Raw genomic sequence first — 107,001 nt, 5'->3', positions numbered from 1 at the left:
CAGAGGGAAAAACAAACTCCCTGCTGAGCAAGAAGCCTGATGCGGGCCTTGATCCCAGGACCCTGGGATCATGACCTGAGCTGAAGGCAAATGCTTAACTGGCTGAGCCACTCAGGTGCCCCTCAGCTATTATACCTTCAAATAAATTCTCTGCCCCCTTTTCTCTCTCTTCTTCTTCTGGGACCCGTGTAATACGAATGTTATTACATTTTATGGAGTCAGTGATTCCCTAAGTCTATTTCTGTGTTCCATTATCCTTTTCTGTCTCTTTTGTTCAGCTTCATTACTTTCTAGTACTTTGTCTTCTAGGTCATTAATTCAGTCCTCTGCTTCTTCCAGACTGCTGTGCATTCCATCAAGCCTGTTTCTCATTTTGTTTATTGAGCCCTTTATCTGTGCTGTTATTCCTTATTCTATGTTAATTGTCTCACTGATGTCCTCCAATCTTTTCTCAAGTCCAGTAAGTATCCTTATGATCATTGTTTTAAATTTTCCATGAGGAGGGACGCCTGGATCGCTCAGTCAGTTAAGTGTCTGACTCTTGATTTCGGCTCATGTCATGATCTCAGGGTCATGGGATCGAGCCCCCCGTCAGACTCCATGCTCAGCACAGAGTCTGCTTGTCCTTCTCCCTCTGCTCCTCCTCCCACTCATGCTCTCTGTCTCTTTCTGTCTAAAAATAAATAAATAAATCTTAAAATGTTTCCATTATGTCTGTTTCACTTAGATTTCTGGCTGTGGCCTTGTCCTGTTCTTTAATTTGATACAAATTTGTCTGTCTTCTCATTTTGTCTAACTTTCTGTGCCTGTGTCTCTGTGTTAGGAAGGTTAGTTATGTCTCCTGTTTTTGAAGGTAAGGGCTTTATGACGAGGAGATCCTGTAGCATGCTGCCATGTCATGTCCCCTGTCCCCCAGGGCTTGGTGCTTCAGGGACTCTCTCCCGTGTGTGCTGCATGTGCTCTGCTGTCGTGTCCTGGCTACCTTATCCTTCAGGCCAGTCATCTCTAGGCTTTCTTTACTTGTTGTGGTCAGTGTTTGGTCCTTGTCTCGAATGTGACATATTTTAAATTAGCTGTGCTCTGGGCTCCTTGTGAAATAAGACCTGTCACCACCATCACCAGAACCAAGGCTCCACGAGACTCCCATATTGGGAGATGCAGTGTGAATAGACATTTGGACTGGTCTTCTGAATGAGGGGGCCATGGCACTGGGACTGAGGTGAGCATGACTGGGAATGGTGGTTCTTCTGGAGCACAGGGGATGTGGGGCTTGGTGTAAGCTAGTTAGGTAGCCAGTGTCATCACTGGGCTGGTTTTTGTAGGTGGCCCGGTGCTTATGCTGAAGGATATGGGAGGAAAATGGCACCTGCCAGTTCCTGTGTTCACGGAGGGGTCTCTCCATTAAATGTGCTTCTAGTTGAGCAAATAACATTCCCACTGTGTACCTCAGGTGTTTTTCAGATCACTTTTTCCCTGCTGTATGTCTGAGGGTTGTTTGCCCTGCGTTTTCTCCAAGAGCAGCCCCAATGTCCTTCAGGCTCTCCCAGAGCCAAGCACACTGACCTTTAAAACTCCAGGCTCTAAGCCCTGCTGGTTGTAGGAGCTCATGAAATTTGGGCCCTCTTGCTTTCCATGCCAATTGCTACGGGGATTCGTTTTCCCTGTGTGCTCCCCTGTGTGCTAGTGTGTCTGTTGCCCCTCTGCATGACCACAGCTCCCTCGCCACTGCAGTGGCTGTGACCCGTTTCTCTCCCGAGCCACATCTCCGTACTTCCTACCTTCTTCTATGTGGCTTCTTCTCTCCCGCTAGTTGTGCAGTTTGTTCTGCCAGTCTTCATTCAGATCAACTTCTGGGGTGTTTAGGAGGAATTATCTAATTGTATTTGTGGGGTGAGGTGAGCCTAGGGCCCCCTACTCCGCTGCCATCTTCCCCACCCCCCCCCTTGAGTTTTCAGTTTTAGTTATGATGTGGTTTTCTGTTGTGGAGGAAAGCACTTTCTCTTGTTTCCCTCCAAACCCCATGAAAAGTTCCTCTTTCCAGCCTCAGAAGGCAGTAATGCCCCAGCATTTGGTTAAATCATTGTCAAACTTGTATCGTTTTAACCAGGGCATGTTGTTCATAGCCAGGTCTGTGTAGTGGGGCCAGATTTAATTTCCTCAGTTGTACATGTTTTGTTTTTGCTTGTGTTTTTCCTTTTTTAGAGTCAACAATTGCTTCTTACGTTTATTTGCTTCTTGCTCTATGTACCTATCATTAAATCATCTCCAAATCCTCTGACTAATTTATCCCCAAGTTCCACTCAAGAGGGTTGAACATATCAGGCAATCTACCAGTTTCCTTTATTTTGTGGAAGTGTCTGTCCATGAGCTCCCTCTATTTGTGGGCTGATGTCTGCCGTCTCTTCCGGTGGCTGCACAGGGGCATAGGTGTCATCCAGGGATCTCCTGTCACCATTGTCTTTGGGTTTTTCTCCATCTCTCTCATACCATGGGCCTCTTATTTCCTGAATGCAGTGTCCTTTCCTTTCTGGGTTTATGCCTTTATTTGGGTGGAGCACACCCTTTGGTAGCTTTCTGAAAATGGCTGCATGGGAGAGAAATTTTTGAGCTTAGCATAACTAAAAATGACTTTATCCTGCCCTTATTCTTGATTGATAATGTAGCTGGGTGTAATCTTCTGGATTGGAAGAGTTATCCCTTAGACTATTTTGTTGAAGACATAGAATGTTTCCAGAATTTCAAATGTTCCCTTGTGCTGTTTCTCAGTTAACCCACCTTCCCCAAGGAGTCGCTATTCCACCTTCTTTCCCTGTGTTCTATCTACTCTTTAGTTTATGGCTCCTTTTGCTCAACAGAATGTCTGTGATAAGCACACATGTGGCTGCAGATTCAGTAGTTCATTCTTTTTTTTTTTCTGTGCTACAGTTGCTACATTAAAACTTGCTATGCATTATCGATTCAGTCTCTTTCCCAAGAATGGAGATTTAGATTATGTCCAGATCTTGGCTAATATTAATGATGCTGCTATAAAAATTCCTGTGGATTTTGTTTTTGGTGGACATATTTGCCAATCTTCAGTGTGCACCCACGAGTGGAATTTCTGGGTCGAATGGTAGGCACATGTGCAGTTTAGCTTATATTTTGTCCAATGGCTTTCTAAAGACATTTACATTCCCACTGGCCAATCTTATGACTTGTAGTTACTATCTATCCTTTATGAAATGAGGTATTATCAGTCTTTTAAAATTTTACCCATGTCGGAAAGGGTGTAGCGACACCACATCGCTGCATTCATTTGCAGCAAAGCTGCTCCTTGAACGTTTGGAAATCTTTTCTGCCGAGGTGTATGTTCAAGTTATTTGCTTGTTTTTTTTTTTTAAAAGTAGGATTATTTGTATTTCTCATTGGCTTATAGGAATTTATTATATATTCCAAATATGAGTTAACTGTTGTATATATACAGTGGTATGTGATAAATGTTATGACTGGCTCTCTAGAAAACAACAACAAAAAAAGCCCTGTTCCCATGGTATAAATACACCACAGTTCTCATTGTGATGTTTTGAACACAGGCCTGGGAAGAACTGATACAAGTTCTTCCAGCACTCCATTGGGTATGAGCATTACACACGACTCTTCCAAGCCAGGAACTTGTTTTTCTCATTCTATTGATGGTGTCCTTTTTAAAAAGTCAAGTTTACTGAAGTATGGTTTACATACTGTAATACGTACCCATCTAAAGCTTCTATTTGCTTAGCTTTGGGAAAATATGCACCTGTGTGACCACTGCCACAAGCAAGATATAGAACTTCTCCATCATCCTGAAAATTTCCCATGTGTTCTTCATCCCACCCCATTGGACCCTGGCCCCAGTAAATACAGAACTCCTTCTCATCTAGGAGTTCTCTACGGTCTCATGTAAATTAATTATATAGTATGAACTCTTAGGGTTTGACTTCTTCCCCAAGTGTATGGAGGTATTCAGATGTGGATACGGTTGCCTTCTTTCTCTGCTGAGTAGTATTCCCTGTGCAGATATAACACAACTTGTTTATCTGCTCAGCTGTCGATGCACATACGGCTGGTACGAACATTCGTGAACAATTCTTTGTGTGGAGTTGTGTGGCCACTTCTCTTGGGTAAACAGCCAGGAGTGGCATGTCTGGGCCACATGATTGGTGTATGATTGAGAGACTGCGAAACCGGTTCCAAAGTGACCATACCCATATACATTCCCTCCAGCAAATGTTTATGTTCCAGTTTCTCCACATCCTCGCTGACACTCAGGGTAGTAGACTTGTTAACTTGAGGTGTCCTAATGGATGTGTTGTGGTGTTCATGGTGTCCTTTGAGGAATAGAAGTTCCTAAGTTTAATGAAGTCCAGTGTAATGACTCTTTCTTTCTTTTTTAATATTTATTTTATTTTAGAGAGAGAGAGGGAGAGTGCATGAGTGGGGGGAGGGATAGAGAGCTAGAACCTTCAAGCAGACTCCCCACTGAGCAAGGAGCCCAGCACGGGACTCGATCCCATGACCCATGAGATCACAACCCGAGATGAAACCAAGAGTTGGACACTGAACCGACTGAGGTGCCCAGGCACCCCTGACTCTTTCCTTTTATGGTTCGTGTTTTTGACGTCTTTGCCGACCACACATTGTGAAGATATTCTCCTGTGTATCCTTTTGGACCTCCACTATTTTACCTTCTGCAGTAAGCTCTGATGCTCTTACCCTCCCCCCATTAATTTCGTGCATGATGTGAGGAAGAAGGCAAAGTTTGTTTTCCCCATACAGACGCCCAGTCGGCTGGTCTCGTCACTGCCCCCACTAAACCGCAGCAACACCCTGACTGGGAATCAAGTGGCCCTGAGGGTGAGGGTCGTACTGGACCCCTGGGGGCCCCTTGTCCTGCGCATCTGCTCTTGCGTAAGCTCTGGAGCTCGTACTTTGTGTCACCTGACCTTCCAAGCTCTCCTGTGCCGCTGGCCTCTTCAGGTGCTGCACCTTTCCTTGCACTGATTTCAGTGACATTTTCCTAGGAAATTACCCCCTTAGTCCAAGAAATTTGATTGTGTTGATTTAAAGATGTGTATTTCTTTCCATAATTTAAGATGTTCTCCATCTTCAGTCATGTGTCTGGTTTTATATTTAGTATCCATTATGTCTTTTTATTGTTTTCCAGCATTTTTATTCTTTCACAGACTCTTAAAAATAAATGCTTGGTTTCCTTGATTATATCTACTATTGCTTTTTATGTTTTTAATTCATTAATTTTATTAATCGATTTATTTCCTTTGGAAGTTTTTTTTAACTTTCTGAATTAAAATCTCATTTATTTTCAATTTTGCTTATTTTCTACAGTATGTCCTTAAGGATTTGGTTACCCTCTGAGTCCTGCTTCACCCAAGCCCCCATGCTCTGAGGAGCAGTACTTGTACTGGCTTTGTTTATTTCCTTTGCTTATTATACAATTTGTAATTGTGTTTCCGTTCGCTCCCCGGTTTGAGAGAGCAACTTTAAATTTTCTGAATGACTTTCTTTTTATTGTTTTAATTTCAACTTACTGAATCTGGCTCAGGAATTGGTCTATAGAATGTTTTACCTTTCTACATAGTATTTTTATTATAAAATATTTCAGAAAGCATAGAAAATAATAGAATTAACGTTCGTGTATCTATGAGTTAACAGAAACCTTAATATTTTGCCATATTTATAGAATATTCCAGATGCTGTTGACAGCCCCATGTGCCCCCTGCCCCCTCCGTTTGGGGTAGCCCCATTCCCACACACCCTCTTCTAGTTTTCATAGAGAAGTTTATAGCCACGAAGACAAAGTATTGCTTTGTGGTTTTAGCCTTTCAGTGGGTGCCATTCCGCACGTGTCAATCTGCAGTGGGACTTTTCTTTTTACTCAGTGTTATGTTCAGCCATGAAACAGATGTTTCAGTCACGTGGACTCTACCCCATGCTCTTCCTGAGTGTGTATGTACGTGGTCCGGTTGTCCATTCTCCTACTGAAGGGTGTTTCGTGGTGTTCAACATTTGGGCTTCAAACTCCATGGGGAAAGAGTCCACATGTTTTTGACGTCTTTCTTGTGCACACATGTGACGTCTTCTCCAGGAGAGCCGTCCTGGGTGTGGAATGTGCAAGGTTCAGCTCTTCCAGATGTTACTAACTTGCTCTGAAACATGAGGGCTCCCACGTGCAGCACAGAGCGGACCTTGTTTCTATCTTCCCGGCCATGCTTGCTGTCGTCAGATGCGAACATTTCTGCCAGGCTGATGGGCGTGGGGGTCCCCAGGATTAGGTGGTTTGCTAGGGGACCTCCCAGGACTCAGCACACAGAGCAAAATCAGCCCAGGGCAAGGTGCGTGGGGAGAAGCTGGGGGACATGGGGCGTGCATTTCCAGAGCCCTGGCCGGTGGGGTCAGATGGGACATGCCCAGCTCCCCAGCCAGGAGCAGTGACAACATGTAGGATGTGTCACCCCCAGGGAGCTCGTCAGAGGTCAGCACGCAAGGTTTTTATCAGGGCCGTGTCACGTGGGCACCCACTGCCTGGTGTGCACCAAAATTCCAGACCCCCAGGAAGATGGGGTGTTCGGCACAAGCCATAGTGTTTGTACAGTTTATGCCCAGTGAGGCCCTCCTAGCACATGGGTGCAAACCCTTCCCAAATCCACACTCCCAGACACCACCCGAGGGCCCACCTTGTGACCAGGCTAAGGACAGCTGCTCCAGGCCTGCAGTGCTGGCTCTTACCGGCACGGGCCTGTGGAGTCCGTCCTTCTGGAGTGCGGGGGCTGGAGAGAGTCTGGGCTCAGGGAGGTCACCCCTGAAAGGTGGCTTTTCCCCAGGCACTGCCATCAGACTACTGAGCCTTACGACCTTGAATGTGGGTCCCTGTGCTGGACAAACATGTCACCGGAGGCACCTCCTGGGCTCTACTGATGGGCAGGAACATGACGGCCATGGGACAAGCACAGGCCACCTTACATGGGGGTGTCAGGTAGGGGTCTTTGTTGGAAACCACAGACGTGAATTCTGGTTAAACTGATCAAAGTAGGAATTTATTGGAGGGTTTGACAGCTCACAGAATGAGGGGCGATGACGAAATCAGGAAGCAGTGCAGGAGCCAGGCCCACACCGGGCCGGTGGCGATGCTGAGACACAACTCAAGAGAGGATACCTGACCTCTCCCTTCACTGCAAGTAAGGTCCAGAGGCTTGGGGGAGCCCAGCTGGCCTTGTGGGGTCACTGCCAACCCAGGTGTAGGAGGCAGGGCATGTCAACTTGGGAAAAGTTAGTACTTGAGGAAAGTCAGTGGGAAAAATGCACAGTGGGGAACGGGAGACCAGTGTCCACCACAGGGGCCAGGGAAGGGGGATAGACACTTGTCTTGGTGCTTAGTAAAGAATCCAGGCTGTGCAGATGTGCTTTTGAGCTTTGGGGTGACCTTAAGAAGATCACTCAGCAGCAGGACTTCTGGGCCAAGGCGGGGATGCAGCAGGCCTGGCGGGAGCACACGGGGCGGCAGAGCAGGGACACGCAGGAGGCCCGGCGGCAGCAGCTGGGCTGGCAGGAGGAGGTGGGGGCACAGCAGGAGGCGGCGGGCACGCAGCAGGCGGGTCCGCACATGGGGCGGCAGAGCAGGGACACGCAGGAGGAGGGTCTGCAGCAGGACGAGGAGCAGGGGCTGGGCTGGCAGCAGGAGGGGGCAGAGCAGGGGGAGGCCCCTGAGCAGACAGGGGTGCAGCAGACGGGCTTGCAGCAGACAGGGGTGCAGCACACGGGCTTGCAGCAGACAGGGGTGCAGCACACGGGCTTGCAGCAGACAGACACACAGCAGTCTTCCTGGCAGGGGGAGGAGCTGCAGCAGGAGGGCTGGCAGGAGCTGGTGCAGGCTGACTGGCAGGGGCTGGACACGCAGCTTGCAGGGGTGCAGATGAGGGTCAGGCAGGAGCTGGGGGCGCAGCAGGGGGGCTGGCAGCATGAGGAGGATGAGCAGGGAGAGGACTCGCAACAGATAGGGGTGCAGCACACGGGCTTGCAGCAGACAGACACACAGCAGTCTTCCTGGCAGGGGGAGGAGCTGCAGCAGGAGGGCTGGCAGCTAGACTGCTGGCAGCACGAGGAGGCTGAGCAGGGGGAGGTCTCGCAGCAGACAGGGGTGCAGCAGATGGGCTTGCAGCAGACAGGGGTGCAGCAGATGGGCTTGCAGCAGACAGGGGTGCAGCAGACGGGCTTGCAGCAGACAGGGGTGCAGCACACGGGCTTGCAGCAGTCTTCCTGGCAGGGGGAGGAGCTGCAGCAGGAGGGCTGGCAGGAGCTGGTGCAGGCTGATTGGCAGGGGCTGGACACACAGCTCGCAGGGGTGCAGAGGAGGGTCAGGCAGGAGCTGGGGGCGCAGCAGGTGGGGGCGCAGCAGGGGGGCTCGCAGCAGCTCTCTGGGCAGTCGTCCACCTGCCAGGAGGAGTCCGGGCAGGAGTCACAGGAGCCGGGCAGGCAGATGTGGCTGCCGTAGCTCAGGTTGCTGGAGCAGACGGACAGGGTGGACGCAGCCATGGCGGGGGTGGCGGGGCTGGAGGAGGTGTGAGTGTGAGTGTGTGAGTGTGACTGTGTGTGAGGTGCTCAGGGTGTCCTGCTGGCTTTTATACCCTCCCAGGTGTGTGTGCTGTCCCAGCCGCAGGCCCCACTCTCCTCCCTTCCTTGTTGGTGTTTGGAGCCCAGGGGACTCTCATTAGTGCCAGCTGTGTGTTTGGTTCTATGAGGTGTTTGCTTAGCTATAAAACTCCTAGTATATTTTGGGGTCTGTTGACTCACTGTAAGCTACCTTTGGTCCAGAACATACAGTGTGAGTCTGCAAATAGCATGTCCTGGGGCTGGGTTGGCTGTGTAAGAAATCCATCTATTGGAATCCTAACTGCCCTTTTGTGGACACATGGGTAGGTCTTATGCACACCGGGGGCCTCTGCTTGTCAGGGCGGTGCAGTGGCCAGAGTCCGAGAGGGTGTGGAGCCAGACATGTTCTGGTTGTGACTCCCTGGTCCTCTCTCCGATGTGGGAGTACCCCTGAGGGCACGTGCAGGTGGCCAGCAGGTGAAGGTGGGACAATCAGGTGGCTACACATTCCATGTCCTTGCGTGACCATGGAAGCCACTTCTGCCTGACCACTCACCGAGCTCATGGATTCTGCTTCTGTCCACAGCCATTTTACACCCCAAACCCTGCAAACCTTGAGTGCAAATGGGAGCGCCCTATTTTCTCCCCTGCAGGAAGTGCAGCTCCCACAAAGCCTCCATAGGAAAAACAATGGTTGCTTTTGTGTTTCCTGTTGATTTTCTTGATTGTTAATTGAAAAATTCCTTGGGTCATCCCAGCCAGAAACCTGAAAGTCATCCAAACGCCTTCCTCTCTTCTGCAAATAATATCCAAGTGGCCAACAAGTGGTTTTGGTTCCCTCTGCTACATAAATTTCCATCCTCTCTGGTCCTTTTACCTTCCAAGCATGAATTTATTCACTGTGGAGCCAACCCCCCACGTGCTGGAAACAGTGGCGAGCTCGAGAATGCACAGGTGCACAGGTCACAGCCCTGTGGAGGCCTGCTGGCCGGGGAGGTGGGCGCTTGGCGCCCTGTGACAGCCGTGAAGAATGGGGTCGGCAGCACCGGGCCCAGGGGAGTGGCACCACACCCCAGTGGGAGGGCTCTGGGGGCACGCAGGCAGCAGGTGCTGCCCCTGGGGCCTCTGTGGGCTCCAATTCTCACCCTTCCTGGCCATTGTGTTTCCAGCAGTGGTTCTCACACCAGGCCTCTCAACTACGAGGACGTGCGTGCTGGGGGAGAGAGGGGTTCTAGGAATTCAACTAAACTGTGGGCTGAGTTGTCTTTCTTTATGTCTTGAGTTATAAAACTGGTGTGGGTCTGAGCCTGGCCCCCTGCGCTCAGTCTGGCCCTTCCAGAAACACAGGAACTGGAAGCTGGAAGCTGGAAGTGCTTGGCAGGGGTGGGCAGAGGGCGATGTTCGCCCTCTATGACGCGGCCACCTCTGCCAGACGTAAGTATGCCGGCTGAGGACGGCTCGAAAAGCTGGATAAAATACAAAAACGTCCGTGCAAAGCTTTTGAAGTCTGCTGCTGAGACTGAGTGCTGAGGGCCAACATGTGGAGACGGGGGCCGTTCAGAGAGGCGAGCTGACACTTCTGCATGGCTTCCCCTGAAGTGCAGCCTATGAATCTTGGTGTGGGCTGTGAGGGCAAGTAACCAGCATGTCGAGAGGCCGGCAGAGCTTTGGGACACCGATGGGAGGGTGGAGAACTCCATGGGGTCTGCGACTGCAGAAGCAGCCCGGACCCGAGGGGACAAGACCCCAGGGAGACGGCAGGCACCGAGAGGAGCTCGAGAGCTGCAGGTTGAATCTCAAGGCATTTGCCAAATGTTCATGCTGTTCAGGCAAGATACTAAGAAAGCCAGCAGGGAACCATTAAAACCCAAGCAGAGCTTCTGCAACCACATTGCCAAGGAGACTCATAACCCTGACGACTGGCCAAGGAGGAGTGGCTGTCAGGTGGGACCCCTGGACAGCTCAGCCCCAGGAGTGGGGACACAAGCTGTGGGGCAGCCTCACATCAGGACGAGTCTTCTGCCCCACTCAGGCTGCCAGCCAGAATGACCTCTTCGGAAGAAGAGAAACTCATCCAGAACTGCTAGAATTTTTCATAGACGATGTCAAACATTCAGTCAAGAATTACAGTCATGCCAAGAGACAAACAGATGATAGAAACAAGCCTGAGATGACAGTGTTGGAGTTAATCAGACACAGACTTTCAAGATAATTGTGAAAGTGTTCAGGGAAATAGGTGTAAAGAGGGAGATCTTTATTGTAAAGCTGAAACATAGACGAAGAAACAAGTAGAAATTCTAGACTGAAGAGAACACAGGACTCACATTTATGAACTGATGGATGGGTGCCATAGTAGTGTGGGTGGTGGACAGGGATCGGACAGCGAGAATGGCACACTGGGACGGCATCTTTAAGGGCCAAAACCAAAATGACTGCAGAACTGGGCTAGAGTTCCCCAAGAATGCCGTTCGGAGGTGAAGGTGCCACAAATCATTGCCCAAACAGCAAACACGGAGCAGATTCCATGTCAGAAGACGCACTTTGAAGTCACTGTCACGGGAAGCTCTCAGGTAGGATGGCCGGAGGGCAGAAGTGCAAGAAAATGGAGGAGAACATGAAAGGATAAACGACGGGACATATAGAGTGGAAACTGGCCCACATTTCCATTCGTAATTTATAACATGTAGTATATTTACGATTTCCCGTGGGCTCTATGCTGTAGTAGAGATGAACGGTGCGGCACGAGCAGGGTGAGGGGCTGAGGTGTGCTGGGTCTCAGGGTTGTTCTGGAAGTGGCCCCTGCGCCCGTGTCCGTCGGACTTGACCATCCCAGGAAGGTGCACTGTAGCCTCTGGGCTGACCTCTGAGACAGTCCCGAAACCACGGACAACGGGTAATGAATGGGGGAGTAGAGATAAATAACAAAAATACCCCAAGACAGCCAGGAAATAATGTGTAAAAGAAACATATAACATTTTAGGCAAACAGAAAACATACAATCAGTTCGCAGATATAAACCTAATTATCAATAATTAAATCAAATGTAAAGTATTAAATATTTCAATTTATAAATAAAGATTGTGAGTCCGCACAAGAATGGACACCCCGCAGGCTAGTTCTAAGAACTAGACCCTAAATATAAGGCCGCGGGAGGTTTGGGAGTACAGAGAGGCAAGACACAGACAAATACACAGGACAATGTGGGGTTCTGTGCAGCTGCAAACAAGAAAGAGAAATCTTTATGTATTTGAAGGAAAGAGCTCCATGTTATATTAAGTTACAAAAAAACAGAGTGGGTAGAATATGATACAATTTGTATTTTAAACATGTAGAGAGAAGAGATGATAAAGTCAATCTTCATTATTCATGAATTACTCACTAAAATTTATTTGTAACCCTAATCAACACTCACAACGTGTGCTCGGTCATTCGCGGACACGCGGGAGCGCTCCAGATCCGTTCCCCGCTGGGGTGGGACGAGGCTCTGCCGCCTGCGTCAGCCCCCAGCCCAAAAGCCCGTCCTACCACCAGCTCCTTCGTGCCGGGTTCTGTGCTTTACACCCTGATTTTGGGGCGAACGGGCCCCAGGCGTACCGCCGCAGGTAGGGTTCTGGGCACAAGAGGGCTCATGTGCCCTGGGGAGCAAACCCGCGTCGCATAAGCCTTGCTCAGGCGTGAGTTAAGGTGCCGGTGGCCGTGAGTCCGCTTTTAAATAAGATGTATGTCAAGTATTTATTAAATAGGTCGCTTTAAACAGAAACATCAAACGAGCCGTGTATTGAGGGTTGCTGAAAATCTGACCAGAGCTTGCAGGGACCCAACCCCGTATTCCCCGGGAGTGATGGTTCAGCGTTGCCAGCATTTGCTAATTCAGTGTTTTCGGTGACTTTCTAGATCCTAGGGACTGTGACTAACGAGAACGCATGTGTGCCTGTGTGTGAGCAGAGAGAGACTAAAAGAGAGACACAGAGACACGTGCAGAGACGGGGGCATGTAGCTGCTTCCTGAGAGGAGGGTGGGGTGCTGGTAGGCAGAGCTGAGGGACACTCGCTCTCCACGGCCACATTGCCTATCTTTCTGTTGTGTTCTGTGTCCGTGTTCTCCTTAGAGACACGGCGGGTGGTCTGGTGTCGTGCGGGACACGCAGTGAGGGAGCCGGCCAGAAGAAAGGTTGGGTGGGGACGGATGGGGGCCGTCCAGACGGACGAGGCTGCCCCAGAGGGACACGAGGGCGGTGACTGCTGTCGATGTCCAGCCCAGGTGCTCAGGTGGCTCATGCGTAACCACAGCCCCAGGCAGTGTCCTTGTCCTGAGGGAGGGAGGCTTTGGATACAAAGCCCTGTGGTCTCCCCAGCACACAGACAGATGGAAAGTGGACCCAGGGACAGGACGCGCTTTGGTGATGAGAAATGCTTCAGAGCTCAGGCCAAGAGGTCCAGCCCAGCAGGTGGCCCTGGGAAGGCGCTGACCACCCCTGGCCTCTGGGTTCCTCCTTCACAGGGGGCCCCAGTCCTGCATCCCCAGGGGAAGAGGTGTTTGAACCACAAGAAACTCTTCCTAGTGCTGGCTGCTTGCCAAGTGAGCGACGGCCTGGGGCGGCCTGGCTGGTGGCTGGATGGTGACCCGCACACCCAGGATGCTCTCCACAACCTCACCCCACACCCGCCATCCACTGCTCTGAGAAGCAGGGCTGCGACCTGCCCATCCCACTCCTGTTCCCCTGGAACACAGTGGGACCGCTCCGAAGCCCGATGCTCCAGGAGGTTTCTGAGCTGGATAGCATCCAGGCATATAAGCATCTCTAATGGGATGGGAGCCGGAACTAGAGGCTTGCGGGGGCCTGGGACACAAGATCCAGGAGGATATAAAAACTGTCAGCCTCAGGCACCACACATACACACTCACACACACACTCACACCCTCCTCCAGCCCCACCCCCACCATGGCCGCGTCCACCCTGTCTGTCTGCTCCAGCGACCTGAGCTACGGCAGCCACATCTGCCTGCCCGGCTCCTGTGACTCCTGCCCTGCCTCCCCCTGGCAGGTGGACGACTGCCCAGAGAGCTGCTGCGAGCCCCCCTGCTGCGCCCCCACCTGCTGCGCCCCCAGCTCCTGTCTGACCCTCATCTGCACCCCTGTGAGCTGTGTGTCCAGCCCCTGCCAATCAGCCTGCACCAGCTCCTGCCAGCCCTCCTGCTGCAGCTCCTCCCCCTGCCAGGAAGACTGCTGTGTGTCTGTCTGCTGCAAGCCCGTGTGCTGCACCCCTGTCTGCTGCAAGCCCGTGTGCTGTAAGCCCATCTGCTGCAAGCCTGCCTGCTGCACCCCTGTCTGCTGCAAGCCCGTGTGCTTCACCCCTGTCTGCGGCAAGCCCATCTGCTGCAAGCCCGTCTGCTGCACCCCTGTCTGCTCGGGGGCCTCCCCCTGCTCTGCCCCCTCCTGCTGCCAGCCCAGCCCCTGCTGCTCATCCTGCTGCAGACCCTCCTCCTGCGTGTCCCTGCTCTGCTACCCCGTGTGCAGACCCGCCTGCTGCGTGCCCGCCTCCTCCTGCTGTGCCCCCGCCTCCTCCTGCCAGCCCAGCTGCTGCCGCCGGGGCTCCTGCGTGTCCCTGCTCTGCCGCCCTGTGTGCTCCCACCAGGCCTGCTGTGTCCCTGCCTCGGCCCAGAAGTCCTGCTGCTGACTGGGCACGTCTCTCCCCCCAGGGCCAGCTGGGTTCAGGACCCACCCAGTGACGGTGGTCCTCCCAGCGCCCCCTCAGTCCAGTACTGACCTGTGTTAGGTGGCTGCCCGCACCCAGGACGGTCCCCCATGTGTCCACTCTCCTGACCTGACCTTGACCTCCTGCATCCCCAGACCGCTGACCCCGCTGCTCCCCGGGGCTCCTTCTCCCAGGAGGCGCCTCTACCTGTTCTGGGTCCCTGTCCTTCCCTGTCTCTGCTCGGGTCCCTTGGCCTCACCATCTGACCTGTCAGCCCCTCCTCGGGCACCCCAATAAACTCACTTGTCCAACGGATCTGCTTCCTTTCATCTGACCCTCATGGGGGCGGGGGAACCCAGGGTTTTGAGCGGACATTGGTCTCCTCCAGCTGCAGACATTGCTGGGAATGAGGGACTGAGAAGTCGCGAAGGGCAGGGGCCTAACTCCTCTGGCCAGGGCCCCGGGGGTGGGGGGGCGGGGTCATGCTCTCTCCCAGGAAGGTCAGTGCTGCTGGGTGCTGCGTGCCCAGGGCTTCCCGAGGCTGGCTGCCTGCCCACGGGTCGTGGTCTGGGGGTTCTCAGCTCCTGGCCCATTTCAACCCACTGCCCTCACTGGACAAACGGACCGCAGAGAAGGTGGCCTGTGGGCTGCAGGCAGCACAGACCCTATGGGCCCGGGGTCCCCCTGGGGTCCTCCCGCGGGCTCTTCCCGGAAAGGTAGAGGGGAAAGGTGGTGTCATGGGGGAGGCAATGCTCCAAGCTCCTGAAGAAAACAACTAGGTCTGAAACAAAATATTAAGGGTGGGTAGAAGGACCCCCAGGATCCCGTCCTGGGCAGGACTCTGAGGGCCGTCATATGGTAGGTCTGGATTCCGCCCGGGGGCATGAGGGACATGGAGTCATGGTGCGGGACCTTCCCTGTGAACTGGGAAGCCCATCAGGCCTCGATTGCTGTGGACAGCGGCCTGCTCCGAAGTCAGGATGACAGTGGCCTCACGTAAGGACACTCGTGGACAAGAGCGGGGACATTCAACAAGGTCACCTGCCAGGGTTCCAAAACTGTTGCAACGGTGGCCCAGTGTCCCCATGATGTATCAGACAGAGGTCACCCTACCCTCCTGAGCCCTCCCCTCCCTGCCCGTGAGCTCCTCCCTCTCCCGCATCTGTGTCCATGGCCAGAACCCACAAAGGGAGCCCGTGCCACCCCCAGGCGCTCAGTCTCCTTCCCTGAAGCCCCCATCACCTCCCGCCCCACGCCACACTCCCCACCTGCTGCACGTTCCATGCCCAAACCCTTCTCCCCCGACCAGAACCCTTCAGCTGCAAATCAGCCTTGTCCAGGTACAATTTGCATATCATCAGACGTGCCTATTTCATTGTATAGTTCGATGAGTTTTGAGAAAGGTCTGCATCCTGCAGCCTCCACTGGGGTCGAGAGGTACCAGCTTTCCCTCCTGTGAAGCTTCCTCTGTGGCCCGAGCCTCCCCACCCGCCCGCCACCTGGGAGCAGATGCTCTGCTGCTGAAGCTGAGCTTTCCTCGGGCGTCCGAAGGGGGAAGGTGCCCAACAGACATGCTCCGCGTCTGGCTTCGTTCACTTGCCTCTTTCGTGGCATATATTCGTGGTTATTTCCTTTGTAATTGCCGATCGTGTTTTATTGAATCGCAGTTGTTTAATCACCTGTTGACGTCCCTGTGGGGTGTCTCCAGGTTTTCAGGGTTGTGAAGGCAGCCGCTGTAAGCACCTGTACCCCGCATGTCGTCCTTTCTCTTGGGTAGATACCTGGGGGTTGGCTTGCTGGGTCATGTGCCAGGTGCACCGTGCATGGCGGTTTTTGCCCTTCCTGCCGGCTGCTGTGTGTGGCTGGATCCGCTGGTGACCTGCCTGTTCCCCGCTGTCTGTCTTCCTGCAGCGTCTGCTCAAATCCTCTGCCTGTTGTTCCGCAATCAGATTGTTGGCTCTTAACTCACTGGGTGTCCTTCTCGTACTCCGGGGACCCTTTATCATATGTGTCCTGTGCAGATTTCCCCGCCTGCGCCCAGACTTTGCACTTTCTTCACAGTACTTTGGAGTAGCTGACATCTCTAGTTTTGATTCAATTCAATGAATTCCCTTTCTTCCGAGGTGCTAAGAAATCTTTGCCTAAACTCTGGGTCACGCCGGTTTTGTCCCATGTGTACTTCTAAATATTCCAGCTTTAACTGTTACGCTAAGTTCTGTGATCCCTTTCTAGTTAAGTTTTGAATAGGCTGTTGGCTGTTCCAGCGTCGTTTGTTGAGAACACTATCCTTTCTCCGTTGAATGATCTTTGCTGTGTACGTGCGGGTCTGTTTCTGGACCCGCTCTATGCCGTCTTCAGCACAGCGTTGTTCCGGTACCCATAACACACCGTCTCCATCAACGCAGCTGTAAATGAAGCCTGGGAATCCAGCAGCTAGCCATCCAATTCTGTTTTTCTTTTTCATAATTCGTTGTTCTAGATCATTTATATTTCTGTACCGATTTTAGAATATATTTTAGAGTCAGGTCATTGCTTTCTAAAGAACTTGCTGGAATTTTTATTAGAATTGCATTAAACTTGCAGGTAAATTTGGAAAGAATCGACATTTTAACAATATAGAGTTTCAATTCATAAACATAGTATCTATTTCTAGTGATTTAGGGTGACTTTTTTTCTGCAATATTTTATTATTTTTAGTACATAAACCTTGTATATATTAAGTTTCTCTATTATTTCGTTTTTCAATGTTTTAGTTAATGGTGTGTTTATTTCATTTCCAAGTACTCATTGCTACCACCTAGAAATTTAATCAGTTTTTGTGTATTGACCTTGTATCTTGTGACCTGGCTAACTGCACTTAGGAATTCTAATAGCGTTTTTATATATTCCTTAGGACTGGACGTGGCCTTTTCTTTGTCAGAGGGATCTTAACTATAATTCAATTACTTCAATTGACAGAGGGCTATTTTGGTTTTCTATTTCTTCTTGTATGAGTTTTTATCATATGTATCCTTCCAGTTATTTGTCCATTTCACTTAAGTTGTTGAATGTGTCAGCATCAAGAATTGCATTTTTCTTTTATTGTTCTTTTAGTGTCTTACGGTCTGGGGCAATCGCCTTTTCTTTATTCCTGATATTGTTTATTTATTTCATTTTCTTTTCTTTTTCTTGACTGGTCAAGGTAGAAATTTATTAATTTTGGTGATCTTTTAAAAAATTAGACTTGGTTTTATTAATTTTCTCGTTTGTCCATTTTCTATTTGGTAGATTTCTACACTTCTCAATTATTTCCTTCCCTCTACTTATTTTGGATTCTTTCTTTTTTTTAAGATTTTTTTATGGTAATATTTTTTTATTATATTCTGTTGGTCACCATACAGTACATCCCTGGTTTTTGATGTAAAGTTTGATGATTCATTAGTTGCATATAACACCCAGTGCACCATGCAATACGTGCCCTCCTTACTACCCATCACCAGTCTATCCCATTCCCCCAACCCCCCTCCCCTCTGCAGCCCTCAGTTTGTTTCTCAGAGTCCATAGTCTCTCATGCTTCATTCCCCCTTCTGATTACCCCCCCCTTTCTTGATCCCTTTCTTCCCCTACCGATCTTCCTACTTCTTATGTTCCATAGATGAGAGAAACCATATGATAGTTGTCTTTCTCTGCTTGACTTATTTAGCTTAGCATTATCTCCTCCAGTGCTGTCCACGTTGCAGCAAATGTTGAGAAATCGTTCTTTTTGATAGCTGAGTAATATTCCATTGTATATATGGACCACAACTTCTTAATCCAGTCATCTGTTGAAGGGCATCTCGGCTCCTTCCACAATTTAGCTAATGTGGACAATGCCGCTATGAACATTGGGGTGCATATGGCCCTTCTCTTCACTAAGTCTGTATCTTTGGGGTAAATACCCAGTAGTGCAATGGCTGGATCATAGGGTAGTTTAATTTTTAACTTTTTAAGGGATCTCCACACTGTTTTCCAGAGTGGCTGTACCAACTTGCATTCCCACCAACAATGTAGGAGGGATCCCCTTTCTCCACATCCTCTCCAACAATTGTTGTTTCTTGCCTTGTTGTTTTTTTAAGATTTTATTTATTTATTTGACAGAGAGAGACAGCCAGCGAGAGAGGGAACACAAGCAGGGGGAGTGGGAGAGGAAGAAGCAGTCTCCCAGTGGAGCAGGGAGCCCAATGTGGGGCCCGATCCCAGAACCCTGGGATCACGCCCTGAGCCGAAGGCAGATGCTTAACGACTGAGCCACCCAGGTGCCCCAACTTATTTTGGATTCTACTTGAGCTCCTTTTTGTAGCTTCTGAAGGTAGAAACTTAGATAATTGACGGATTCCTTCTTTTCTATATAAATTATTAAACTATACATTTCCCCCTATACACTGTGTTAGTTGCATTCTATAAAGTTTTTATTTTATTAAAAATATTTCCAGTTTTCCATTGTGATTCCTTCTTTGACTCATGGATTATTTTGAAGTGTGTTATTTACTATCCAAATATTTTTTGGTTTTCCAGATATCTTTCTAAGTTCATGATTTCTGATTTTGTCATGGTCAAACAACATTCTCAATCCTATCAAACATATTAAGACTGGCATTATGGCCCAGCATATGATTTATTTTGGTGAATGTTCTATGTGCACTTGAAAAAAATGTGAATTCAAGTTCACTGTTGTTGGATGGAATATTGTATACATGTCAATATGGTCAGGTTAGTGTATAGTGTTTCTCAAGTTTTCTGTATACTTCTCAATTTCATCAAATTTGGAAAACATTGAGTCATTATCTCTTTAAATATTTTTCTGTCTCCCCTGACTCCTGACCTTTTTCTCAGGGACTCCAGTTATATTTATGTTAGACCATTTAATATTTTCCTCAGATTACTGATGCTCTGTTAATTTAAATTTTTTTTCTTACTGTCTTTCAGTTTGGGAAATTTCTATGTTTATGTCTCATAGGTCTTTGATCATCATCAGTCTTTATTCTGCTTTTAAATTCATCCTTTAAATTTTTTATTGTTAATGTTATGTTTTTTTAGCTCTTGGAGTTCCATTTAGTTCTCTTTTGTATCTTACATTTCTTTCTTGTGTTCATGTCTTCCTTGAAATCCTTGAACATATTTATTGTTGTTTTAACTGCCTTGTCTACTAATTCCAGCAACTGTCATTTCTGAGTTTGTTTGTATAATCTGTTTTGCCTCTTGATTATGGGTTAGATTTTTTCTCTAAGGTGTTTAGTAATTTGGGGGCACCTGGGTGGCTCAGTCAGTTGAGCGTCCAAGTCCTGCTTTTGGCTCAGGTCATGATCTCAGGGTCGTGGGTTGGAGCCCTGTGTTGGCCTCCACACTTAGTGCGGAGTCTGCTTGAGAGTCTCTCTCTCCCTCCCCCTCTGCCCTGCCCCCGCTTGTATGCATGCATGTGCATGCTCTCTCTCAAATAAATAAATAAATAAATAAGTAAATAAAATCTTTAAAGATATGTCTAGTAATTTTTTATTGGATGCTGGGTTTCAGTAAAAGAATAGCGTGATATTGTTGGATGTTGTATGTTGTTTCCTTCTTTTAAAGAGCGCTGGGCTTTGTTCCATCTGGCGCTTACCACCTGCGGATGGGCTTGATCATGGTGATGCTTCTGTGCTTGTTTTCGTGTTTTCTTATTGCAGATTGAGAGAAGCCTTTACTCTCATGCAGGTTTAGCACGACTATTAACATGTGACTTCTGGGATGTGTATGTGTAGCACATTACACCTTCAGCTGTGCTCCTGACACCACACCGGGGGTGTCAGCAGGGCATGTGAGAAGATTTTAGACAAAACAGAAACGAAAATTGCTAATGTTAAAGTTAGGAGGGCATTTAGACATGCTGTGGAAACACATGGGTCTTGCAAATCCTAATCCTGATTGAAGGGTCATCATGAGGAGTGATGGGGCAAATCAAGGAAAAGAACTATCCCATGGAAGACAGTACAGGAGGGTGAAGGATGAGCCCAGGAAGGCCCAAGTGGCCAGAGGCCTGCAATACTTACCCCCAGCCTCTGCTGCCCAGCTAGGGCCTTGGGGAATCACAGGAAGCCACAAAGGGTCCTGCAGGATGGCAGTGCTGAGTACAGAGCGGGGGAAGTGGATGTGTGCTCAGGCTGGGAATAATGACAAGATACATGGAGCCAGGGCTCTGGTCGGTCTTGGGCGTTTATCGGTCAGTTTGCTTAAGTGCATCCAGAGACAGCAGGAGGGCTGGCAGGAGCTGGTGCAGGCTGATTGGCAGGGGCTGGACACACAGCTCGCAGGGGTGCAGAGGAGGGTCAGGCAGGAGCTGGGGGCACAGCAGGTGGGGGCGCAGCAGGGGGGCTCGCAGCAGCTCTCTGGACAGTTGTCCACCTGCCAGGAGGAGTTGGGGCAGGAGTCACAGGAGGCGGGCAGGCAGACACGGCTGCCGTAGCTCAGGTCACTGGAGCAGACGGACAAGATGGACGTGGCCATGGTGGGGGTGGGGGTGGCAGGGCTGGAGGAGGCTGTGAGTGTGTGTGTGTGTGTGTGAGTGTGTGCCAGGTGCCCTGACTTTCTCCTCATACCCTCCTGGCTTGTGCTATCCTAGCAGCTGTCTCCCCAGCCCTCCCCTCCTTGGTGCCGAGAGCTGGGTCCTGAAGAACCAGCCACAGGAGTTATTTCCAGGAGTCCTTGCTCTGTTGACAAAACTCTGGAAATTGGCCTGGGAGTCTCTACTTGTTTTTAGTCCTAGAAAGATAGCTTGGGGGTGGAGTGCAGTTTGTAGTTTTATTGGGGGTCGTTGGGGGCCCTGGTGGAACACCTGGGTGTTGGGGGCTGGGTCCCAGGCCTGGTCTGGCTGAGCACCGCCATGCGCCTCTGTGCTCGTTTCTGCATAACGATGATGAGTCATGATTTGTATGCAGCACCGTGTCAGCGTCCTGAGGCTACGGTAACAAACGCCGTAGAGCAGGCTTCAACAACAGAGGTCCATTCTCTCCCAGTTTGGAGGCTGGATGTCTGAGGTCAAGGATTGGCAGGGTTGGTTCCTGCTGGGTCTGTGACAGAGAATCTGTGCCATGCTCTCTTAGCTTGGGGGATCTGCTGGCAATCTGAGGGTTCCTTGCCTTGTAAGAGCATCTCCCCTTCTCTGCCTGCATCCTCGCTCGGCATCCTCCCTGTGTGCCTGTCTGCATGCACATTTTCTCATTTTACAAGGATGCCAGTTGTATTGGGTTAGGACCCCTCTCCCCCAGTGACCTCATTGTATCTTGATCGCCTGTGAAGACCATCTTTCCAGAAAAGGTCACCTCTGCAGGTACTGGGAGTTAGGATTTCAGCATCCTCATGGGACATAATTCGACTCTTAGCAAGCACCTGGTCTGAAGCAGACACAAGGCCAGAATGTGGGATGGGAGGAAAGGTGGAGCAGGTCTCCTTTCCTGGGGACTGCAGTCCGCAGCAGGTGAAGGATGGGGCGCAGGGGGCACGTGGCATCACGGACCAGCTGCACCCGCACATCTTCTGCTTGTCCCGGCACGGGTGAGCTCATGGGACACTTTGTGCTTTCGTGTCATTTACAGAATAATTGTAACAAGAGTACAGAGTGTTTACACATGTCCTCACCCAGCTTCCTCTAGTAACATCTTACGTAGCCTCAGATCAGTGATAAATCTTAGAAATCAGCATGGGCACGTTACTGTTCACTAAAGGACACCCCCGTTTCCCACGAATGTCCCCTCTCTGGTCCAGGACCCCATGTACATTTGCAAGATCTCCCTAGTCTTCTCTAGTCTGAGGCAGTTTCTTGGTCTTTCCTTATCCTTTGTGTCTTGACACTTTTGAAGAGCCCTGGTCACATGTGTTGTAGAAATTTGGGGTTGTCTGAGGTTTCCTCACAACTGGACTGAGGTTATTATGTTTGGGGAAGAATCCCACAGAAGTAATGTGTCCAGTGAAGCGGGGATATATGATGTTGCTGTGTCTTGTCACTGGGGATATGGTTATTTTTTCCCCTTGTAATTAATAAATATTTGGGGTGAGGGAGATTCTATGAGACTTTACAAGCATCCTGTTTCTGCTGTTGTGTTTGTCCAATGGTTTTAGCGTCCCTCTGGGGGCCATATCTGCAGCAGGGTCGCTGTGGTGTTCTGATGGTGAATTTCCACTTCCCCATTTCACCTCCATTTATTAACCAAAATTCTTCTGTAAGGATGAGCTGCCCCTTTTCCTCCATTTATTTACCTGTTCTGGTTTAATTTATTTCATTATGGTCTAAAGAATATTTGTTTTATTATTTGGGTAAAATTCCAGTATTATCATTATTTTGTTCACATTGTTCCAGCTTTGAGCACTGGGACGTCGTTCATTTGGGTCCTATACCTTTCAGCATGCTTCCAACTCCCCAGCGTCTCACTTCTGGTCCCAGCTCCTCTGGAAATCTCCCTGTCCCATCCCTGGAGTCCACCACTTCTCCAGGGAGCCCTGCTCCTTTTAGTGGGTGATGGTATTTAGAAACCATGATCTGGAGCTCGATGTGCTCAGTGCTGCTGGGGTGTCATTTTGTTAGCAGGCAGAGCAAGGAAATGCTCGTGTGTGTGTGCTCACACATGCCCGACCTCAGGGGGAGGCATTCAGTGCTCGCTGGACTGTGGTCACTGAGGTTTTGTCTAGATAAGCGTCCACAGGCTAAAAAGCTCCCTCTTATTACCGAGAGATTTTATCATGAATGAATGTTGGATTTAATGGAATGCTTTTTATACATTTATTGAGATGATTAAACAATTTTCTTTTTTAGTCTGTTATTATGTTGAATTACATTAATTGATTTCTTAAAGCCTTTGTTTTGGAATAATTAGAAATGTATAGGAAATTGCAAAGGCAGTATGGAGAAGTCCGTGTACTTACATTAATTGGTTTTCGAATGTGAACCAGTCCTGAATTCCCAGATAAACCCCACTTGGTTGTGATGTTATCATTCTTTTTATGTGTTGTTGGATTTGATTTGCTAATATTTTATTCAGGATCTTCATGTCTGTTTTTGTGAGGCTATCGGTCCGCAGTCTTTTTTTACTGCGGTATCTTCAGTTTTGATAATGCCACCCCCATGAAAGGAGTTGGCAGATGTTTCCTCCTCTTCTACTTTCTAGAAAATATTGTGTAGAGCCAGTATTTGGTCTTCTTTAAATATTTGGGAGAATTTCCTGAGAAACATAATGAAGTGCTTACTGAGGAGTTGGTCCATTTCACACGAGCTTTTGAATATACAGGCATAGTGTTGTTTGTGGAGGTCCCTCATTATCCTTTCAATTTGTGAAAAATGGTTGGTAATATCCCATTTTTTGTTCTTGATATTGGTAAATTATTTCTTCTTGTTTTTTCCCCCCCTGGTCAGTCTGGCTGAAAGTTTACCAATCTTATTCATCTTCTCGAAGAATCAATTTTGGTTTCAATTGATCTCCTCTGTTTTTCTTGTTTTCACTTACATTGAGTTATATTACATATGATTATACTAACCTATCCTTCCATTATCAAATTTATTAAGTCAAAACTTAGATGGTTGATCTGATACCTGTCTTCTGTTCTAATGGAAGCCCTTAGTACTCTAAACTTCCTTCTCCTGTAGCCGCCCCCACCAGCCCTCTCTGTGCCGATAGCCCTGATCCGTTGGCCCTTTCCAGCTCTGATTCCATAATTCCTGGACGCGGTGCGTATATTTGAAGGGCACTAGCTCGGTGAGGACTCTCCCACGATGGGACTGGAAGGCAGGTAACCCTCTAGGAGCTGAGCACTTGGACTTCCACATCCTCCAGCCCGAGGCCACTACAGCCGGATTAATCCTCTGTTCCTGTTCTCACTTGCCAGGAGGACGTGAGATAAGGGAACTTGGAAAGCTGGCTGGATTGCAGAGATAGTCATGCCCGGCAAGAGAGAGTGGTGTTTTTATTACAAAGGTCCCCTGGGGGCAGGGACTGGCGCTTCATCCTCACCTCTCCCACAGCTCCTGGCAGAGGAGAATAAGAGGTGGCATTCTGAATCATCAGAGACAAGTTTTGTGGGTGGGACCCTGAGGGCAGCTGAGCATCCTGTCCCGGGAAGAACTCAGCTCAAACCCCCTTGTCCCTGTGCCAGCCCTGCGTTCTGCCTGGTGTGTGCACTGTCTTTCGCCTCCTGAATGTCCACGTGCCCAGTGAGGCCAGGTGCTTGTTATACCTAATGGGCAACATGCGAGAAAGGCGAGAAAAGAAGGCTGTGGTTTGGGGCTGGCAAGTGTGGGTCCAGCAGGTGGATTTGTTCCCAGACCGTGTGTGGATTTTTCTGTGCCGGCTGCTTAAGGCGCCCCGCCGGATGCCCTCTTGCCGATTGAAGTAAAGTGAGCTCAACATCAGCTGTGTACTAGCCACGTGGCTCTTACTCAAGAGCCACTTAGCCAGCCCTGGCAGCCTGCATTCCTGCAGGCAAACACATACCCTCCCACAAACTCAGGTGGGAAGTTCGTAGTCGACCTAAAACGTGGCCCTGCACAGAGCCGACTGCATCGTGAGGGATGGGCCGTGCCTTTCCAACTCAGTCCCTGTGAAGCTGTCCGTTTCTGGGGAGCAACTTCTGCCTGCCAGACAGTATTAGCAGTCCCTCCCACAGCCCTACAAGAAAGGAGGATATCATCCCCTATTGCCAATGAGGAGAGCGAGCCTCAGAAAGACCCATGACAGAAGCTGCAGGACATAGCGTGTCCCAGGACAGCTGGGCTCAAAGACCACGGTCCTTGCTATACCGTCTGCTTGACCCTTTGGGCAGTGTTGTGCACCCTGAGAACCCTCTGACTCTGGCAGGTGACCAAAGTGGATGAGTAGGGATTTAAAAGCGTTGATGTGTGCGAGGGCTGAGTGCTGGCCGGCCGCAGAGGTCCATTACGCCTTTGTGAGGTTATTCTCTGCTGTTTTGGCGCTTCCCTGAGGCCTCAGTGAGCCCCACACTGCCTTTGCCTTCCCAGACTTTGGATGCGTCCACGCTGCAGCCCCAGAGAGGCCAGGAGTCCCGCGCAAAGACCAGCGTGCCAACCTGTTCCATGTTCCATGACTTCCTTTAAAACAAGTTAAGGAAAGCAGGTTCGAACCCACAGAAGGGACGAGTCATTTTCCCATGCACACTCTATCTTTACATTGTTTTCCTATATCCTTTTTTAAACCAATATACTAGGAGAAGAGTGGTCTCTATTACTGTTTTAATTTGCATTTCTCTGATTCGTGTGGACTTGAGCATTTTGTCATATGTGAGCCCTTTGGATTTCTTCTTTTTTAGATGGCCTTCTTTTTTTTTTTTTTTTTTTTTTTTTTTGAAGATTGTTCTTATATTTTCCTTGTTGATGTTCAGGGGCTCCCTGTCCCTTCTGTACCTTTCATGGTGTGGCAAACACCTTTCTTATTCTGTCCTGGGACTACTGGCCTTGTCCATCGTGTCCTTCCTGAGCAGAAGTTCTTGTTTTGATGTGAGCAAGTGTAATGACTTCTTTCTCATGGTTTGTATTTATTGAGCTTGTTTGAGGAATTTTCTGTACCACAAAGTAACAAAGATGGCTCCCAGCCCTCCCTCTAACTTGGAAGTTTCACCATTCACCCCTCCTGGAGGGGTAAACTATATATCCCAATTGGGGAGGAGTTCAGCCTGGTTTTCTCCCCCAGAGACACCCACCTTTGCCATCACTTTCTCCCAACGACCCCTCGCTCCCCACTGATCTGCATGGCCTACTGACCATGGGTGTTCAAGTTCTCCATCTCTTCTCTCCATGGGTCCACCTGCCTCTCCTTGGGCCCGAACTGGCCTGTTTTGTGATGATGGCTATACATTCAGTCTTACTGTCCCATAGGGCAACCCTTATAATATCCTAACCTAAATTTCTGGAAATAAACTCCTCCTGGGCCCTGGGCACACAATTTAAATCAATGAAATCTGCGGAATAAGGAGGATTTTCTTGGCCATTTAGTTCTGCCTCCCTTCCCACCCCAATGGAAGAGCCCCTTCTCGGAGACCGTCTAGAGTGTGCAGAGCCCACCTGGCTGAGCAGCTGTGCCTCACACCTGCACGCCCAGCCAAGGCAGGTGGCATCTTCCGAATTACCTGGGCCTTGATGGATTCCAGTATAGAAAGCCTTCCCAGAAAACAGTTCTGGGGCATGAAGAGCCTGGCTCCCGGTCAAAAATCCTATGCGTGATCTATCAGGCCCGGCCACGGGCGATCACAGAGACTTCGCCCGGTGGGTGGCACAAGGCGGCCCTGCCACACACCAGGCCTGGGACGCAGCCAGGGCACTGCCATCCTGGGGGAACTTCAGCGTGGACCCAGGCCCGCTAGCCCCCCTCAGTGGTCCATCTGCATTTGTAGCCCCGGAGCCTCCATCAGAGGCCTCCTTGTAGGGCGCCTGGAAGCTACTTTGCCCCCTCCCCACTCTGACTCAGTACCCGGTACTTTTCCATGCCAGCCCTCCCTCCTCCTCCCTCCTCCCTGGGCCCCAGGGCTTATCAACCCACGGGAGGCTTTCGTCCTGGGCTCCTGGGCGTGGCCCCCACCGCACGCTCTTCCTGGGGGGCGGGCGGTCGGGGCTCCCTGTGGCTTTAGCCTCTTGCCTCTTGCTCATACTGTCGTAGCAGGTGACTGAAGTCTTCCGCGTGTCTGCCAGTCTGGGTCGCTGCTGCAGGCGGCTCCCCCCCATGTCCGGCTGCTCAGCTGGGCCCCTGACGGGGGAAGTCACTACCATCCCATCTTACAGATGAGCAAGATGAGGCTCTGAGAGGCTCATCCAGTCAGTTGTGGGCCAGACCGTAAGACCCTGAGGCTGGTCGAGGACCGTACGTGGAGCCAGTTTCGAGTCCGTGTGCTTCTGGCTCCCGCCACATCTTTCTGCTGAACTGGAAGGACTTTGGGGACAAATGCTCTTTCTGGAGCTGCCCTTTCAAGAAGCCTTTGTAGGCTAAACAGGGACCACCTAAGTGAGAAGAAGCAAAGGCTGTTTATTCCGAGCTGGCTGTAACAGGGGGTCCCCCACCGGCCCGGGTTTGGTAGAGACTCAAAGCCGGGGAGGGAGAGAACTTCTGGTGGAGAGAGAGAGGCCCGGGTGGGCCCCACGGGGGCTGCGGTGCGGGGAAGCTGCAGGTAGCCACCTCGAGGCGGGCCCCCCGTGTGATTGGCTAGGGTTTAGGGAAGGGGTCTGTCCTTCGCCAAGTCCTGGCTGTTTGGGGCCGATGGCTTCCCGGCTGGCTGGCGCGGAGGCCACGTGGCAGTGTCTGGCGGCCGGCGGCAGGTGGCTCGGCCGGGGTCTGCTCGCGCACACAGCCTCTCCGCGTGAACGTAGCAGCCGCAGTGCATGTAGGCAACTGATCAGAATTAATTTGCAGGGCTTTATCACCGTGTGTGTCCGACCGTCCTGCGGTGGCTCTGACTCTCGTAGACTCGGTCACCCCTCATTCCTGCATCCGGCAGGAACATTTCCAGGGAAGTACCGAAGTCTCTGCCCGTGTTAACCTTGGAACCCCGCCAGCCGTGTGCGCAGACTGCAGACAAGGCGTAGGCGGGGCACCGGATGCCGACAACTGAGCGTCTGTCAGCGCGAAGCCGGCTCATCCGCAGGGGCTGGAAGGGCAGGGGTGGGGTGGGCGGAGGACAACCAGGAAGGGGCTAGTCAGTCAGACAATGGAGGGAGAGGTTCTCCCTGGGATTAGCCAGATTCGGGGTTCCCCTGCTGCTAATGCACCCTGATTGCCTGTGCCCGGGGCTCAGCCAGGCTGCGGCACACTCTGGGTGCTGGCAGCCTTGCCCGGGGGTAGACCCACGTGTCCTGAAAGAGGGGCCAGACCCCGCCCACCCGCCCCAGCATCTCTCAGCGTTTTGAGGGTGAAATTAGGGCACGGTGTTTACTTAGAGCCTCACACGCTCCAGGGACCCCGACCAGACACAGCCCCGCAGGACTCGGAATCTGACCCCGGTGGGGGCAGCCCCAGGCCTTGTCAGAGTCGGGTCTGGAGCGCAGGCTCGCCCCCGAGATGCCCGTCTCCTCCCTGGAGTGGCTCTGGGACCCTGTGGCGACACACACAGCTGCCTCAGGGGTGACCTCTGCCCTTGGAGGGCGCAGACCCTTCTCCCGCGAGTGCCCCCACTGTGGCTCCACGGAGCGGCTGCGATCAGCGCTGTTTGCGCTTCCAAACGCGTAAATAGCGACAAAGCATTTATACCTCCCTCTCCTCACAGCGCCCCCCAGAGGTGTCCTCCCAGCATTGTTTGGGTCCCACTCCCACCCCACTGGCCCCCACGCTGTGCGCACGCTTCCACCCGACGGAGATCAGCAGTGTGCCGCACGCGGGGCCGCTCACCTCCCGCCCGCTAGCGATTCGTCCACCGCGCACACAGGTGCCTCCACACCCTTGTCGGCGCCCCTCTCCCAAAGGACCTCAGTGTCGCCTGCTGTGCCCAAGGCTGGCCGGGGACCCGCTCTGCACCCCGCAGCCGGTCACTGGGGATGGGCAAGTGTGATCTCGGTGGCTCTCCTTGCGTGCAGGTGGCGAGGCTGGGCCGGTCTGTGGTCTCCAGTGCGCCCTCTGCCCCGGACTCCTGTCCTGTGAGTCCCTGGGGACACAGCCCTGCCAGGGTTCCTGCTGGGCGCATTTATGAGGCAGCAGGAGTGTCTACGTGCTGTGCGGATCCTTCTGTCTCCTCCGCCTTGCCCCCCCCCCACGCCCCTTGTGCTGCAGCCCTACAGCCCCGTTCAGGACGGGTCTCTCCCCGACTCTTGACCACAGGCCCGAGGCTCACTTGAGACGCTGACTTGTCATTTCTTCTTTGCACTTGGGGCCTGTCCTCTGCACTCCTGTTTCAGACAGAGTTCTCCTTCTCAAATTCCTTTGATTTAAGGGAGGAAGATGTGCCCTACCTTCTGCTTTGTGACTCACTTGTCCTCGTCCGAGGCCACCTTTATGCAGCACCCGCTGGCTGCTTCCTGCCGCGTTCACCCCTGCAGGGTGCAGCCGCTGAAGGGCAGCCTGGCCAAGGGTGGGGGGCGGGGGCTCCGAGTTCCGCTCAGTCCTCGGAGAGGGGTGGGGAGCGCTGCGGGGCGTCCGTCTGGTGGCCAGCAAAGGCCCTCGTGTCTCAGAGCCCCTCTCTGCCACGTGGATGGCCACCCGCCATTCTCATGCTGCTGCCTGACTGTTTCTTGCAAAAATAGGGTAGTTGTCCTCATGTCCCCCCCACACCCACTGGGGCCACAGCCCTGGTTGCTTCGAGGAAGATCAGTGGTTTGACCCCTAGCAGAGGGTGTCCCTAGGATTTCTGGGCTGCCTGAGAGCTGTCGGCGAGTGTCTGCCCCAGCCCCTGGGGTCTGGTCGAACGTGACTGCCGCGGGCGGCCATGTGATGCAGGCCCGTGAAGCGGAGCGATGCTTCACCGCCTGGTGTGTGCGCTCGTGGGAGACAGAGTCCAGACTCCCGGGTCCCGGCACCTGTGCGCTACCAGCCACTCGCTTTCGGGCCGCTCATTGTCCTCTGCCCACACCCTCCCTGTGACCAGCAGACACGCACCTCCACGCCACAGGCCTTCCCTCAGGGCTCTCAGTCTGTGGCTGCAGACACGGCCATGCTCCAGCCCTTCTGTGGCTGGGCACTAGTTTTTCCGGACTGTCCCCTGCCACTTCCACCCGGCTCGCTTCAGCTGGGCAGTATTTATTTAGTGATGACTGTATGCCAGGGGCTAGCCACGCACTCCTGGCAATCTGGAGATGCCATAGTGTCCGTCCGGGAGGGGCCACACACTCGGGAGAGGACACAGGTCACGATGCTGAGACCAATGCAATATGGTACGTGCCACAAGCCTTGCCAGGCTGTCACAGCACAGGAAGCCCTTGAGGATTCTGGTTACAGGTCTCTTGTCCAGGGAGGCTGCTCCCTCCTGGAGGGGCTCCTCGCGTTGACGGACCGTGGCTGCTGTGGGGAGGCAGGGCGGGATGTCTGTGACAGACCACGCTGGACTGCAGGTCAGCCTCCACTGTCATCGCCACAGGGCCTGCCGACCTTGCTGACTGAGCCATATAGTGGACAGAGTGTGGGCTGAAGGCCCAGCACCCCCATGTCAGATGCATGCCCTAGCAGGGCCACTGGGCCCGAGGGGGATAGCTCCGGAAATGGCTAATTCGCTCCTGCGTGTCTGGTCATTTACCCCAGGCCATGGTCAGGCATTTGGTGGCTGGGTTGTGTAGGGTCTAGGCAGTAGCCACAGGCTCTGCTCCAAGCCAGCACCTCCCTTCCAGAGACGGGGCCCCATGAGCTGGTCTGGAAACAGCCCTTCTGGCCACAGATGCTGTCTGGGCTCCCCATTTTCCTTTCCTAGCATCCGGCCTCAGCTCAGGCCAGGCCAGCCCATCAGCTATGTTCTGATGACCTTGAACTGTTGGGCAGAGTTTCTCCAGGAGTGTATCTGCCTCTCTGCGGTGTGTGCAAGGAGCAGTGCCCAGTCCCAGGGCGGCTCTCGGGTCACACCAGAGGCCCCACCCTTCCACAGCATGTGGGGACATGCATCACGGAGCCCCGCTGAGAACACAGGGCATGCCACACTTGGTGGTCCCTGGACTGGTGGAGCCTGGCTCCTGTGGGGTGTGCACTCCCTGGGGCCACGGCTGGGACTTGTCCTTCTTCTGTCCCCCTTGTACTCCCAGGACAGCATGTGGCCATCGACTGGGAAACAGCGTGCCATGAAATGTACATGTGTAGCTCCTTCTGGGCAAAACCTAGGGTGGGGGTCTGCAAGTGCATCGTTGACTCTCAGGGCCTCAGTTTCCCCACTGGTAAAGGGGAAACTCGTTGGGGCCCACATAACCCACCTGTGGTTTCCCTGACACAGACCTGCGCCCCCTGGACATCCTGGCAGAGGCCGTCCCTCCACACAGCGCCACGGGAGGAATCAGGGTGATGCAGGCCCACGGCGTGCGAGGACTCCAGCTCTCGGCCGCCGCCCCCCACGCCGTGAGCTTCCCTGCGTCGAGGATTTTCTTCCGATGCGACCTCTTCCCTGAAGAATTTTCGATCGTCATAACTTTGAAAGTTCCCAGTCTTCCCCCGAAGGTCAGTGACGCTCTTTACTCCTCACCGCCCAAGCGCACAGTGGGTACGGCGGACCTGGACTGCGGCCAGGCACTGCTCCCGGGCTCCAGGGTATCTTTGGGGTCAAGCGCGGCCGTCCTGAGAGGTAGTGAGGTCCCCATCACAGTGAGTGTGCGGGCAGAGCTGTGGGACTATTTGCTGAGTGTTTGTACTGTAATTCCTGCAGCCGTAATTTTTCCGGGGGGCTGACTTGTCAAAGGCTGGGGATAATGCTTAGAGTTCCTAGCATGACATCTTTCCCCGGGAAATGTAGACAATCAAATAAGAGCATTTCCTTTGGGGTCCGATTCACTGTGATTGCCAGCCCCGTCCACCCCAGACAGCTAACATCCTGTCCCCCGCTCGGCTGGACGCCCCCGCAGGTGAGGGCCCACGGTGCCCTTCGCTGCTTCCGCCTGGGGCCCGGGACAGTGCCCGCCACAGGTGTGCGACCGAGTCTGAATGCTCAGTGGAGGAGGAAAGCCCTTCTGCCCTATCCTGACCCTGCTTGTTGGTTTGCTCCGGGGGGAGGCGACACCGCCCACCGTGCCCTGTGGACGTCTGCTCGCGAGAGCCCTCTCCGTCGCGCCTTCGACTCCGCTGAGTTTTGTGTTCCAGTCGTTGTTTTCCCTGTTCTGCAATTTCCATTTTCTTCTATTTTGTATCAATTCCACTTCTCAGCTGAAAGCCTCCATCTCGTCGGCTCCTGTCCTGAACACGACTCCGGGATTGGGACGCAAGGACTCCGTTCTGTGGACGATCCCCGTGTGTCCCGCCCGCGGACTGGCTGTGATGTCCCCTTCCTCTGCTCATTCTCTACCCCGCTCAGTGATGTTTGTGTGGGACTGTGTCAGGGTCTCCCTTACCCCGGGGCCTCTGCAGAGGGCACTAGGGCAGCACGCGGTGAACACGTCGTGCCCTGAGGTCACACTGCCCAGGGGCTCAAACTGCATCACCCCGGAACCACCTTTCATACACGTGGCCTTTTTCTGTTGTTTTGAGCACATTCTGTCAATGAAATGACACTGAGCTTATTTACATAAACGTATGACAATTGTAGAAACATATTTCATATCCGTGCATTTACGAAGTGTGTTGAATGAGGACAATGTGGCGAAACCCTCCTCGTTCATGTAAGTGACACTGTGGGTTTCCGCATGAGAAACATTTGTATGCATGTGCCGCTAAGGAGTGTTTTATTTTTTAAGTTTTTATTGAAGTTCCAGGTGGTTGACACACAGCGGAACACCAGTTCCAGGTGTACGGTAGAGCGATCCAGCACCTCCGTCCATCACCCGGTGCTCATCGGGACAAGGGCCCTCCTGACCCCCCAACCTCCCACCCCCCTCCCCTCCAGTGACCATCAGTGTGTTCTCTAGAATGGAGTCTGTTTCTCAGTTTGCTTCTCTTTTTTTGTCCCTTTGCTTGTCTTGTTCCTTATATTCCACGAGTGAGATCATACGGTATTTGTCTCTGACTTATTTCACTTCGCCTAATTCTCTGTAGCTCCATCCATGTCATTGCACGTGGCAAGAAGTCGTTCTTCTGGTGGCTGGGTAATATTCCATTGTGCGCACACCACCTCTTCTTTACCCATTCATCCATCGACAGACACTTGGGCTGTTTCCGTAGTTTGGCTCCTGTAGGTAATGCTGCTAAGAAACTTAGCTGTGCATATATCCCTTCAAATTAGTGTTTTGTATTTTGGGGGTAAATACCTAGTAGTGCAATTGCTGGGTTGTAAGGCAGCTCTGTTTTTAATGTTTTGAGGAAGCTCCATACCGTTTTCCAGAGTGGCTGCACCAGTTTGCATTCCCACCAGCAGTGCTCGAGGGCTCCCCTTTCTCCACATCCTCACCAACATCTGTTGTTTCCGGTGTTGTTCATTTTAGCCATTCTGACAGGTGTGAGGTGGGATCTCATCGTGGTCTGGATCTGCGTTTCCCTGATGCTGAGTGATGTTGACCATCTTTTCATGTGTCAGTTCGCTATCTGGATGTCTTCTTTGGAGAAATGTCTGTTCATGTCTTCTGCCCATTTTTTAAATTAGATTAATTGTTTTTTGGGCATTGAGTTTGCTCAGTTCATTACATATTTGGGATACTAACCCTTTATCAGATATGTCACTTGCAAACATCTTCTCCTATTCCGTAGGTTGCCTTTAGTTTCGTTGGTTGTTTCCTTTGCTGTGCGGAAGCTTTTTATTTTGATGAAGTCCCCATAGTTTATATTTGCTTTTGTTTCCCTTGTCTCAGGAGGCATATCTAGAAACATGTTGTTATGGCCGATGTCACAGAAATTACTGCCAATGTTCTCTTCCAGGATTTTGATGGTTTCAGGTCTCACATTTAGATCTTTCATCCACTTTGAGTTTATTTTTGTGTATGGTGTAAGAAAATAGTCAAGTTCCATTCTTCTGCATGTAGCTGTCCAGTTTTCCCAACACCATTTGTTGAAGAGACTGTCTTTTTTCCATTGGATATTCTTTCCTGCTTTGTCAAAGATTGTTGACCATAGAGCTGTGGGTTTATTTCAGGATTTTCTATTCTGTTCCATTGATCTTTTTGTCTATTTTTTGTCAGCAGCATACTGTTTTGATCGTTACAGCTTTGTCACAGAGCTTGAAGTCCGGAATTGTGATGCCTCCGGGTTTGCTTTTCTCTTTAAGGGTTGCTTTAGCTATTCAGGGTCTTCTGTGGCTCCGTACAAATGGTAGGATTGTTTGTTCCAGCTCTGTGAAAAATGGTTTTGGTATTTTGATGGGAATGTGTAAAATGTGTAGACTGCTTTGGGCAGTATAGACATATTAACAGTATTTGTTCTTCCAGTCCCTGTGCGTGGACTGCCTTTCCATTTCTTTGTGTCGTCTTCAGTTTCTAAGTGTTCAATAGTTTTCACATCTTCTACCTTTTGGTCAGGTTTATTCCTAGGTATCTTATTGTTTTTGGTGCAATTATAAATGGGATTGATTCCTTGGTTCCCCGTTCTGCTACGTCATTATTACTGTATAGAAATGCAACAGATCTGTTGCATTGGTTTTGTATCCTGCCACTTTACTGAATTCATGGATCAGTCCTAGCAGTTTTTCGGTAGAGTCTTTGGAATTTTCTAGAGTATCATGTGGTCTACAAATAGTGAAAGTTCGACTTCTTCCTCGCTGATTTGGATGCCTTTTATTTCTTCCTGTTGTCTGATTGCCGAGGCCAGGACTTCGGTTCTCTGTTGAATACCTGTGGTGAGAGTGGGTATGCTTGTCTTGGCCCTGACCTTAGGGGAAAAGCTCTCCGTTTCCCCCACTGAAGACGGTGCTCACTGCGGATTTTCTTCTATGGCCTTTATTATGTGGAGGTCTGTTCCCTCTATCCCTACATTGTTGAGGATTTTTATCATGAATGGACGTTGTACTTTGTCAAATGCTTTTTCTGTGTCTATTCAAAGGATCACGTGGTTCTTACCCTTTCTCTTGTTGATGTCGTGTATCACATGGATTGATTTGCAAATACTGACCACCCTTTACACTGAATAAATCCCACTCGATTGTGGTGAATGATTTTTTAAATGTTTTGTTGGACCCAGTTTGCTAGTATCTTACCGAGGATTTTTGCCTCCGTGTTCATCAGGGATATGGGCCTGTAGTTCTCTTTTTTAGCAGAGTCTTTATCTGGTTTCGGATTCAGGGTAATGCTGGCCTCATAGGATGAATTTGGAAGTTTTCCTTCCTTTTCTGTTTTTTGAAATAGTTGGAGAAGAACGGGTAGTAACTCTTCAAGTGTCTGGTAGAGTTCCCCTGGGAAGCCATCTGGTCCTGGGCTTTTGTTTGTTGGGAGATTTTTGATTATTGATTCAATTTCTTTGCTGGTTATGGGTCTGTTCGAGTTTTCTTGTTGCTTCCTGTTTCAGTTTTGGTAGTTTGTATGTTTTTAGGAATTTATCCATTTCTTCTAGGTTGTTAATTTGTTGGCATATAGTTTTTCATAATATTCTTTTATGATTGTATTTCTGTGGTATTGGTTGTGATATCTCCTCTTTCATTCATATTTTATTTATTTTGGTCCTTTCTCTTTTCTTTTTTTTTTTAAAGATTTTATTTATTTATTTGTCAGAGAGAGAGAAGGAGAGAACAAGCAGGGGGAGCAGCAGAGGGAGAGGGACAAGCAGACTCCCTGCTGAGCAGGGAGCCCAATGTGGGACTTGATCTCAGGACCCTGGAATCATGACCTGAGCAGAAGGCACATGCTTAACTGACTGAGCCACCCAGGTGCCCATCCTTTCTCTTTTCTTTTTTATAAGTTTGGCTGGTGCGGGAGTCTATCAATTTTATTAATTCTTTCAAAGGACCAGCTCTTAGTTTCATTGATCTGTTCTACTGGAGGTTTTGTTTGTTTGTTTCTGTATTGTTTATTTCTGCTCTAATCTTTTTTCTAAAACAATTTATTTATTTGAGAGAGAGAGAGAATGCACGGGGGGAGGAGCAGAGGGAGAGGGACAAGCAGACTCCCTGACAACCAGGGAATCCGACACGGGGCTTGATCCCAGGACCCTGAGATCATGACTGAAGGCAGAGGCTTAACTGACTGAGCCACCCATGCACCCCCATTTCTGCTCTAATCTTTATTATTTCCCTTCTTCTGCTGGCTTTAAGCTTTATTTGCTGTTCCTTTCCTAGCTCCTTTAGATGTAAGGTTAGGTTGTGTCTTTGAGACTTTTCTTGTTTCTAGAAAAGCTTGTCTTGCCATGTACTTCCCTCTTAGATGGCCTTTGCAGCATCCCAAAGGTTCTGAACTGTTGTGTTTTCTTTCTTATTTGCTTCCATGTGTTTTTTTATTTCCTCTTTAATTTCCTGCTTAACCTATTCATTCTTTAGTAGGATGTTCTTTAACCTCCACGTATTTGTGTCTTTCCAAAGTTTTTCTTGTGTTTGACTTCAAGTTTCATAGTGTTGTGGTCTGAGAATATGCATGGTATCTCACTCTTTTTGTACTTGGCTAGGGCTGATTTGTGACCCAGTATGTGATTTGCTCTGGAGAATGTTCCATGTGTACTCAAGAAGAATGTGTGTTCTGCTGCTTTAGGATGAAATGTTTTGAATACATTGTTAAGTCCATCTGGCCCAGTGCGTCATTCAAAGCCATTGTTTCCTTGTTGACCTTCTGCTTAGATGATGTGTCCATTGCTGTGAGTGGGGTGCTGAGGTCTCCTACTATTACTGTGTTATTATCAATGAGTTTCTTTATGTTTAGTACTAATTGTAGTATATATTTGGGTGCTCCCAAGTTAGGGGCATAAATATTTACAGTTGCTAGATCTTCTTGATGGATTGTCCTCTTTATCATGACACAGTGTCCTTCTTCCTCTCTTGTTGTGGCCTTTGTTTTAAAGCCTATCTTGTCCCATCTAAGTATTGCTACCCCAGCTTTCTTTTGACATCCGTTTGCATGGTAGATGTTTCTCCGTCCCCTCACTCTCTGCAGGTGTTTTTAGGTCTAAAATGGGTCTCTCGTAGGCAGCACTCAGTGATGTTTTAACAGCTTTATTGGGCTACGATTCACATACCACACAATTTCCTATTTAAAGTGTGCAGTTCAGTGATGTTCGGTGTAACAGCTTCTGTGCAGCCCTCACTGTGGGCAACTGCAACTTGCCACCACCTCGGGGGGGAAGCCCTGTGCCCTTCAGCTACCCCACCCCGCACCAGCCACAACGAGTTTACTTTCTGTCCTGTTGGTTTGCCTGCTCCAGACACTTCATGTAAATGGAAGCCATTCACATATATGGTCTTGCTCTGGCTTCTTTTCTGTAGTGTGTCTTCAAGGTTCGTCTGTGTGAAGTGCTCATCAGTTCCTCATTCCTTTCTATGGCTAAATAATGTTCAACTGTATGGACATGCTACAATAGGTTTATCCATTCGTTAGTTGATGGACATCTGGGTCATTTCTGCCTTTTGGCTACAGTGAATAGTGCTGCTATAAACATTTAGGTACACGATTTTGTGTGGACATATATTTTTAATTCTCTTGGGTATATACTCAGGTGTGGAATTACTGGGTCATATGGTAACTCCATGATTAACTTCTTTTTTAAAGGGGGAGCAGAGGGAAAGGGGGAGAGAGAATCTTAAGCAGGCTCCACACCCAGCACGGAGCCCAACATGGGGCTCGATCTCACAACCCTGAGACCATGACCTGAGCTGAAACCAAGAGTTGGACGCTTAACTGACTGAACCACTCAGGCACCCCTCTATGATTAACTTTTTAGGACCTGCCAGACTGTTTGCCAGGGTGGCTGCACCATCTTGCAATTTCTCCACATCCTTGTCAACACTTCTTATGACCTGGTTTTTTTATTCTAGCTGTCTTCATGGGCAATAAGTGGCATCTCATTGGGGCCTTGATTCGCATTCCCTGGTGAATGATGATGATTTGTGTTTTTTCTTGTGCGTTGGCTATTTGTCTATTTTCTATTCAAATCCTTTGCCAGGTTTTAATTGGATTATTTTCTTTTTTATTGTGGAGTTGTAAATTTTCTATGTATTTTAAATAGAAGCCCCTTACCACATATATGATTTGCAAATATTTCCCCCATTCTGTAGGTTGTTTTTTCCCCTTGCTAGTGTCCTTTGAAGCACAAAACCTTTTAATTTAGATGAAGCCAGATTTATCTTTTTTTTCTTTTCTTGCTTATACTTTCAGTGTCATATCTTAGAATCCATTCACAAATCTGAGGTCATGAAAATCTACCCCAGTGTTTATTTCTTAGAGTTTTATAGCTTTGGTGATTTTATTTTGGTCTTTGGTCAGTGTGAGTTAATTTTTTTACATGGTGAGAAGTAGGGGTCCACTTCCTTCTTTTGCACACGGACGTCCAGTGGTCCCAGCACCCTTTGTTCAAGAGACTATACTTTCCCTATCGAGTGGTCTTAATCCCTTGTTGAAATCAGTTGACTATAGATATATGGGTTTATTTCTGGATTCGCTCTCTCTTTTTAAGATTTTATTTATTTATTTATTTATTTATTTATTTATTTATTGGAGAGGAAGAGTGCATGAGCAGGGAGGAGCAGCAGGCAGAGGGAGAAGCAGGCTCCTTGATGAACAAGGAGCCCAATGCGGGGCTCTATCCCAGGACCCTGGGATCATGACCTGAGATGAAGGCAGATGCTTAACTGAGCCACCCAGATGTCCCTACTTCTGGACTCTAATTGTATTTCAATGATATATGAATAAATACCAATTTATTGTCTGTCCTTACGCCGGTGCCACACCGTCTTGATGACTATAGCTTTGTAGTGAATTTTGATATTGGGAAATGTGAGTCTTCCAAATTTGTTCTTATTCGAGATTGTTTTGGCTAATTCTGCATTCCTTGTAATTCCGTATGAATTTTAACATCAACTTGTCAACTTATACTAAGAAGTCAGCTTGGATTCTGATAGGGATTGCATAAATACGTAAATGGGAGATTACTGCCATATTCATGGTGTCAGCTCTTCTCGTCCTTGAACAGCAATGTTTTCCCATGGGTTTAGATTTTCTTTAACAAAACAAAAATGATGTTCTATAGCTTTCAGAGCACTAGTTTTGCAGTTATCTTGTTCCTAATATTCATTCCAATCCTTGTCCCTTTATTCATTTTATCTAATTTATCTAAGTTATTGACATGCAAGTGTTCATAGCATTTCTCTGTAATCCTTTTTATTTCTGTAAGGCTGACAGCAGTGTCCCCTCTTTCATTTCTGATTCTCATCATTTGAGTCTTCTCCCTCTCTTCCTCTCTTTTTCATGATCAATGTAGCTAAAGGGTTGTCAATTTTATTGATCTTTTCCAAGAGCCCATTTTATTGATTTTTCTCTATTGTTTTTCTATGCTCTATTTCACTTATTTGTGCCCTATTCTTTATTATTTCCTTCTTTCTGCTTGTCTGCAGTGTCTTATAGTGGAAGTTTAGGTTATTGATTTGAGACCTTTCTTCTTTCTTAATATACACACTTATTAGCTACAAATCTCTACGAAGTGTTTTAGCTGCATCCTGTAAGGTCTGGTATTTTGTTCTTCCCTTTCTTTCATTTAAAAGTATTTTATGATTTCCCTTTTGATTCTTCTTTGACATTTTGACTACTTAGGAGTGCGTTGTTTAATTTACGAATCCCCCCAATTTTTTTCTGTTACTAACTTTGTAATTTCACTTCATTGTGATCAGAGAACATACTTTGTGTTATTTCCATCCATTTTAACATATTGGGGTTTGTTTTATGGCTTAGCCTATGTTCTATCCTAGAGGATGTACCATGTGCATTTCTGAAGAAGGCTATTTTGCTGTTGTTGGCTGTGGTGTCTGACAGATGTCCATCAGGTCTTGCTGGTTTATAGTGCTGTTCTTTCTGTCCTTGTTGATCTTCTCTCCAGTTGTTCTATCCATTGTTGAAATTTGGATATTGAGGTCTTCAACTAATATTATTGTCTATTTTTTCCTTTATGTCCATCATGTTTTGCTTTGTGTATTTTGGTGCTGTTATTATTTGCATATATGTTTATAATTATTATGCATTCTTCATGGATCGACCTTTTTATTATAAAATGTCCCTCTTAGTCTCTAGTAACAATTTTTGTTTTAAAGTCTACTTTATCTGATGCTAGTAAAATATTAATATTTTCTTGTGGCTGCTGTTTCCATGATATATCTTTTTTTATCCATTTATTTTCAATCTAGCTGTATCTTTTACTCTAAAGTGTTTCTCTTGTAATGAGTGTTTAGTTTAATCTCAATTTTCTCCAGTCTAACAATCTTCCCTTTGATTGTATTAATTCATAATTAATATTATTATTGATATACAGTCAATCCCTATTATTCATAGATCTTGCATTTGCGACTGCACCTACTCACTAAAATTGATTTGTAACCTCAAAGTCAATACTCATGGTGCCTTCACAGTCATTCATGGACATGCACAGAGCAGCAAACATTGGGTTTCCCCACATGCGTGTTCCCAGCTGAGGTCAAACAACTTCACCTCTTGTTTCAGCCCATGCTGCAAACAAGTATCCTGTGTTGTCTATTTAGTGCCACCTTTTCTATGCTCTTGTGCTTCTTATTGGTGATGTCACTGTTTAAAATGGCCTCTTAAGTGCAAGAAGGGTGTGATGTGCCTTACAGGGAAAATAGATGTGTTGGATAAGCTTCATTCAGGGGTGAGTTATATTGCTGTTGGAAGTGACTTCAGTGTTAGAGAGTCAGCAATGAATATTAAGTATTCATTGTGAAATAATAATGCATATATATAGTATATGTGTAATAAAATATATACATCTCTGTCCCTGGTTCTTGCTAATATTTGATCTTTGACCCCAGTTCCTGACACTGAGCTCCTCCATCCCTTGGAATTTCCTGGGTGGTAGGAACGATTTTTGTTATCATGAGGTGATTCTTAGTGACTTCAGGATGGGGGCTACTCACCAGAAAGACTAAGCTTTGATTAGAAGCTTGGTGCTTTCAGCCCCATCCCCATCCTCAGGAAAAAGGAGAGGGCCTAGAAATTAACTTAATAATCAATCATTCCTGCATGATGAAGCCTCCATAAAAATCCCAAATGTATGGAATTCTGAGAACTTCCAGTTTGGTGAATGTGTCCACATGCCAGGAGGGTGGTGCACCCTGATTCCACAGGGAGAGAAGCTCCTTTGCTCAGGACCCCTGCAGAACTCACCCTCCGTATCCCTCAATGTGGCTGTTTTTCTGTATCCTAAAAATATCCCTTGCAATAAGTCAGCAATAGGAAGTCAGCTCTTTTCCTGGGTTCTGTGAGCTGCTCTTGCAAAGTGTTGAACCCAAGGGGGAGGTCAAAGGAACCACTGATTTGTAGCCAAGTCAGACAAAAGTTGTGGGTAACTGGGCATCTACTGTTGGCATCTGAAGTGGGGCAGTCTCATGGGTCTGAGCCCTTAACCTGGGGTGCTGCTCTAGGTTAGTGTCGGAATGGAACTGAACTGTGTGACGCCCAGAGGGTGTTAGAGAGCTGGTCTGTGGGAAAAACCCACACACCTAGCATCAGAAGCATTACCTGTGAGTGAAGGAAGACACTGCGTTTTTCCTAGGTACACATAGAAGGAGGTTCCGTATTGATTGGTTGATGAGAATGGGACCAGGGGCCCATAGGAACCTAACACCCCTAGGAGCGCTGGGTCAGTAGTTGCTAGTCCAGCGTGTGCAGTGATTTTCTGTAATGCGATTGCCGCCAGCGGTACAAATGGGCTGCTGCTGGATCTTGCCGGCTACTTCACTGTCCTGCTTCCTCTGTGTCTCATGTCTTTTATGTGTGTCCCTCTCATCCTTCTTTGGTGCACTCTTCTGCACTTAGCGAATATTTTCTCAGGCAGCATTTTTATTTCCTTAACGATTTTTCACCTTTTTTTTTTGTTGTTGTTCTTCCTAGTTTTGCTCTGGGGCTTCCATATGTTTATTTTAACTTAGCAGAATCAGCTTCTGATTTACACTAAGTCAATTCCAATGACTTAAAAACCTGCTCTTTTTTTAAAATTTTTTATTATGTTATGTTAGCTACCATACAGTACAGCATTATTTTTTGATGTAGTGTCCCATGATTCATTGTTTGCGTATAACACCCAGTGCACCATGCAATACGTGCCCTCCTTACTACCCATCACCGGGCTATCCCAGTCCCCCACCCTCCTCCCCTCTGAAGCCCTCAGTTTGTTTCCCAGAGTCCATAGTCTTGTGGTTCGTTCCCCCTTCTGCTTACCCCCCTTCATTCCTCCCTTCCTTCTCCTACCGATCTTCCTGCTATTTCTTATGTTCCATAAATGAGTGAAACCATATGATAATTGTCTTTCTCTGCTTGACTTATTTCACTTAGCATAATCTCCTCCAGTTCCATCCATGTTGCTGCAAATGGTGGGTAATCGTTCTTTCTGAAGGCTGAGTAATATTCCATTGTATATATGGACCACAACTTCTTAATCCAGTCATCTGTTGAAGGGCATCTCAGCTCCTTCCACAGTTTAGCTATTGTGGACATTGCTGCTATGAACATTGGGGTGCATATGGCCCTTCTCTTCACTACATCTGTATCTTTGGGGTAAATACCCAGTAGTGCAATTGCTGGGTCATAGGGTAGCTCTATTTTCAACTTTTTGAGGGACTTCCACACTGTTTTCCAAAGTGGCTGTAAAAACCCGCTCTTTTTCGTGCAGAGCTCCAACCCTTCTTGTCCCTTCCTGGTCTTGCTGTTACATATACTCCATCTGTCAGTGTTAAAAACCCCTCAATATATTTTTATAACTATTACCTAATATGCTTTTATGACTTCTAAGAAGCTGAGAGAAGACAGGAAAACAAGTATTGTATTTATAGCTTTTGTTCTCCTAGCCTTTTTATTGTTTCTGGCTCCCTTCACATTTTCCTGTGGATCCGAGTTGCCATTTGTGGTCGTTTCCTCCACCCGAGACAGCTTTGCTCCCACCGGCATGCTTTGTATTGTTAGATATATGACATCACACCACAGACCCCTCAAGGCACCATGTGCCTCCTGTTGTCGGCAGCTGCTTTCGTCAGGGAAGCAAAACGCAGAGGTCTCGCTGAAGGAGAAGAGCGTGGGTCCTCATGGGCTATTGTAATCACATGACCACCTTCACTGACGTGTTTTGTGTCCTCCTGGGGATCAGAATCCCAACTGCGGTCGCTAGCTTTCAGCCTGAGGGACTCCCCTCACTGCGTCTTATAAGGTGGTTCTTTCAACATCAAATTCCTTCAGTTTTTATTTATCTGGGAATGTATTCAGACTCACCTGTAGAAATAGCCTTATTGGTTGGAGGATTCTTGATTGACCTTTTTTTTTTTTTTTTTGTCTTGAGCACTTTTGTGGGTCTTTTGTGAGTGTCTTATTTGGAGTGCATTGGGCTTCCTGGATGTGTAGATTAAAGGTTTTCAATAGCTTTGGAAGGTTTTAAGCCATTATGTCTTTGAGAGAACAACATTTCTCCACTGAGGACTGACTGTCATGCGTCCCCCAGGACAGCCCCCAGTCTCACCCAACAGAGGTCAGTGAGGCTTTCAACCCTGAAGCCCACAGGCCCCTGCAGCTCAGAGCACCACCCAGGGCCCTGCCCTTGCCCCTTCAGAGACTGGGCCATGGACGGTGGCCACGCGTCCATGAGGACACGAGGACCATGCCAGATGCCGTGTACTCACCAGGTCTCAGGTGTGGAACCAAGCACCAGGGCATGAGCAATGAGGCCAATGCGTTGCCCGTCATGGTCATTCCTCCTGTGCTAGCCTGCATCCCTGACCGTGGCCACTTCAGTGAGCCAATCTCGGCCCCAGGACATGTTCCTCATACCTGCCCCAGGGCTCACACCTGGGAGACACATGCCCCATTAACACCCACTACAACCAGCAGCATCAACCCACGAAGTGCCTCCTGCCCCACAGCCAGGCCGGCTGGGCATCATCAGCCCTGTCCACAGCTGGGCATCTCTTCCTTTGCTCAAAGCCCAAATTTTAGGATTGGTCCATCTTCAGCCCCTGCTTTGGGCCAGAAGTGCACCCCCCACCCCCCATGGGATGGAGCACAGGCTGTCACTTTCAGAAAATCACCTGATTTCTGGTCTCTACAAAGCATCAAAGCATTTCTACTGTTTTTCCTTTGGAGACAAACACAGGTCAGGATACTCTGAACTCCACTCAGGAGCCTCACAAGCTGACGGCATTCAGACAGTGACCCAGCACTGGGGAAACAGCACAACACTAAACACCAACAAGGAAGGGAAGGCTTCACTAAGCCTGCTGTTGGGACAACACACACTCACAGGGGGTATAAAAGTCAGCAGCCTGAGCACCAAACACACACTCAAACTCACACACTCACACTCACACCTTCCTCCAGGCCTGCCACCCCACCCCCACCATGGCTGTGTCCACCCTGTCCGTCTGCTCCAGCGACCTGAGCTACGGCAGCCGCGTCTGCCTGCCCGGCTCCTGTGACTCCTGCCCTGACTCCTCCTGGCAGGTGGACGACTGCCCAGAGAGCTGCTGCGAGCCCCCCTGCTGCGCCCCTACCTGCTGCGCCCCTAGCTCTTGCCTGACCCTCATCTGCACCCCTGTGAGCTGTGTGTCCAGCCCCTGCCAATCAGCCTGCACCAGCTCCTGCCAGCCCTCCTGCTGCAGCTCCTCCCCCTGCCAGGAAGACAGCTGTGTGTCTGTCTGCTGCAAGCCTGTCTGCTGCACCCCTGTCTGCTGCAAGCCCGTCTGCTGCACCCCTGTCTGCTGCAAGCCCGTGTGCTGCACCCCTGTCTGTTGTGAGACCTCTCCCTGCTCATCCTCCTCATGCTGCCAGCCCCCCTGCTGCACCCCCAGCTCCTGCCTGACCCTCCTCTGCACCCCTGCAAGCTGTGTGTCCAACCCCTGCCAATCAGCCTGCACCAGCTCCTGCCAGCCCTCCTGCTACAGCTCCTCCCCCTGCCAGGAAGACTGCTGCAAGCCCGTGTGCTGCACCCCTGTCTGCTGCAAGCCCGTGTGTTGCACCCCTGTCTGCTGCAAGCCCATCTGCTGCACCCCTGTCTGCTCGGGGGCCTCCCCCTGCTCTGCCGCCTCCTGCTGCCAGCCCAGCCCCTGCTCCTCATCCTGCTGCAGACCCTCCTCCTGCGTGTCCCTGCTCTGCCGCCCCGTGTGCTGAGGCCCCGCCTCGGCCCAGAAGTCCTGCTGCTGACCGGGCACATCTTCTCACTGCTACTAGGGCCAGCTCGTATGTCCACCTGAAATATTTGAAGCCTGGAGCCCAGTCTGGGTCCTCTTCTGCCCCAGAGCACCCACCTCAGCAAGCAAGGCTGAGCCCTCACTGTCAGTCTGGCTCTCTGGGCAGCTCCAAGCTTCCTGCAGGCCCTGCATGTCACCCAGCATCCTCCTCTCCTGGCTGGATTGTGGTCACTTTGTCCTGCCCTATGTCAGCCACCTGTCTGTTAACCAATAAAGTTATTGTCGATGCTTCTCCAAAGGCCTCAAATGCATATCTCGGCAAACCACGGGGAAGGGCTCTGATGCTGCACGTGGGCGGGGCTGCGTCCAGGGCAGCAGCACCCTGGGGAGGACTGGCCGCCAGCACCCTGTGCTGTGTCTTCTGTAGTGGTCATCCCCCTGCAGCCTCCAGCACAGAGAAACCTGCCCCCCTGGGAGGCCCCTGGGTGCCCCTGGATACCTTTACCAGTGAGGAACAGAGGGCTACCTGTCCAGCCCCTGGCCTGACATCTCAGGGCTCTGGAGCTTTGCTAGGGACAGAGGAGAGCCCATTTGATAAAGCCTCTGCCTTCAAGGCATGAAGGCCACTGCAGGACAGGCTTTGGGCAACATGGTGGCAGCCACTCTCCAGACACTGTCTGCACAGGGCCGGAGCTTCCCTCCACGGGAAGACACCGGGAGTGTGAGCGCTGTGTGCAATGATGACCAGAGCCTGCATCAGGCAAGGTTCTCCAGGACAGCAGCCAACAGGATGTGTGCATATATAAACAGAGATATTGATTTTGGGGAATCCGTTCATGTGCCTGTGGAGGCTGGCACGGCCGAAATCTGCAGGGCAGGCTTCCCGGGGAGAGTGGACGCTGCGGCTTGAGTCAGAAGATGGTGTGCTAGTGGCCTCCCTTCCTCCTGGGGAGACCGCTTTGCTCCTACATCCTTCAACTGATTGGGTGAGGCCCACCTGCAGAATGGCCGATAACCTGCTTCACTCAGAGTTGACTGATTCAAATGCTAATTTCATCTAAAAAAAAATCTTCACAGTGGAGCGTGTGGGTGGCTCAGCCATTAAGTGTCTGCCTCCGGCTCAGGTCATGATCCCAGGGTCCTGGGATCGAGCCCGTGTCGGGCTCCCTGCTTGGTGGGAAGCCTGCTTCTCCCTCTCCCACTCCCCCTGCTGTGTTCTCTCTCTCACTGTGTCTCTCTCTGTCAAATAAATAAATAAAATCTTTTAAAAAAAATATATCTTCACAGCAACATCTGTGTGCGTTTGACCAACCAAAGGAGCACAATGGCCTGGCCAAGACGACACATAAAATTAACTATCACAGGGGAGAGGGGTATTGGGAATGGTGGGTCTCGTTGGGCGGTCTGCTCAGGGATTCAAGTATTGGAAGAAGCAGGGAGGAGGGATTCCCACTGGCCCTGCTGAAGGGTGCAAGCCTTGTCTGGGCCATGGATGGTCCCCAGTGAGGAAGGGCCTTGTCTGGGAGGCCTCACACACCCTCCGGCCACCTTAGAGGGAAACCATGCTTGGCAGTGTTGTGATGTGGGAACCCGAGGTCAGAAGGAACCGTGTCCCATGGAGAGCGTTTCCTGGCCCGGAACATTGACTCCAGGGTGACTGCAGGCCAGTCACCCAGGCTGGCCAGTCGCCCAGGATCCCCACAGCACGCCCCCGAGTGTGGTATAAGGCATGTCCTGTCCCTTGACCCGGTCCTGGAGGCACATCGCCCTTGTGTGAGCTCGGCTCTGTGAACGGCCACACCCATCAGCCTGGCCTCGGCCCTCCTCTGCCCTGCCCGAGCCGGTTCATCTTCTGACCCGCTGTCTCCTCCCCTGCCAGGGCCACCCAGGAGCCCTGCCTTTCCAGGTTCTCCCCCTCCTCCCAGCAGCGCTGCTCTGCACACAGCCCCGGGGAGACCCCAAGAGCCTGCCCTCCCCTCGGACAGACCCTGTAACTGGTGTCAAGCTGGAGCAGGTGTGGTGGCCCAGCCCCTGCCCTGCCCCTCGGCCCCCTGTTCTGTGTCTCCCCACAGCCCACTGCCCAGCATTTCTTGGTTTCTTATCCCTGGAGATAGCTTTTTTTTTTTTTTTTTTGCCTTTCAATTTTTTTTTTTTTTTTTTTTTTTTTTTTTTTAGTGTTCCATGATTCATTGTTTGCATATAACACCCAGTGCACCATGCAATATGTGCCCTCCTTAATACCATCACCGGCCTATCCCATTCCCCACCCCCCTCCCCTCTGAAGCTCTCAGTTTGTTTCCCAGAGTCCATCGTCTCTCATGGTTCATTCCCCCTTCTGTTTACCCCCCCTTCATTCTTCCCTTCCTTCTCCTACCGATCTTCCTATTTCTTTTCCTTTCTTTTTTTTTTTTTTAAAGATTTTATTTATTTATTCGACAGAGATAGAGACAGCCAGCAAGAGAGGGAACACAAGCAGGGGGAGTGGGAGCGGAAGAAGCAGGCTCATAGCGGAGGAGCCTGATGTGGGGCTCGATCCCATAACGCCGGGATCACGCCCTGAGCCGAAGGCAGACGCTTAACCGCTGTGCCACCCAGGCGCCCCCGATCTTCCTATTTCTTATGTTCCATACATGAGTGAAACCGTATGATAATTGTCTTTCTCTGCTTGACTTATTTCACTTAGCATAATCTCCTCCAGTCCCGTCCATGTTGCTGCAAATGTTGTGAAATCATTCTTTCTGATGGCTGAGTAATATTCCATTGTATATATGGACCACGACTTCTTAATCCAGTCATCTGTTGAAGGGCATCTCGGCTCCTTACACGATTTAGCTATTGTGGACATTGCTGCTATGAACATTGGGGTGCGTATGGCCCTTCTCTTCACCACGTCTGTATCTTTGGGGTAAACACCCGGTAGTGCAATGGCTGGGTCATAGGGCAGCTCTGTTTTTAATGTTTTGAGGGACCTCCACACTGTTCTCCAAAGTGGCTGGAGATATCTTAACGCTGACGCTTTCTTTCTTCAGTTGTCTGTGTTTGTTTTATAAGCCGCTGATGGCAGCTGCCGCGTCTGAAGTCCACGCGGTGGTGGCAGTGTGGTCCGGCTTTCTGGAACGTCTCCCACTTCTCGTTCACCGCGTCTTCTCCCCTGGCGCTTCATTGTTTCTCGCAGAGAAACGGTCCTTGTGCTGGGAAGGCATCTGTGGGCACGTTGAGCCTCTGATGGAGGCTACCTCCCGCAGTGGACGTGTGTTTGCTTCTGTCCGGGGTGAGGGGCTGAGGCCCCAACACTTCAGCTCCGTTCACGGCTTCTGTTTGGTGTGCTGCCCCAGAGGAGTGGTCAGGGCAGCAGAGTGGGCGGGGAGCAGCCGCGGAGTGTGCGGGGACACTGATCCCCTTGCAAGGCTGAACCCTCGTGGCCTGGTCGCCCCCCGCTACTGTCTTCTTTGGGGTTCAGATTTCACCTTGCAAGTTTTGGGGGAACACAAACATTCAGTCTGTGTCAGCTGGGTCCCTTCCTCAATCTGACTGGTGTCCCCATGAGAACAGGGGGATGCAGACACGCACACCGGGACGGCCGTGCGTGGACACGGAGGGTGGAGGGGGAGGAAGATGGCCGTCTCCGAGCTGCAGGGCCTGCAGACACCTTGATCTCAGACCCCGCCTCTGGGGCTGAAAGTGAATGTCTGCTGTCCCCGCTGCCTGTCTGGAGCTCTGCTCACCCAGGAGACCCCGTGCTGGGCACCGTGGTCAACAAGACAGACAAGGTCACTGCCCTCGAGATGCCTCCATTCTAGGACGGCCCCAGGGCTGTATGGCAAGGGTCACAGCAGGTGCCGGGTGCAGGTGGAGGGGAGGATGCCCTCTCGCTGTTAGGGAGCAGGAGGCTTGGCTCCGTTGCAGGGTGACAGCCCGGGAAGAATTTCGGTCAGGGGAAAGTGTGCAGATGGCCAGCTCTGAGGACAGGCATGGGGTGTTCTTGGAGTGGACAGGCCAGCAGAACTGGGGTGCGTGGTCCCAGGCACGCAGCGGGAGGGCCCATTTCAGGCATGTCTGTCTCGAAGAGCCTGATGGACGCTGCGACGTGGTGTGGTTCGATTTGTTCCTCAGGAAGGTCCTTCCAGCAGCATCTGGGCGAACGGGTCCAGGGGGAAAGAACTGGCCGCTCTGGGGTGCTGGAAGGGGGTGTGGTGTCCTGCCTGAGGGACCCGGCATCAGCAGATTGCAAAGATGGCCGGGACACCAAAGTGAGCAGAGTGGGTGGCTCGGGGAGGACTCGCCGGCCGCCAAGGTACTGGCTCAGGAACCTGGTGGGCGGGCCTGGTGGCTCCTTCCGACAGAAAGACCCCGGGGCAGAGCTGGGTTCGGGAGAGCACGGCCGGTTCGTGGACATGTCCGGATGTGTGGCCTGGAGTGATGCAAACTGGGGCGGACATTGAGGAGTCTCTCCCGGAGACTCAGCACTGTTTGCGGGAGGACGGCACTGGCCGCCGTGGGGTCGCCCGCAGAGCGAGCTGCAGAGTGGCACAGGAGGGGCCACGCAAGACACTGTCACCTGCTGTTGCTCTGTCCCTCCTCGCGCTTTCACCAGGGAACTGGCCAGATCCCAAGTCTATGCCACAGAATCACCAAAATCTCCGAGAATTGTCCCGCTCTGTGAACGCTGCTTCCGTAACAGCCAGAACCCCCCTGCCCCCCCGCGGCGGGCACCCTGCTCCCGTACCGTCCCGGCCTCCCTCCCTCCCAGGACGGTCGTCTAGGGGACCCTCCTGGGACCCTCCTGCCCAACAGTCGCTCACCCCACGCCTCGGCCCAGGTGTGGGTGTGAGAGACCAGCAATCCAAAGACTCCTGTAACATCAGGGGCTTCAGACAATGCCCCGCTGCTCCTGCCCAGGGTGGCCTCCCCACCAAGGGCCCTGACATCCTCCTCAGCCCTCCCCGGGGCGGCAGGAGCAGGTCCTCCCCTTACTCCGACATAACCCGTGGACCGCACCAGGGGCCACCACAACCGCCCGCCACAGATAGTCAAGGACACATTCCCCCTGGCCCACGACCAGGACACCCACAGGCGGAAGGGCTTGTCCGCAGCACAGCCCGCGCCGGCTTCCCCGAGGGCCAAACCCCGGTCAGGTGGCCATCAGCCCACCTCCCAGGCCTCTGACTCATCTAATTAGGCTTCCCTGGCCCGTGAGGACACCAACAAGAAAGGGGACATGTGAGCCTCCTGCAGGGACAGCTCCAGCCAGGGATGGATATAAAAGCCCTGGCATCCCAGGGACCTCACACACACACACACACACACACTCAAACACACACACTCACTCACACCTCCTCCAGCCCCGCCACCCCCACCCCCGCCATGGCCGCGTCCACCCTGTCCGTCTGCTCCAGCGACCTGAGCTACGGCAGCCGCGTCTGCCTGCCCGGCTCCTGTGACTCCTGCCCAGACTCCCCCTGGCAGGTGGACGACTGCCCAGAGAGTTGCTGCGAGCCCCCCTGCTGCGCCCCCACCTGCTGCGCCCCCAGCTCCTGCACCCCAGCCTCCTGCTTGACCCTCCTCTGCACCCCTGCGAGCTGTGTGTCCAGCCCCTGCCAATCAGCCTGCACCAGCTCCTGCCAGCCCTCCTGCTGCAGCTCCTCCCCCTGCCAGGAAGACTGCTGTGTGTCTGTCTGCTGCAAGCCCGTCTGCTGCACCCCTGCCTGCTGCGAGGCCTCCCCTTGCTCATCTTCCTCATGCTGCCAGCCCCCCTGCTGCACCCTCAGCTCCTGCCGGACCCTCCTCTGCACCCCTATAAGCTGCGTGTCCAGCCCCTGCCAGTCAGCCTGCACCAACTCCTGCCAGCCCTCCTGCTGCAGCTCCTCCCCCTGCCAGGAAGACAGCTGTGTGTCTGTCTGCTGCAAGCCCGCCTGCTGCACCCCTGTGTGCTGCAAGCCTGTCTGCTGCACCCCTGTCTGCTGCAAGCCCATCTGCTGCAAGCCCGTGTGCTGCACCCCTGTCTGCTGCACCCCTGTCTGCTGCACCCCTGTCTGCTCGGGGGCCTCCCCCTGCTCTGCCCCCTCCTGCTGCCAGCCCAGCCCCTGCTCCTTGTCCTGCTGCAGACCCACCTCCTGCGTGTCCCTGCTCTGCCGCCCCGTGTGCAGACCCACCTGCTGCGTGCCTGCCTCCTCCTGCTGTGCCCCCACCTCCTCCTGCCAGCCCAGCTGCTGCCGCCGGGGCTCCTGCGTGTCCCTGCTCTGCCGCCCCGTGTGCTCCCGCCAGGCCTGCTGTGTCCCTGCCTCGGCCCAGAAGTCCTGCTGCTGACGGGGCACGTCCCCTGCCCCAGGGCCAGCTGGGCTCAGGACCCACCCAGTGACGGTGGTCCTCCCAGCGCCCCCTCAGTCCAGTCCTGACCTGTGTTAGGTGGCTGCCCGCACCCAGGACGGGGTCCCCCATGTGTCCACGCTCCTGACCTGACCTTGACCTCCTGCATCCCCAGACCACTGACCCCGCTGCTCCCCGGGGCTCCTTCTCCCAGGAGGCGCCTCCACCTGTTCTGGGTCCCTGTCCTTCCCTCCCGGTGTCTCTGCTCGGGTCCCTTGGCCTCAACGTCTGACCTGTCAGCCCCTCCTCGGGCACCCCAATAAACTCACTTGTCCAACGGATCTGCTTCCTTTCATCTGACCCTCATGGGGGCGGGGGAACCCAGGGTTTTGAGCGGACATTGGTCTCCTCCAGCTGCAGACATTGCTGGGAATGAGGGAATGAGGGACTGAGAAGTCGCGAAGGGCAGGGGCCTAACTCCTCTGGCCAGGGCCCTGGGGGTGGGGGGCGGGGTCATGCCCTCACCCAGGAAGGTCAGTGCTGCTGGGTGCTGCGTGCCCAGGGCTTCCCGAGGCTGGCTGCCTGCCCACAGGTCGTGGTCTGGGGGTTCTCAGCCCCTGGCCCGTTTCCACCCACTGCCCTCGCTGGGCAAACCGACCGCAGAGAAGGTGGCCTGTGGGCTGCAGGCAGCACAGACCCGATGGGCCTAGGGACCCCCTGGTGTCCTCCCGCAGGCTCTTCCCATTTAGCGGAAAGGTGATAGAGTGGGGGAGGCACTTCTCCAGTCTAGATGGGGTCACAGGGACTGGATACCTTCCCACCTGGGCCAACTCAGAACATTGACTAGACCATGTAGCCAGCGTGTCGGATCCTGGGCTCAGGGAACACAGAACAAGTACAGGGAGGGAGGGAAGGAGTAAGGAGCATGTGGCAGGTGGCGCTCCCACTGCTGGAGAGTATTTCCAGCCCCCATGCAGCAGGGCAAGCCCAGTGGAGCTCCAAGCACCCCGAGTTTCACAGATGGCTTGGGAGTTGAGGGGAGACCCAGGCAGCCAGCGTTTGCGTTTGGGGTCAGAGTGCTGGAGAAGAGACCTCATCACAGAGGGTGTCTCTACTCTGAAGACCCCTTGTGCTCCACCTGCTCCTCCCCTCCCCTGAAGCCCGTGGCACCTGCTGGTCTACTATCTCCAGTTGGGTCCTTCCCGAATGTTCTCGTGTGGGACATACATACAGCATGGAGACTTCTCAGGTTGGCTGTTTTCATTCACTCATAGGTGTGTGAACTTCCTCCCCATCTCTTCCTGGCGTGATCGCGCCCTTCTTTTTCATTTGTTTGTATTGATGCCGAATGCACGTAACATCAAGTCTGCCATCTCCACCACTTCTCAGGGCACCGTTTACGCTGCCAAGTACCTTCTTAACATCGTGCAGCCGTCCCCACCGTCTGTCTCCAGGACTCTTCATTCCTGGGAAAATGAAACACTGTCCCCATGACCACTGACTCGCCAGCCTCCTCCCCCAACCCCGGCGCCCACCCTTCCACCTCCTGTCTCTGACGCACCTCACATCAGTGGAATCATAGGGTAGTTAGTTGTCTTTTTGTGACTGGCTCTTGTCACTCCCCATAACGTCCTCATGCTTCATCCGTGTTGAAGTCAGACCTGCTTCCTTTTTAAGGCTGAATACTAGTCCACCACGTGGATGGACCACGTTTTGCTTATCTATTCATCTCTCAGTGGACACTTGGGTTCTTCGACCTCATAGCTCTTGTGAATAATGCTGCTGTGAACACGGATGTACAGATATCTCTTTGAATGCCCGCTTTCAGTCTTTTGAGCGTATACGCATGTAATTACTGGATCGCACAGTAATTCTACTGTCAGTTTTTTGAAGAACCACCCTACTGATTTCCATGGTGGCCGTACCATTTCACGTTCCCACTCACAGTGCACAAGGGCTTTAATTTCTCCACATCCTCACCAACCCGTGCTGTCTTCTCTTTGTTATGTATGTGTATTGTTTACGCTATCCCCTCATTGTGTTTATATTTACATAAATATTATATATATTTATCCTGATGGGTGTAAGGTGGCTTCTCATTGTAGTTTTTATTTGCATTTCTCTGATGATGAGTGATGTTGAGCACCTTTTCATGTGCCCATGGTCACATAACTTGTGCATCATCTTTGGGAAAATGTCGATTCAGGTCATTTGCTCATTTTTCAGTTTGGTTGTTTGGCTTTTTGTGATTGAGTTTTGGGAGTTCTCATACATTTTAGATATTAATCCTTGATGAAAACCTGATTTTCAAATGTTTTCTCCCATTTCTTTGGGTTACCTTTTATTCTTCATTGGTATTGTCTTTTGATGCAAAAATATTTAAGATTTTCATGAAGTCCAATTTTTGTATTTTTTTTATGTTGCCTGTGCCTCTGGTGTCATAGCCAGGAAATCATTGCAAAATCCAATGTTGTGAAGCTTTTGTCCTGTGTTTTCTTCCAAGAGTTCTATAGTTTTAGCTCTTCCATTTAGGTCATGGATCCATTTTGAGTTCATTTTCGTGGGTGGTGTGAGGTAGGGGTCCACCTTCACTCTTTTACATGTGGACCATCAATTTCCCCGGCACCATTTGTTGAAAAGACTGTCCTTTCTCCATTGAATGGACTTGCTGCCCTTGTGAAAAATAATTTGACCTAATACGGGAAGGTTTATTTCTGGACTCTATTCTATTCCATTAGTCTATGTGTCTGTCTGTTTTCATGTCAGTACCCCACTGTGTTGATTATTGTAGCTTTGTAGTTTTGAAATCAGGAAATGTGAGTCCTCCGGCTTTGTTTTTTCAGAATTGTTTTGGCTATGCAGGGTCCCTTAGGATTCCATATGTGTGTGAGGGGTTTTATGTTTCTGTAGAAAACATCATTGAGATTTCAATAGCGATTGTATTACGTCGGTAGATTGCTTTGGGTACTATCTACATCTTAACAATATTGAGCCTTCCAACCCATGAATGTGGACTGTCTTTCCATTTATTTATGTCTTCTTTATTGTCTTTCAGCAATGTTTTGTAGTTTTCGTTGTATAAGATTTTCCCCGTGATTAAGTCAATTCCTTTTATTTTATTCTTTTTTGAGGCAATTGTCAATGGGATTGTTTTTATAATTTCCTTTCTGGGTTGTTCATTATTTGTATAAAAGTGCAACTGGTTGTTGTGTGTTGACTTCGTGTCCTGCCATTTTTCCGAATTCATTTCCTAGTGCTAACCGGTCTTGAGGATTTTCTACATATAAGATCTTAGCATCTGTGAACAGACGTGATTTCACTTCTTCCTTTCCAAATTAGACTGCTTTTATTTATTTTGTTGTCCAACTGCTCTCCTAGCTCTCCTAGAACCCCCAGGACTGGTGAGCAGAAGTGGCAAAAGTGGGCAGCCCTGCCTTGCTCCTGATATTAGAGGAAAAGCTCTCAGTCTTTCACTGTTGAGGTTAACGCTTGCTGTGGGGTTTTCACATATATATTTTATTATGTTGAGGTAGTTCCTGCTTTTCCTAGTTTGTTGAGTGTGTTCATCATGAAAGGGTGTTGAGTTTTGTCAAACGCTTTTTTGGTGTCATTTGAGATGATTATGTGCTGTTTTCCTTATTCTGGTGATGTGAGGTTTTATACTGACTGATTTCCAGTTGTGGAACCGTCCTTGAATTCCAGAAAAATGTCCCTCTTGGTTGTGGTGTGTAATCCTTTTACTGCGCTGCTGAATTCACTTTGCTAGTACTTTGTTGAGGACTTTGGCACCATTGATCATAAGGGATATTGGTTTGTGGTTTCCTGTTTTTGTCATGTCTTTGCCTGGCTTTGTTGTCAGGATAATGTAAACCTTATAGAATGAATTGGGGAGTGTACCCACCCCCGCTTAATTTTTTTTAAAAGCTTATGATAAACTAGGAATAATTGAAAAAACTGTTAGCCTCATAAAAGGTATCTGTGAAAAAATTATAGCCAACACTATACTTAATTGTAAAAGACAGAGTTTTCTTCCAAAGATCAGGAAAGAGATTCAGATGTCCTCTCTCACTGCTCCTAAACATTGTACTGAAGTCCTACCTGTGCAACTAGCAAGAAAAAGAAATGTACGTCATACACATTGGAAATTAAGATATGCAGTGGTCTCTATTCACAGAGAACATGAGCGTCCACATAGAAAACCCCCCAAAATCTACGAAAATCTCTTAGAAATGTAAGAGAATTTAGATTGAAGGTGCAAGCCTAAAATAATTAAAATTAATTGCATCTCACTATAATAGCAATAAATAATTGGAATTGAATATTTTGTTTACAGGTGTGATTTACAACAGAATAAATAATGAAAACTTAGGTATAAATCTCAGGGAATATGTACATAATGAGAACTATAAAAATCCTGATGGAAGAATTTAATAAGACAGAAGTAAATGGAGAGCCGGACCATGTTGGCAGGTTGGAACATTGTTATGACGTCAGTGACCTCCAGACTCGTCTATAGATTCGAGGCAATCCCAATCCACATCCCAGTAGCAGCTTTTTGTCAATAGGAACAAGTTAATTCCAAAATTATTTGGAAGGGTGAAGGAGCTCAAATATCCAAACCATTTGCAAATGAAGAACAAAGTTGGAGGACTTCACTACCTGACTTCAAGATTTCCTATAAAGCTACAGTAATCAGGACAATGTGATGTTGGCAAAGGGATATGAGTAGGCAGATTCATGAAACAGAACAGACACATAGACCCACACAAATACAGCCAACTGATTTTTGATGAAATTGCGAAGGCAAGTTCAAGAGACAGAAGTGTACTTGGAGTAGTTGGACATCCACATCCCCCCCCCAAAAGGAATCTTACCCATGCTCATGTTTAGTATAAAAATTTAATAAAAATTGATCATAACCCTAAATATAAAATATAAACATTTTAAACTTTCAGGAAAAAAACGGGAGAAAATCGTTGTGACCTTGCATTAGACAGAGTCCTTAGGATTATTACCCAAAGTGTGATCTGAAAAAGAAGAAAATTGATAAACTGGCCTTGACTGATATTAAACTCTGTTGCTCTTTAAACAACACTGTTGAGAGCCTAGAAAGAGAAGCTGCAGAGTAGCAGAAAATATTTGCAAGTCACATCTGAGCAAAGTGCGGCTGCCCCTTGAGCAACCCTGGTTTGGACTCCGAGCGCCCACTCAGACGTGGGTTTTTCCAGTAAATACATAGCCCTCTGTCCATGTGCTTTCTCTTCCTGATGATTTTCTTAATAACATTTTCTTCTCTAGCTCACCTTGTGAGAATACAGTCTATGATACATATAGATACAAGGATGTGTTCGTTGACTCTCCGTTGAGTTTCTGGCTGCGTGCCCCGGGGCTGAGGACTCGAGGCTGCTCCCGTGCTGTTTCCTTAGAGAACTAAACAACGTCAGGGGGCCAGCCCCGTCCTCACCCAGGACAGGTGTTTAACAAGCAGCAAACTGTCTTGTGTAAATAAACCAGCAGCAGTAAGCACCCCCAGTACTCAGTCAAAACACGAACAAGGAAGGGAAGTCTCAGGGAGCCTCTTGCTGGACGACACACACAACTTGAAGGGTATAAAAGCCCACAGCCCAGCACCTCACACACACACACACTTACACACACACTCACACTCACACCTCCTCCGGCCCCGCCACCCCCACCCCTGCCATGGCCGCGTCCACCCTGTCCGTCTGCTCCAGCGACCTGAGCTACGGCAGCCGCGTCTGCCTGCCCGGCTCCTGTGACTCCTGCCCCGACTCCCCCTGGCAGGTGGACGACTGTCCAGAGAGCTGCTGCGAGCCCCCCTGCTGCGCCCCCACCTGCTGCGCCCCCAGCTCCTGCGCCCCCAGCTCCTGCCTGACCCTCATCTGCACCCCTGCAAGCTGCGTGTCCAGCCCCTGCCAATCAGCCTGCACCAGCTCCTGCCAGCCCTCCTGCTGCAGCTCCTCCCCCTGCCAGGAAGACTGCTGCAAGCCCATGTGCTGCACCCCTGTCTGCTGCAAGCCTGTGTGCTGCACCCCTGTCTGCTGCAAGCCCGTCTGCTGTGAGACCTCCCCCTGCTCATCCTCCTCATGCTGCCAGCCCCCCTGCTGTGCCCCCAGCTCCTGCCTGACCCTCCTCTGCACCCCTGCGAGCTGTGTGTCCAGCCCCTGCCAATCAGCCTGCACCAGCTCCTGCCAGCCCTCCTGCTGCAGCTCCTCCCCCTGCCAGGAAGACTGCTGCAAGCCCGTGTGCTGCACCCCTGTCTGCTGCAAGCCCATGTGCTGCACCCCTGTCTGCTGCAAGCCTGTGTGCTGCACCCCTGTCTGCTGCAAGCCCGTCTGCTGTGAGACCTCCCCCTGCTCATCCTCCTCATGCTGCCAGCCCCCCTGCTGTGCCCCCAGCTCCTGCCTGACCCTCATCTGCACCCCTGCAAGCTGCGTGTCCAGCCCCTGCCAATCAGCCTGCACCAGCTCCTGCCAGCCCTCCTGCTGCAGCTCCTCCCCCTGCCAGGAAGACTGCTGCAAGCCCGTGTGCTTCACCCCTGTCTGCTGCACCCCTGTCTGCTCGGGGGCCTCCCCCTGCTCTGCCCCCTCCTGCTGCCAGCCCAGCCCCTGCTCCTTGTCCTGCTGCAGACCCACCTCCTGCGTGTCCCTGCTCTGCCGCCCTGTGTGCAGACCCACCTGCTGTGTGCCCGCCTCCTCCTGCTGTGCCCCCGCCTCCTCCTGCCAGCCCAGCTGCTGCCGCCGGGGCTCCTGCGTGTCCCTGCTCTGCCGCCCCGTGTGCTCCCGCCAGGCCTGCTGTGTCCCTGCCTCGGCCCAGAAGTCCTGCTGCTGACTGGGCACGTCTCTCCCCCCAGGGCCAGCTGGGCTCAGGACCCACCAAGTGACGGTGGTCCTCCCAGCGCCCCCTCAGTCCAGTCCTGACCTGTGTTAGGTGGCTGCCCGCACCCAGGACGGGGTCCCCCATGTGTCCACGCTCCTGACCTGATCTTGACCTCCTGCATCCCCAGACCGCTGACCCCGCTGCTCCCCGGGGCTCCTTCTCCCAGGAGGCGCCTCCACCTGTTCTGGGTCCCTGTCCTTCCCTCCCAGTGTCTCTGCTCGGGTCCCTTGGCCTCACCATCTGACCCGTCAGCCCCTCCTCGGGCACCCCAATAAACTCACTTGCCCAACGGATCTGCTTCCTTTCATCTGACCCTCATGGGGGCGGGGGAACCCAGGGTTTTGAGCGGACATTGGTCTCCTCCAGCTGCAGACATTGCTGGGAATGAGGGAATGAGAAATCGCGAAGGGCAGGGGCCTAACTCCTCTGGCCAGGGCCCCAGGGGGCAGTCACACCCTCTGCCAGGAAGGTCAGTGCTGCTGGGCCCAGAACCCAGGGACGTGGGGATTCCCGTCGCAGCAGGGCCATGGCTGTGACGTCAGTACTCCTCCAGGCCCTTTGTCTCATGTCCCAGGCAAGACCGTGAGGATTTTGTCCCGCCTTTGTGGTTCTTGGCTTCCACGCATCGCCCCACTCCCTGAAAGTTGCCACGTGGGAGAGTTCCGTGCCGTGGAAGAGATGTCTGGGTGCCACGTCCCAGCCTGGAAACCGATGGGGCCTGCGTGTCCCCTCAGCACCACAGGCCACGTGACCAAGCGTGCCAAGTGCATTTTACTGGATGACGCGTTGGTTTGAAGACGAGGATCGTGCGGCGTTAACTGCGTTAGCAGTGTCGTTGCCCAGGACGGGTCATCGCTGTGGGCGGCGGGGGCCTGCCCGAGGCGTTGTAGCCCAGGCTGCACAGCCGCTGGCCCGGTCAGGGCGCCGTGGGCTGTGTTAGGCTGGGGAGCCCGGGACCCTGAGCGGCACCGACGGACGTCAAGCATGGGTCCGCTGAGCTGGGACGGGAGGTGTGGCCGGCCTGCGGGTGTCCCCAGGGCTCCGGTTCGGTGGCACTCAGCACCTTCACACTGTCGTGCTGCCGTCCCCACCGTCCGCGTCCAGACTGTTCCATCCCCCTCGCTGAGCCCGACGGCCGCTCCTCCCCCAGCCGTGGTGCCCCCATCCTAGTCTCTGTCTCCGAATGTGGTGGCTCTGGGACCGTGCGGTACGTGCCTTGTCCCGCGAGACTGGCTGACTTCCCTCAGCGTGACGTCCTCTAGGTCATCGGTGTGGACGCTGGGACCCGTGTCCTAGGCTGAGTCACCGTGCGTTGTACGGGCAGACCGCGGGGTCCCTGGCTGCTTCTGTGTGTTAGTGCCCGTGAATAATGGGCTGGGCACCCGGAGAGTCTCTCCGAGCCCCAGACGTCAGTCCAGGCGCTGGCCCAGACCGGGCTTGCTGGGGCCGGTGCTCATTCTGTGAGGATGTTTCCAGGGACCGCCACTCTGTCCTCTACCAAAGTTACACCGTGCGGCAACCCCACCGCCGGGGCCAATTTCCCCACGTCCTCGCCAGCACGCTTCCCTGGGTTTGCGGTAGTGGCCGACCTGAGAGGCTCGAGCAGTGCGTTTGGTTTTATCACAGATCTTGGTCACCAGGGTAGACCCTGCCATGAGAGCCCTGCCCTCCCCTGCCCTGCCTCCTCTGCCCCCACTCTCCCCTGCCTGCCTCCCCTGTCCCACCCTCCCCTGCCTGCCTCCCCTGCCCACCCTCCCCTGCCCAGCCTCCCCTGTCCCACCCTCCCCTGCCCAGCCTCCCCTGTCTCACCATCACCTGCCCGCGCCCTCCCCTGCCCTGCCTCTCCTGCTCCACCCTCCCCTGTCCCACCATCACCTGCCCGCACCCTTACCTGTCCTGCCTCCCCTGTGGCACCCTGTCTTGCAGAAGAACGAATACCTGTTCTCAGTGGTGGCAGAGGAGCCCGACGCCCTGCTGCTTGGCCTGCGGTACTCGCCCACCCGGCTGCACTTCCTCTTCCTCAGCCAGGACACGGCGGGCGCCTGGCAAACCCGAGTGACCTTCCGCAGTCCCACTCTGATGGACAGCCAATGGCACACGCTGGTCTTGGCCGTGTCTGAAGGATCCTTTTCCCTCACCACGGACTGTGGCCTCCCGGTGGACATGTAGGTAGCAGGACGCCAGGGGAGGGCGGTGCGGGGCTGCGTGCTGCCCGACGAGATGCGTCCAGGGCAGTGGGTGTGGCCGGCATGGCACAGCGTGCACCGCGGGCGCTCAGGCTTGTGGGCAGACGGTCGTTGGGAACCATCCCCTGAGGCAGGAGTGCAGGGTCATCGGCAAGGCCGGGACCAAACCTGTCCTCCAGAAAGGCCGCCGTGGGTGGGGCGGATGCAGGCGCCCGGGGCTGGGTGCGCTGGACGTGGGAGAGGAGGTGCCCTGCAGAGCGTGGTCGCCATCGCGAAAAGCCGCAGAGGAAGCCCACAAAGAGCTCAGGCGCCGGAGCCGAACTAAACCTGCCGCCTGACTCGAACCCAGCTCCTGCTCTTGATTTCCAGCACATCGTTTGACCCAAGACTCGATCTGCTTGTCTGGGCTGAGGGAGTGGACGGTCACTAAAACCCCAAATAAACATGCAGAATAATCCTTCTGGTAGTTTTGACAGGGCCCCAGGGACTCAGAAGCCTGAGTTCATTCCCTGTCCCGCCGTCCCCTGGTTGCTAGGTTGGACCAGGGCGCGTGGGTCCCCACGGCCCTGCCAGGTAGTGATGACCCCGTCGCCCTCAGCTTCCATCTGGGCTCAGTGGGGCTGGGCACTCTTTTTTTTTTTTAATCACAGATTGTCCAGTTTGCATTACATCTATCATTATTCCAAATAGTACTTGCAAAGGTAGGCTCTCACTGTGCTTTTAGATCAAACTTACTCCATAGTAAAAAGAATCTTTGACATTCAAATACTTTGTTTAAATACATATCTACTACAGATGTCCCCCCATGCCCCCCAAGTACATCAGGGCCTTTACCGGGTAGGGACCCAGCACTGGGGACAGCTCTGTGACGGGGAGAGCAAGGGCCAAGGAAGGGGACGGAAGGAGGCGGGACTACTGCCGATGGTGGCCGTGGAGGACTCGGGGCCCTGGGACCAGGCTTCACGGGCCTCATGGGTGTGACCAGAGCTGTGACCAGAGCTGTGAGCGGAGCACGGGGCACTCTGGGATGGCGGTCAGGAGCTGGCCTCACCACAGCCAGCTGTAGCCAGATGTGAGCCTGGAAGGAGCGGGTGTGTTTACGGGAGGAAAAGGCATCGAGGTGCAGGAGGCCCTGGGCTGTGAGGAGAAAGCACACGCCTGGCTCGGCCACCCCAGAGGCTCCAGTCAGGATGTCCCCTCCAGCAGGCGTCTACCTCCTCCCCCATCCCCAGGGCTCAGCCTCCACTTCCACGTCGAGACCCAGCTCGGGCCACACCTTCCAGCATCTCCCAGGTCACCGGCAAGCACCCCTCCTTGCCAGATACGATCCGTTCCCCCCCAGGCTTGGTGGAGGGTGGGCAGGCAGACCCAATGCCAGTAGGAGCCACTGAGGTTCCCGAGAGACGGAGGAGACACTGAGCAGACAGCTCAGCAGCCGCACTTGCAGAGGACTCTTGTCCTGGAGCAAAGAGCGTCCCTGCAACTCAGGTCCACCAGAACCCGGACATGGGAACTTGCTTGGAGACTGCGTCCTTGCAGGGGCGATCGAGTTAAGTTGAGGTCGTACTGCAGTAGGGCGGCCCCGGTCCAGAGTCTGCTGTCCTTCTAAGAAGAGGAGAAGCGGCACAGAGACGGCCCTGTGAAGACAGAGGCAGAGGCCGTGACCTGGCTACAGCCAGGGACTACCAGAAGCCCCAGAGGCTGGAAGAGGCTGGAGGACCATCCCCTGCAGCCACCAGAGGAAGCGCGGCCCGCCGCACCTAGATCCCAGACTCCCGGCTCCAGAGCTGTGGGTCATCTGCTGTTCCAGCCTCTCCTGTGCTGCGTCTCCCTGCCCTTTTCTGCATAAATGGGCTGTGACCCAGTTCCCCCATGGCCCTAAAACTACCCTCAAATGTTTTCAGAATGGCTGACGTGCCCTTCCCGGCCACCCTATCGGTGCGAGGAGCCCGATTCTTCATCGGCAGCCGCAAGAGGACCAAAGGCCTGTTCACGGTAAGTAGGGAAGGGGCTGCCGTCTGGCCTCCCAACAGCAGTGCCCACAGAGGGGCCGTCACTATAGGCCTGCTGTGCTCACGCTCTGACGGACAGGCTGCTGTGTGTGCCACGTGGGACCAGGGAGCCCCGGGCTCCACTGGGGCCCCTTACTTGCCAGGCACATTTCACCGTGTTCCCTCCTCCTGGCACACTCATCCTCACTGCCACCATGGCTCACACCCTATACCTTCAGGGCCCTGCTCCACGTCCACTTCCTTGGAGACCTTCCCCCATCCCTCAGAGAAGATGGGCCTTGTACCCATCTCCTGTAGCCCTGACCGTCCTCAGACCAACAGTGTGCTTGCTCATTACCTGTTTCTCCCCTCGACTGCAGCTGGGAGAACCCTGTTCCATGAATGTAGGGGCTTTTGTTTCCTGCTGTGCTGTGTCTAGACCCATGCCTGATACATGATAGGTGCTTGGTGAATAGTTATGGATGGCATGATTGGGTGGAAGGACAGATGGATGACTGGATGGGTGGGTGGATGGACATATGGATGGGTGGGTGGATGGATGGATGGATGAGTGAGTGAGAGATGGATGGATGAATGGATGAATGGATAGCTGGATGGGTGGGTGGATGGATGGATGATGGCTGGCTGGATAGGTGAATAGATGGGTGGATGGATGAGTGACTGAGTGATGGATAGATGGTTGGATGGATGGATGGATGGATGGACATATGGTGGGTGGATGGATGGATGGATGGATGGGTGGATGGACAGACAGATTAACAGATGGATAGATGTGCAATGCAGCCTAGTCACCCTAGGTTAGTTCATAGCAAAAACCCTTTCTGTGACTTAATTACCTCAGAATGGTATATAGTTCTCCACCATTGCTCTCAGTGCTCCCCATGCCCCCCAACCAATCAGCAAGCTCTACTCTCCTAGCTCTAGAGAAGATGGATGGATAGACCCTCCATGCCCCATTCCCACCCCTGCACCAGGGTCTGGACAGGCTGAGCCCAGTGGTCCAGGCGCTCGCTGGTGGCGAAGTTCTGAACGTGCTGTCCCTCTCTCTGCAGGGCCTGGTGAGGCAGCTGGTTCTGCTGCCCGGCTCGGACGCCACCCCAAGGCTCTGTCCCTGCAGGAGTGCCGAGCTGGCTGTGCTGTCCATCCCTCCTGTCCTGCAGGGTCTCCCGGGGAAGCCAGAAGATAATGAGGTGCTAAAATATCCCTATGGTTAGTAGGTCAAAGTCACCCACTCCCGCTCACTGATGGTGAACCCCAAGGGCCTTGTCCCTTTCCCACCTCCCCTGGGAGCAAAGACAGGAGGGTGATTATCAAATTGACAAAGGGACTGGCCCCGTCAGACACGCCAGCATCATCCATCTTTCCTCTGGCTGGCTCGCCCAGTGGCCCCCAAGCCCCACTTGGATGGTGCCCTCAAGAGACCGTTAGTCCTACTTGGGACGCCTGGGGCTGTTCCCTGACATCATCTTCCTTCTCTTGAGCCTTCTGACTTCCGTCTGCGGCCTGTTTTGCCCCCGACCAGTATTTGGGATCTTTGTCCCCATCCCTCTCTGATAGGCATCTAAATCTCAGCCCCCGCCCCAGTGGGGACCCCGAACTTCGAGAGGCATGTTTCAGTTGTCCGTGGTCCCCCAGCCCAAAGGGTCCCCTGCCCTGCTCTCTCTAGTGTGGGCTTCTGTGCTCTCCCTGTAAAGTTACAGTCTGGACCGTTGGTGTAAGCCACACCCCCTCCCCGGGGCGTCGAATCCCCTCCCACCACCACTCCGCCTGTGGGGGCGGGGGGACACACGACACAGCCCCTGCCCTCCGGAGTCTTGCCGTCATGCTTCACCAGTCAGGCGAGCCCCTCAAGCGCATCACCCACAGGACCCGTCCCAAGATGGGTTTCCGAACTCCCAGTGGTACTGGTTGCTGATTTTTTAAAAAGATTTTATCTATTTATTTGAGAGAGAGAGAATGAGCGTGGGAGGGGGCAGGGTCAGAGGGAGAAGCAGACTCCCCGCTGAGCAGGGAGCCTGACATGGGCTCCATCCCAGGACTGCGGGATCATGAGCCGAGCTGAAGGCAGACGCTTCGCCGACTGAGCCACCCAGGCGCCCCCTGCTGCTGCTTTTCATCTTTTCACGTTGGAGAATACTTTAATAGACTACAAATTGGGGCGCCCGGGTGGCTTCGTGGGTTGAGCGTCTGACTCTTGATTTCGGCTCAGGTCACGATCTCAGGGTCATGGGATCGAGCCCCATGTCGGGCTCCGTGCTCAGCGGGGAGTCTGCTTGAGATTTTCCCTCTGCCTCTGCTCTCTCTCTGTCTCTCTCTAAAATAAATAAATCCATCTTTTAAAAAATAGTCTACAAATTGATGCAGTTTATTGCCATGATATTTTGAATAATTTTATAGTAACAGTGCAATTTTGAATAATTTTTATGTAAAAGAAGAGACACAGAGGAAAATGATTTCCCTGCACAGTGAAGTTTTCAGGCACTCTGTGGAGATTTCCCACATCCGCCCAGTTCCGGCTCGGAACAAGAGGCAGGAGGCAGGGCTGTGAGCCCAGGCCTCCGCCGGGTGCTGATGAGGTCCCGGTGCCCGCAGCGCTGGCCGTCGGGCATGGAGGCCGCACCCACGTCACTGTGAATTGGCCCCGCAGCACCATCAGGACCCGTGGGCTTGGCCCGAGATGAGGTGTAGTCACCAGAACTGATGGGGTCAAACGCCGTGGAACAAGGCAAAGCTCGAGCTTAGAGAATCTCGCGCCAGAGAGGGACAGGTCTGAGAGGAGGGCAGGGCAGCAGCTGATGACTAAGGGGAAGGGGAAGGTGGGCTGCCCTCTGGGGTGGGCAGGGAGCCCGGCAGGGAAGCCTCACAGCTTCCGTCCTGCCGTGCGGGGCCTCACGTCCTCCCCGGGGCCGCGATGGAGACTGCTGCGTCCTCATGGTCCCCGCAGGCAGACGCAAAGGCAGGACCCCCCCGCCCTCCGGTCAGAGGTCTGCCTCCCAGCTCCATCTTCCTCCAGGGAACCTGTACTCTGGACGCTCCTCTCCCTTGTCTCCCGCCAGAAACCAACATGAAGGTGACCCTGGGCTCCCGGCCTCCGTGCACCAAAGTGGAGGAGGCCCAGTTCTGGTTTGACGCCAGCCGGAAGGGGCTGTTCCTGTGTGTGGGCAGCGAGTGGGTCTCCGTGTTAGCAGGTGAGCGGGCAGCGGGGCTCCCTCCGCCTGGGGACTCAGGCTCTTCTCCAGCCACCGTTCCTTGGGAGCAGAGAGCGACCCCCCAGGACAGCAGGCCTGCACGCTGCATCTGGACTCACGTGTCCTGGGCAAAGCTTGTCACCCCTCCGCGTCTAGTCCCCATGGCCCCGAGGGGGAAGCCTCCGGGTGCCCTGTCTGCCCCTCGGATCACAGATGCCAGGTGATGATGCCAGGAGCCTGGGAGCACGTCCTTCCCCAGAGCGCTCCCAGCGGTGCCTTCCCGCGTGGGGACGAGGGAGTCGAGGTCGCCCAGGGCGCCCGGGACCCTTGCCGACTGGAAACGGGAGCCGGCCACGGCCGCCGCTCGCGAGCCTGGACCCCGCTCCCTCATGCACTCGGGGCAGAGCTGTGCAGGAGCAGTGATCGGGGGAACGTCTAGTTGGGACCCGACGTGTCCGTGCCATCCAGTCAGCGTCGCGGCGTCTCCGCACGCCCTGAAACCCATGCAGGCGTGAGCGGGCGCCTTTGACAGCCTCTCTGTGAGGGTGACACGCGCTCCGGGCGGTGGCCCCGGAGCCGGCCCTGACCAGGCTCACGTTGGGGGTCAGGGCTCGGGGCCCCGGGTCCCGCTCCCATTCTGGGAGGCCTTAAGTGTGTCTCCACACTTGCGTCACCAGCCAGAGAAAAGCTGGACTATGTGGAGGAACATCAGAGCCTGTTCACCAGCTCGGAGACGTTGGGCATCGAGGTCTTTGCCATCCCCGAGGCCGGGCTCTTCGTGGCAGCCGCCAACCGCAAAACCACGTCCGCCATCTACAAGTGGACGGATGGGAAGTTCGCCTCGTACCAGAACATCCGCACACACCAAGCCCAGTCCTGGAGACATTTCACCATCGGGAAAAAGGCAAGTCTGCACCCGGCAACTGTCTCAATCCTTTTTATCTTGGGAAAACCCAAAGGTGGGGGCTGCTCGTGTGGGTGATACGGGGAAGTATTTCTCATGGTTTCAAAGTCTTACTCAGGTTCTCAGCAGCTTTCAAAGTCAGACACTTGGCGGGGTCTCTAAATCCAGAACGTGAAGTCTATTTGGCTTCCAAAAAATAGAAGACAAGACCATTCCTACGACACCGTCCGGTTCTACGTAGCCCCATCGGGGCTAAGTTAAAAGCTTGTCGGCCCACTTGACGAGCGGGTCAACAAGGCAGAAATCTTCGGGGATGGAGACAGGCTTACTGCAGGGGGCCGGGCCGGGGGTGGGGGTGAGACGCTCGCGGGCAGCCCCCTCACAGTCAGGGCCGATGCAGCAGGGGCAGGGCGGTGGGTCTGAGGGGCTGCCCCCAGCACGAGGCATGGTCTTATCAGCTCTGTCTATACCCTCGACTCCAGGGGCAGGGTCCCGGGGCCGCTGTCCTGCACGTGGCCCCCGCCTCACTCTCACCAGCACGTGTGTGCCAGGAACAGCCTGCCCTCACCGAGGCCGGCCCTGAGGGTGCGCCAGGAGCAGAGTGGACTGCGCGATGCCTCCTGTGGCTCGCAGCCCGCCGCAGCCCAGCTGCGCTCCCAGTCCATGCGGCGAACAGCTGACTAGCTCTCTGGCCTTTTGGTTGCCGACACCTTCATCATAAAAATGTTAACTTCGCATCAAAGAAACATCAGGAAATCCAGAAAAAACGGGGGGGGGGGCTGTCCGGTCCCCGAAGCAGGTGCGGGCTTACTGAGCGCACACGGGCTTGGGGCCTCGGCGGGCGCCCCACACACCGAGCCGGTGGCCTCCCGGTCCAGTCACACGCCGGGTACCGGGGTGTGTGTGGCCGCTGACGAGAGCAGCGCGCGCTTCTAGGCGGGAGGAGAGCGTGACGGTGCGTTCTGCTCATCGGGGGATGAAGGGCACGTTTGCGCAGAAAGCTCCCGAGTTTGGGGATAGAAATGGGGACGCTGGGCTGACGAAGGCAGACAGCTGAAGGGTCTGGAGCGTGACGGATGGATCCACGGACACGGGGCCGTCGGACAGAGACGCGGGTGCTCAGAAGCCTTAGCGCCAGGCCCCTCGCACTGACGGCAAGAACCAGTATCCGGCTCTGTTTCAGGTCTTCCTGGCAGTGGCTAATTTTGAACCGAATGAGAAGGGTCAGGAGTTCTCTGTCATTTACAAGTGGAACCAGAGGAAGCTGAGGTTCACGCCGTACCAGAGGGTCCCCACCCACAGCGCCCGGGACTGGGAGGCCTTCGAGGTGGCCGGGGAGCACTTCCTGGCCGTGGCGAACCACCGGGAAGGTAGGCTGCGGCCTTCCACGCGGAAGGAAACCATGGGGGGGCGGCTAGCTCACCCACGGGTCTGTTTCCACCTGGTTGACAAACCACAGTACATCCCACACGGCCGGTTCTCGGGCTGGCCGTCCTACAGTGCCGTCTGAGGTGAGCGCACCTGAGCGCCTCCTCCCCGTGCGCATAGGAAGACAGAGGCGCCTCTGGGTGGGTGCCGGCCCGGGACGGTGCTTATGGGAGCGTGGGCCACCCAGCTCACGGACCAGGTCATCTGAAACTAACCAACTAAACAGGAACTAACTAGCTAGCGTCCTCGTAGGAGGAGCCGGCTGCAGTAGGGGAGGAGATAAACGGTTGGACCGGAGGCCAGTGTCCCCCAGAGAGACGGGGGCGCGGACCGCGTGCAGGCAGAGTCGCTGGAGGATGCAGGACGTGGTTTTGTGCCTTCTGGACACACACTTGGTGGCGCAGTGGGTGCAGGAGGACAGGCCTGGCTGAGGCTGGGGTCTCGTCTCTGGGCGGTGCCGGCCCCTCCTGGTTGTATAACTCCAGGGGGCGGAGTCCGAGGCCGTGGGCCCTGCAGGGCATCTGCGGCCAGGGAGCTCTGTAGGGGCCGGGGAGGAGCCCCTGCTGCCCCACTCATGGGCAGGGGACCCCAGGAGCCCACTAAGCAGCGCTCCCCAGGGGCGGGAGTGTTCCGGGAGAGGCTAGTGCAGCCGGGGAGCTGTAGGGAGCACGGTGTGGACAGAAGGTGCGGAGGCCTGAGCTAGGGGCACAGTGAGAGCAGCGGGGGCGTTGGGCAGTGTGAGAGGTGAGGCTGGGGAAGGTGGGGTCCCAGCTCTCAGATGGAAGGCCATGGGGGGAGGGGTCCGGAGCCTCCAAAGGAAGGACCCAGGGAGGGCTGTCCTCTGAGCACAGGGGCAGGGAGCGCAGGGGTGCACAGGGACGGTGCCCAGTGGCCAGACGGCACCGGACGGACCCCCTGGCCCCAGAACAGGTCCAGGCTGGCCAGGGCTCCACTGAGGCCGCCGTAAGGGGCCATCTGCCTGCCCTGCCTCACGGCGGCTGCCTGGCTTGCAGGTGACAATCACAACATCGACAGCGTCATCTACAAGTGGAACCCAAGCACCCGCCTCTTCGAGGCCAACCAGACCATTGCCACCTCCGGCGCCTACGACTGGGAGTTCTTCACCGTGGGGCCCTACTCGTTCCTGGTGGTGGCCAACGCCTTCAACGGCACGTCCACGAGGCTGCACTCCCACCTGTATGTGTGGCTCCTCGGCTCCTTCCAGCTGTTCCAGGCCTTCCTGGTAAGGAGCCGGCGGGAGCCTCGGGTCCCGCCTCCGTCAGGCCGCCTGGCACCCGCAGCGGGGCTGCTGGAGACAGGGGACGCGGGACCTGGGGACCCAAAGGGCCAGGACCAGCACCCAGCTCCAGACCCTCCTCACCGAGGCTCCGCCCCCCACGGGTGGCTCAGGCTGAGCTGTGTTGCCCGGAGTTCAGTCCAACAATGAGGCCGGAGGGGCCCTGCCCTGCCCTCCCTCTGGCACGGAGCTTGCTCTGTGGGCCTCATTCCCCCTGGGCAGGCCCCGGCGTCTAACTGGCCTTTCTGTGGGTGTTGGGTTCCTGCCTTGGGGCAGCCGGGCAGCAAGCCCCTGACCTGGTCGAGGGTGGGGGCGGGGTGGCGTTGCCCACTTTCCCTTCTGACCATGAAGGTGCCTCGGCTGGTTCGAGGCTCCACGGGCAGGTTGGCAACACCTTGGAGTGGATCGAGGCGCAACATGTGCTTATCGGGGTGGGACAGTGCTGGGCGCCCCGGGAGCCATCGTGCCGGCTCTGGTCCTGGCCGAGGACCGTGGGAGGAGGCACAGGTACTGGGTGGGGGCACACACTGCCCATCTCAGGACGCGGGGCCGGCGCTGGCTGCCCTTTGCCGTTCCTGATGGAACCGTGGGCGTTCCCTCTCTACTTGCGGCAATCATGATGGACAGGAGGTCACCACCAGCATGACAACTTCCTCCCTGGATCCTTCCGGAACGTCCCTTTGCTTGTTTATCGGGTCCTTTGTTCTCCCAGGAGAAATGCTTCCAGGGCACTCTGAGCCTTGGGGTGGTGACTCCTTTGGTGTTTGACGTCATGGGGCGAAGAGGAAATGTGCTGAAACCCCCTCCTGCTGGGTCTGTTGGGAAATGGGAAGGGTGATGGGGGCTTTGCTATTGAGACCGGCAGCCGTGCGGAGAGGCTGGAGTGACTGAAAGCCGTCCCCTCTAGGACAAGGCTGCTTACGGGGTGGGTCTCAAACACGGGGGAGAAAGATGACGTTCCAGACGGCAGGCTCCTCTGCGGGCAGAAGTCGGGGTGTGTAGGAGGCGGGCTCAGAGAGCCCACTGCGCAGGGACGAGGCCGGCAGCGCTCTGGAGAACAGTTCTGCGCCTTCCTCCGCCATCCAGGGTTGCACCGTACACACCCTGTGGCTGGAGGCCGACGCGCCGCCCGCTGCCCGCCGTCCTCCTCAGAGCCCTCACGGTGCGGTCGGGGCACCACGTCTGGCGTCCGCGCGGCGGGCGGCTCCCTCAGGAAGGGACGAGAGGACAAGCTGCAGAGGGCGAGGGCCTCCACACGTGAGCAGGCACCCGGCTGCTGTGGGGAGGAGGCAGTGACCCGGCGGCCGTGCCGCGCGGGGGAGGCAGTGGCAGCGGCAGAGCGACACTGAAGCACGTGTGGGAGGCCGGTTCCCGAGTGCCGTCGTGGAACAAGGAGGCCCAGGTGTGAGCGTGGAGGCAGCAGGACCCCGAGCTTCCTGGCAGGAGGAGGTCATACCTGGGGCTGCCCATCCCGAGAGGGGGCGCCCTGGAAGAAGTGGAACTGGGGTGAGGTGATTCCTCGCAGCCACATGCCTTCGTGCGGGCCTCAGGGGCTGAGCAGCTGAGCCGGGTGGGCGGAAAGTGCCGGAACCAGGAGCTTCGTCCACCTCCTCCCACTCGGTCCTCACTGCCACGCTGTGAGCTGAGTGCAGCCCGTAGTCTCCTTTTACACCCGGGGACACTGAGGCACGGGATTCCGGGACCGGCACCTGGCAGATCTGGGATTGGAACCCAGGTGGTGCGGTCTATCGCTCTGCTCAGCATTGGACAGAGTCCTCGAGCACGAGCTCCTTCGGCGGCGTCTGCCGTCACGGCAAGGCCAAGGCCCCCGAAAACAGCTCGGCGGGCCTGGGGCACAGCTGTCCCCCAACCATGGGCCTGGGTATGTGTTTGCCAATTTGAAAAGCGTTCAGCAATGGGCTGGCGTGGGGCCCGCCCATCAGATGCCCCGTGGAACTAGACCCCAGACCTGTGGGACTGAAGACACGGGAGTGTCTGGGGAGCCGACCGCGGGTAGCCACGTCGGGATTCGCGAGGAGGCCTGGACACGCGGGGCCGGCGGCTGAGGAGGCCCGTGTGGCACAGAGCAGCTGTGTAAGGGCCGCTCGGAGCCCTGCGCAGGGGACGGGCAGACGCAGCTCGTGTGGGAACCCCGTGGGCTCTAAAAGACCTCCCGTGTCAGCAGGGGTGCCCAGCCCGAGGAGGGGTCCGGGTGTTCGTGCGTCTGGAGCCCGCACGAGGGGCGGCCGTGGAAACTGAAGGGGATGATGGCTCACTGCTTCGTGGTAGCTAACGGGCGGGTGGGGGACAGGGGAGCAGGACCCCGTGGTCCCGAGAGCAGGGTCTTGCAGCCTGGCGTGGAAGGCGCTGCCTGCGGCCGTCTGGTCACTCAGGCCGGGTCTTGAGCGGGGCCAACAAACCGTGCATTTGGCACGAGTGGGGTTCCTGCCGTGGGTTGGGAGCACACTTGGGAGATTATTGTCCTGCGGCTACCAACACCGTGACCCCAAATCTCCGACACTTGGATAAAAGGCCCAGGTAGAAAGGTGTTTTTCACCAGGGGCCGCCACCAGATGCCGCCGCTCCTGGAGGCACCGCCCGCCAAGGACAGATGCTACCCGCCACCGTCCTCTCCAGGGACCACAAACGGACAGCGAGGAGCCTCCAGGTGTTTGGTGAAGGACACAAAACATGAAATAGGCTAACGTGTAGACATACACCCGCCCTGGACCAAACCGAGCTAGCTCTAAAAACACAAGGAATTTTAAAAATCGTAATTACCCTAATTACCTTTTAAATTTTAATTACCTTCAGAAGTATTCAAGAATACATCACATGTATAAAGTCAATACAGAATGCCCCGAAAGGACAGAGTTCTCAGGTATTAAAAATACAGTTGCTGGCCTTATAAGAAGATACTCGTCAACCGGACTGGAAACTCAAGGCCGGAGAAACTTCTAGAATGTACAACGAGAAGATGAGGCAGAGAGAGGGGATCAACCCAGGAGATCCAGAAGGAGAGATGTGAGAGCAGAGGGCAATGGGGCCATCGAGGGGCTCCCTGGACGTGGGGACACGCCGTCAGCTGGGGGTGCGCTGGTCCTGGAGACCAGATCGGAGAGGCTCAGGCCGCCGTGCACCGTGGGTTTCTCACATGGGCTCCGAAGGAGAGCACTTTCAGTCTGAATTCTGTGCCGTGCTGTGGGCAGGAGAAGGAGCCCAGGCCGCCACAAGTGTCCATGGCCCCCCCCACCGAGGGTTCGTCCTCACCAGGGTGAAGTGCCACAAGTGTTCCCAGGTGTCCTCTGCCATGTGGCTGCTCCGTCTGAGCCACGGCCACGGCCCGGAGAGGGGGCAGCCCCCACTGGCCGTCACCCCCCAGCTCCGTGTCGGCACCCAGGAGGGACGATTAGGGAAGAGGAGGACTGCATGGACATGCGGCTGACAGGTGTGAAGACGGGATGGAAGAAGAAAGCTGCGGGCAGAACCCGCAGGAGGGCGTTGTGGACACGGCGTCCGCAGGGTGCAGCCGGCGTCACAGAGCCGGACGGAACAGCTCCCGGGGCCGGGCAGGACCCTCGAGACGCTGGAAGACCAGGTCATGTGCGGAGATGGGGATTTTCTTCCCCAAAAAGGAAAAAGAGGGGAGCAGGGATGGATTTGGAAGCAGCAGCAATCCCCAGCTTGTCGAACAGCCGCTGGGGCAACGCTCCGGGGGCTCGTGTGCAGGGAGACACAGGCAGAGCCGTCACTGTTCAAAGGACAGTCTGCTTGACCTGCATGTGGGGACCGTCCCCAGGGGTGGCACGGAGCTCCTCCGCCACTGAAACCCGCGGGAAGGGCGAGGCTCTGCGGGAGGGACCTGGGGAGGCGGCCAGGACACCATAAGCACCGACAGCGAAATCTCGATCCTAGAGCCGTCCTGTGGACGGAGTCTGGAGGCTTGGTCTGGGGTCTGACACTGAGTGCCTATGTTGGGGTTCGTTGGTAGAGGGACAAGGGCAAGGGGAGGTGAAGGAGGGTGGGGGCCCATATCTTCCTCCTAGAGCTCCAGGAATCAGAGGGGTCTCCCAGGCAGCGGCCTCTGTGTCTCCAGCGGCCCAGGCCCGTCTCGGCAGCCTGGGCTCCCAAACCAGCAAGACCAGATGGCCGCGGGCCCCGCCGGTGCTGGGGGTGTGGTATTTCCCGTTCCTGACAGCCTCCTGCCAGAAACCCTGGGATTTCCACGGACGCGACCTTTCTTGCTTCCGCTTGTGAGAAGCCTCTCTGCCATTTGCAGACACATCTGAAGGGGGGCCTGCGGCGCTTCTTGCTCCACTGGCTCACGATTCCACCTCAGGCCCGCTTCACAGACAAGGACACGGAGGTGGGAAGTGAGGGGACCGAGCTGGGGACTCAGGTGGTGCGCGGAGGAGCCAGTCCGTCCATACAAGGCCCTGTAGTTGGGCCCTGGAGGGGGCCCCTGGGGACGCGTGTCTCCTCACCTCGCCTGTGTGCGTGGCTGGTCCCTTTGAGAGACTCCCAGCTCTCGGTCAAAAGGGTTTCAGGACAAGAGGCTGAGTGTTGCTGGGCAGACTCACCCGGGGTCTTTGCGGGCTCTGGAAGGCAGAGGAGACCTTCCTGGAACGTGGCTTCAGGTCTCCATGCTCAGCGACGCTGGCGTAGACAGCCAGCCCCAAAGGTCGCGGCCGCTCTGCATTTTCAGGAGGCATCTGAGCCAGCCCCAGTCTGCGCCCAGCCCTGTGGGTGGGGCTGCCCCAGGAGCCAGAACCCTGGGGGCTGCTGGGGGCACCGGTGTCCCCCGACCCTGCAGGCTGCCAGGGGAGGCCCCCGGGACAGCCAGCCACTTCGCGCCCGGCCCAGAGGCCTTCTCTTACAGGCCCCACTCCTCGCACCTCGATAACGCCTCAAACCCCACAAAGTCCCACTTTCATGTTTTGCATTGTGTTTAAATCCTCTTAGGTCCTGGCGTTGCCTTGGTGTGTTTACTGTTTGGCTTGAAGTTTTGCAACATCTTTTGTGACCGTGAGCTTTGAAGCAGGAAGGCTATGTGCTCAGAGAGGTGCTGACCTCACGGGGGGCCTTTTCTGGAGGGCTGGGCTGGGCGTGGGGGCAGGGAGTGCTTGAGGGGCGTGCACACGGACTGCTGGGAAGGAGCTGGGAGACTGGTGGGCGTCTGAGTTCCGCTCAGGAGGAAGCCCCTGGCTGATAGGCTTTGTGGCCGGTGTGAATGGGAGGCTGGCTACTCACCCTGGGGCACATTCCCCAGACCCACCTCTGCACCAGGAATTCCAGAACCTTCCTGCAGGCGGCAGAGACCAAGGCTCCAATGACTCGGCCTAATCATTTGAGAGCAAAGGAGGCTGGAGCAGGGTGTGTCCAGGAAGCACGAACTCCATGCACCGGAAATCCAGCCTCCAGCTTCTGGGCTTTCTGCTCCGAAGCTCCCTGGCTGAGGGGCCTGTGGTCACGGTCATCAAATGTGGACCCAGCGTGGAGGGCTGGGGGAGGGGAGCCGTTGACCACATGGGGTTTGTTGCCGAGAGGCGGGCTGATGGTGTGAGGGGCTGTCCGAGTGCCCGTGGGACCCCCGGGGGAGAGAGTCTGAAATGCGAGGGATGCGGGACATCTGGCAGGGGGAGGGACAGGCAGAGGCGCTGCCCGGTGGTCCGCGGGTATGTGGGGGCAGCCGGTGAAGCTGGGGGCTTGTCAGAAACTTCGTTTCCACTGAGCATGTAAATGTCCAGAAAGGAGTTGGAAGACAGGCCAGAGCGTTGGGGTGAGATCACGGATTACCTGTGAGCTGGGTGGTGAGAGCGCCCCTCGGTGGTCAGCATTGAAGGACGGCCCTGGGAGGGGGACTTCCTCCTGGCCACTTTTGTTTGCTCAGGGAGCAGGCAGCCTGGGGGAGGGGCCCAGGAAGTCGGCGGGGGGGGGGGGGGGGCCTGCAGCCTCGTGGGACGGGACCCTCACCCACACTGGCCAACTGCCTGCCACGAGAATAGCAACATCCCCACGCCGGGGCCCTTTGGGGGGCTGCTTGCCATCCCCTGGCAGCACCCTGCCTCCCTGCCCTGCTCCCCAGGCACTCCCTGACCTTGATTCTGGCTGCTTCGGAGCCAGAACCCAAGGGCCTCCTGGCCCAGCCTGATGCTCTGATTACCGAGAGCCCACCCCCCCCCCCGAGGGAGGCCGTCAGGGGCTCCAGGTGCGCCTGGCTGCTGGGTCCCCGAAGCGCCATCATCCCGGCGAGGCACTCGGGCAGCCTGCCAGGCACCGCGCTGGGGGCTGTCGAGGCAGGCACCAGGGGAATTCCGCTCAGAAGGAGGGAGGGAGGGGCCGCCCAGCCCAGCAGGTGCCCGGCCACTGCGCCAGGTGCCAGGCAGGGTTTGGCAGGGCTGTTTGATGTGGGAATTTCTTCTCTCTCTGATGAGTCCCTAATGCACCTAGAATCCAGGAGCCGCCTGACATCAGGCCCCAGGCCCCTGCGCCCCCTGCCCAGGCGGGCACAGCTGTGGGCAAATACGCTCCCCACTCTGGCTTCTGAGAGGGAGGAGCCCGGCCTCTGGCTGAGGGTGCAGTGTGGGCTGTGTTCTGGGAGGGGCTCTGGCGGCCCTGTGTGGGGAGGAGGGGTCATTGATAGCCAGTGGCTACGACCCCAGGAGGCCTTCCAGGTCTCTGCCACCCTCTGCCCAGATGAAATCCCAGGTGCCTGGCTCAGTTTGCGTTCCGGGTAAACAATGAATAATTTTTTAGTAAAAGAGTGTCCCCAGCAGTGCATGGGGTGCGCACAATTGTTTTTCTGGAATTCAAACTGAACGAGGCACCCCCGTCCTTGCTGTATGGGGGGGCACACAGAACAGAGGCAGGATGAGGACCCCTCTAAACCACACATACATCTCCCTCCCTCCTCCCTCCACCAGACACACCCTCGGCCTTCCTCCTCGCCTCTGCCTGTGCTCCCGGAGCCTCCCGCAGCCCCTCCTCAGCCCCCCGTCTGCACGCGCCTCCATGCTGGGACTGAAGCCGAGGGAGCAGGCTGAGGGTCACACAGCTTGGAGCCGGAAGGAAGCCCTGGCACCTGGGGAGATCCTCTCCTCGGACCACCTGCTGACCACTTTATGTGCATGTGTGCAGGTGTGTGTGTGTGTACACACGTGCACGAGCATGCACGCAGCATGTACAGTTGTGTGCGTGCAGATGTATACGTGTGCATGCGTGGACGCGTGTGGGTGTGTACAGGTGTGCACATGCAGGCACACGCAGGGGCACATGTGTGCACGTGTGTGCGTGTGTGCATGCAGGCATGTGCACGCGTGGACGTGTGTGGGTGTATACAGGTGTGCACATGCAGGCACACGCAGGGGCATATGTGTGCACGTGTGTGCGTGTGTGCATGCAGGCATGTGCACACGTGGATTTGTGTGGGTGTGTACAGGTGCGCACATGCAGGCACACACATGTGCATGTGTGTGTGCGTGTGTGCGTGCAGGCATGTGCACGCGTGGATGTGTAGGTGTGCGTGTGTCTGTACATGCAGGCTTGTGCATTTACAGGTGTGTAGTTTCCCAGTGGCGTGGTTTCCTGGCACAGGGCTGGAGGGAGCCTGTGGTCTAGCGGGCTGACAGCTGCTGTTTGGTTTCCGAGGAGTCGCAGAGCTGCCCTGTGTGACTCTCTGCACAGGTGTGGGTCCCCAGCAGGGGACGATGCTGAAGGCTCCATGGGCCCCGAGTGTCTCTGAGCCTGCTTGGATGCTGTGAGGTGGCTCCAGCGGACAGAAATAGTGCCACCTGATGGAGCCACAGTGAGGAGAGGACACATTCACCCAGAAGAGCCCTAGCCCAGCTCCTGGTGCCTGCACGGAGTCAGTGACTGCCGGGTGGCCTGGTCCCTTTGTCCTTGTCCTAGTGAGTCGTATTCTTTTAGCTGCAACTCACCTGTTTCTGCCCCTCAGGACAGGTCCAGACCCGCTTCTAAGCAGCTGGACTAGGAGCCCACTCGGGGGTGGTGCCAGGACTGTTCTCGGGAAGGGCCCAGGTCGTCTGGGCCATGGCAGACAATGGCACCCTCTGCTGGGCATTGAGAAAATGCCACCTTGACCGGCAGTGTGCTCTTGGCCCGGTGGCTGGGGTGGCCAAGCAGGCACTGAGGTCGGTCAATAGGGGATAAGCAGGCAGGCTGGACAGCACATCCCGAATTTGCATGTGGGGACAGCAATGTTCAAGCTGGTGACAGATGTGCCAAAAAGGGGCAGGCATGTGAGGCCTGGCCCTGGCTGGCCTGGGATGTGAGGTGTCCCCTGAGCACAGGCCTTGCTGGGTACCGGGAAGCCAGGGAGGGATGCAGTGGTGGACCCAGGGGTGCCCCTACAGTGTAGCAGCTCTGGCCCGGCCGGGACAACCTGGGACCATGCAGGGAGGACCTGCCCCCAGGTGGAACGCGGCGTCCCCAGGGAAGCAGGCCAGTCCCCAGCCTGCCCACTGTGTGGCTTTGGGCATCCCTGCATCCCTGGGCCCAGGCCCCAGTTCATGCCACAGAAATCCTCTGAGACCCCGGCCCTGAGCGTGACCCCAAATGTACAGGAGGGAGGGTGCTAACAGCCACCTGTGGCCCAAACCCGAGGAGTGTCCTTGTGTCAGAGGGCACGGCGGCCGGCAGGGACACCTTCTTCCTGCCCTCTGCTCGTGCAGGAGTTACAGAGCCAAGGGACGTGCCTCAGACGGACCTAAGGGCCTGGAGACACCTCTCCTGGCTTCGGAGGGGCCACGGGTGTGTTACCGTGCTGACTGTCTGGGCAGCTGGAAAAGCCGAAAGTTACCCTTGGAAGGAAGGAACGGACCATCCACCTTCCACCTGTTCCCAGGGCCTCACACGCTGTTGACCCCGCGCTTTCCTCCCTCACGCGGCTCCCCCTGCGCCCCTCCGCAGGGCAGGTGGACCTGGGGCGCACGGAGCACCTCCTCCGGGCTCCGCCTTAGCCACGCGGAGGGTCCAAGATGAGGAGGACACATTTGCTTTTGCCAGCATTTTTGGTTTTACACATTGGGTGTGACGTGGTCTCTCCGTGACTTCAAAGTTGTGATTCCCGGGGACTAGACAGCGGGCACGTCCCTGTGCATTTGCTGGCCTCCTGCACTTTCCTTTGTGAAACATCTGTTCAGGTCTTTTGCCCACGTTTGACTTTCTCTTGTGTCTTCAGTATTGATACGCGGGCGTGGCAGCCTGTCCCCGGCCGGCGGTGGGGGGGGGGGGGTTGGAGGGGGGCAGGGGGCTGCAGGGCGCGTGTGTACATGCTGGCACTGCTCCTGTCACCTGTGGTCGCTCCCTTGTCCGTGTGCACCTGGAGCTCACCCCCCTGGGGCCGCACGTGCACCCTCGCGCCCTCACCTGTGCCCCGCCGGCCACCTCCAGCCTTCCCCGTAAAGCAGGCCCCCTGGCAACTCGTTCTGTCGCTCCTGTCTGCAAATGACCTTAGCCAACCTTCATCTGTGAAGTCTGTTCTCACTGGTTTTAGAATTCAGGGCTCACATGTTTTCCATTCGATGGCTCTGAGGATGTTTTCCCGTGGACGCCGAACTTCCCTCGTCCCCGGTGTCGCTGCTCCGTTGTCCCCGCGCCCTGCTGTCCGGGACGTGACTTCTCCCCTGCCTCTCGCCTCTCGCTCTGTGTTCTGTGTCAGCTACTTGAACACGACGTGTCCCGGCGTGGGTCTCTGCGTGTATGCTGCTCCGGGTCTCTGCTCTTTTTGGATCTATGGTTTGGTGTTTTTAATCAAATCTGGAAACATTCGAGCCTTATGCAGGTAAATGTTTTCTTCTGTGTCCTCCTCCTTTCCTTTCCTTCGGGGACTCCACTCCCCTGTGTGTTAGATGGCGTCGTAGGATCCCACGGGCATGGGTTCCGTTCACGCTTGTTAGAATCTTTGTTCCCCTGTGTGCTCCGTGTGGGTGATCCTGTTGGTGTCCCCTCGGTTCCCCGACTGTGCGTTCTGGACGGCCCTGGAGCCGTCGGTCCCCTCCCATGAATGTTGGACTCTAGATATCACGCTGTCAGTTACGGGATTGCTCTTCTGCCCCTGCAGTGTTCACAGCCGTCCGAACGTCCCGACACCTGCGAACCGCGTGCGTTTTCCCGTAGGCTCTCATCGGGGTCACTGTAGGGTCTGTATCTGCCAGTCTCGATGTCTGCGCTGTTGGTACATTTTGTTCAGTGTTTTCTCTCGGCCGTAGACCGCGCTCGCGCTCTGTGTGAGCCTCTGGCCTCCCAACTGCTGTTTGCTCGTCCCCGGGTCCCTGGGTCCCTGGACACCGGCCTAGGCCTGCCCCGCAGGAGCTGGACAAGAACTCGAGAGAGGTTAACGTGGCGACATTGGGGCTCCCCCTCCCGGGGCTCCCTCCTCTCTCAGATATCCCCCTTCCGTTTCTAGCCACTCCCTCTGGGGACCCCCAGCCAGCCTGCTGCACACACCCGAGGGCCGTGGCCGTGCGGCATGGGGTGAGGAACCGTCAGAGGAAAAGCCAGACACACACACCCCGTGTGCATGTGATTCCCTTGGTTCAGGAGTCACGGCCCCTCCAGGGTCTGCCTGCCCCCGGCCACTGTCCGGAACCTTCAACTGTTTGCGCGTACAGCTGTGTTTGCAACTGCTGTCAGCAGGAGGGCCAGCGCTGCATGCATCAGAAGCTGCGAGGCAGGAGGCAAACTCTCAAAGACAACTTCAGTGCGCTGTGAGCCACTGGAGCTCCTGCAGCCCAAGGGGACAGGTGGGGTCGAGGGAGCCCCTTTCTGCTGACATGGGAACCAAGGGACCGGCAGCGTCCACTCACTGTGGCTCGGGCTCCCCGAGGACGTCTGCGTGCTCGTCCATCAGCCACAGACCCGCCACGGGGAGCCGTACCCTCCCTCTCCTGCTCGACCCCTACTATTCGCCGTCTTCCTATGCAGTTGCCCAAAACGCCTCTCTGTGCACCTGCGCCTTGTTTCCCCAGGAAAATGTCTCCATTTATTTCTGCCCCCACCCCCTCTCTTCAGGGCTCAAACTCAGGGCCTGGATCTGGACTCCTCGGGTCCTCTCCCTCCCTGTGCACCTGCACCACCATAATCCCTGAGATGCTGGCCACAAACGACATAAACGTCCTCCTCCTGGGCCCCACATGCAAATCAGTTCATGCAGCTTGAGCTCTGGCAAAGGCTCCACAGCTCGCCATTCGTGTGCCAGTCCAGCCCTGTTTCCCCTGTGCATACTTCACCCTCGAGGCTGATAAGTGGCTCATGGAGGAACAGGATGCATGGGACCCAGAGATGGGGCTGCTGGTAGAATCCAAAGAAAGCCTCGGGCCCGGGACAGCATGTAGTCAGAAACACAAATGTCTAGAGGTTGCTTCGGAGGTCAGAGCTGGGACCAGAGGAAGCAGGGAGGGCTCCCTGGAAAAGGTGTTTTAGCAGCTGGACCTTGCAGGACAGGCAGCATAGGGGGTGGGGGAGTGGAAGGCACAGAAGACTGAGAAGCACTTTGCACAGATGATCTCTTTGGGTGTGGGTGTGGTTGGGCCCCCACACTCATGACGGGGGTGGCGGCAGTGAGGCTGGAAGTGAGCAGAGCCAGATGGGGGAGCGCCGCGTGTCCGGTGCCCCAGCTGTTTGTGGTGTAGCCCTGCGGCGGCACTGGGACGCCGCTGAGGGCCGCTCTTCACTCCTTCCCGCTCTGTCCCAGACGTTCGGCGCCGCGGACTGGGAGGTTTTCCACATCGGAGAGAGGGTGTTCCTTGCGGTCGCGAACAGTCACAGCTACGACGTGCGGACGCAAACGCACAGTGACTCCTACGTCATCAACTCGGTCATCTACGAGCTGAACGTCACCGCGCAGATGTTCGTCAAGTTCCAGGAGATTCCCACCTGCAGGTGCGCCTTGCGGCCGCGGGTGGGCACAAAGGGCAGGGCGCTGCCCACGGAGCCAGCACGGCCGGAGCCTGGCATGCAAGCGTGTCCACGTGTGTCGGGGCGCGCTGGCCTCGCGGCACCACATGTGCAAACCTCCTCCAGGGGCCGCCGAGGAGCTTCGTGGCTCCTCCTTGTCGCCTTGGTTCTACTTGCTGTCCAGCAGCAGGCCCTGTTCGCGGTTCGGTGATTTTCGTTAAACCCGCAGGTCTGTGCAACCATCACCGGCTGTTTCAGGGCATTTTCATCACCCCGAAAGGAAACCCCCTACCCTTCAGCTGTCACCCCTCCCCCACCCCCGCCCCGCAGCCAGCCCTCTACTTTCCGTCCCCACGAGTTCCCAGTCCTGGACGCTCCGTTCACGTGGAATCACGCGGGAGGCCACCTCCGGTGCCTGCCGCTCTGGCTCGGCGGTTCTCAAGGTTTCTCCGCGAGGTGGCGCCAGCCAGCGCTCCACGGCTTTTCATGACCACACGATACTCCGTCCTGCGGCAGATCCATTCTGTGGACCCCATCCCTCGCCCCCTGGTGGACATGAGGGTTCTCTCCGCCTTTGACCGAATGGTGCGGCTCCGGAGAATGCAAATACGTCTGCTGTGGGGGCACAGCAGGAACGCACGGCTGGACGGCTCGCTTCCGCTGCTCCCGGGCAAACCTGGCGTCTGGTACGCGCCACGGTGCAGACAGCGTCAGTCTGCTCGCTTCTCCCAGTCTGGCCGGAGGACGGATGCCCGGGGACCACATGCCCGCCGCCCGTGGCCGCGCCTCGGGGAGCACAATAGGGGCTGAATCGTAGAGTCATAATTGATTATAATCATAACTTTGGGGCTGAATCATAGAATCATAACTGGCCGTTGCTCGAGGTGGCCCAGATACGGTTCTGGTGGTGGAAGAGGGCAGAGGTGGGGCCCTTGCTGGCCTCAGCCCTGCCCCCGAGTGTCCCAGGGACCCGTTTGAAACCACCCCCCCCGTTCAAGGCGGGTGCCCTTGGTCCCCACAGGGAAGGGACCCAGAGGCAAGTGTCCACTAAGAGAGGGTGGCCCTCTGCTCCCTGAACAGGCGTCAGCTCTGGGCCAGACACAGACACGCCGGCCTGGCCTCCAGGGCCCAGCTGAGCCCACTTGCTGCACGCGGGGGGCTCACTTCCCCATCTAAGAAGAAGGCAGCCTGTGGGTTTGCAACAAGAAATACAGCTTCTGAGTGTAGGAGAACATTTCTGTCTGTCCCCGAAGCGGTGTCAGGCAAGGAGCCACAGGGCAAATGGGTGACCTCACAGCCAGTGTCCTCCAACCCTGTCTCCAGGGGGGGTGTCCTGCATGACCCCCTGGAGTGACCACAGGCTTGGGACCTTTTCTCCAATTCCTTCAACTGCTTTAAAGTGGGAGACGTGGCCCACACCCCACCCCAGCACTGTGCAAGCCCACCGTCCACGGATGGATGACGGACACGGGTCCCTCCATGTAGCGGAGTGTCATCCAGCCCCAAGGGAGGGACGGTGAACAGGCCGCCACGCACAGACCTTGGGGACATCATGCTCAGTGAGACAGGCCGCCACCAAAGGACACATACGGTGTGACTCCGCCCGTACAAGGTCCCCGAGCACTCGAACCGGAGACGGAGAGTAGGGTGGGGGCGCCAGGGCAGGGGGAGCAGGTGAGCGTCCCCCACAGACAGAGGCTGGCGTTGGGAGAGTGAGAGAGTCCCGGAGACGATGCCGGTGATGGTTGCACAGTGCTCTTCACACACTCAGCCCGCTGAGCCATACGCTTAAAAGTGGTTTAGACGGCACGTTTTATGCTAGTTGTATTTTATAATTTACATCTTAGAAATGTTTTAAAAAGCAAACAACTGGTTTGCACTCCCCTGGAATGGACCCAGTTCACCAGGTGGGAAAATTGCTCTGGATCTTGGGGTGGCCCGGGGCCCCTGGGCTCCGGGATTAGGAGGACCGGCCTGGAGCCAGTGCCCCGGGGTTCGCTCATGTCCGCTCCCCTGTCTCCGCAGTGCCCTGGACTGGGAGTTTTTCTCGGTGGGAGAAGATTATTTCCTGGTGGTGGCAAACTCCTTTGATGGAAACACCTTCTCCGTGAATAGTATTATTTACAGGTAAAGAGCCTCCAAAGGCCACCCCCTCCTCGCCACCTGAGTCTGCCTGGGATGGAGGGGTGCTCACCTTCTCTGCAGGGCAGGCGACCTCCCGCTGCAGCGTGTCGCAGGCTGAGCCTGCGTCGCACCCTGGGGTTGGCCAGGTGGCCCGCGGGTCACGCGGACGCTCACATCTCTGGGTTCTGGCCCATGGGACAGACTTCCAACGCCGGGCTTGAGAGTTCGGGTAGTTTATTCTATGAGATGTTCCCGCCTAGGACCGTGGGGGCCTCTCGCTTTGTCCCTTCAGTACAGGTTTGCCTGTCCTCATACAGGCCCTGGGCCTTAGCATTACACTCGCTCTGGGAGGCTTTCAAGTTTGGTGAGCACACCTGGGGTCTTTTCCTTTCCATTTCCAGCCGCTTGTCATGAGTTAACTGTTGTGTCTAGCCACCCAACCAAATTATCATCTCAGATCTGCTCGTTTTTCTTAAGAGAGTCTCGTGGAACTTCTAGGGGTATAATTACATCCCTGAGTACAAGGCACTTTGCCTCCTGATTGCCGATGTTTGGGCTCCTTCCTAGTTTTCTTAATTAGCTAGAAATCCCAGAACAGTCTCGGCCAGGCGCGGCGTGGCCAGCAGCTCTGTCTTGCCGCCTCGTGGGAAGGTCTGAGTGTCCCCGGGCCGTTCTGACGTGGGCTCATCATGGCGCGTTCCCTGGTGCCGGCCTGGCTCTTCTCCACGTAATGATTTATGGGAGATCTCCTGGCTTTCCTGCGGCGGGCGCCCCCGAACGGTGCTGTGGGACGGCTCAGGACGCCGCCGTCTTCCCAGCGCGTGGGACTGACTTCAGTGCTTGTGTCCGTGATAGCGCATGAGTTGGACTGTGGTTTTCTTTTGGGGACTTTCCTTTATCCCGTTTGATCTGGAGCCTGACTCAATAAATACACACACAGTGTTCTCCACCGACACGACGGACTGGGGTCGTTCAGGCCAGAGGGTCTGTCTGTTTTCTCTGCCGTTAGCTTAAATTCTGCTATAAAGCCGCCTGGGCCTTGTTCGTTTTCCGCGGTGTCTCCGGAGCAACTTCCCGATTTCTCCCATGGCTAATGGTGTAAGCAGGCTTTTCACCTCCTCTCCAGACAATCCGGGTCATCTGTATCTTACTAGAAAAATCATCCTTTTTCTTTAGACTTTCTAACTTATTAAAAAGTAGAATTTTCAACATGACAAAGGACTTTTAAAATTCATGTGAAAGAATACATTTTCAAAGGCGGCCAAGAAAATTCTGAAAAAGAACAGTGAAGGAGGCTCTGGTAGCATGGAGACGCAGACGGTTCCTGCCGAAAATAAACGTGCAGGTGGAATAGCACGCAGCCCGGGGAGAGCCAGGGGCTTTCAGTCACGTGACGCGGTGAATGTCCTGTTCTAGTCAATGGGAAAAGGACACGGTACATAGTACTTAATAAAATAACTGTGTGTAATTTCCTGTCCGTCTGGAGGAAAACAAAGCTAGAGCCTGCTTCATATTATATAGAGAAATAAACTTCACGGGGATTAAAAATCTAAATGTGAAAACTTAAACAACAGAAACATTAGGGGAAAGGCTAGGACGACTTTGACCGCGAAGTTGCCTGGAAGGCCGCGGGGACCTCCTCAAATGAGGCCCGCAAAGCCGCCAGGGCGACTCCCTGACCTTCAGGGTTTCTGCGGAAAAGGCAACCCGTTCAAAATCAAAGAAAACAACCAACCACACATTTGACAGAAAAGCAACCTGTGCAAATTGATAAAACACTGTCTTAATTTGGAGACATGGGCAAAGATACGGACAGGAATGACAGGAAGAAGACATGAACTGAGTGAGCACGGGGAGTTGTGTCCTCGAAGCCGGAGGACGGCACACGGGAGCCGTCAGGACAGGGGCCGCCCCGCCTCCCCGGGAAGTCACCTAGACAAGTCCACTTTGACCCAGGCGCCCTGTCCTGGGGACTCAACCCTCTGGAAATGAAAGCACCCACCCGCCCGTAAATCCCTTGTGGGGGCAAAGCCTAGCCCCGCTGACTCTGCGCAGCTCGATGGGGGGGTGGGGGGGGCAGTGCTGTGCCGGGAGCTGCCACCTCCTTTGAAAACAGAGGGGCGCCACACCCATGTGGTGTGTCTGGGGTGCACGCTTGCTGTGCACACTGGCCCCAGGAGGCGGGGGAGTTCCCAGCTCAGCCCCGACAATTAGCCTTCTGGCACTGCCAGGATCCGCCCCGCGTCCCCCAGCCCACTGGGGGGTGCCTGCAGGGCCCTCCGGGCAGGTGGCAGGATCCAGGCTGGACGTGAGGAGCTGCAGGGGAGGGGGCAGGGCAGAGCGCCCATTCCAGGCCTCAGTTTCCTTCTCTGCAGGCTGAGTATGGTTCAGGGAGCTTGTGCAGCCCAGGGACACGTGGGGGCTGGAGGGACAGGTGCAGGCCTGGAGCGGGAGCCACTGCGCTTCCCTGCTCCGCCTGCAGGGGTGAGGCTGACCGCATGTCTCCCACAGGTGGCAGGGCTACGAGGGCTTCGTGGCCGTGCACAGCCTCCCGACCTTCGGCTGCAGGGACTGGGAGGCGTTCCGCACCACGGCCGGCTCCTACCTCGTCTACTCCAGCGCCAAGGAGCCCCGCTCCCGCGTGCTGAAGCTGAGGACGGGCTAATGGCACCCCTGCGCCCTGCAGAGAGGCCTGGGGAAGCCGGCATTTCGCCGTCCCCGACCCACACCCAGGCGGGGACACCTGCCGGCCTCTCTGCCCCGGTAACCACGGCGGCCGGAGTGGGCGGCTCTGCGGGTGGCCCGGCTGAAGCCCCGTGCTGTCCCGCAAGTCTGCGTGTCCTGCAGGGATTTCTCTTTAAAAGAAAGTTCATACAAAATGTTACCTCAGAAGCAGCGGGCCTCATTGCTGTCTGCGGCGGCCTGCGCTCCCCTGGCCAGCCGGACGCGGGGGCGGGCTCGGTGCCGCGTGAGTACTTCGTTCCAGCTATTTATTGTATCCTATTATATGGAAATATATTTATGATGCTCTTTACCCAAAGCACGGCAGTGTCTGCATGTGTCTGGGGGACAGCTCTCTGTGAGCAGGTTACGGGGCGGCAGGGCACGCTCCGCCACCACAGGGGCGTGTGCCCTTGAGGCTCTAGTCTCCCAGAAGGAGGGCGCCTCTCCTCTACAGGGAGCTGCTTCTTCTGGTCTCAGTTTCCCCAGGAATGCAGTGGGGGTAAGTTTAGGTGAGGAATCACAAGGGGTGCAGGTCAGGCGTCCCTCCCGCGGGAGACTGGGCCGTCCTGGGGCCCGTGTGGCTGTGCACGCCGGCTGTCTCCCCGGTCACTGCAGCTGGCCTCGTGGGCGTGCAGGACGGACTCGGAAGGCCTCCTCGGGGCCAGCACTTGCTCAGCTCCTCCCAAGTCTAATGCCCCAACCCTACAGCAGGCGGGGCCTCCTGCCTCCCTGGGACAGCCGCTGGGTGTGACGCGACACCTGCCCTGGGACCCGGAGGAGGAGGGGAGGTGCCATCACCACCACGCAGGTCTCCTGGATGTAAATCAGTGCTGTGTGCCAGAGGCTTTGCTGGGGAGGCCCCGTGGAGTCCGGGGCAGCCGGGAGGCCGGGGACGGGGGTGGGGGGCAGACCTTTGCCATTACTCACGGCCACGGGCTCTGGGGGAGCCAAGGCCCGGGAGGGGGCTGCTCAGGGACCCACGCTGGGTTTAATGCCCTGCCACTTCGGTCTTAAAATTCTCAGCGACCTTTGCCCAAGATCACAGAGCAGGGAGCACAGTGCAGCTCCAGCGAGCAGGAGTCTGGTTCCCCAAGGCCACATGCGTGTGAGAACTGAGCGCCCTTCTCACCCCCTGGAAGGAAAGCTGGGGCTGCAGCTCCCCAGGCTCGGCCAGACGGGATTTCAAGACTGTACCCTGGGCCCTCTTCACTTACAAAAGCTGGGATTTTTCTAGAGCCCACTTCAGGCCAGTAACAGGACGACGTGCCTCGGGGAATGGGGGGTGGGTGCTGACCTCAGACAGGACATCCGTCCCAGGGAGAACCTCGAAGGGTGGGCCCCAGGGTGTCTGGGCCAGGTGGCTGTGGTGACAGCCGTGGGTCTGCCGGTCCAGGGACAGCCGGCTGAAGGCACCGCATAAAAATGCAGGACTTCTGGTTACATTTGAATCACAGATAAACCGCGGATGCTTTTTCTCCTTTACGTACATCCCCAGTACGGCCGAGAACGTTTCCTAAGGGACGTTTGTGGTTTCCTTGACGTTCCGATTCGATGGCTGTCCTGTGTCTTGGTTTGCTCCGTCCGTCCGTCCGTCCGCACTCCTTGGAGGGGCTGTGGCGGGCGAGACCCTCTTAGGGTCTGCTGGTGGGGGCGGGTTCTGATTTTATCTGAGATTCAACACAAGTTGGAAGGTCAGAGGCAGTCACGGGCTGGGGTGGCCGCCCTGTGATGATTTTATGTATCAACTCGGACGGTGTTTCTGGGTGAGATTAACACACACCCGAGGACTCCGGTGCTTTCCGCCATGCAGGGGCCTCGCCCTCCCCCGTCACTGGAAGGCAGGGTTGGGGCGATAGAGCAGCCTCCCCGAGCAAGGGGATTCTCCAGCAGACCGCCTTCAGACTGGAGCTGCAGCCCCGGACCTGCCCGGCAGCCCCCTACCCGGCGGCCCTCGGCAGCCTCCGAAATCCTCTGCTCCTGGTCCTTGCGGCGAAGCTCTCCCCCGTCCCACGTCCTGTGCTGTCGGTGCGGGTGCTCTGCAGAGCCCTGGCGAACACGACGGGCTAACGGACGGAGCACTCAGGAGTCAGGACGTCTTGTGTTTGGCTGCACGCGCTCCTTCCCAATCACCCAGCCTCAGTTTACCCATGGGGGAGGCCCAGCTGGGCGCCGTCCCGAGCAGCTTCTCTCTCCCTGGAGTGACCTAGACAGACATGCGCCAGCTTCCTCTCGGCCTGGCTGGTGTCGCTGTGCTGTCTGCCTCGCCCGGGGGACGGGGGACGGCGTGGCGGGGGGAGGTGGCCCCCGGGGAGGAAGGAGGCAGGTGACGCAGCGGCACACACAGCGGGCGCAACCGCACCCCTGCCCGGGGCTGTGCCCACAAACGGCGCCACGCGTCCTTGGCACAATGTCTGATCTCTGTTCTCCTGGCTGGAAACAGAAAAATGTAAATCAAGATTTGTTTAAATTATGAGTGCAAACAAGAGGGGAAATGGACAGAACGTTAAAATATTTACATCGTCTCAAGTAAGCTCTTCTGGTTTTTGTCCTGTCGATGAACGTTTACAAGGCGGCACGCGGTTCTGTGGGAATTTGCGTGTGATTTGACGTGGCCACGTTCTTGTCGTTTCGGTGGCCGTGCTGTATTTCATCGAGGCGGTAATCCGGGGGGTGCCGAGCCGGGCATCTTTTTGAATCCATGGGATTCTCTTCAAGGGTCTTCGCTGTGATTAATAAGGTCGTTTCTTCAGAGTCATGATTTCCTGGAGAAGCTCTGTGCGTGGCAGTGTCTGCCCGTCCTCCTCACTCTGGAGTAAGGCTCAGGATGGCCAGTCCCATCAGTCCGGCCACGATGGGACTTCACCTCTTCACAGTCTATCAGGTCAGTAAGGGGAGGACTGCTGGGTAAGTTCCTCATTCATCGCGGCCATCGCTTCCGGCCTGGTGGGCTCTTCTTCGAGGCACCTCTTAACCTCACCACCACCAGCACAGCCCTCGGCCTCTGCCACCCACATGCACACCCTCCCGTATACACACCCACTCATGCGCACACGTGCACACCCATGCAGACCCCACTTTTACACACACACCCATGTACGCACACACGTAGCCCACACCTGTGCACACACATGCACACACACACCAGTGTGCGCACATCTTCCAAGGGCTATGTCTTGGGCGGCTCCCCCGGGGCCTGGCTCAGCTGACGGTCAGTGCCGGCTGGTGGTCTGGGTGGCAATGGTGGTCTGCTCACACTGAGTGCCCACTATATGCCAGCTGCCCTGCTGGGCCTGGGGACACACCCACGACCACACAGTCCCGGCCACGACTGAACTTTCCAGTGGCTAAAACCCGAATTCCTCCTGGTGAGCCTCCAGGCCCTGCATGACCCCGCTGTCTTTTCCTCCTCTCCTGCACCCCCTGCCCAGTCCCTCAGGCTGCGCCCGCCTCCCTGCCCCTGGGTCATTCACCGGCTCCTCTAAAGGCTGGCACTCTCTTGTCCTTTGTCTCGGCTTTCCCTCGCCCAGCCCCTCCGAGAGGCCCTCCCCGACTCAGGTCAACAGAAGCCCCCACCCCCAAGCTGCACTGCACACAAGACACCCCTCTCTCTTCCCCTGCTCACACTTCACCACACAGCATTTGCAGAAATTTGCAACTCACATGTCTGCCAACTCCTTGTGCTGGAAATCTGGGGCTGATTCTTTGTGGTTCCCAGCAGTCCCCGCGGTGCTTGTGCCCAGGTGTTCCCAGCCTTCCCCGCGGTGCGGGTGCTCCCAGCCTTCCCCGCGGTGCGAGTGCTCCCAGCCTTCCCCATGGTGCGGGTGCCCAGGTGCCCCCAGCCTTCCCCGCAGTGCATGTGCCCAGGTGCCCCCAGCCTTCCCCGCGGTGTGGGTGCCCAGGTGCCCCCAGCCTTCCCCGCGGTGCGAGTGCCCAGGTGCCCCCAGCCTTCCCCGCGGTGCGAGTGCCCAGGTGCCCCCAGCCTTCCCCGCGGTGTGGGTGCCCAGGTGCCCCCAGCCTTCCCCGCGGTGTGGGTGCCCAGGTGCCCCCAGCCTTCCCCGCGGTGCGAGTGCCCAGGTGCCCCCAGCCTTCCCCGCGGTGTGGGTGCCCAGGCGCTCCCAGCCTTCCCCATGGTGTGGGTGCCCAGGTGCTCCCAGCCTTCCCCGCGGTGTGGGTGCCCAGGTGCTCCCAGCCTTCCCCATGGTGTGGGTGCCCAGGTGCCCCCAGCCTTCCCCGCGGTGTGGGTGCCCAGGTGCCCCCAGCCTTCCCCGCGGTGTGGGTGCCCAGGTGCTCCCAGCCTTCCCCGCGGTGTGGGTGCCCAGGTGCTCCCAGCCTTCCCCGCGGTGTGGGTGCCCAGGTGCCCCCAGCCTTCCCCGCGGTGTGGGTGCCCAGGTGCCCCCAGCCTTCCCCGCGGTGCGGGTGCCCAGGTGCTCCCAGCCTTCCCCGCGGTGCGAGTGCTCCCAGCCTTCCCCGCGGTGTGGGTGCCCAGGTGCCCCCAGTCTTCCCCGCGGTGTGGGTGCCCAGGTGCCCCCAGCCTTCCCCGCGGTGTGGGTGCCCAGGTGCCCCCAGCCTTCCCCGCGGTGCGGGTGCCCAGGTGCTCCCAGCCTTCCCCGCGGTGCGAGTGCTCCCAGCCTTCCCCGCGGTGTGGGTGCCCAGGTGCCCCCAGTCTTCCCCGCGGTGCGAGTGCCCAGGCGCTCCCAGCCTTCCCCGCGGTGCGAGTGCCCAGGCGCTCCCAGCCTTCCCCTGCTGTAGGTATACTTTGCTGAGAAGTCACAGTCCAGTGGAATTGTGCAGTGCACAGCTTTCCAGTAGATGAGGTGTTCAAGCCCTGCTTCTTCCCCTTACTGTGTGCACTCGAGCAAGTCACCGAACCCCCTCAGCCTTGGTCTCCTGAGGTCTCTCTCGTGTAAAATAGGGAGCCCCCTCCCCGGGGCCGCAGCAGAATGGCACAGTGTAGACACCGCATGGCCCGTAGCACCATTCCTGCACACGGGAGCTCGTGATGGCCAGACCTGCCTCAGTGCCACTGACCTGCTCAGGGATGTTTTCCTAAACAAAGTTGGCCTACTGAAAATCACATGTGAAAGAAAAAGGCTGCCCCACGTTTGCACGTGGATTTAAACCATGTACTAGCAAGTCAAAGCTATCAGTAACACAGAACGGCCAAGGGGGGTCCGCACTCCTGCAAGGACCGTTCCTTCTGAGAGCCCTCGGAACAGTCGGCCATGCCCGCAGCACTCCAGCAAGCCTGCGGTGAACAGCATCGAGCACGGCGTGGGGCTCTGTGACTCTGAAGCAGGTTTCAAATTTTGTCCTTCATTTCGTTTAATTTTAGTTTGATTTAATTTATTTAATTTTATTTAATTGAGATGCACAGACCTAAGAGTCCTGTTCAGGCTTTTGCCCCTTGTATAAATCCAGGTAACCACCCCAAACAAGGCCTTGAGCCTTTCCGGCCCCCCAAGGCCCCTTGTGCCCGGTCCGGTCAATCCCCCACCGCCCCACCGCCTGCTTTCTGCCACCACCAGGCTCTGGCCTCTTCCGATTTCCTGCAGCGGGGCGCGCGGCTCGGGCTCCGTGCACCCCGTCCCTCAGCCCCGTGGTTGGGGCCTCTCCCACGTCGTTGCGTCTGCACTTTGTTCATTCTTAGTGCTGATCTTATTTTATTTTAAAGATTTTATTTATTTCCTCGAGAGGGGGAGAGGGGGAGGATGCCAGTGGGGGGAGGAGCAGAGGGAGAGGGAGAAGCAGACTCCCCGCTGAGCAGGGTGCCCGATGTGGGACTCGATCCCAGGACCCTGAGACCATGACCTGAGCCGAAGGCAGACACTTCACCAGCTGGGCCACCCGGGCACCCCTCTTACTGTTGATTTACTGCTCGTTTTTGTTGCTTTATCCCCTCCTGTGACGAGTCCGTCACTTGTTTACCCGTTCTCCTATCGCTCTGCTTTTGGGTGGTTTCCCGTCTGGGGCTGCGGCGAGCACCGCTGAGCTCTGTGTGTGGCGCATGTGGTCCCTTCTGTCACTGGCTATCTAGGAGCGGAGCTGCTGGGTCTCGGGGTAGGGGATGGCGCGGCTTTACAGCCAGCAACGCCCTGAAAGCCGCCGTTTTCAGGTCTTAAAGTTCTCGTGATAACAGAGATAGCTCTTGGACCGGCGGCCAGCGGTGGATTTCCCGTGGTGCTGTGGGTGCCCCGGAGTCCAGGTGGTCTGGCCTCTGTCTGGAAAAAAGCATAAGAGGGTGAGTAGGAACCTGCTAGAAACAGTGAGACAATTTTGTGGGTTCAGTCAGCCCGTAAGTGTGTGTAAGGACCCAAGATCCAACTTGTCCTGCCTCATTTCCACGGAGGGAGGACAGCAGCGCGCCGGTGAGACAGACACTGCTTGCCACGTCCGCAAGACCACAGGCTGGCCCCATGGTCGTCTTCTGTGGCCACTGTGGCAAACGATCACACACGAGTGGCCTAGAGCAACAGGAATGTATTATCTTAGAGCTCTGGGGCTCGGAGGTCCCAGCTGGGTCTAACCAGCCCAAGTCAAGGTGTGGGCAGGGCTGCATTCCTTCTGGGGGCCCCAAGGGAGAATCCCTTCCTGTCTCCTCCAGCTTCTAGAAGCCCCTGCCCTCTTCGGCTGGTGGTTCCTCCTCCGACCTCACGGTCAGCAGGGATCGCTTTCTCCACCTCCCCCTTCCACCTACAACAATCATGAGGATTGCATGAGGCCCACCTGGACGACACGGGAGAGTGTCCCTTTCCCAAAGCCAACCAGCCAGCAGCCCTAATCCCACGTGCTAGGGGACCTAATATAGTCACAGGTTCTGGGGACTCAAAGACGGGGGAGTCTTTGAGGGCCCAGCACCCCCGGGGGCTTTGGCTTCTCCTGACTTCCACCATGTGAACAGCTGAGGCCCCCCTCTATCCCCCAAGAGCTGTCCCGTGCAGGGGTAGGTGTTCAGTCAGGACCCTCGGCGTCTCATCCAACAGTCTGTGACGTTTGCAGAGACGAACGGTCACCTGGTGCACAGACAGGGCCTGGTTAAATTGTCCCAGCCCCTTAGAGAGAAGCTGTGAGGAAACCACAACCCTCAGACTCGGGCCGTGAGTGAGGATTTGGACAAGCCCTCTGATGACATCCTAGCACTGTCACTGTTCCCGAGTTACTGTGTGGTCCTCGTGCGCGCCGGCCAGAACCCAGCCAGCCGCTTTTGAGGGTGATCGGAGCGACCCACAGAACGTTTCGAAGAGTCCATCTGTAAAAATACTTAGAAAAATGAGGGAAATCCTGGCCTGCAGGTATTAAATTATACTAAACCAATTCAATTTGGTCTTGGCACAAATTTGGAAAAGATAAAGTTACAGATGTCAGAAATAAAAAGATTCCAGAATAGAATTTTTTCTTTCTACTTAGATGGAAACTTTTTAGAGGTAAAAACCATGGCAGTAAATGAAAAGGGAAGATGTTGGCATATAGATAATGCTGTATTTTTAAAAATATCAAAAAGTAAAGGTGAACGACCAGCACCGTGGTGCGCCCCGGGCTCCACACGCTCACCCAGGCCGAGGAGCACTCACACGCGAGTGCAAACGCCAGGCCGCGCAGAAACAGGGGCAAAGGGCGCGAGCAAATATTCCCAGCAGGGGCAAACAGGCTTGAATTCTGGGAGTTACACACCCAGGTCATCAAGGGCGTCACAGGGGCAAGTGCTCCCGGGCCCGTGGTGGTGACAGGATCTGCCCACCCGTCCCGTGGGGCTACTACGCCACCGTTAAAAACTCAGCCGAGTGGTTCCTGTCTGTTGGCAATGCAAGTTACCGGCTTGGAAAACCTCAGGCTTGGTGTCCTAATTTTTGTGACATCCGACTGACAGGCTCTGAGTCTCTGCCCAGGGCAAGGACAGGAGGTCTGGCGTCCATTCCCAGCCCTCGCTCCAGCAACTCCAGGGAGCAGCTCTGGAGAGACCACAGAGCAGGGGGGCTGGTGGGGACCTGGCTTGGGCCGACCTCTGGCCAACACCGTTAACCCTGAGAGACAGCAGGACCCAGCCCCCTGGCCAAGCTCAGCCCGCCCTGGCCGATGTGGGTGCAGAGGGGGTCCTGGCTGAGTGTGACCCAGCAGGAAGGCTAAGGGCTCTGGAGAGCAGGACAGCATGTGCCTGCCCAAAGGGGCCACTTTCAGCTCCCTGCGTGGGTGGGGGGATGCCCCAGTGGGGCCTGACAGGGGTAGCGCCTCAGAGCTCTGCTAGGGGGGCTCACAACCCACCCTCAGGGAAGTCCAGCACCAAGGTGACCACTGCTCAGAGGTGCCCCAGGGTCCTTCTTCCTGCCCTTCCGAAAGCCTATGTTGGAAGAGGGGAGGGGGGTGAGGAGAAGAAAGGAGGAGGGTGAGGAGGGCAGGGGGGCAGGAAGAAGAGGGGAGGTGGCTGGGTGAGGACAGGAGTGGGGAGGAGGCAGAGTGAGGAGGGGAAAGGAAGCAGAGTGAGGAAGAGAAAGGAGGAGGGGGAGGAGCAGGAGGGGAGGATAGGGAAGAGGGGAGGAGGGGGAGGATAAGGAAGAGAGGAGGAGGGGGAGGAGGGAGGTGGGCGGGGTGAGGACGGAAGGGCAGCAGGGCTCCCTGAGCATCCCTCATCAGCCCCGGGGCGGGCTGGGCGCCGGGAGCTGGGTGGGCTTGAGCTGGGAAGAGACGTTCTGGGGGCAACGCCCCAGCCTGCAGGTCTGTCCTGGGACAGTGCTCGGTGCCTGGTGGATGCACCGTCCCCCGTCTTTCCATACACACGCTCTTCTTCCCCGGCTCCGCCGTCTCCTTCTGGCTGCAGAGGCTCCGAGGACAGGCCCGCGTCTGTCTGCCGTCCGCTGCTGCCCAGCAGCTGGCTCATGCCCCAGCTGGGCGCCCACCAGCTCAGGGCACCCTGGACGGTCATCTAGCCTCTGTGCCCCCATGTCCCCCACGGCCTCCACACCTGCCTGTCTCTCCCTCCGCGGTGTCTGCGGCCCTTCCCTTGGACGCGCACCCGCACCAGGAACGTTTGCACCCACAGGAGAGGTCGGCCCAGTGGGCCTATGTCTCTGGGATGCTGTCCGGGATGCGTAGCAGCAGCGCCCGGTGGCCGGCCTGGCAGCCAGCCCTGCACCCCCTTCCTCCGGGCCAGGGTGACTCGTGCAGACCCCGCACGCCTGGCCTCGCTGGGCCCGAGGACCGGCGCTTCTCCCCCTCGCACTCCCCGTGCTCTGTCCTGGGGCCAAACCAAGGCCTACCTCTGTTTTGACAGCACTGGGGCCTGTCCTTCCCAAGTGAGAACTTCCAGGCCCAGGCGTCAGGAGGCCCAGATTCCTGCCCGGGCTGGCCCCACACCGCTGGCTCCCGAGTCGGGCATCTGTTCCCTCCAGACCTCAGAGTCTTGATTTCTCAGCTGAAAAGGGAAATATTGCTGATGGCGCTGGGCCCCTGGGAGAATTCGTGAGGCTTGCTCGTGAGCGGGCGGGCTGGTGCTGCCACTGCCCCCGCCTGGCGGGCTGCCCGTGCTGGGCCCGCTGGAGCCTGAGGGCTGCTGCAGTCCTCCCCACCCACTTTCCGCAGGGCTGGGCGCCCTCCTGACTCTGTTCCCGAGCACCCGTCCCCCGGCCCTGCCCCAAAGCGGGGTCAAGTACCTGCTCCCTGACAACGTGCCCACCCTGTACCCTGCCCCCCGCCCCACACTCAGCCCGGCTCACCGAGCCCCCAGCCATCTGCCCAGATGCCCCAGGTTAGACAGTTGGTGAGGCAGGGGGGCTCTGGGGGAGAAACGATGTGTGGGGGGGTGCACCTGCGGGGGGGCATGCATAAGAGTGAGTAGGGCATGGCCCTCTGTGAGCGTGTGCGTGTGTGCAACTGTGCATGTGACTGGGTTTGCCTGTGTGTGAGTGTAGTGAGCATGAGTATGTGTGCGCACGTGTGCAAACAGGACTGCACGTGTGAACCTGTTTGCACAGCGTGCATGCATCGTGGGGTACACGCGTGACAGCGAGTGTGCGGTGTCTGGGGGTGCCACCCTGCTGCACCGCCCCCACACTGTGACCCCTGCCTGCTCCCTGGTGACCCCTCCTCGGAAGGGGAGGGAGGCCAACAGGTGAAGTGAGCGCCCGAGGTCACCGGCGGCGGCCTGAAGGGCACACTGGCCCCGAGAACTCAGACACGGTGGTGTTGAGTAGGGCGGCCACAGGGCACAGGCGGCCCTCTGCTCTGGCCACACCGGCCACTCTCAAAGCGGGCGTGTGTCCGTTCCCCAAGGCTGCTAAAACAAAGGGCCACACAACTAGTGGCCCAGACAACGCAAGTTTATTACTTCAGAGTTCTGGAGGTCAGAAGTCCGAAATGGGTCCCTCTGGGCTAAAATCAAGGTGTGGGCAGGACCGGTTCCTTCTGGAGCCTCGGGGAGAGATCTGCTCCCGTGCCTCTCCAGCTTCCAGAAGCACCTGCATTCCTTCCTGCTTCCCTTGGCTCGTGGCTCCATCTTCCACCCTCACGGGCTCCTAGGATGAGGACACGGACGTCTCTGTGCCTGGCACGAGGAGGGGAGAGGGGGTGGAAGCAGAGCTGGTTCGCTGGGTGCCTGGCGCGTGGGGCAGGGCACAGGGGTCAGGCAGCGAGGGCAATCTGGCAGCCCAGGGCTGAGCTGGAAGCATCCATATGAACCCCAGCTGTCTTATCTCAAATAGCTCGGTCCACCCAACAGTCCTGGGAGCAAGGACCCACTGGGCACAGGGTTCTTGCAACGTCACCCCGCGGAAAGGAGCCAGAGCTGAGCCCAGGGTGGGGCGGGGGAGGGGCAGGGGCAAGAACACGCTATCCCGCTGGGGGCGGGCCACCAGACAGCCCACCTGGGGAGGCTCCCACCTGCCGGACAGACGATTCAAGCTTCATCCAGGAAAGGAAGCCCAGCGGTTCAAAACACAGCCCATGTGTTTGAACTCATGCGTAATGATGCTTTCAAAACTACCGGTCCTTTTCAGAGGAACCAACTCTTTCTTTGGAAAACTGATAAAGAACCAGGCATCCACCCTGCTGTCCCTGCGTGACGTGGCCATCGGAGAACCAACGAAGCTGTTCCTCTTTAGGGGAGACCCCAGCTGACAGAGGGGGAAGGGGCCACAGAGCAGAGAATCCGTGGTCAGTGGCCGCAGGGACTTAGCAGACCTCAGGGTTGATCACGGGAGGCTGCTAACATCACGCCCTCTGCAGAAGGGCACACCACCACCACGACGTGGCCTTGCTAGAGAAGTCAAGCAGAACTCCGGGTCCCAGGATCTGGGGACAGAGGAGCAGGCTTAACCCCCTCACAGGACGGGCAGCAAAGTCCAGACGGGAGGAGGGCCACAGGACGACCACAAAACTGCAAGGAAGCCAAAGACAGATGGATGGGCGTCTCTGCAGTGAAAGAGCCATAACGGACATGGCGGCCAGGTGCGCGGTCTGAGCTCCGCGGGGATCCGGGCTCAAACCCCAGAATCGTGTACAGACCAGCAGGGAAGCGTGGCCGCTGAATGGCGCTAGAGAGCCACTGGGATTTTTCGGTGCGATAGTAGTTTTGTGCTCAAAGGGTTCCACTTACATGAACCTTCTAGAAAAGGTAAAATGACAGAAAAATGAGTTTCTGCTTGAAAAGAAATTACCGTCACACAGAGAGAGCCCCACTGACCGGGAGAGAGGGGCTGGTTCTTTGCAGCTGCAAAGGGGTCGCACCAGGGAATCTCTCTGGGAATGGCAGGGCCGGGTGACACCGTGAAGGCAGGGGTGAGAGCCTGCAGGTGGCAGAGAGACACCCCTCCCCCGCCAGGAGCTAAGGGACAGGGCAGGCGCGGGAAGCAGGGGTAGTGCCGAGAGCACATGTGATCTGGCCAGGGCAGCCGGGAGCAGAAGGTGGGCAGGGACAGGCGGGTCCTCCGGGGGGACAGGCGGGTCCTCGGGAGGGACAGGCTGTTAGGGACACACATTTACTATGGATTATGGTGATCTCAGGTGACCCTTGCGCCAGCCTGGGAGCAGCTGGACCGAAAGCCCTTCCCCCGCAGCCATACGCGGCCACGTGGCTCACAGTCTCCTGGGGCAGGAGAGCGAGCAGGGCTGTCAATTGCCTGGTGTAAAGACTTGGCCGGTGGTCAACCTCCAGCTACCATCATGACGTCAACCGGCTCACCAAATCCCCCAGGTTTAACTACTGGCATCAAGAGCTGGTTCGAGCCAGTACGAGCTGGCCCCAGCACCCACTGCAGCCTGGTGCCGACCCAGCTCTTCCACGCCCTGGGCTCGCGGGTCTGACAGGTCTGGCAGCTCTGCTACGTGGCGAGGTCTGAAGGGAGGCAGGCATGGCAGGGGCTCCAGGTCGGGTGGGTCACAGGGGCACAGACAACAGAAGCCACACCAGCTGACTTAAGCACAACGAGGTTTATTGAGAATCCGGGGGCAGTGGGGAGGACAGGAGACTCAGACTTTAGAACCAGCTTCCGGAAAGATGACTCCGGAAACCATCCCAGGCTCCTGCACTTGCTGGGAGCTGCCACAACTCCAGAACATTCCATCCCTGCCACGGTCTGCCCACGCAGCCCTGCCTCCTCCCCAGGTAACTCCGTCCAGGATCGAAGTCCTGCGTACGTGCGTCTGCTGAGAACGCGCTGCAAGGGAGCCTGGGGAGCATGGTGCAGGAAGGCAATCCAGCCGGGGCAGGGCCAGTGCGCCACACCCACCGAGGGGCCCCCACAGAGGGACCCCCAGTGCCGATGGTCAGGGCCCCACTGCGCTGCTCAGAGCTCCCAGGAAAGAGCTCCTCGTGCCCCAGCCTTGACTTGGCTGAGGCCCTGGCATTCCGCTGACCCTGGGCAGAGCTGTTCAATTCGGCCTGGCCCCACTCCAGCCCCCCAGCGCGGAGTCCACCCGCACACTTTCGTGAGACCTCGTGTGAGTGAGTGCGAGCCGCCACAGCGCTGTGCTGTGCAGGCCCTGCTTCTGACCGCCGGGCTCCGCTCCTCTCCTGCCCGCAGCCACTGTCCATTAAGAAGCATACATCCAGACCGGGTTTCCGTCATCTCACGTCCAATTTAAAACTGCCATCCACCCCCACTGCAGGCCAAGCTGCGGACTGGAGGCTCTCGCAGTGAGAGGAGGTCCCTGGGTCCCGTGCACAGGGGAAGCTGTTTCGTGCACCCCGTCCTGGTGGGGCCTGTCCCGCCCCCCACAGCCTGCAGGCAGCTCCCAGCAGAGGCCTGGGAAGGGCTTCTGGCACGGAGCTGGGAGCCTCCTCCCAGCACAGAGAGCCCCAAGTGTCAGGACGGCCCATCCCCACCACTGGGACCCCCGATGGAGACCCCAAAGAGGAGGGAGGCTGGGGTGCCAGGAGGCCACGAGCGTAGGATGCCCCCTCCTAGGGTCAGGGTCAGGGGTGGGGCTCTGGGTTCAACAAGGCACATCCATGGCGAGGCTGGGGACCAAGGGAACAGCCACCCAGAGCAGCTGGGCAGGGCGACCAGGCTCCCAAAGGGTTCCATGAACCCCTCACTGGCCCTCTGCACCCCTCTGGCCCTGAGGCCTCCCTAGAAGCCAGAGCCCCACCACCGACCCCCACGAGAAGGAAGGGAGGCCTCATCACTACCCCAAGTTGGGGTGGCTGTTCCAACCCTCTGCCCCACGGGGAGCCCCAAAGTCACCCTGCCCTGACCCCTGACCCCTGACCTGCGTAGCGTTACCTCCCGTGGCAAAGGACCAGGCCGTGTATCTGTGTAAAGTGCTCCGAAGGTCCCTATTGGGATCACAGTGAGAGCCAGGGCCACCAGTGTCCCATATGGCTGTGACCCCACCGCCCCCGACAGATGGGGCACCCCCTTTGTCCTGCACCTGACACTGTCAACACTGATTCTCTCAAGGAAGCCAGCGTGACCCCGCCCAGCATCTGCAGATTTAAGACAGGGCAGCCGCCCATCGGGGCCGGGGTGGGGGCTGCTTCGGCTGTAAGGCCCGCGGGGGCATCCATGGTGTGTGCTCACACATGGCAGCAAGGAAGGGGGTGGGCCCGGGCAGGGTGTCGTCCTAAGGGCTCCCTCAAGGGGAGAGAAAGGGAGAGGGAAAGGAGAGAGGATGGCTGTACCCCGGGACAGCAGAGGGCTCCCTAGTACCTGGGACGTGAGCTCCCGTGAGCAGGAAGGAGCTCCGTGGTCCTGGGGTTTCGGGGCCTGGCGCTCTTCCTCGGGGGGAGGTGTCCACTGCGGGACGCCCCCTGAAGGCTGAGGATCCCAGAAAGGCCAGGAGGGCCCGACAGCCCGACGCTGGGCTCAGGGTGACAGAGAGAGGACCCTTCTGGTGTGTCCAGGGTCCTCGGAAACGGGCAGCCCCACCCCAACCCCCTTGCACCCCTGGAAGAGCCGCATTTGGGTGGAACCCAGGCTCTGGGCTGATTTTGGTGTAAGAGGAAATGGCGATTTCTCTGGCAACAGCACAGCCCCCCCCCTCCAGTGCTAAGGCTTCCCCCACAGCAAGGAGAGGCACCCCCAGGACATGAGTGGCAGCCACAGGACCCTGGCACCCACCACACCTCCGTCAGGTCACCTCCCTCGGGCAAACCCACCGGTGGTGGGCTCCTTGTGTGGCAGGACCCCTCTCCCCACTGTGTGTGCCCTGGCACAGGCGGGGCAGGGGGACCCGAACCGCCCAAGGAGCCCGTGTCCTGCTGGTCAGCCAGCAGCGGTGCTTACCCGGGTCACTGGGAGCGACGGGCCGCGGGAGGCCGTGGCTGGGCCCTGCCTCCCATCCCTGCACCCCTGGTCTGGGCAGCAGGCACGGGTGGGGGGGGGTGTTTGCCTGTGGGACTGTATCTGGGAGCTGTCAGTCATTTCTTTGTAATGCACCATTTTAACTGAGAAAATCAGGACCTCGTTTAGGTGGGGTGGAGGCCGGATCTCTGAGTCCACGCATAGATAGGACCCCTCGTTCAAGGCCCACTTCAGGTCACAGGATGCTCTCAGGTACAAAGCACCCTCTATTTTACTTCTTTCTAAGCATCTGCTTCTCGAGGCTTGTAACCTGTATACCTTAAGTTCATGAGCAATTTAGTCCTATCTGTGCCCCCCCCCCCAATATCCGAAGCCATTTACAAATACGCACTCTTTAAAAAGACATCAAAAACTAAAACTAGAAAGACGGCTCACAGTTACGCAGGTGGAGGTAACGTCTACCCTGAACGTAAAGCAACACAGCTGAGAGAGTGCTGAGTTAGCTCTGAGATTCCTGGTGGCAGAGGTGAGGACAGACAGAGACAGGGAGACAGGGAGGGAGCGAGGGAGAGAGTTCCTGCTGCTGGAGAAAAGTAGCATACCGCTGATTGGCCTCGACACACGGAACATCAGTCCTCCCGTCCTTGAGAAGGAGCGGCTCTAGGTGGCAGTGAGTAGAGAGCAAGGCACGCTATGGACCCAGGATGACCGGCCTCCCCCAGACCAGGCACAGACAGTGGTGGGACTCGGGGCAGGGACACGCGTGTCTCGTGCGGACACTGCCCCCCATGATGATCCACTCTGGACCTTTCTCGGGTTTCTGTCCGTGGTTTTCTTGGTTTTTGGGTTTTAGGGTTTTTTCCCCTCTCCCCGGACTGAAATTTTGGCACAAGCATTACTCTTAACCAACACTCTGAGAATAAACAAAGTTGTTCAAAGGTTAGTTTGAACTACACTTTTCACTTACCTCTCTAGAAAAACCTGGTCTCTACTACTTTGCTCTGGAAAGTTCTGCGGCCAGATGGGTTCAGGAAATACTACCAGGGGGACAAGGTAAATTGGTTCTGCAGGGTAGGATTATCTCTGCCTGTCACAGATGAGACTACACCCCACCATCTGCGGGGCAGACCTCACACGCACAGACAAGAGCCTTTCTTCTCGGAATGCCATTCACGCCCTACAGGTGCCACGCGGACGAGGCCAGCAGAGCACAAGGGACATGGAACGCCATGACAGACGGCCTGGTTTTAAGTCCTGACTGGGTTGTCTCCTGACTGTGTGGTTGTGGGCAATGCCATTTCTCCAAGCTTTGGCTTCCTGGCCCGTCAAATGGGCCCGACGGCCACATTTTGGACTTGAAGCGTGGCACGGTGTCTTCAGTGCAACGCAAGGGAGGGCTCTGTGGGGGCGAAGTGCCACGCGGAGGGGGCTGTGAGGACCCGCTGCTCCGCCACCACCTGCTACGAGAGTGATGGGGGACAGGTAGGCGGCGCTCCGCTTCCGCAGGCAGGCACTAGGGCACGGGGCTGATGGGGTCCTTGGACACGGGGGCGCTGGGCAGGGACTTCAAGTACTCCAGGTGCCTCCTGGCGTCCTCCTGGTTCTGGCGCACGTAGCACACGACATAGGCGGTCACCATGGCGAACCAGCCGAACATGGTGACCAGCATGGCCACGTCGGTGGTCTTGTGCTGCGCGCTGCAGAGGCTGACACCGGAGTCCAGAGCCTGGATCAGCGGCTTCCCCACGAACTCCTCCTGCGCGGCCGTGTGGCAGGCGATCTCGTCCACCGATTCGGGGTCCAGCTTCAGCTCCCACAGGGCCTCCTGCAGCGCACACTCGCAGTGCAGGGGGTTGTGCGACAGGCGGATCTTGGCACTGAGCTTGCCCAGGGCGTCCTTTGGAATCCTGCGGATGCGGTTATGGGAGAGGTCTAGCAGCCGCAGGCCCCCGGCCAGGCCCGAGAAGGCAGCGGGACCGATGGTCTCGATGGTGTTCTGGGACAGGTCCAGCTCCCTCAGCTGGTTCAGGTGCTGGAAGGCTCCGTTGGGGATGTGGGTGAGTTTGTTGGCATCGAGCTTCAGCAGCACAGCGTTGGCAGGGATGTCCTTAGGGATCTCCTGCAGGCCCCTCGCACTGCAGTGGACGGCCACGGCCCCGGCATGTTCGGGGCACTGGCAGCTCTGCGGGCAGGACGCGCCCAAGCGCAGGCATAAGAGGAGGACGAGGCAGGACCCTCCTGCGGGGACCGGCAGGGGCGAGGGGCTCTGTTTGCCCACGGGGCCCATGCTGACCACACCTGGGGACGGGTGGACGGCAATCTCCTCCCACCGGGTGCTGACCTGTGTTATTCCTCACTCCCCCAGCCGCCGCTGTGCAGATGACCATCAGACACAGGCATCCACGCTCCCTCCTTCTGTGCAAGGAAAAGCGGTGTTCTCCTCCAGTTCTAAAAGAGATGGGCAATCAGCATCCTGACTGCCTCCCACATGGAACCCCAGGAGCACTCTGACTTTGGGGGAGATGTCACGGCACACTGAAGCGTCTGGTCAGCGGGGGTCTCTGTAACTTATTTCCAGAGATTCCCAAAGCCACCCAGAACAGCAAGGGCAGGTCGCGCTGACCGCTCGCTGGGTCCAGGAACCCTGGACACACCCATGGCACACCTAGGGGGACCGGGGGCTGGCTCAGCCCGACGAGGGGCCACCCCTCCGAGCTTCCGAAGCTGGAAACCAGGAAGGCGGGGCTGCAGGGCTTGCCTAAGAAAGCGGAATGCAGGGCAGAGGGACGGGCAAACGACTGGCAACCGAGCGGGGCGCGCTCGTGGCCGCGGAGCTGGCGGCGGTGGCCGGGGTGGCGGCTGTCGGAGCTTAGCACTTTGCTCATCCTGACACCCTCACAGAACTGTAAGCACAGAGAGAGCCCTTCTTTGTCAACCCAGCGGGGACGGGCACGCGGCCCCGGGGGCGGTGCCTTGCATTTCGGTTGTGCTGGAGAAAGAAGGAAAACGAGAAGGGAGAAAAGCCAAACCCTGGGCGCGCGGCCGCTCTGGGGCGTGGAGTGACGGGGCCGCGCGCGGGGCCTGCTGGGTGGCTGGGACCCCAGACCCCGGGACCCCGCAACCCCGGGCGGCAGACGGGCGGGGCGAGGGCTTTACCTGCGCGGCCGCGTCCGGAGGCCGCTCTGCGCGAGGCTGCCGGCCGCTCGGAGCCCGACCCGGAGCCACACCCCGGAGCCACACCCCGGAGCGGAGGCAACCCCGGGCCTGCGCCCACCTCTGCGGCCGCTCGGGACACACGCGGCTCGGCCTGCGGCTCCGCGGGGCGGGGTCAGGGGCGGGGACGGGGCCTGGGGGCGGAGTTGCAAGGGAGAGATGGGGTGGGGCCTGGGGGCGGGGCAGGTCTTGAGGCGGAGCTGTGAGGCAAGACGGGGCGGGGCCTGAGGCGGTGGAGGGGTGGGGCTTGGGCGGGGTCTGGGATGGGGCGTGGCCAGGACGAGAGCCAGGGGCTGGGCCTAGGTGGAGTGTGGGGCTCTGTGGGACGGGAGCGGGGCGTCACTCTTAGACCGAGGGTGGGGTGGCGGGCGGGGGGAATCTCGGGGGCTGTGGGCGGGGCTGGAGGCGGGTCGTAGGGCCGCAGACCCCACCCCAGCCCGTAAGGCTCAGGCTGGGGCTGGGGGCGGTGCCTTCCCGGCGGGGCCGCAAGCCCCGGAGCCCACCCAAGCTGATTAGTGGGGTTCAGTCTCCGCCGGGCTGGGTCCTGCCCTGGACCCTGGTTCCAGCCCCCACCCTCCCGTGTTCTGGGGAGGGAATGTGGGGGTGGGGTCCAGCATCTAAGCTCGATTGGAACCATCTTTAGGGTTTTGAAAACAGCCTTATTGTGGTGTAGTGACACACAGAACCTCATACTTCCATTTGCTGTGTTTGACATCTGTATACACCCGTAAAGCCGTCACCACAATCAGCAAAGAGCCCAGAGTTTCCCCTTTCCCTCCAGCCCCCACACAGGCAAGTACCGGTCTGCTGGGTCATTGTACATCAGCTTGCGTTTCCTGTAATTCATATAAACGGAGTAGAGGTCGTGTCTGTTGTTGCCTCGTTCATTTCACTCAGCGTGATTATTTTCGAATTTACTCATGTTGATGGTAGTTATTCCTTTTACTGCGGCGTAGTTATGCATTATATGAATGTTCCACACTTTGTATATTTTTCACTTATTATCCATTTTGGATTAGTTTTGGTATATGGTGTGAGATATAATTCAGGTTTGTTTTTTCTGCCTATGGCTATCCAGTTTCCACGCTGTTTATTGAAATAATGATCCTTTCTCTTCTGCGTTGCCTTTGTACTTCTGTTGAAAATCAGTGGTCCTATATATGTGAGTCTACTTCTGTACTCTGTGTGTTTCATTGGTCTATTTGCCTATTTTTAAAAAGATTTTATTTATTTATTTATTTATTTATTTATTTATTTAGAGAGTTGGCAGGAGAAAGCAGAGAGAGAGGGAGGGAGAGAATCTTAAGCTGAATCCCCACTGAGCATGGAGCTGGACTAAGGGCTCCCTCTCCTGACCCTGAGATCATGACCTGAGCAGAAATCAAGAGTCAGGTGCTCAATCAACTGAGCCACCCAGGCACCCCTCTATTTGCCTATTTTTATGCCAATTTTCTGAGCTGTCTTCATTGCTGTAGCTTTATAATGATTCTCAAATCAGGTAGTGTGACCTTCCACTTTTGTTCTTTCATAAAGTTATTTTTGGTGATCCTAGATCCTTTGCACTTCCTCAAGAGGTTTAGAACCAGTTTGCCAACTTCCAGCAAAAAAGCCTGGTGGGTTTTGTTTGGGATTCCAGTGAATCTCTAGATCAGTTTGAGAGAATTGATATCTTGACAATATTGAGCCCTTCAGTCCATGAACATGGTATATCTTCTCATTTATTTAGAACTGCTTTTGTTTCTTTCAGCCGTGTTTTGTAGTTTTTGGTTTACATATCTTGCGTATCTCTTGTCGGACTTATTTCTCATAACTTCATGTTATTGTTAATGGTATCTTTATTTCAATTTCTGCTTGTTAAATGCTAATATATAGAAATAAAAGTGATTTTTGTATACTGATCTTACCTTTGCTAAAATCGCTTATTTGGTCTAGTAACTTTTTTATAGATACCTGAGGATTTTCTACATATACAATTACACTATCTGTAAATAAAAAGAGTATTCTTTCTTTTTCCAGTCTGGATGTCTTTTACTTCAATCTGTGTCTAATTGCTTTGGCTCGAGCCTCTAGTTCAATACTGAATGGGAAGACTGAGAGCATATATCCTTGTTCATTCCAATCTTAGAGGGAGAGCATCCAGTCTTTTTAAGAGTAATGTTGATGGTAGATTTTTTGTAGCTGTTCTTATCAGTAAGAGGATGTTTCCTTTGTGAAAATAGAGGAAACCTCTTGAACATGGAGTCAGAAAGTCCCAAAGAAACACCATCACGCATGTACCACTCCTTGCGGCCTGCATCACCAGGAGGGAGAAGGAAGATAAGAATTATCTAGGTGAAGAAGGACATTTTTCCCATAGGAATTTAATCTCCTGCTCTTAAAAAAAGGAAGGAAGATCCCTCCCTGCCCTAGCAACAACACACTAACTAACCACCACTTACTGCCAATGAGGAAATGCCACAACCTCGAACTCTTGTTTTCTCCAATAAACTGTTCAAAACAACCCTCCCCAACTTCCTCCTGAAACCAAATGAAAGCTGACCTTCCCTTTGTCTCTTTGGACCCGCCTGTGGCTCACCATAATTTGCCTCACTCCAAATTGCAGTTCCTCTGCTATTCCTGAATAAATTCATTTTTCTAGTCAAATAACTGGTTATTTTATTTTTAAGGTTGACACCTTCTATTTCTAGTTTGCTGAGAGTTTTTATCAGGAAGAGTTTCAGATTTTGTCAAATGTCTTTTCATCACCCATTGAGAACCTTTTTTAAGATTAATATGTTCTTATGGAAGATTATATTAACTGATTTTCAAGTGTTGAATTAACCTTGTGTCCTTGGAATAAATCCCATTTGTTCATGATGTATCATCATTTTTATATGTTGTTACATTATTTAAAGAGATAGAGCTGCTGAGGGTATATGTTTCCTTGACTAAATGT

General features: G+C 55.2%; 6 protein-coding genes across 9 annotated transcripts; 4 read left to right on the top strand and 2 right to left on the bottom strand.

Annotated features, from left to right (window-relative positions):
- Nucleotides 1-7,064: 7,064 nt before the first annotated feature.
- On the bottom strand, nt 7,065-20,812 carry LOC113255650 (keratin-associated protein 10-12-like). Of its 3 annotated transcripts, XM_057306617.1 has the most exons (4): nt 20,557-20,812; nt 8,220-8,339; nt 8,059-8,138; nt 7,065-7,794 (listed from the first exon to the last, which is right to left on the bottom strand). In XM_057306617.1, exons 1-4 carry the CDS (start codon nt 20,810-20,812, stop codon nt 7,471-7,473), a joined length of 780 nt encoding a protein of 259 aa, XP_057162600.1. In that variant the 3' UTR covers nt 7,065-7,470. The 3 variants fall into 3 exon arrangements, with proteins under 3 accessions (XP_057162600.1, XP_057162599.1, XP_044240310.3); XM_057306616.1 differs by lacking the exon at nt 20,557-20,812 and having other exon boundaries at nt 7,065-7,904; nt 7,977-8,572; XM_044384375.3 differs by lacking the exon at nt 20,557-20,812 and having other exon boundaries at nt 7,065-8,572.
- On the top strand, nt 13,565-14,299 carry LOC113255657 (keratin-associated protein 10-8-like). The gene has a single exon (XM_026499324.3). The coding sequence runs from the start codon at nt 13,565-13,567 to the stop codon at nt 14,297-14,299; it is 735 nt and encodes a 244-aa protein (XP_026355109.1).
- An 8,414-nt stretch (nt 20,813-29,226) lies between the features above and the next one.
- On the top strand, nt 29,227-86,065 carry TSPEAR (thrombospondin type laminin G domain and EAR repeats). Its single transcript, XM_026500625.4, has 13 exons — nt 29,227-29,356; nt 31,011-31,139; nt 31,196-31,416; nt 60,272-60,510; nt 62,436-62,526; nt 63,596-63,752; nt 65,600-65,731; nt 66,409-66,635; nt 67,819-68,005; nt 69,077-69,306; nt 81,074-81,261; nt 83,302-83,403; nt 85,912-86,065. The coding sequence occupies exons 1-13, from the start codon at nt 29,227-29,229 to the stop codon at nt 86,063-86,065; spliced, it is 2,187 nt and encodes a 728-aa protein (XP_026356410.3).
- Nucleotides 44,352-45,420, top strand: LOC113251250 (keratin-associated protein 10-12-like). Its single transcript, XM_044384284.1, has 2 exons — nt 44,352-44,735; nt 44,880-45,420. The coding sequence occupies exons 1-2, from the start codon at nt 44,352-44,354 to the stop codon at nt 45,117-45,119; spliced, it is 624 nt and encodes a 207-aa protein (XP_044240219.1). The 3' UTR covers nt 45,120-45,420.
- LOC125281500 (keratin-associated protein 10-9-like) lies at nt 50,504-58,297 on the top strand. 2 transcript variants are annotated; one of them, XM_048215102.2, is made up of 6 exons: nt 50,504-50,543; nt 50,592-50,739; nt 50,932-51,126; nt 57,400-57,524; nt 57,642-57,740; nt 58,008-58,297. In XM_048215102.2, the coding sequence occupies exons 1-6, from the start codon at nt 50,504-50,506 to the stop codon at nt 58,295-58,297; spliced, it is 897 nt and encodes a 298-aa protein (XP_048071059.2). The 2 variants fall into 2 exon arrangements, with proteins under 2 accessions (XP_048071059.2, XP_057162807.1); XM_057306824.1 differs by lacking the exons at nt 50,504-50,543; nt 50,592-50,739; nt 50,932-51,126 and having other exon boundaries at nt 57,149-58,297.
- A 12,454-nt stretch (nt 86,066-98,519) lies between the features above and the next one.
- On the bottom strand, nt 98,520-104,177 carry LRRC3 (leucine rich repeat containing 3). Its single transcript, XM_026493274.4, has 2 exons — nt 104,010-104,177; nt 98,520-103,301 (listed from the first exon to the last, which is right to left on the bottom strand). The coding sequence occupies exon 2, from the start codon at nt 103,138-103,140 to the stop codon at nt 102,367-102,369; it is 774 nt and encodes a 257-aa protein (XP_026349059.1). The 5' UTR covers nt 103,141-103,301; nt 104,010-104,177; the 3' UTR covers nt 98,520-102,366.
- Nucleotides 104,178-107,001: the final 2,824 nt, after the last annotated feature.

Source organism: Ursus arctos, unplaced genomic scaffold (genome assembly GCF_023065955.2).
Source record: "Ursus arctos isolate Adak ecotype North America unplaced genomic scaffold, UrsArc2.0 scaffold_4, whole genome shotgun sequence".
Taxonomy (NCBI): domain Eukaryota; kingdom Metazoa; phylum Chordata; class Mammalia; order Carnivora; family Ursidae; genus Ursus; species Ursus arctos.
The sequence above is the reverse complement of the archived record's forward strand: the minus strand, read 5'-3'. Positions and strand labels throughout refer to the sequence as shown.

Excerpts from the sequence above, each read along its gene's own strand:
- LOC113255650 (XM_044384375.3), bottom strand. The coding sequence starts at position 8,565 with ATGGCTGCGTCCACCCTGTCCGTCTGCTCCAGCAACCTGAGCTACGGC.
- LOC113255657 (XM_026499324.3), top strand. The coding sequence starts at position 13,565 with ATGGCCGCGTCCACCCTGTCTGTCTGCTCCAGCGACCTGAGCTACGGC.
- TSPEAR (XM_026500625.4), top strand. The coding sequence starts at position 29,227 with ATGTGCCCTACCTTCTGCTTTGTGACTCACTTGTCCTCGTCCGAGGCC. Across the intron at positions 29,357-31,010 it reads GAAGGGCAGCCTGGCCAAGG|GACAGCATGTGGCCATCGAC; the intron begins GTGGGGGGCGGG and ends TTGTACTCCCAG. Across the intron at positions 63,753-65,599 it reads GGTGCTAAAATATCCCTATG|AAACCAACATGAAGGTGACC; the intron begins GTTAGTAGGTCA and ends GTCTCCCGCCAG.
- LOC113251250 (XM_044384284.1), top strand. The coding sequence starts at position 44,352 with ATGGCTGTGTCCACCCTGTCCGTCTGCTCCAGCGACCTGAGCTACGGC. Across the intron at positions 44,736-44,879 it reads AGCCCGTGTGCTGCACCCCT|CCCTCCTGCTACAGCTCCTC; the intron begins GTCTGTTGTGAG and ends AGCTCCTGCCAG.
- LOC125281500 (XM_057306824.1), top strand. The coding sequence starts at position 57,149 with ATGGCCGCGTCCACCCTGTCCGTCTGCTCCAGCGACCTGAGCTACGGC.
- LRRC3 (XM_026493274.4), bottom strand. The coding sequence starts at position 103,140 with ATGGGCCCCGTGGGCAAACAGAGCCCCTCGCCCCTGCCGGTCCCCGCA.